The sequence below is a fragment of the Amblyomma americanum genome, chromosome 1 (assembly GCF_052857255.1).
Source record: "Amblyomma americanum isolate KBUSLIRL-KWMA chromosome 1, ASM5285725v1, whole genome shotgun sequence".
Taxonomy (NCBI): domain Eukaryota; kingdom Metazoa; phylum Arthropoda; class Arachnida; order Ixodida; family Ixodidae; genus Amblyomma; species Amblyomma americanum.
In genome coordinates, this window is record NC_135497.1 from 96278324 (window position 1) to 96420135 (window position 141812).

General features: G+C 44.0%; 5 protein-coding genes, 2 long non-coding RNA genes, 1 other non-coding gene and 2 pseudogenes across 11 annotated transcripts; 7 read left to right on the top strand and 3 right to left on the bottom strand.

Moving 5' to 3' along the window:
- The first annotated feature begins 931 nt into the window (after positions 1-931).
- LOC144134027 (tubulin beta-4 chain-like) lies at positions 932-6894 on the top strand (annotated as a pseudogene). The gene is made up of 7 exons (XR_013315116.1): positions 932-1194; positions 1901-2009; positions 3033-3143; positions 4053-4277; positions 4427-4626; positions 6136-6572; positions 6722-6894. The product of XR_013315116.1 is annotated as a tubulin beta-4 chain-like (transcript).
- Positions 6895-14086: 7192 nt separating this feature from the next.
- On the top strand, positions 14087-25014 carry LOC144113289 (peptidase M20 domain-containing protein 2-like). The gene is made up of 6 exons (XM_077646278.1): positions 14087-14526; positions 14679-14827; positions 15382-15531; positions 18767-18908; positions 22814-23056; positions 24513-25014. The coding sequence occupies exons 1-6, from the start codon at positions 14310-14312 to the stop codon at positions 24809-24811; spliced, it is 1200 nt and encodes a 399-aa protein (XP_077502404.1). The 5' UTR covers positions 14087-14309; the 3' UTR covers positions 24812-25014.
- A 2601-nt stretch (positions 25015-27615) lies between these two features.
- LOC144113292 (neuralized-like protein 2) lies at positions 27616-59184 on the top strand. 2 transcript variants are annotated; one of them, XM_077646283.1, is made up of 7 exons: positions 27616-27931; positions 30710-31109; positions 33307-33475; positions 40405-40607; positions 49492-49696; positions 55958-56006; positions 56451-59184. In XM_077646283.1, the coding sequence occupies exons 1-5, from the start codon at positions 27863-27865 to the stop codon at positions 49620-49622; spliced, it is 972 nt and encodes a 323-aa protein (XP_077502409.1). In that variant the 5' UTR covers positions 27616-27862; the 3' UTR covers positions 49623-49696; positions 55958-56006; positions 56451-59184. The 2 variants fall into 2 exon arrangements, with proteins under 2 accessions (XP_077502409.1, XP_077502408.1); XM_077646282.1 differs by having other exon boundaries at positions 27617-27931; positions 49492-56006.
- Positions 57997-80329, top strand: LOC144113291 (zinc finger TRAF-type-containing protein 1 homolog). Of its 2 annotated transcripts, XM_077646280.1 has the most exons (5): positions 57997-58346; positions 60672-60910; positions 70785-70996; positions 76349-76535; positions 79965-80329. In XM_077646280.1, exons 1-5 carry the CDS (start codon positions 58137-58139, stop codon positions 80167-80169), a joined length of 1053 nt encoding a protein of 350 aa, XP_077502406.1. In that variant the 5' UTR covers positions 57997-58136; the 3' UTR covers positions 80170-80329. The 2 variants fall into 2 exon arrangements, with proteins under 2 accessions (XP_077502406.1, XP_077502407.1); XM_077646281.1 differs by lacking the exon at positions 76349-76535.
- On the top strand, positions 63932-64005 carry TRNAS-UGA (transfer RNA serine (anticodon UGA)). Its single transcript has one exon. It is a non-coding gene; the product is annotated as a tRNA-Ser (tRNA).
- LOC144113294 (uncharacterized) lies at positions 64632-70778 on the bottom strand. Its single transcript, XR_013310721.1, has 2 exons — positions 68230-70778; positions 64632-68028 (listed from the first exon to the last, which is right to left on the bottom strand). It is a non-coding gene; the product is annotated as an uncharacterized LOC144113294 (long non-coding RNA).
- A 2126-nt stretch (positions 80330-82455) lies between the features above and the next one.
- fab1 (1-phosphatidylinositol 3-phosphate 5-kinase fab1) lies at positions 82456-89444 on the bottom strand. Its single transcript, XM_077646279.1, has one exon. It carries the CDS (start codon positions 89015-89017, stop codon positions 82997-82999), a length of 6021 nt encoding a protein of 2006 aa, XP_077502405.1. The 5' UTR covers positions 89018-89444; the 3' UTR covers positions 82456-82996.
- Positions 89445-94485: 5041 nt separating this feature from the next.
- LOC144116621 (U2 spliceosomal RNA) lies at positions 94486-94665 on the top strand (annotated as a pseudogene).
- A 12168-nt stretch (positions 94666-106833) lies between these two features.
- LOC144113295 (BEN domain-containing protein 6-like) lies at positions 106834-129375 on the top strand. Its single transcript, XM_077646284.1, has 6 exons — positions 106834-107100; positions 107203-107288; positions 110558-110641; positions 112141-112226; positions 115006-115222; positions 119320-129375. Exons 3-6 carry the CDS (start codon positions 110635-110637, stop codon positions 119397-119399), a joined length of 390 nt encoding a protein of 129 aa, XP_077502410.1. The 5' UTR covers positions 106834-107100; positions 107203-107288; positions 110558-110634; the 3' UTR covers positions 119400-129375.
- An 8352-nt stretch (positions 129376-137727) lies between these two features.
- Positions 137728-140678, bottom strand: LOC144134037 (uncharacterized). The gene is made up of 5 exons (XR_013315118.1): positions 140546-140678; positions 140409-140474; positions 139213-139377; positions 138124-138219; positions 137728-137870 (listed from the first exon to the last, which is right to left on the bottom strand). It is a non-coding gene; the product is annotated as an uncharacterized LOC144134037 (long non-coding RNA).
- Positions 140679-141812: the final 1134 nt, after the last annotated feature.

Genomic DNA, 141812 nt, shown 5'->3' on the forward strand with positions numbered 1-141812 from the left:
TCCACTACGGCGCCTCTCTCTTCCTTTATTCTTTCACTCCCTCCTTTATCCCTTCCCTTGCGGCGCGGTTCAGGTGTCCAACGATATATGAGACAGATACTGCGCCATTTCCTTTCCCCCCAAACAAATTATTATTATTTAAACGACTGCCATCATGATCTGTAGTTTTACACCTTTTATCCATTTATTTCGGTCTTCTCATTTTATTAGATTCCTATTGCTGTTTTTCTTTTCTTACCACCCTCAACCATCTCTGAGAGAAACTGAGTTGCTCAAATTTGGAATATCGTCTCATTTCTGCCAAATGCAATCTACAAAAGTGGTAGTCACCGCCTGGTCATGGCCAATGCCTCTTGTGAGTATGCGCGATTTTTATCAGGCCAACAACAACAACTGATATCTTTGCCTTCCTATTTTTAGCCGATCCTCTAGTGCGGGTACGGGCCATCTTTTGTAAGGGCAACAACAACAGCTACCCTGTATATCCTGGAGGCCAGCAGGAACTCATCCAACAAGTTCGCCCGGCGGCCAAGGCCAGTCGAATCCTGAAATGAGCAAACTACCCACCGAGCTTAAGGGAAGTCCCGCCATACGATCCTAATAAAGTTTCTTCTCTCCCTTGTATTTTTCCATCTGCCTCCTCCCATCATCATCATGTCCCGTCGTGACCCTCTTTTTTCTCCTCTTCCCGTTCCCCAGTGCAGAGTAGCAGGCCAGATATTTATTTTTCAGGCCAGCCTCTTTCTCTTCTTTTCTACCTCTCGAGCACTGAGAAAAGAAAGTAAAAGCTGGCCATGACGCGTGCCAGCGCGTTCGCCCCTGCAGCCAGGTGTGAGCACCCCGTCTGGCCGGATGATATCCGCAACGAGATAAAGTTCGTATTGTACTGCGCATATGCTCTACACGGCATCTATTACGTGAACTGAAAGTCTTACATACGGGCTCAAAGGCACATTTACCTTGGGAGAAACAGCCTGTAGCGCTTTCTTAGGTGCTATCAAGTTGCCACGTGTAAACATAGGAAAACAGTTGAAGAAGAAGTTAGCGACGTTGCGGCGCAAGGCTACAGATACGTGGACCCCTGACCCAAGCTGGCAGTCGGCACCTTGGCAGCCGAGTCGCGGAGTGGCATACAACATGCGCGAGATAGTCTACATCCAGACAGGCCAATGCGGAAACCAGATTGGAGCGAAGGTAAGCCGCCTCTTTCGCCTCGGGATATTTCGTGGCTGGAGCTGTCGCGACTTTCTTACGACCTCAGTGCCTGTTCCGAAGCGTTTACCGCTAGCGATTGCGTTGCGACCTTAACACCGTACTCTAGGATGTAGTTTCAGGCTAAGGGTTTAAGTACTTAACTTGTAAAAAAGTCATGGCTGGTAGTAGCCGCACTGCTTTTGTACTTAGTCGTGCCTTCTGTGCGTAGCACGTTGCGCCCCGGCGCAAGTGGAATCTCTGGTTCTTGACCTTTGTTTTCGAGTTGACATTTTACTTGCCGCTCGCTATTTGAGTTTCTTGTTGGTTTATGTCACCTACCTGAGCCTTTACCGTCGTTCTTGGCGGAGAGGAGACATGTAGCAGTCTTAGGCCCACTGACTGCCTCAAAAGGGATCAGGCGGAGGCCGGGGATTCTTTAATGGGATTTTTTCCCGTATCGTCTAGGTTTCGCGCCTGACGCTATTCAATGGACTGAAGTGCTTTAGGCTCTGCCAGTTTTTCGCCATCAGGAAGGCTGATGATTATGAGCCCCAGAATGCCACCTGAACCGGTTTCAGCTATGATGTTTAAGGTGTTTGGAGTTATTTCGTGTTAGAAGCGAATTCATGCCTCTAAATGTGCTTTGATAGTGGTCGCTGCTCACTGTGACACCATGATGAGTACCGATGTCTTTACACGTTTGCAGTTTTGGGAGGTCATTTCCGATGAGCACGGCATCGATCCAAGCGGAGCGTACTATGGGGATTCGGACCTCCAGTTGGAGCGCATCAATGTCTACTACAACGAGGCCTCCGGTACACGTCTTCCTGTATTTCGGTTGATAATTTCACTTTGGAACTTTCTCGTACCGTAGAGAGCGCTTTGCTCTTAAACGCTGTTAAACTGACCCCTGGCCTCTCAGCGGAGCATCTTGAGCGGCACGCCCTGGCGAGTTTTACACCGTAAAACCGATCGCGGATGATTTTGATTAGTCGCACTGAACGCGTCATGGCCTCTTCTGCTTGCGGCATGTTATGCCAGCGCAGTTGTTCAGGCCACATTGTTTTCAGCACACCTAGGTTCACTTCGAACGTTCTTCATCAAAAACGATTTTTTTTTCTTACAAATCAGGATTGTTCACAATGCCGCTGACGGAGTCATGAATCATAACCTGGTCAGGTTTGACGATGACATACCGTTAGTCTCACCTCGACAAAGTTTCCCCGTGTTGTCGTGGGTGGGATAAAAGTTTTAACGCCATGTTTGGCAACAGTAACGTTGTTGTGCTTCAGTGACTATGGCGTTCGGCTTTAGCGTCATCGTGGGATCGAATCTTGCGGCAGCGGCCGCATTTCGATGTAGGCTAAATGTTAAGACATGTGCTCGGTGATGTTATCGCACGTGAAACAGCCCCAAGTGGACCAAAGTAGTCCGTACGCCTGCATTACTGCCCCTCTGATAACCCAGTAGCGCCTTCCCAATTATAATACCATGTACCGCATTAAACGTTTAGTAATAGAGAACAGAATGGCTTAAAGCAACGTTAATTGCAGTAACTATATTTTAATGCATTTAAATTTTCCTAATCACAATGTAAGTGGTTTTGCTACTCCAACCAAATTTAATAAATATTGTTGAAGCTGCTGTTTAAGGATTGGAGGGTGGGGAGGGGGTCTAGGGCTATTAAAGTGCTGCTTTTATCAGCTGTCACAACTTTATTGTTAGCAGGATCTCTTTTCTTTGCTTCTTTTGCTTATTTCTTTGTGATGCACGTATTTCTTGTAACCACACAAACGTACTTTTGTTGCACCTAAGTGATATTTATTTTTTTGTTTGAGGAGGTAAATACGTGCCTCGGGCCATCTTGGTTGACCTGGAGCCGGGAACCATGGAGGCCGTCCGCTCGGGGCCCTTCGGACCACTCTTCCGGCCGGACAACTTCGTGTTCGGTAAGGGGTTGCTCGTCATTTCCTGAAGCAACATATTTAATTTTGCACCATTTCATCTTAAAGCACACTAAATCAGCACACTCACAAAAGCGCACGATATAGACTAAACTATAATGCGCAGAACTGGCTAAACTTTGTGCCCATATCTCTGTACGCACTGCGTACCCTTGTTGAGTTCAATCCAGTCCAAGTGCCAGTCAGTTTCATGCAGCCACGAAATCAAGTGCCTTTGAGTTGAATATGAAGTCATTTTTATAAGTTCCGTTAGAAGGGTCCCCAATACTCACGCGTAAGCTTGAAGGTTCAACACGACTTTAATGTGCAGCGAAACGGGCGTAAGTACGAGAGTGGCAATATATGTGCTTTTTCCAAAATAAGATTCTATCCGCAGTTGGTACACCGCAGAACACAACGCCCCACATCACTCCAGCAAAGCGGGTATGTGACATATTAATTAATGACTGGATGTAGTCCTCAGCGGGAGAAATCTGGCAGAGTGCAAAAAAAAATTAGGACAGCGATAAAAGATGGGTCCTGCAGGGAGCCTCCTCGTCTTGTCTGCCACATAGCTCTTTTACCAGAGTGACTTAGTGCCGAGATTGAGTTCTGAAGGCCGAGTGAAACATAGCCATCACTTTTTATAGTATTTACATGCCTGAAAACTAATTAAATTAATTCACACGTAACAGCATCCTAATATTATCCAAACTTAACTTTACCTATGAAATGCGGTGTTTATCCCCCTATTGGCTACGGCCATCAGGCCACTTAAGTCAATTTTTGTTGCCTTTCTGGCTGCTGTGTGAAGTGTGTTTGGATAGTGGCTTTCCTTTATTGCATATTCCAGTACTGATTTTCTTCAGGATACAGTTTGTGCAAGTATACGCCTTTCACGACCTGCCCCTTCAGGTCAGAGTGGTGCTGGCAACAACTGGGCCAAGGGCCACTACACCGAGGGTGCTGAACTGGTGGACTCGGTGCTCGACGTTGTGCGCAAGGAAGCGGAATCCTGCGACTGCATGCAGGGATTCCAGCTGACCCACTCCCTGGGCGGTGGTACTGGATCTGGCATGGGCACACTGCTCATCTCGAGATCGCATCATGAACACCTACAGTGTAGTGCCCTCTCCAAAGGTGTGTGCCATTATCTGCAGGACCCAATTTCAGCATCTTTGAAACAAATCAAACATGACATTTCGGCCTTGCTTTATAAGGCGTCTTCCTTGAATTTTGATCAGTCGTTATGCACAAAGTTCTCATTCTCTTCCTGCGGCTACCTCTAGGTTTCGGACACTGTCGTCGAGCCCTACAATGCTACTTTGTCGTTGCATCAGCTTGTGGAGAACACCGACGAGACCTTCTGCATCGACAACGAAGCACTCTACGACATCTGCTTCCGGACGCTGAAGCTCACTACTCCCACCTACGGAGACCTTAACCACTTGGTTTCTGCAACGATGTCGGGTGTGACCACATGCCTGAGGTAAGTATTTCGCAGCTTCGTTCAAGGGGTCACTTAAGCGCCTCATGCATGCTCATGAAGAGCCCAAAGAGGTCGACACCATCCGCCGAATTGCTAGTTCCGACGGCAGTGATCGGCTCATTATGGAACAAGCACTGCAAAGACTGCGGTCGCCAAGGTCTTTTACAAAATATTTAGAGTAATACACTACAGCTATTCTCCATGTATAAAGTGCATGTGGTGGCAATATTTTCAGAAAATACAATGACGAGCAAGAAAGCAAATAAAAGCACCCTCACCGTCCGCATAAAAACTAACAAACACCGCACCTGCTATAGCCAGCAAAGCAGCTGCTCAGGGAAGCTTTGAAAATCACTTCAAGGAAAGTGAATTCGGCAGCGGCAGCGGCAGCAATAACGAGAAGGCGGCTGTCGTCGGGAATAATGGAGCGGCGCCTAATCTACGGCATGCAATTGCACACAATAGGAATAAAATGGCCTTGTTTAACCACTGTACCTCAGAAAACTCATGAGGCGAAAAGGTAAATAAAGGCCTCGCGCTGTAAATGATGAAAAACTACTCTGTTCAAAAAGCAAACATCTCAAATCTCTTCAAAATAATTTAGGTGTGTGTCACTGGAGAATGCTTTTTGAACTGTTTCTCCTTTATAAAGCGCACATTTATCTCGTTCAGCTCCTTAATCCTAGCGTACAGGACCTCCATATAAAGCCTCACGTACAGTGAAATCAGTTATCCCCGTTTTCTCTTCGGGAAAAGGGAATACAAATTCCCACGTTTTGGTATGGAAGTTTTTCTTCGATAAATAGTGGCACTTCCTGAGGAAGTTGGGAGCAGAGTACCACATTAGCCTGCTGAGCAGTCAGTATGGAATAAATACTGGTTGCCATTTTTGGGGGATGGTGTTTTAGGGCCTGGAGAACGATCACATAATTTTAAAGTGCCACGACAACCTGCAGACCGGTGAAGTTAATAGCCATCGATGTTCTCCTAATGTAGTAATTTGTATTACCTTTGAAGCTGGATACGAAGCAGTGACCACGTGAAGAATCCATTTTTATTTTTTGTGATTTTGCCAATGAATCGAAACCAGCAACAGAAGAAATCATGTTATCTTACTGAAGCTGCTTTGTTTCTCCGCCGTTGTAATTTGAGGCAAATAACAGGCATGCAGTTTTAATGTTCTCTAGAACAGACTGGCAAAGTGTAAACTATGTCACGTCTGAAATTTCCATGAGTTCGTTCTTTCATTGGGCTTCGTTGGCTTAACTGGCGTGAAGAGAACTGAATTTCAAATTTGATGACCCGATATTCAAAAGCTTTGAATGAACAGCGGCAACAATCGCGACATTCTACAAGATGCCTCCACTGACCGTTGTAGCTGCTCCATAATCTTACCACAATCTTGTTCTGACTGCTCCCAAACAAGAGCGCCCAACATAGCTCTGTAAATTCTCTCTCCCCTTGTGAATTAAGCGGGCTTCTAATCAAGCACCGTCCCATTCCTCACAGATTTCCTGGGCAGCTGAATGCTGATCTTCGCAAGCTGGCCGTTAACATGGTGCCCTTCCCTCGCCTCCACTTCTTCATGACTGGCTTTGCTCCACTCACGTCCCGCGGCTGCCAGGAGTACCGGGCTCTTACTGTGCCGGAGCTGACGCAACAGATGTTCGATGCCAAAAACATGATGGCTGCTTGCGACCCCCGCCACGGTCGTTACCTGACAGTTGCTGCAGTCTTCAGAGGCCGAATGAGCATGCGAGAAGTCGATGACCAGATGCTCAACATCCAGAACAAGGACTCGAGTTACTTCGTTGAATGGATCCCGAACAACGTAAAGACAGCTGTCTGTGACATACCGCCTCGAGGTCTGAAGATGTCTGCTACTTTCATTGCGAACAGCACAGCCATTCAAGAGCTTTTCAAGCGGATCTCCGAGCAGTTTACAGGTGACCATCGTGTTTGATTTGAAAGTGCTTCTTAAAAGCACATGCTTTCATTGTAGGTACCCATTGCTGTAGATTTTCTGGAACAGCGCATTTTCGGGGACAGTTCTAGGAGTGTGACCCCGCCTGCTTGATATATTTTTTTTTTGCAGCTATGTTCCGCCGCAAGGCCTTTCTGCACTGGTACACCGGAGAGGGCATGGACGAGTTGGAGTTCACCGAGGCAGAGTACAACTTGAACGAACTGGTGTCAGAATACCAACAGTACCAGGAGGCCACAGATGAGGATGAGGGGGAATTCGAGGAGACCCAGGCAGAGGCCTAGTTTTAGTGTGCAGTGATTTTTTTCTTTCGCTTTACAATAAAGTGTTTGTCATGGATCCTTCTTTTTGAGCCAGGCGCTTGGGCACTTCAGTATGTCGTAGGCCCGGACTGCGTCACAAGGATGGTCACGCAAAGCAGCTAAACCTTACTGTATTGCAATGTGCGCACATCTGTAAATAGCCGTGTGACCGGCGTTTTCGGCATTTTGACGAAACTCTAAAATCTGTTAAAATCTTCTCATCGAACCACTTTTAGAGCGAACGCAAGGTGATCTTAAGGAAAACAAGTTTTGATGAGCTATTATTGGTCTCGGATACTTCCTGTCTGATGATGTGGCAAATTCTCTGTGCTGTCGAAACTGATATGAGACGAGCCGGTTTTTAGAACATCGCTACGGAGAATACATTTTGCTTATTATTCTCGGTGTTACTTGACTGAGTTTTTTGGCGTATTATCTAGCCATCATCTTTTGTCTCATATTTTTACGATTTTTAACAAATTTCAGTGACGGGATCTTCGTCAATACTAGGACGATCGAATCACTTTCCTTGAGAGGCTCTTTTACTTGAGGGAAGGAAAACACGTTGAGAAGACGCCGACAGGACATCAAGTAGCATTTGAGGCTGCAGCTTCACCAATACATTGTTCAGCGATAGTCGAGCTCCTCGGGGCTGCTGAACCTGTAGTGATCGAACCATCTCGTCCTTCTGTGAGCGGCATAGCCCTAACCCGGGACGCAGCGCAGAAAGGTTCGTCGCCAAAGGCTTTGGCGAGTCGCCACTGCGAGGAGCCCTCAACCCTTAATACTCAACGAACATTGCCCGTGTAGAATTCTGCGCTATTGATTCAGAATCCCTTAGCGTGGTGTCAACAGAAACGGAGGGTAGGTGCTTTGGAAGCCACGCGAGCTTTCGTGATCTGAAAGCCCTATGGTTGGAGGCGGGAGCGATATTTCCGGCGAGGGCCTGGGGTAAACAGCTCTTTGTCTCTATAGCAGTTTAGCGTCAGCATCACCAGCTCTTAACGCGATAGCGGTAAAGGCCCCGTTCACCCGAAAATCCAGTGCCGATGTTCGTGTTTTCGGTGTTGAGTGAAAAATTGCAAGCTCTTGGTTGCCCAGGTATTTAATGCCCAGGTATTTTTGGATGTAGAGTAGAGAACGACCGTTTGCATATATGGTAATTAACCGATTGCGCTACCGCGTTATACCCTTAGGGCGGAGCTTAAGTGATCCTTCCAAGTTTTGCATGGCAGGTAGGAAAGCGCTTCCTGATGTCCCTGGGGGGCTCAAGTATGTCTCCGTAGTACGTTTGCATTACAGGATAGGTTCCCACTTCGTCGACTACCGCTTGGTTTTATGACCGCGAGCTGTGGCGTTCGTGATTTGATTCCCGGTGTGTAGAGCCCATGTCATGGTAAGTGGTTCTCAGCTGGTACCCCCATGGCAGAATATTTGGGAAGCCTTCTCGATGGGGCTACCGCTGGTGTAATTACGACTGATTGTCTGCGAGTCGAGGTTACTGTCAAGGATCTGTGCCATCTGTTGCCGTCGGCGACTGCGAGGATTTTCGTGGTCAAATAGCATCCAGGTCGCGGCAGTGTAACGCGAAATTCGGCGACAACTCGTGCGCTACTGGATTGGAACTCGTTGCATTTTTATCGCCTTACCGTAATATCCGGTACACAGTCCGCACGCAGTGTATAGTCCGCAACGCACAATTTTGGCTGCATATGGATCGTAAAACTTTTATTTCCAACAGTTTGAGAAGCTTTAGGCCCCTCGCCTAAACGACAGCCAGAATGTCCTGGCTTGTGGCGGCGTGTTCGGCCAGTTGTACGACCTTTGTCTGAATCATCAGATCGGTGCTGAATAGGAGAGCCTCCCATTGGTCAAGCGACAGAATTTTTTTTCCCTCCAGGGGGGCAAAAGGGTATTTCCAATATATATGGTTGAGATCCGCGATGTGGTGACATAGCTTGCACACATTTGAATATTGTGACGGATAATCAAGACTACACATAACTGGATTCTGGAATGTATGAGTCTGGAGACGGCTGCCAAGAAAAAAAAATTCTAGACTTTCCGCACTCGTTACATACACTATCAGAACCAGGCGTGCGAACAGCACATAAAATTATATTTGTCGCAGTTCAAGTATCACAAAACGTGGCAATAGAGTAAGCTTCGCGAACTTTGTGCCACATTCAGCGATGCTGAAAAAGAAAAAATGCTGTGCAGTGCATATATACAGATGGTCCGCAAAGCGCAAAATATAAATTTTTTAGCATGTATAACTCGCAGACTGTATACCAGAAACAATAGTATATGTTACAGAATTTCTGCCCCTCCCCCTAAAAGAGCCGCTTGCTATATATATATATATATATATATATATATATATATATATATATATATATATATAAAATTCTTTCTCAGTATACAGGAAATGCTAGGCATCTCATGGCAAGGAAATATGCTACAGATTAGAAATTACGACCTACACTGCACTCATCATCCTCGTCCGTAGCGTTTTCCTCGTTCCATTCACTGACAAGCACAAAGCACTCCGAGCGTATGCAAATTCTAAAGCTTCATTTGGGTAAGCACAACGAATGAATGAGTCAAATAACATTTATTTACTTACATTCAACCGCATTAACGAACAGTTCGATCAGTGTTTATATTTTTTAACGGAAAGCTCATGATTCACCCAAAGATGAGGAAGACGAGGTTTGCGACGTTCCGCGATGTGTTCATCTCTAAAAACTCAAATTTCCTTTAAATAATATAAGGTACACTTTTTACGCACTTCTTGGCCTTCGCCGGATTCTGAGCTGATCCCTCTTTATGGGAGTGAGTCATTAACCTTGCGAGACCAACGACAACCAAAGACGGTTGACCACAAATCACCTACTCCTTCCGTGCAGATTCCCGACGCGGTGGCTCAGTGGTTAGGGCGCTCGACTACTGATCCGGAGTTCCCGGGTTCGAAACCGACCGCGGCGGCTGCGTTTTTATGGAGGAAAAACGCTAAGGCGCCCGTGTGCTGTGCGATGTCAGTGCACGTTAAAGATCCCCAGGTGGTCGAAATTATTCCGGAGCCCTCCACTACGGCACCTATTCATTTCTTCTTCCACTCCCTCCTTTGTTCCTTCCCTTACGGCGCGGTTCAGGTGTCCAATGATATATGAGACAGATACTGCGCCATTTCCTTTCCCAAAAAAAACCAATTATGATTATTCAGCGCAGATCGGGTTTGGGGTAGGTGTCGCATTTGTAAATATACCAGCGCAAAACGTAAGCCCATGTTACGGCAGAAGGGAAGACATTACGACAAATCCATTGCTCTCCTCACGGTAGTCGCGTCTCTTTTTGTGTACTCACTTCGTTTTTACAATGCGTGAGTATCGTTACAACTGATCCTCGTTGGACGAGCGTAATGGAAACGCCTGCTCGATGCTGCGGGCATCTTGGAAGCCTTAACGCGGGAAGCAATGCGCAAGCTGTGCAACATACTCTGAAAAGCTGTTAAAATTGTATGTACTGAATTTCGCGAGATACGGGTCAGAGTCATGTTCTCAAAAAAAAAATCCTCAGCATATTTAATCCAGTTAATGAACAATTTCGAGCGTGAGGAGGCCCGTACCAAATCGCACTCAGCTTGCCACCGTTACAAATGCTGGTAAGGAATTGTCTGTTTGGCTGCTGGGGCCTGATGTTTAATTCACAGGAAGTTATTTTAAACACCTGTTTTGATGCACAGCACGGAGAAGGCGCAAATGCAACCATTTTTCGCTTAATTTTGCACACTAGGTATGCGGATATCCATGGCTATTGAGGAAGGCTCCAGTTTTGTTCCTCTTACGTTATGTTAAGGTCTGTTTACACGATGAACCCCATATCGGAGACGCCGCAGTGCCTTTGGTGGTCGTCTGCTGATACCAAGGTCGCCAGTTGGATTCCTGCGGCGGCCTGCGGCCATATTTCGATGGAGGCGTAATACAAAAATACCCGTGTGCTGCAGCGACAAGTGGCGCATGTTAAAGATCCCCATTTGGGCTAAATTATTCTGCAGCCCTCCACTACGGTGTTCCTCATACCCCATGTGTCGGTTCGAGACGTTAAACTCGACAATTACAAAAAAATAAAACTTTTCTTTTTTGTAATTGTCCCTTCAGCTTTATTAAAGCAGAAAAAATACTAAGATATTGTTTCGGCGCAGGCTATCTTTAGTATTTTTTTTTTACCGGCGGTGTATAGCACCCCTTCAAAAATATTTCTGGCTACGCCACTCTCGTGCTCATCAGCTGAAGCTGAAGGCAGGGGTCAGAGTCAGCCGGGATTCTCACTGCTCCTGTTATAGTGCCTAGAATATACTTGCTAGTGTGCCGAGGGAGCGCGCTCGCGTGGCCGCTGCGGTGATGCCTTCCTGCGGCCACCGCGTGGCGGCGCTGCCATTCGCTAAGGTGCCACCACGCCGCGTTCGCTGCCGAGGCTGCGTAGGTGCGCTGCGCTTTTCGCTACGGTAGCCTGTCTCTGAACACTTTGAGAGCACTTTTTGCATAAAAACACTACTGGCTGTGGACAATATAACCGGCCTGGCATTACCAGGAGAAAATCCTGGACTGAAACAGCGCTCGCCGAAGCGTTTGACACGTACCACCAGGTCCAGTCTGCTCGATTTTTATTCGTTTATTCTTTGTGGTGAACCGCGGAAGGACTGGAAATAAGCAACGAAAGTTGATGCGTTGGCCGCATTGCGTTGTGATTGAACGATCGAGTATGGTCCGGACTCATTGTTGCTACATGGAAACATCCGATCGAGATCTTATTCGACTAGGGGCCAGTCGATTGCGATCCACGCATCGCGATCGCGGGTGAAGGATATCGTATGCACCTTCATGCTGAGTGAGCGCTCGGCTAGCTCTGTCCAGGTGGAAAGACCGAGTCGTGGCCCCCATTCTCAACGGCGAGCAGATCATCTAACCGGGAATGGCATCGCATATAGGTAAAAGAAAAGCGGGACTCTGTCGCTCTTTCCCACCACGGGTTCCGTCTTCAAAGATCGCATGCGACGATCAACACAAGCAGTTGGAATAGGTGTGTTTGATTTGCTAATCACAGCTTGCTTCATACAACTTATGCAGGTGTGTATGAGCTTGCGCTTCCCTTTGTAACTAGAACAAAAGAAAATGGTGATTGTACCATATTGATTCTTATTTACAAATCTGGAATACAGTAAAAACAGATAAAAAACAGAGCTTGTTGTAAGCACGCGCTTGCTTTGTTCTTTTCCGAGAAAATACACTGTAGCGACTACAAGGCTGCGTTCTGGCATCAAGCTTCCAAATGTTAGCATTCTTTCTATATAAAAAGTGGCAAAGTTGTTTTTCTCCGCTCCATAACGCGCGTAGGCTACAGAGCCAGCAGGTGCTACAGATATTTTGGTCCGGGTTGCAGGGATACAAATTGAGTCCAACGGATGCTGATCTTCAACAGCAATACAGCCCATCTGCTGCTGCGGGCATGAGCTCTCAGTCGGCTCCTCTGTTGCTGCCGGCTCGTCGGAAACATCGTCGAGCGTGCTTGACGGTCCATGGCTGACGCCTGCACCGGCACTGCGCGTGTGCCCTTTAGCGGCAGGTTGGTCACACAGGCTCCTCACTTTTCTTTTCGATGTCTTCTTAGGCAGGAGGTATTTCGGATAGTTGTCGAATACTGCTGGCATGACATCGGGCATGAGATGGGGTCTATCTCTGGCGAGCTCGTTGACGACACCGTTCACCGTCTCTCGATGTGGCAGTCTTCAAAATGTTTGTCGCAGACAACACACGCTGGAGTCAACTTGCGGTCCTGTGTTTTGATCAGCCGCTCCCACTCCGCAAGCCGTGTTGGGTCCGAGGACACACGGAACATGGAAACCTTGCCCGGACTCGACGGGTAGCCACTCCGACAGAGCGGCACGAAATATGTTTTTTTTCCCGGCCTTGATGCTTCGAATTTACCAGTATTAGTCGCTGTGGTTTTCTCTCACCTGGAACAGCACGGACAGAACAACAGAAAAAAAGCGTAGATGCGACCAAACTGCTATTATCCACACCGCGCACGACCAATGCAACTGCAGCGACTGCGGCATGTCCGGCAGCGACGGCACCTTTACGACGAGCAGCTCCCCTCGCGGCCAAAGTTGGAAGGAATCGCGCGCGCTACCACCCTCTCCCATTGGGAGAGCGCTCCGCTCGACACACTAGTAAGATATTCTAGGCACTATACTCCTGTGAAGACTTGCATATCTGACCTCGCATTCGCATGTGCAGTGGGTTAGCGTAGGATGCTGGCTGTTGCACCATGAGCACGAGTCCTTGTACCTGGTCGGCGACCTGCGTTTGCAGAGGATGAGATTGGAATATACTCCTGCTTGCATTTTTCTCCAATCTGTGGATTGGGACCCGTTTATAGGCTTTCGTGCGGTGCCGCGTAAGCCCTACATTCGCTGCGGAATTGTTCTAAAATATCGGAGAAGGTCTCGAATCCTAGGTTCGAGGGAAGCGTGGGTGTCGCTCGGTGGGTGTACGCTCGAGCGAGCCGGTCCGCAGCCTCGTTCCCGGAGAGTGCTTCGTGCGTCGGCATCCACTGTATGGTAACCGAGATATAATTTAGGTTTGCCTGTCTTCATAATGCCATAATTTTGAACGCATATCTCTGTCGACCCGCTCTGACACAAAGTATCGACATGCCTTCATGGAGTATATTACAATCTTGAGGCTTGTTTGAGTCGCTACCCGTGAGTTATGGCCAGAGCTATTGCCGTTGATTCAGACGCATTAGGGTTGACACAGCTGAAAAAGCCGCTACATATTTCCTACGCAGATTTATTTACCACCATGGCTATCGAAAGTCGGCTACACCGCAACTTATGAGTTGACTTAACTTGAAAGCCAAAAAGTATTGCCAAAACTGGCTTAAAAGTTATGGTGTCAATTATTTGCCGACTTGTCCGTGCACCGTTCAGTCTTCGGTGTTTTTGGCCGTGTCTTTTGCCTAGAAAAAGAAAACATTCAAAACCCGCGCCACAAAAACGTAATTATGATGTCACAGCTGTTTATTTGTTGCTCGAAAACAGCACCTCTCCCAGGTGGCGCCACGAAACTCGTGCCTCGCTCAGTGACTCACTCATCACGCCAGTTGATCTACCTTGGACATGGCGCCGTGGTAGCCGTGGCGCGCAGACATGGAGCGCGCAGACGACGGCGCTAACGGCGCGGTACGAAGGTCACTGAATAAGAGGCGTTGACCTGAGCAGCAGTTGTGTAGTGCCGGGTGCAAAATTATCTCTCTCCGGCATGTGCTGTATTTCTAGGAGCAGCCGGAGCAGCTTATAGGATTTGCAGTGTTGTAGCGTTTGTACCGCTGCCATGTCCGACATGTCTGAGTTCATTGTTAGCACCATTGATAAGTACCGCGAGAAACTAAACTTAGTGAGCCAAACAATTTGGAAAAATCCAGAGTTGTACTACAGAGAAGTGAAAGCCCATGACTATCTGTCGCAAGCACTTGAAGACGAAGGCTTTCAGGTGCAGCGGAAGTACCACCTGGATACCGCTTTCAGGGCTGAATATTCCAACGTGCTAGGTCTGTAACGCTATGCGGTTGTTATTCCATTTAGTGACATTAGCCAGCAATGCTTTAATAGTGCGTCGCTGTCACGAAGGCGAAGCACTGCTGCTGAATGCATTCCGTCATAACCCTGTTTTGCCCTCTGTGTGTGTGTGCGTGCAATACAGGTGGGCCCGTGATATGCATCATATGCGAATACGATGCGCTGCCTGTAATTGGACACGCCTGTGGGCACAACTTAATAGCTGAAGCGGGGTTTGCCGCTGGAGTGGCCGTGAAGGAAGCGTTGCGGTCCGATCCGAAGCTGAAGGGCAAGGTACCACCCACGCTCACTGCGCGCCTTTCGTGGGGCGCCCTTGCGTTTCTTCTGCTTTTCTGTCTGCGCGGCGTTTCGAACGTGATTGTTTTGGCTTTTTTAGCTGTTTGCCGCTAGATATGTGAGCTGATCTACCTTTTGGCGTTATAGAGAAATTTTCGCAAAGGCAACGTGTTTAATGTAAAGAATGCATTTCTCCGAGTGTGCAGTTGTCTCAGTTCTTTCTGTGCCGAGTTCTCGTTGATGCCTGTCGGAAGAAAACCACCGCGATACCGTGTTATTTTTTGCATAAACAATGTTGGTATAATACTCGTGCTGTTGCTTCCAGCGACATATAGTTGTTTTCAAGGAACAAAAAAAAAAGCCTCATATTAGGTGTATTGTACCTTGCAACTGCAGTAGTGTAAAACAGATATATGCTGCTTCAGGCTTTGTGTGTGGGTTATTGATGCTGCTACCTTTATTTTATTGTGCTGCTGACTGCAGTGTTGGTTGCAGGGCTGCTTGAGATGCTACAAACAAACCTAGAAATAATTTTACTTCGAATGTTCCAGGTTGTTGTCCTTGGAACACCAGCCGAAGAAAGCGGAGGTGGAAAAATTGACTTGATTAATGCAGGTGCATTTGCAGATATAGATGTCGCCATGATGGTTCATCCCAGCAGAAGCAATGAACTGGCTCCACTGTTTATTGGTGTTGGCCATGTAAGTAATCACAGTGGAAACATGATTTGGTAAGGTGCTGAGTCCCAGAATACAGAACTGTTATCTAGATCGAAAGCTGATATGCATAAAACTACATTTGTGCCAGTGCTCTCACAAATGCTTACAATTAAAACGTATTGTCCATGACCCAAGGAAAGGTATTCCTAATTGTGAGTGTAAATGTCACTTCAGTTGTTGTACTGTTACGTTTTGTGTGCTATATTAGCATATGCATGTGGTCAGGGTCAAATACTAACACCGTGTGCACATTGTTACTGCAGCGTTTCGTTTTTTCAAATTCGAGAACTTCAGAAAAAAAAAAAAAAACACCCGCCGCGCCCTACTGATCCGGAGTTCCCGGGTTCGAACCCGACCGCGGCGGCTGCGTTTTTATGGAAGAAAAATGCTAAGGCGCCCGTGTGCTGTGCGATGTCAGTACATGTTAAAGATCCCCAGGTGATCGAAATTATTCCGGAGCCCTCCACTACGGCACCTCTTGATTCCTTTCTTCTTTCGCTCCCTCCTTTATCCCTTCCCTTAGGACGCGGTTGGTTCTTTGTGTCCAATGATATATGAGACAGATACTGCACCATTTCCTTTCCCCAAAAAACCAATTATTATTAACTTCAGAAAATATGCAAGCTTAAATAAAAATGGCATGGCTTTTGCTGATTTTTTATTTGGTGCGTGACCAGTGCATCTCAATCATAATGAGACTTGTGAAAATTTTATGAGTTAAGCAAGCAACATCTGATCAAACTTGATGTCATCCTTAAGTTTTGTGTTACTTTGACTGAGGCACTTTTCTAACATGCTGGTTGTATATTTGTAAAATCAGTGTTGTACAGCCTTGGCCACAGACCCCCTGGCTGCAGGGTTTGCTACAGAGCTGTGTAGTTAGGCACTTCCAGCATCTGTGAAACTCCAAAGGTTTGCCGGCATGAGGATGAGAGCTCTTAACCTGTAGCCTTCACGTGACCTATAACCACATTTTTACGTCACATTCCTCGTTCGGCTGTTGAAACTGAAATTGCACGAGAAAAATTCGATTATAAATTATTTAGCGATCTTAGGAGAATACCACGCGGTAATCCATGTTTAATAATGCCTAACGCAATATTACAAACAAGGAAAAACACACCCAGAAGTTAGGTGTCTAATCTCCTTTAGAAAATGAATTTGTCTGGCAGTATGAAATGCTACCTTAAGACAACGATCGGTGCAGGCTGATGGTGAATGATGGCTCGAAAAGAAAATCCCATTCTCATTCTTACATAAAGAAAGACTGGGAAGGTTCAGAGTACTTTTCATTGCAGTTACGCTGGCATGGCAGTAACAGTATAGAATATGCGCTGCAATTCTGTACCAATTGTAATTGATTTGTTAGTCTTAAGGCCACAGTCCTACACACAGCAAGTTAACGAATGCAACTGAACAAAAAAGAAAACAGATGCTTGGCAGACCTATGACAAGACCAGAATAAAATGACTGGAATCAATGTTATTGTCTTGTAGTGAGATAGGCTGAAAAATGTGCCTCAAAACCATCTTGAATGCCTTCCTCAAAACTGTTCCGTTAAGTGAATTTTGTGCAGCAGTGCTTGCAACATGCTTACTCTTTATTTGAATGAGGAAACATGATCATGATGGAAACATTGATGCCAGTCAAGTATGGTTATTTAAATTGATCCGGCCCATTGTGAAAGAGCTTAGTGCTTACATGGGCAGTTCTGGTGAGCAGTCATTCCTTGCCCTCATTTCTCTCAGTTTGATGAGGCAGTGTGGATCTTGTGGGCCAATTTTCGTTTGCCCTGCGGGGCCAATGGGACGTACCGTGTCATGCTTTTTACCTGCTTGCGAGTTTTAACCGCTTCGTGATTCCTGCTTTACTGGCTTTTTGACCTTCAGTGATCACAAGCGACTGAGGCTTTGCAAAACTTTGCACAGCCCTGATATTTTCTGCTGGAGGTGCTCACTTCTTAACTAATTTATGTTTCTCAGGAAAAGTAAAATCTTGAAGTTGCTGCTTTGAAGCTGCAGTATATGGTCCGATGCAGACTTGTAGGAAAATGAGTGGGCAGATATTACTCTGGGTGCTTCTTTTACTTCAGTAACACTTTCAGCGTGTCATTTTTTTTTAATCATATCCATTTTAAGAATATTGCAGTGTGCGGCTAATTGAAACTGCAGTTTTTAGTTTTGTTTCTTAAGCTTCATTTCACCCTGGTGCTCTGTCCCAGTGACTGGTTGACGGTGGAAAGTGAGGAATTTTTAGAAGGAAATATCTTTGGAAAGGTGTATGCGCATTATCTCCATTTCTTTGTTACTTTGGCAGTATTGAGCTATAATAGTGTGTGCACATAACATCTTTTTGCTCAGTTTGTTAAATGACTGCTGGCAGGCCAGTGCACAATGTGTATTTTGGGGCAGGTGTGTGAACCAGTGTATATGTCTTGTATATCTTGATAAAAAGTGATAAATTAGTCCAGATGAGATGCAAAACCGATGAGGACTTCAACCAGTTGAGTGATTCTGCTTGCAAACAATGACTATGTTACTAAAAAATCGTGCCTTTTATATTTTGTTCACAAGAAAAGTGTAAATAAAGGGATCTGAAACTCCTATGCTGCTTCTGACTTTAGCTAAAATATGTTACCTGGAAGATGATACAGAAATGGGCAATTGGCAATGTTTTGTGGTTGGATTTCTGAACGGTGCTGTTGAGTGAGGCTTGTGACCACGTAGCTGGAACTGTACTTGGTCCATAACCTTGCTTTATCATTTTCTAATTATGCTGATGATTGTTAATAAGGCTTATAAACACACAGACTGTGCTTGTCTGCATGTTCCTTGTTCCCTTTCTGCCCTTTGTCTATTTGCGCTGTTCCACCCAAAATGCACCTTTACCAACTAGCCTAATTTTCCATCCTACTGCTTGTAGAAGTAAAGATCTCTGCATTGCCAAAATTGACTTCATTGTAGGAAGGCCATTTCGATTCCGCTGTACCCTCTGACCTATGAGCTTTATGCTGCCAAAATAATAGTTTTGCCAGCCATAATTTTGGTTTTCATAACTAGCAATATTTGTTGGTGCTGTTGCAAAATGTCAATCGTGCCACTCTGGAGAATTCAACTGCGTACAAAATGCAGTAGCAGAATACCTAGCCTGATTGCATGGCTCATCTTTCAGTAGTTTTACTTTTTTACTCATATCAAGAACAATGTTTTTTTTCTAGATCAGCGTAGAGTACCATGGGAAGGCTGCACACTCATCAGGTGCCCCTTGGGACGGGGTTAATGCTGTGGATGCAGCAGTAATGTGTTACAATGGGCTCTCATATCTTCGGCAGCACATCAAGCCACATTGCCGTGTAGGAGGCAAGTAGTTCCATTTTATTACTCCACAGTTTCCTGCTCAAGGTGAATGACTTCTGATCCTTATGATGAAAACTGCTTGTTGCATGCAAAGTACAATTTCCTCTAAACCTGATAGAATTTTGAAAAATAGAGAGCTTCACCTAATGGGACTGTTTGTTCTTATCAGTGATGTGTCCTAGTGCTGTTTTCATTACTTCATATCAATCAAATAACACTTACCTGCCAAGTTTTTGGTAAATAATTATGGTCAAGGTATCAGAAATTTGCAGGGAGCATCGAGAAAAATAAGCAAAACCTCGCCAATGAGGTTTGAATTATTTTTGGCCCAGTTTATCATTTTCTATTGGTGGATTTTGTGCTAGTTTATCAGATTGCGAATGGTTATGCACTGTCTTGGCATGGCACTTCTTTTGAAGAAAAAAAAAACAGACTATTTAGCTTACTTTGCCAAATGCAAATTATGAGTGCTAGCACGTTGCATTTTATTTCGCTTTCAGTTCGAGGCTAGTGTTTCAAGATCAGGCTTCAGGCAAAGATTGGTCAATGGGGACCTTATTGGTAGGGCAATATAAAATTTTGGGACCGTTAAACACACCATAAGAGAGCACTGCGATAACGGTATCGTTCTGTATTCATTGCGCACGGATAGCAGTTGATGACAATGACGACATGCATTGCACAGTGCGAGTGTGTGGCAATTAAACACAAGGGGTGATAGGCTTTGGCGATAGCGTAGTGCTCTCATGCGCCGACAGTTCGAAATCCAGGTGCGGTGCAGTCGCAGCCATATTTATTTTATTTCTGCAGGCCTAGCTGGCTTCAGACAAAGAGAACGGGTTTTTTTCGAGATTCGAAGCCTTGGTGCTAGCGCACTAAAAATGCACAAACCAGCTAGTGTCTTGCTATGGCATTCTGGTACTCATGGGTTTGCTCCTGATCTTGGCAGCCATGTTTTGGTGGAAGCAAAATGCAGAAACACTGGAATACTGAGGTCCTGATGGATATCAAGGAACCCCAAGGGTCAGAATTAATTTGGAGCCCTCTGCTTGTAGCCCATTTTGTAGTTGTGACTGTTTAAAACTCATTAATTTAGTCTTTTACAGACATTAACTTTTGCTATCTTCAGAGTAATTTTGAGGTTTGCAAATTTAAAACATTGAATGGAAACCCGCTACTGTGCATGAACGCTTAGCCAAAAGATTATTTGTACCACATCGTTGCAACTTTCAGTCCTCACTGATAATTTGACTTGTGTGCAAGGGCTGAAGGCATTATGTGCTGAGGTCAGTGTTTTTGCAACATATCTTGCATTGAAACGTATACCACGCATTTAACGGAAGCCCATCACAAACTTCAAATAGGGTTTTTGAGGTAAAAAGGGGCTCTTTTGTGGCGTATAATACCAATGTTCCGGATGTCAAAAATCAGACAGCATGCTAACTAGTAAACTGATCAACTAAATTCTAATAGTTACCTTCTTAACTCTTGCCAGTAGGCATCTCACTGTAATTAGAGATTTTTGTAGCCGGCCATTAATAGCCATATCAGTTTTCAGAACTTCGAAAACTCGATAACGCTCACTGCTGTGGCTCAGCAAATTTGGGCTATTTCTCGTGCTTTTTTTTAATGGTGCGCCAGAGGAGAGTGCAAAACGATGTCCATCAAATCGTGACACTCCATGGTGACGTACCACGTGACAATCACTGCCCTGCTCGCACTGCGGTGCCCTTCACTCCTTGCTACTTCGCTGCTCCAGTGTAGGCAGGGCAGCGATTGTCGTGTGGTAAGTTGCCATGGATGTCACGATTTGATGGACGTCGCTTTTCACTCCACTCTGGCGCGTGAGAAATGGCCCAAATTTGTTGAGCCACAGTGGCGAGGGTAATCACGTTTTCGAGATTCTAAAAACTGATACGGCTATTCTTAACGGCCAAAGTCAAATCTCTAACTTCAGTCAGGTTAAAAACTATTAGAATTCCTATACTATACTATTACTATGCTGCAGAAAGCTTCTGTAACTCAAAAACACTGTTTTTTAAAAATTACCGGTGGTCTTCCCTGAAATACCTGGTATACTTCCTGAAACATTTATCTTAACTGGTGTCGTATGGCCATCTGATGGAGCAACAGGATTGTCTTCCTTTAAAATTAATTTCGACTGTCGTTGAACTTGTGCAAGTTGATTTCACAGAATGGAAGCATTGAAAACATTGGCACAGGTGGCTACTGTGCCAGAGTTTACCAACTGACTTTATTTTTTCTTCTGGGATAAAAAAAGCATAAAATTAATGTTGGTAAAGTCTTCAATAGATGGTACCATGAATTAAGCAAGGAAAGCAAAATAGATTAGGAGTTTAGAGGCTGAATTAGTAGAAAAGAGCCTGGCGTGGGCACTCCACTACATTTGACGGTAACTACCATTCTAAGTGCTGGGCAGTGGCCCAGCTAATGACCATAGGGTGTCAAAAGAAGTGCAAAGCCTTGTCACACAAAGCACGCCAGAGGTCAGGTTGACCTCATTCTTTCATTGTCCATTTGAAACTGCTGCTATTGAAGCATGCAGATAATCGCATAGTAAATCTTTGACGTTACATGCTGTGATGGCTCAGTGGCTAGGGTGTTTTCTATCTGAGCACAAGTACATTGGTCCAATCCCAGTGTTGTAGCCAGTTCTGTAAAAGTGCCGTTGCACCAAGATTTCGGTGAAGATGAAATTGGTTGAAATTAGTCCAGGGCTTTTTACTCTGGTATGTAGCCTAGGTTTATCTGTGCAAGCAAAATATGTTTTAAGAAAGAGCCACACAAAGTCTAGCCTTTCTAAAATACTGCGTTCAGGTTTCATAATGCTTTAGCTGTGTGGTTAGTTGTTCAAAAGTTGACAGATTACTTTTAACTTGATACAGTAAGTTTTCACCCCCTGTGATGCTTTACTACCATCACCGGAAGGTGGTGAATTGGGCGAGTTTGTATTAAATCCAAACTGCATAGTACTTACCTATGAACGGAAACACAAGAAGGAAATGAAAGGCATTGATGTTGACTGACAGCCAAATATTTAATGAAAAGAGACAATAAATAACGACATCGACACATATGCCTGGTGAAAGCATAAAAAATACAACAAAAAATACTGCCAGTGTGAGGAGATGGAAGAAATTTAAAACGTTGCTGATATATATGCAGCTTCAAAGTCAAGCAGAGTGATAGACGGCACGCTCACACATGTTTCTGCATTTCCCTTTATTTGCAGTGCTTCTACTGTCTCACTTGTAGGCTTTCCCCTATTTTTTTTTGCAAAATATAAGTTTTTGCAAACTGTTATGCAGCCGCAACCTTGGCAGTGACAGGACATGCGTGATGACAAGGCGGCTTTAAGTCGGCTATGTTCTCATTGGTGAATGTGTTCATATCTTCCAATTCGGCCTATGTAACTTCTGCCTATCACGTGAACAAAATACAATAAGCAGCATAATCGAGAAAAAGCATGAACTATTCATGAACTATTTGGAATGTGTCACTTATATATTATTGTTCGTCTTCCTTGTTGGCCCTTTCAATGGTGGCCCACAGGCTGCTAGTCATATTAGCAATTGAACAAGTATTGAACTTACTGAATTGCCATTCTTTTTTTTCTGATTTTCATTTCTTTGAAGTCAGTGGTAAACCACAAATGGTCAGCTTCATCCCTTTTAGCACCTTCTGTAACACTGAGGCCAGTATGTCATCAGGAAAACCTGCTTTTATCACTCGGACAACCTGTGCCTGGAAGGAGCTTTCAGTTTGATGACAGCAAGGTTTGGCCAAAGCCGAGCCACAGCACTGTGCTATGTTTCTAACTTATTCACATTCTGGCGCTGATTGTGTAAAAAGAAAAACTCGTTATTGGTATTTGTTTTTGCTTGCAGCGATATTTACTAACGGGGGCGCAGCAGCCAACATCATCCCAGAGCGTTCAGCCATGGACATCTTATACCGCGCTCCCACCGTGGCAATGATGGAAGAACTGCGCAAGAAGGTTATGTCCTGCATTTCTGCTGGCGCTGAAGCTACAGGTTGCTCCATGGAAATAACTCGGTCCTTCAGCTTCAAGCCTATTGTTACTAACTCCGTTATTGCACAGCTGTACAAGAAGCATGCTGAGGCACTTGGTAAGTTTTGCAGCATGTGGTTTATTCGATTACCCCTTGTCACACAGACTACCTCATTATCTGCCTAATGCAAAAGAAAAGTAGAAAAGCTTCCGCATTTTGAGTTACCGCAGTCACAAATTGCAGTAAGTCAAGCTGCAGTAAGAGGTATTGTTCCAGAATGCTTGGAGTTGGCACGCACAAAATTTTGTGACATGGTATGTAATGAGCTTTACATCAGATATCCACATTTTTGGCTTTCAAGTGATAGGAGTTGCTGAAGCTTCCCTCCATAAACATGAGGTATTCAGTAGGAAATTCCAGAATATTGGCCTGCGTCAGTGCCTTGCTGCTTCAAATTCCTCGTATGGGTGAATATGCAAAATTTGCCTATTTCCCGACTCCGAACAAACTTGTGGGGAAGTTTAGAAATCATTATTACGGCCACTGCACCATGTATTCGAGGTAACAAAATGCATATAAAGTGCTCAAAAGAGCCTGCAATTTGCTTTTCACGAGATGACCCCTCTTGTCTAACATGAGGTCGAGCATGTCAGTTGCAAAGACTAGTCACAATGCTACCAAGCAAGGCATTATACGTACCCACTTCAGGTAATTCTGATAAGAGGGACGGCTTGTAGTTTGACTTTTGTTAGGAGCATGCCAGGATTGCACAGAAAAAATTTCAACCTCCCTCATAAGTAATTATGCAATTTCTCATGGGTCCTCGTATATATACACAGTGATTCAACACTATTCTCAAGATATCAATTACACTTTAGACTCATTCCTGTTGCAATAAGGCGTTATGAACACAAATCAATCAACACATTTTAGGCATTTTAAAGCCTTCATGCTTGCAATTCAAGCAAACAAAAATTGACACCAAAGCTATACCAAAGCTACCATAAAACACTGAGCTATCCATTAAAAAACACACATTCCTCCATTCGTTTTGCATGCATGGCTCAATATATTTTGTGTGCAGATTTGTGTAAATTGCCCCTTTTATAAGCGAGATTTGAATGTCCAGGTCATAGCTACATATGCGGACACAGCCGCCGGGGTGGCTCAGTGTGGTTATGGTGCTCGGCTGCTGACCCGAAAGACGTGGGTTCGATCCCGGCTGCAGCGGTCGCATTTCGATGGAGGCGAAATGCTAGAGGCCCATGTACTGTGTGCTGTCAATGCATGTTAAGGAACCCCAGGTGGTCAAAATTTTCGGAGCCCTTCACTATGGCGTTCCTCATAGCCTGAGTCGCTTTGGGACGTTAAACCCCCATAAACCAAACCAAATATATGTGGACACAGCCAGTGCAGTCAAGTGAAATGTAAGCTGTACTAATGGAAAGAAACCTTGTGACTGACTATGCAAGCTATTTATTTAGGATGCCATTCTGCAGCTCTGACTGGGTGCTGTCATTTCTAGTTATGTGTGTTTGCCCTAACAGCGTTACATTTTTTGTTCTTTTGGCAGGTGTTGAATTTGATGATGCCAACCCCAAGGCAACTCTTTTTGTGGCTTCATCTGACATGGGGGATGTATGTCACACAGTGCCTAGCATTCACCCCATTTACCGCATTGACACGGCCGGACCAAACCATACAAAGGAGTTTACGGATGCTGCAGGCCATCCATGTGCTCAGGAACCGACACTAGTTGCTGCAAAAGCTATGGCCCTGGCTTGTCTTGACATTTTGCTCAACCCAGATGTGCTCATACCTAAAGCAAAGGCTGCATTTGCTGCGGACATGGAACAGTCATGTGGCAGATGATTGCCCTTGTGGATATTGCACTGATGACAGAAGCTGCACTATGCAAAATAAGTGTGACTAAACCTGGTGTTCCTGCCTGATGCCTTTGATCACAAATGCACCTGTACAAAGTGCTGACTTGCAAAAGCGAGCTTTTTAAAGAACAATGACTTTGTATTGCTAATTTCATGTAGAAGAGTGGTTGATTAAACCAAATGGGGTATTACTGGCCTCTTGTGTTTCTTCCCAATGGACCACAAATATCTGCTGGACATCCCATTTAGATCCAAATGTCCACGGCCCAGATTGTATGGTGATGGGACATCTGATGGATGTTTTTTCTGGGCGATAATGAAGGTTTACTTTTAGTGAATCACCTGAATCGAAATTATTCTTGACGCTGTTTCAGCTTCATTAACCGAACGATGGCTGTGACGTGTAGTTCAACTTTAGGTCATGTGTGGCACAAAAAACTGCAGTATTGCTGCTGATACATTGTTTGTTGTAATTCTAGCTTTTGAAAAAGGGTGATTTAAGTGCTGTAATGAGCTAAACTAGGTTTCAGTGTTTATATTGCAGTTTTCCGTGCCTCACGTGACCTAAAGCTTAAATGCATGTCACAGCCATCACTAGGTTAACGAAACAGCATGAGATGAAATTCAATTATAAATTATTTAGTGGTCGCAGGCAAATGCTGAGTGGTGATTCATGTAGTCTAATGTAGCTCATCATTGTAAATAAGAAAACATGCAATAAAGCAGTGTCCTTTAATGCCTCGATTGTTTTGGAACGCGCAGCTAAATGCTAAAACAGTCTGTGGACATTGCGAGGCTGGGATAATGTAGGTGGTGGCTTCGGGTTTGAGATGTTTGGGGGAGGTGATACTGGACAGAGTTAGCTGCCTGATGCGTGGGATCACTCTTGGCGTGCCCAGATGTAGGAGTAAGAGAATGTGGAAAGTTCGTGGTCGAGGCCGAAGTGGGTACGAAGCAAGCTGCCCATGCGGCAGTTTGACAGCTAGGGCTGGCGTTGGTCCACGGCTTATAGAGGGTAATGGCTTCCACGTGACAATACTGACATCCAAGGGATGTCCCTGCGAAATCTTTAAAGGATGTGCGGATATCCCCTGGAAGTGCAGAGAAACTCCTACGGACATCCCTCGCGTATCCTTTTGGCCACACTTTCTGTATCCAAGGGAAGTCCCTGAGGATTTTCATAGGCCTTGACAAGGACGTATGGTTATTGGTCAAATAATGGTAAATTTCCTTGAGTATTTTTATAGGCGCAAGAGAAAACCTTGCTCGGTGCACGTGAAAATTATTTGCACAGCCTAATTTACATTTTCTGCGATTTAGACATGAAGAAATGATTGCAGCTGATAGCAAGGGTGAAATCTGCAAAGCATCTCAGGCTGTCATATGTAACAAGCATATGTAAAACGCAGATCAGGCTACGGAATTAGTCTTGCGGCACCACATACGTCCACAGAACGAAGTATTTCAACAAACATATACACACTTAATGTAAAACCCTCCTTTTGGAGCAAGTGGCACTTGCACGTGAAGTTTCATTCTGAATGAGTTTGTGATGGCACAAGAAATGAAAATGAGCGGACCACGTCAATTTTCTATATTATAAAAAATAAAAAAACGTTAACTCACTCTGCCATCTTTGTTGCAAACATTATGCAAACTTAATGAGACGTGATTCAAACAAATGTCTAATATCACCGGAGCGGCATATCCACCGAATAACGTGCGAGGACATCTAAAACACGGATTTGTCGCGGACATCCCTCGCAAGTACTGAAAGGTGTTGGGATATTTGGCTGTGATTCAGATATCCCAGATACCTGGTGTTGTCACTGGGTATTGAACCAGAATACTATATCACTGGGTTAAGTTTTGGGAACAGCTGGTCTAACGTCTCCAAGGGGGCTATGCTCACGTTTGAACGCAGGTTGCGCGCTGGCCTCGGTGAACCACGTTAGCTCAGAGAATTCAAGTAGGCTGGCGCTTTCCTCCCATGCAGGAAGAGGAAGGAAGGAAGGCCTCAGACGTTGCTGGCACATACCCACTACGGGGGAGCTGGCCAAGAGACAGGCGGTTAATTGCTGGATACAGGAAAGTTTTGACGGGAAAAGGAGAGGAAATAGTATGTAGTCTGATTGATTGGAAGACGGAGGACAGGGGTCCTGTTAACTTGGAGATCGAGGACGGGACAACGACTTAATGTGCATAACAGTATACAATGCGTGTAATGTTTCAATTTCGTACTGACTGAGAGCGGGAAGAAGAAATTAGAATGGGAGTCGCTGCGTTTCTTAAAGAAAATTTTGCACAGCAGAGCGCATACTCCTGTCGCTTCGTCCAAGCAAAGAAGCGCCAATGGAAAGAACAACCGCGGAGGACACAGGCAAGCCCAGTTGATGAAATGGAATTTGCAAAAGACGCTTCCTCAAATGAGAGAAGCGGCGGCAGGACAGCAGGAAGTGATCTATTGTCTCGGGTTCGGCACAAAAAGGGCACAATGGGGAAGCCGCCAGGCCAGATCTGTGAACGTAGAAATTTAGAAGGGGGACCCGGCAACGCAAACGCGTGAAAGAGACCTCTAGTCTGTGCGAGCGCCAGTCTTTGCTACTCCAAGGATGCAGAAGATGCTGATAATCGAGAGATGATGTAAGAGCCGAGGCAGCAAATTCCTGAACCTGAAGGAATCTGAAGGAAGAAAATAGACCGCCAAATTGGTCAAATGGCTAAATGCCACCGAACGCCGAAGCTTGAAATAGAACCCCCCCTTCTCTTCCTAGCGCGCTTGCGGCTCTGGCTCTGGCTTGAGCTCAGCCTTCAAGGCGCTGCGGCTGCCTGCGTTGGCCGCGTTCGGATGGTGTTCAAAGGTTCGCGTTGTTGGCGTTGTGGTGTTGTCCTTTTATCTTCGCTGCTGTTCACTACCTGTGCGTTAACGTGATGGGCAGCTCGTACAAGCGGGCGATGTTAATGCAAAGCCGTTTTATATGTGGCTGAACTGGACTTCTGACAGGCGTGACGCGCGTTCCAGCCGTACAGTTCCGAAATGCATGTCTGTCTCAGCAGCAACGACGGGTCGTTCGGCGGGACCATGAACGTGACTACAAGAAACGAAGTAGGTGTCTTCTTTATTGAGTGAAATATTACACATAAGATATTTATCTCATGCTTTAGGGAGCCCCTTTTGCGTGAAACTATTGTTACCAAGCGCATCTCGTGCCATTTGAACAATCTCTTGATCTAGGTTCTTGGAACAGCAGTTTGCAGTTCTTTTGTGCGATTTGTATATTTCCAATGGCTCTTACGAGTAAATCTTCGTTTTTAGGCTCTGAAAAGCTACACAAGTTAATTGTGCACGCATTAGGGCTTCGTCTATTGAATGCTTTTTTGTTTGGCATGTGACAGCTGTCGCAGCGTGCCGTAGAGACGCTGATATGGATAACCGGCCAATATTTGCATTTTGCTTCATGTGTTATGTTTTCATTCCTCTGACAAGGCCGCAGGATAATTAAGTGATTGTTTCGAACAAAAGCGCCCCGTGTGGTTTGCGATGTCGGCGCATATTAAAGAACCTCGGGTGTTCTAAATTAATCCGGAGCTTTTCGCTACGGCGTCCCTCACAACCCATGTGTCGCTTCTGGAGTTTGAACGCTTAATTTACAATTTAATTTTTTCTGGCATCATGTGGTTCAGACAGGATTAATCAGCTGCATAGCAGATGTGAACTTTACGAAGTGTTTACTTGTTTTACCATACCTTGTCTGTTCTGGCGTTTCACAGTCATTAGAGTTTGAAAAGTTAAAACGTAAAAAATTGTGCGCCTTTTTGATGTGCTTGAAGTAGAATAAACACTCCTTGCACATAAGAGTGGTTACCCTTTAATAAGTGTCTGATTAGCTATCCTGCTACTTAACCCTTTAAGGTTCTTTATATACAATTGTGTATATTGCGAACTCGCAGCTTTTTCTTCTAGTGTGGTGTACCTAGCATTGATTTCTTTTTTTTTCAGATGATTTTAGCACCCTTCATATTACAAATAGGGTGCGTTTTTATGCCAGCTTGCGAACGTAGCAAATAATTTTAATAACGTTGAGCGTGGTAGCAAGTCTTTTGCAATTTTCTTTCAGACAGGCTTTGCGACCAGTACAAGGTCAATTTGTATTTTGAAATCTCTAACATTGTGTACATCTTTCAAAAGGAAAATGATTATACGATCCCTATGGTATTTATTTCATAAATCCGAGTGTTTTCTAATTACACTTTCCAATCTATTTTGACAATTTGTGAGAAATTCTGTACATGCACGTAAAAAAATTAACCATTGGTGTGTTCTGTTGGAAAACTAAAAAATCGGATTAATTGAGGCTGGGATGTATTATTTAGCAGAAAAATATTTGTTTTGAATCAAAATCATAAATGGTGCATGAAAGGTTAACAATAAATAGTTGACATTTCTTATAACAGCATTGTTAAGGAGTGATTTTAATAACTATAAGCAGGGCAGTTGAGGAGGAGCTCCGCTATTCAGAAGCATTGGAACCACGTACTTGATGAATGTTGTATTGATGCCAGCTGCTCAAGTAGCAGCAAGTAGCTCACTAACTGCTGCTATAGCTTTGTGGCTAAGGTGTTCAGCTGCTGAGCCCAAGGTCGTGGTGCAGAATCCAGGCCTTGGCAGCTGCATTTTGATACAGGCGAAATGCAAAAACATCTGTGTACTGTGCAGTGTCAGTGCAGTTTAAAGCCCTCCTCTACGGTGTCCCTCATAGCCCACGTGCCACTTCAGGGTGTTAAAGGGGCCCTGAGACATAAATCCGGCATGAGGTCTTCATTCTTCATATGCAAAGTAAACAACATTGTGATGCCTGAATGCCCAAGGAGATTGCCAAAAATCATAATATTGAATAATTTAATCTTCTCCAGAATGCTTGTTTCGAGCCAATGGTGTTAGAGTGCAGTAACCATATTCAACAGTAATGAGGTTGCATCTAGAGTGTGTGCTGCCTTTCTGTTTGGTTGGGTGTCCAGTTGGAACCTAGTTCCTTTATACTTGCGAAATGGATTACCTTGAATGCCATGAGCTTTTCGCATGCCACAAAAAGAAAAAAACAAAATGTTAGGGGCTAAACTTCCCATTTTGTTTCATATTTTCATGGAGGTGAGCTTTGTTGTTCAAGCCACACCAAGAATGTAGGAAAAAAAAAAACGAAAATCTGGTTGGTCGACACACCTTGCCTAAAAATGTGAAGAGAGAAGCCAGACAGGAGGCAAGGTTGGAGGGGGACCAGTGTTTATCATCCAGTCCTACCAACAAAGAAACATCAAGGGGCTTCCTTTGTTAAGTTAGTCGTCCCGCCCTGTTGCAGCACTGGGCAAGTGAAACGCGTTTTAGTCTGATATTTTTGTTTTGAACTTTTTAAATGAATTAACTTTCGTTTGCATGCTCTGATTTCAATATTTCATTTTGCACTGCCTTCTGGAATGCATGAGGAATCCATTTAATCACATTAATTGCCACTGATGAACACATTGTGATGTCCCTTTAAGTTAAGACCCACATATCATCACAACGGCGTAATGGCTTAGCTAGTACTTCATGGCAGTAAAAACCAGCACGAAACATGGAACTCAAGAAAAGAAGGGTGGCAGACAACTGTTTGATCAGCAGTTGTCAGTCCTTATGTTGCGTGTTTCATGTTGTGTTCCCACGTATCATTTACACATCCTCAATCATTCTTGTAGGCTGCTGTGGCCGGAAGTGCAGCTATCAGTAATCTAGGCTTATATCTTTTTTGTAATTTCTGATTGCTGTGTCTTATGAGTCTTCATTGTTGGAATGTACAGTTATGCTGAAGTGCTGTTTTGGTGCTGTATGCCTTTCCTGCACATCCAGGTGGTGCACAAATGGAAAGATGCATCAGGCAGCACATCTGTTCCTTCTAGCCGGTTTCACAGCTATCATGGGCGGAACCTTATTCTGTGTGACAACAACATGGTGGCCTACCGAAAGAAAAGCTTTGCCCATGCCCTGGCCTTCTCTGAGCAACCGTTGCTTCCAGGCGAAATTTTCCTCCTCGAGATCGCTCAGAATGAACGAGGATGGAGTGGCCACATGCGACTGGGACTTACACAGCACGACCCTGGTTGCCACTTCCCGCTACCCCAATATGCTTTGCCAGATCTGGCCAACATGGGCCGGTCCTGGGTCTTTGCCATTCATAACTCGGAAACAGACTCTGAGCATCCTGGCAGCTCCCCCTACCAGCGGCTTGACACATCCACATCAGTGTTAGGCATGTTCTTTTCATTTGATGGGCCAGCTCAGTCTTTCCATCACTTTGTGTTGGGTCTTTTCTTCATTTGATTTCTTATTTCAGGACTGACTTGCTTGCCATCTTAACTTTTTCCTTGCCATGCCGATGATGCATGGGTCACTGGTAGTCCCTAAAAGTGTAGCTCTGTTTCAGAGCTTCCTGTGCATTTTATGGCTTGTTATGCCATCAGTTACATAGTTGAGGAAGTAAACTGTCACTTTTGAAGTGGTGAGTTTTGGTGCGGGTCCAAAGGGCACAGTGTGCAACTTTTGTTTTGTGAGCATGGCAGACCCTAATACCTGGGCCCTCCTGCAAGCATTTTTGATATTGAAATAAATGTTTAAAAGTAAAAATAAAAACCTAAGGAAGGTTAAATAAGAAAATATAGAAGTAGCCAGGATTCTGAGGGTGATTCCATATAACCATAGTTCATTGTAATTAATAGGTGCCAAAACCACACATATGCACACACGAGAGAAGAGAATGGGACAGAGTGCCACTCACAACTGGTTTGATTTGCAGAAGCCACATACATACATATACAGTCAGCCAATGCATACGCAAGGAACATATTCACACATCAAGTCATACATGATAAGCATCACTCGAAAACTTTTTTTTTTGTCAGTTACGAACTAGCCCAACAAGAAGTTCTTTTAAACCATAATTCAGTTTGGATGATGAGTACTGCAAAAAAGCCAGCATAGAACATTGACTGCTATCCACCGTGAAGCTTGGCTTTCAGCCTGCAGTCGCTTTAGTGATTTGTGTTGGTTAAGACGTCATAGGGGTGCTGGCAGTCTTATGGCCCTTACCTACAGTGCATACATGTGGCCAGGGTTTGCTGGAGCCTGCCCTGGAAAGAGCGCTGTTTTGCCTGAGAAGGGTTCCTGCATGTTGTGATGGCACTGGCCAGTGAAGCTGCTGCCATGAAGTAAAGCAAACTGGCTCGCAAGAGCAATCAATTTCTTCCGGTTCCTTTCTACATTAGAGGCAGTGTGATTTGAGCCAGCATGAATAAATGTGTACATCGGATGGACATCCTGAGCGAGCAAGCTGCCGAAGTCAATTAATTGTAAAAAAAAAAAGTTTGCCTGTGCAGAAACATCTCACTCATTCGCTTGTTCATTTATATGGGCAATACGGTTGTTAGCAAGTACCTGCATTATGGTGTCGTTTAATGGTAGCTAATAACTATACCATGTAGGAAGGGGAGAAAGTGCACTTAGCATGAAAATGGCAGCCTGTATAAAAGGAGGAATATTTTGTGGTTATCAGTTATGGTAGACAACATATTATTTCAAGCCCTCTGTGTGTTCATGAGAAAGTAGGGAGAGCAAAAATCAGCCTACATTGGTGATACTTGCTCATAGCCAACTCATATTCAATGAATTCTTCAACTTCTTGAGCACCCACAACTGTTTTAGAGCTATACACTGCTTATGTCAAACAGGACATTAGATGATTCAAACTCTGAATGCATACTACCACCTTCCATTCATTTTGAATTTGAATGGTTGGAATTGTATGGTGCTTTTAAAAGAAACATTTTGTGCGTGTTACCTGAAGTTTGTTGCTGGTAAAGGAATTTCGCAGATCCCATCTTCCAGGAAGCCTCCCTGTCATTTCCAGTAGTACATGGGGCACAGATTATGTGCAGTGTGCAACTCTAAGGTCAATTGAAAAGGGTAGAAAACTGATCTTTGAGAGATGAAATGTTCCTTTTTGTGTAGATTGGTATTCCACAGAACTTTCAATATTCAGATTCCAACCTTAACCATTTTAGATCAATTTCTACAGAACTAAGTGTAAAAAGTTAAAGTTTCTTCTGATTTAAGTTAGCTTTAATGTCACTTCTTGAGTGGCGCATTCTATTCAGTTTTTATGCAGTAATAGTTCTGTGAACAATTATGGCTATCCGGTTGGTACTGTGCGAGGAATCCATAATGTTTCTTATTCTTCATCAGTAATTGCTGCTTTCAGGATTTCTGTGGGCTACCAAACACTGTGCACTGATTTGTAAACGAAAAGAAAATCCCCCAAGCTATTTCCGTATTTTTCTTTGCACAAATGGCACAAATTAAAAAGGTAATATAGTAGCTGTGTACAAATCTCCCTCTCCTGATGACATTTTTCTTTTACAGCTTGCCCTTCTACTTGAATACTGTTCATGCAGGCACTGGCGAGCACATTTATACAAGCCGTGGTGTTGTCCCTCGAAGCATGTTGCTTCCAAAAAAGCGACCCAGGACGGCCATCATGGGGACACCAGTTGGTGGCGAAGACAGTGTCGCAGGTTTTTCTGGCGATGGTTCCTTCAACTCTGGCACTGGCAGTTGTGGAAAGTAAGTTGGCCGCTGTTGAAGGGGCCTTAAAAATTGATATAATGCATTTAACCAATAGAGGAGACTATTGTGATTGTTCAATCCTTCAAGCATTCAAGTTTAAGAGCTCTGCATGAGCTTAATTTACAAATTTTTAAGAATTGCAGTGCTCAGCCAATCGTGGTGGCACTGCTGTGCACATTTTTAGTCATCTCTACCCATGGGACATCAAGTGGATGACTGAAGTCACTTCAGTGAGCTCTGTCATTGGGGCTTATTCAAGTGACACCACCTATAATCTCTGCAATCTTTCAGACATAGCCTAGCACTAAAGTCCTTTATATAATACTGCCTTACTGCATTTTAAAACAATTTTATTGTTATTATTTTTTTCAAAATTGTGTGCTGCAAATTCAAGGTTCGGAAAATATGTGAATGGCAGCCGGGGTGCGTTGCAACACAGGTTACAAATGTAGAAAAGAAAGTGAGATAACGACACCCATTGAAGCTACGGCAGAATGTCCTTTGTTTTGACTGCTGCCTTCGAGCCATCACAAACTAAGGTCATTGTTACCACCATTAATGTGCAAAGGTTGACGTGCCTTTTCTCTTTCAAGAGAGCCGCACATAAGATCATCAGATAAGGCCGATATGAAGATAAACAGAGTCCCACCACGCCATAACCGTGCAGACCATGTGGTTTTGAGGCCTCATTATGAGAACAAAACTTCTCCCAGTCGCTCAGCCATGTGGTGAACCACACTTCGTGAATGTGGGTGAACATTCTCAGAGCATAACAGTCTGCAGAGACACTTAAGACTGCTTACGTGTGAGAAGGCGTTTAGCCCGCCCGCTCACTTTGTGAACGCAGTTGCCGCACACTGCGGTGTGATGTAACCCGATGCCACATAGCTGGCAATTCTACCTCTGCATAGCTCTACATAGCCGCTGCTACGACGCTGCCGCACTCCATCTGATCTGCGCGCTAACTTTGTGAAGGCAGTCGCTGCCATACCGCGAGAATGCCCATATATGTAGAATTGGTCTTTCTGTACTTAACATTCATAGACCCTTGGGAGTCCTCATATGCCTCCTGATGCAGCGGTTACGTGGTGCGCCACTGCCCTAGGATGGCAGGTGCTGCCACCGGTGGGACTTGTGCAATCCAGGTTGTCCAGAGCAACCTCGTGCAACCAATCATGATTTATCTGCCACCTGCCAGGTTACATGAGGGCGCCATTTTTTATGGGTAGCATCGAGTGTCAACTTGCACGCACACACCACAGAGAGAGAGAGAGAGAGAGATGCGTATTCACTCAGTGGAGCTAGTAAGGACACCTTAAAAAACTGAGCAGCAGCATGCAAGTTTGATGTAGCAGAAAAGTGTGTTTGACACGTTTTTCACCTTTTAGAGCACCTTTTCACATGCTATAACACCAAGCTCTGTGTGCAGCTTTGGAGGACTACTGCCTCAGTATACATAGGTTCACAAATGCAGTGTGCCGTCTCAGGTGGTGGTGTTCTCATGGCACTGTGTTGGTGGCTTGGAGTTTCTGTTGGTTGACCTAGATGACATTAAAGCTTTTAATATGATAACATTTAAACTGTCGTCTCACAAACAATTTTTGGCTTCTCCGTAATGAAATTCCCCGATGACATCAGATCAGCGTGACCCCAGCTCACCAATTGGAGTGCACCACAAAATTTGAAATTGTCCATGAAATTCTCTGATTGGTTGAGAAAGGTCTCATGATCTTGTGACATCATCACAACCTGCCCAGTGTGGAAGGTGGCAACCTGCCCACCAGGGCGCTGCGCATGAGCCTGACGGGAGGTCAGGAAGAGCAACCTTTGTCTCAAGCCCCACCGGTGGCTATGCTTGAAAAAGCCACCTGCTGCGGCAGTGGCAGATCACTTACAGTATTGCTCCAGTATGGGTATGAGGACTCCCTGCGATCTATGAATATGATTGAGAGGGTTGTGACATCATCAACACCTCGTGACCACTAGTGGACCAGTCATAGGCCGCTGCCCAATTTTAAAATGTGAGGACCCCCAAAATTTGATGTTAGCCCATCACAGAAAATGGATTAAGGTGGATTAGTGGGTCAAATTAGTATAATCTTATATGATAATCCATTGACTGGTGCATACCATATAAGGGCAGTAGAGCCAGTTCCAACCGGAGCTTTGGCTGGAAAATTACAAGAACGACATAAGACTAATATCAGACAGAAAATTATACTAAATGCTATCGCATTTTCTACAAGAATGTGGTTAAGGCGGTCCCCAAGATCTTTTTATTTTATTTCTGATGCTACGGGATTGAGCTATGCGATGTATCAACCAATGTGCAAGGAAATACAGTATGTATTTAAAATTTTTCTTTCATCTAAAAAATGTACATATTAAGGTAAGAAGGAACTCTGTGTCTTCAAGCCAATACGGCTCTTCAGGCAGAGAATGAAATCTCGTCTCTCTGCAAAGCCACTTAGTCAGCTTCTGCAATTGGTGTGCGTCATTGGCAGTTTTCTGGTGCACAGTGGACCACCCATGCTGTATTATTGAATGCAAAGCCAGGTGAAGCGTGGAGCGGAGGCTTCTGATAAGGCGTTGACTACTGTACGTATAAAAGCCCATCTGTGCAACGCAGTGTAAGTGCACTTCATATTCAGTGCTCACATTGAGATTCAAATGACAGCCCCATCAGGTACAAGAGGGTGCGAAAGGAGATGGGGGGGTGTTTGGCAGGCTTGGACGTAGTGGTGGTTGATGGGGCTGCTTTGTCGATCACAGGACTGGGTACTCATCCTTTCTTGGCCAGAGGTTGACAGTGGTCATATTGCAATATGGTACAGTGTTTTTAACGTGACAGCGTTAAGGCTCCCATTCTGCAGAAGATCTGGCGGTGTCATCGTCACCGTTGTGAGCAAAAAATTCTTAGAGGACCAACTTAGATGGTCCACCTAGGTCACGTGACCTTGTGGCGTCGTCACAATCTACCCACCATCCGAGATTGTGAGCAAACTCACCATTGTGGCAGTTAAATTAATGATTGGTCGCGATGGGTTGCACAAGCACCCCTGATAGCAGCACCTGCCATTGCCGCTACACTACTGCGCTAGGAGTGGTATGATGTCTCCCAGGAATCTATGAATTTAAACTCGAGAATGACCAATTCCACATATATGGGCATTAACCCATTAACGCTGTCGCATCATGCCCTTTAAATATTATATTTAATGGTAGTTATCTTCAAATAATTAACCTATTAATCTCCTATTAATGAACATCACAGATAAAAGAAGAAAAACATCCCTTTCGCTCAATATTTTCGGGAACTGTTGGCTTCCGTCATGTACTGTCATAATGAACCCCTCTTTTTCCTTCCCTTGTCTGCTCATTAGCTAACTAGGGCCTCGATTATGGCAGTTTTGATGCCTTAGGTAGCATTAAGGGGGTTCTCGCAGAGCTTCCACCCTTAACGTTTGATCGTTAAGGGTAGCACTTGCGGTAATACAGGGCACACTACATCTGCCGCTATGGAAGCGGGTGGCAGTGGTGGACACTCTCAAGGTTAGCTTACACTACACATGAATACCCCCGAAAGCAGAAGATTGTACGGCCATCGTTGTAGCTCTGTTGGTAGAGCACCGGACGCGGAATTCGGAGGTCGTGGTTTTGGATCCCGCCAGTGGCATGTGGTTGTTTTTCGTCTGCTTTCTAGTCAGTTATCTTTAAATAATTACCTTATTAATCTCCCGTTGATGGAGACCAAAAATTAAAGGAAAAAAAAAAAGTCTATGCTCTTTGGTTCCGGGGACTGTTGGCTTTCGTCATGTGTGTCATATCGAGCCCATATTTTCCCTTCTCTTGTCTGCTCTTTATTTGATGTGTCGTGTAAGAGTTATGTAGTATCAAGGTAAAACGTCACAAGAGTCTAAATTAAAAAAAAAAGCTAACAATGTTTGTTGTTGGCTTTATGAAAAACAAGCTGCTGAACTTAAGGGTTCAATCATCAGTATGTAGCCGTCAGACGGTATTCTAGAGGCCCGTGTACTATGCGATGTCAGTGCACGTTAAAGAACCCCAGGTGGTTGAAATTTCCGGAGCTGTTCACTATGGTGTCCCTCACAGCCTGAGTTGCTTTGGGACGTTAAGCCCTAATAAACCAAGCCAACCAATCTACAAATGAAATGGGGTTTGTACCGTAATAATTTAATAGTGCCTGCAACATTTCTCAGGAACAGCCATGCTTTTTAGATACTTTTAACTCTGTGCTGTAAGAAATGGAATAGAAGGCGACAAATATGGTTAATGTTCAGAATGAAATAAGGCAAATTGATTTAATTTATTTACAGGTGCAGTCAGAAGTTTATTTACAAAACCAAGAGAAATTTGATATCTCCACATATCAGTCCAGACTGACTAGGTCTGCAGCATTTTTCCTGCACCGAGGAAGAGAGAGGGAGAGTTGAGAGGTGTCCAGCTTTCTGTTTTCTAAAATGGGGTCCAAGTTAAGCATCATCAGGAAAGTGAAATTTCACTCTGCCTTTCAGCCCAGTTTGAGTTTATACTGCATTAAGGTAGGTTGGTGGACGAGTTGGTGAGTGATCATTATGAAGGAACATGGTGAAAAAAAAAAATACTGGACAGGAGAACAGACACACACTCTTGTGTCTGTTCTCATGTGTGTCTGTTCTTTTGCGCCGTGTTCCTTCATAATTTGTACTACACGCTGTGCTGGTCTTTTTGGAAGTTTGGCGTTAAATTGCTCCTTGTGAGCATAGTGGCTGCCTGCCAGCTGCTGACGCAACTGAACATAAATAGAACACAAGCGTAAATCACAGCCACCTGACAGTATCAAACAGTCTGAAGCCGCAAATGGGCATGTCAAGCTCAGCAATTGGCATGCCTTATTGGTGGTGGCAAAGGCCTTTATTTAAGAACTATAAACTCCAATGTAACATGCACCTAGGCTGATGTTAAAATGCAGGCTTTATGAAAGGCGGCTTTGTTAAGTGCAAAATTGGTTTAAAACTCTGGCAGTCATGGTAACACACCATACCCTTTCCACACGAATGGTGATGATTTTGAGACATGTAACCATTATGTGTCATCATCACCATGCGACACAAGAAATTTCATTGGGTGTATCTTGTAAATAGCTTCTGAAAAATTGCAACTCTGAAGAGTGATAAAACAAGATAGAATACTAAGATACTTAGTGCTTGAATGGTGTATGACTAATGGAGTGCTCAGTACAAACGCCATCAAAACAGCTAAAAATAAAGATAGCTCGAAGTGGTTTCATTGTTCAAGACTAGTTTTCATGCATGGGACTGGGGAGACCTGGGTTGACCATTTGTCACATTACCCGCAACACTGTGTATAGCTCGTCTTGTGGGCTTTTTTGATTATATTGTGATGAAATATTGTGTCTGTGAAGGCCAGAACACGCGAGGGTAAACTCTACTGTGGCAGAGAGGCCTGCAAGGTTGCTCAATACGCGTGCCATTTCCACACAAAGAAATGCATTATTATGCACTAAATTCAAGGTGTGTGAAAAGCAAACTTAAAATGTGGAATTTGAAACATGGATTTGTTGCTGAAAAAGGGAGCTGTGACATGTTTTGTGGCTTGCAAGATTAGCTAAGTAGTCTGCAGTAGGTCCTTGAAGAAGGTGATTGACATCATGTTCTGAACAAGCCGCCGCGGTGGCTGAGTGGTTATGGCGCTCGGCTGCCGGCCCGAAAGACGCGGGTTCGATCCCGGCAGCGGCGGTCGAATTTCGATGGAGGCGAAATTCTAGAGGCCAGTGTGCTGTGCGATGTCAGTGCACGTAAAAGAACCCCAGGTGGTCGAAATTTCCGGAGCCCTCCACTACGGCATCCCTCATAGCCTGAGTCGCTTTGGGACGTTAAACCCTCATAAACCATAAACCATCATGTCCTGAACGTGTTTCATGGTATGATGTCTGTGCCACATGTTGTTCTTCATTGTTGAGCCATAGTGACATGGAGAGTAGTGCTTCAAAGCCAATCATTCTGGGAGTTCAAGTAACAACAATCAGTTTATCGTGCTCTCATCAAAGTGCTGGAACTGCTATCTAGGAAAATTGGTAAGGATTCATGGCAGAGGACCAGCACGCAGCGATGATGCACAAGGAAAGGCGCACACAACAAAGTGCAGCAAAGTGTTTAAATGATGATGAGTAGGTGCCATAATCTTCAGCGTCAAGTTGCATGAAGGCCAGTGGGGGAGGCTGAGCATCAGTATTTAAATAGTTATCAGTGTTGAGAGTTGTCAGGCAGTGAAAAACTGCAGTGGGAGGATGCTTGTTAGTGCTTGGAAGTGAAATGTGAGACATTATGGCTGTAGTGTAATGCGTTACTGACTGCTGTTAAGCTGAAAATGCGGCTTGGCGATAGAGTGGGATGGCCAGAAGTGAGGTATGTCTAACATTCTCGGACAACAATTTTGAAAATTGGAATATTGTAAGATACTTTTATGGAAATATTGAAGGTAATGGTCGATGTAGCAAAATCTTTCTTTTAAAATGTTTCCACTTATCACAGAACAGTTAAGACTGCCATCGCAAACCAATGGGGAACGCTTTTAATGATAGCAGAAACGTTAATTGAAAAAAAGTGCAAGACTGCTGTCGGGTAATCTGCGGATATATAGATTGTTATTTTGAAATCTTGAATTATATGAAAAGATAGTGCTCATAAACAGTTTCCCGCTCAAAAATGCTTTTGTCCAGGATTGTTGCATATGGTACAGAAATTGGAACACGTACACACTGAGCACTTGTAGAAGCTAAACTAAGGCATATTCAGAAATGCTATTGCTAAATCAGTTGCTATTGCAAAAGATTTACATCAGTAATAGTCAAGGGTGTCTTATAGTTGTTTACTGTGTTTGCACTCTTTTTACTGCTGCTGCAGGTCAAGCATTCTCCCGACTGATGTGGGAAGCCGCATTGGTGTCATGTATGTAACAAGGGGTCAGTCGGCTGACATGCATTTCATCATAAATGGGGAGGACCAGCTGTATGCAACAGACATTCCTCATCAGGATAAACCTCTTTATGCTGTTGTAGATGTCTACGGCACGACCAAGCATGTTCGCATTGTGCAGCTTTATGGTGGTAAGTACATGTTCTGTGTATCTTGTGCCACGCGTCATCAGTGACAAAGAGGCACTTCTGGTTGAAGTGTTTCGGTGTTGGAAAATACACTAAACATGAATTTTTATGCCAGCGTTCATTGCCTGTGAAGTGCAGGAGAGCGAGCCAATTCACAGTGTCATAGATGTACGGTGTTTCAGCTAAGCTGTGCCAAGCTTGAAAAAAGCACCGATGCATTGTACGAAGGTTTGACGTGTGCAGGGTTATAGGTTGTAGGCAGTCATCTTGGCAAGGTTAGCATATTTTTTAAAATGCATCTGATTTGCTAATTGGCAAAAATTGGCTAACTTTTTATCGCAAACTTTAGTGCAAAGTTTTCAATGTTCGTACAAGTTGTAAAGCATGTTGTAAAATGTCCATCTCAGTTGTTTTGTTTAAAGTAATTTTAGCATGGTTCCTTTTTTGTGGGGGGCTGAAAAATAAAGCCCACAAGGTTTAAAAATTGTCACATGATACTGCACTCCCACAACATGATGTTAGCACCCTCAAACAAACCCAGATTGAAACAAAGTTGCTGTGAACAAAGAGGCCATGGTTCTGCGACAAGCAGGGGTGCTTCATTTTGCTCGAATCATTGTGCTGCAGCATAGGCACAGCGTCCTTTTGTTGCAAGAAATTATTTGTACTTGCCTGCTGAAGCATCCTAATTCTAAAAAAAGTGAAGTGCCTATGCTTATTGCACAACCATCGCTGTGACCAGTGTGCTGTTTGTACGTAGCAGTTCTGTGTAACCAAGTCCTTTCAGTTGGGACGTGCTTGGGGGTGCTAACATCGTGATGTGGGAGAGTGTAGTCACATTACAATTTTTAAACTTCACGGGCTTTATTTTTAAGCCCTCCAAAAGAGGGACCACGCTAAAGTTGCCTTAAATAAAACGGCTGAAATGGCCATTTCTCTGCATGTTCTTCAATTTGTATGGTGAAAATTTTGCACTAATCTTTTTGATAAAAATGTTGGCTAGTTAATCTTTAATTAGCAAACCAGATACGGTTAAAATATGGTGACCTGCTCAAGATGACTGCCTAGAGCTGTGTATTAGTAGATTTTCTTTATTGTGCATTGTTGGTCTTTAAAGCCTGGCACAAATTGGCTGAAACACCCTGTATACTGATTCAAGTGCTATAAACTAAAATGGTGTATAGTTAGCGTAGACTTCACAACCCTCACAAACTTAACAGTAAAAAAATTGTAGACAATCAATGCATTTTGTGTAGCAGTGTATGCGTTAGCATGTGTGTTCGTGCCGGACAGAGCAGCCAATGCCTCTGACAGGTTCAGACTGTGCGATCAGGTGGCGTAAATGGGTGAAAAACTTCATTGGCTCTCGAGAGTATTCGACGTCGAATACTGCTGCAGTGCATGCCCGGTCGATCAACCGGACTTAGTTGTCTAGGTCTTAGTTGGCGTGATGCAGTCCGTCAGTCACTGTGTGACACACCATACCCCCTCTCGACTCTCCCCCACCAGTCATTTTCACCCTGTTTTCATCTTTCCCTCCCTTCTAAATGTGGAGGGGGAGAGTTCTGCTTCCACTTTGTCACCTACCAACCGAGGCTTCAGATGGATGGACAGACAGATTTTGCCGACATGGGGGTTCTAAGGCTATCGCATTACAAATAAAAATACGGTGGGCTAGCAAAGAGTCAAATTCAGTAGTTCATATTTGCAGTCAATTGAAACTATTTTAGTGCTTTAGTGGGACCTTTAAAGTACTTAACGGCAAACTGCAACAAAATTTAACTTTGGCTGGAATGCCTCTTAATATGTCAGGTACGTCATTACACCAACCGTGACAAAGTTCTGGGCTTCTTAGATGGCCAGTTCTGTTGTTATAAGCGTTTAGAAACTCAAGAGCAGACGATGCGTGCATCTGGCGGCATATCGTGTAGTTAGGTAACTTACCAGACATGACGTATTGACCACAAAGAACCTTCCTCAAGCTGGACCCATTGGGAATGAATGGAATACGGACGGCATGGATTGAAAGCACTGTTGGTGGTAACGCGTTACATTTTTCGGTAGCTTAGTAACGTACTCATTACCATTTCGGAACTATGACGGGTAATGTACTTACGTTAACATTTTTCGGTAATGTGAGGTGTTACGTTGCTAGTTATTTTTATTCCAATTGTCCTCGCCCCCTTTTTGAGAAAAAAAAAAGAAATTACAGAGCACCTAAAGTGATGTTGCAAATACACAAAATGTACAGGTGCTCTCGACAACCCTTGTTGCGGCTCGCACGCATGCCAGAAAACACCTGCCTTTGACGACGCACCCAACTAAAAGAATAAGACAGAATACCCATAAAGCACGAAACATGTGAACGAAAACATTCACACTCTTGCCTTCACCTACCTCCCCTTCCCAAACTACTCGCACACAAAACTTTCTAAAGAGTGGAAGCATGCCGAGCATTTTGGAGCATCACATTTTTCAGAATGACTGTAAATTTGTTTAGACTTCAGGAATGCTTTCTGTGTGTAGTTGGAATTGATGAGAAGTGTCATTTTGTGTTTAATGTCACATTCAGAAAATGGCTTCACCATGTGCCACAGAGTTAGAAGCCGTCACATGTAACTCTACAGGCAACTTTAGGCCACTGCTAAGCTCCTGCACATTTGTGCAAAGTATTCACATTAAATCAGTATTTTGTGTAAAATCGTTGGTTGGGCTAGAACTTTTGTGAAATATGAGCTTTATAAAATTGTTAGAGCGAGTTCTTGCATTGCAGATGCACTGATTAAAATTTATGGCTATGGAATAACGGCCAAGTAACATGCAGCACTTTTTTTCGATAACGATGACGGTAATGCGTTACTCTTTTTTGTAGCTAACGTGGGGTCATAATGCATTCCTTTTGTTTTAGCGTAACGGGAAACGTATTTAGTTCCTTTTTTCCGTAAAGCCTACAACACCGATTGAAAGGTTGGTGGCTGAAATGCGGGTTGGTAGTCCTATTGTGGTAGTGTGGAAAAAAATGTTACGAAATTTCAGACAAGATTACTATGTTGAAGCTCTGTGTAGCCATCAGGGGCATGTACGCGCATGCTGCGCATGAAGGCTCACGCCGCATGCGTTCCTGTAGTATGGCAAACTGTGCACGTTGGGCGGCATATGGCTGTTTTCTTCCACATGGCAATCTGTTGAGGTCCTGGCCTGAATTGGTTAAAATTAATCAAAATTCCACATCATCTGCTGCAATTTCAGTCATTAAAGAAGGCTGTTACAAAACTTGTACTAGCAGCGCTACTTCCCTTTGGTGACAGCACAGTGATAGCAGGCAACCAAAACAGATGGTGGTGTCCAGTTGTATGTGTTCATTCGCAGCGCTATATATTCTTACGATCAGCATTTTCATCCCTTACAATGCACGTTTGGAACGCATGCCAGCTTGCTGTAGTTTCTGCGGGAAGCAGTAAGCCTCCGAAACCCCACCACCACGGGGTTGAGCAGCACCTTCTTGAACTGAGTGGTCCATTTCTGCATCATTTCCAGCATTGATAATGGTGGCCGTTTTTTGAGTTTTGATTTTAAAAACGGATTTTTGTGAGCAATCCTGATGTGTTCACTTACAGCTCTCTGTTGACATAGAACTAGAAAAACGTCTTTACGGGGTCAAAAATTCTCATTGCGGTTGGTCTTTAAACTATGCTGCCGCATGGCACAGTAGTTAAATTAAAAACGGTCAATGCAGTTGATGTTGCAGAGTATGCGTTAGTGTTACTGTTCTCTCTGGATAGAGCAGCTGCTGCCGCTAACAGGTTCAGACCACCTGCACGGGTGGCGTGTTGACATGCCTTATCCCCGCTCCATTCTCCCAATCCAATCAAGTAGTCGCATTTCCACTCTTCTCCACCTGTTGCCTCCCATCTTTTTGTCTTCCCTCCCCTTTGAAAGTGGAGAAGGGGTTATCCCTCTGTCCACTTTGCCTCCTGCCAACCAGGGCTTCAACTGATGGACAAATTTTTCCAACATGAGGGTTTTAATGCCAATGCATTAAAAAGCACTGGATAGATGGAGTGCAGGAAGTGCAGACTTTCACACATACAACCTTTGTCCGTAAAGTTCAGAGACTGAATCCATAAAAAAAAATGCGTTTAACATCGAAATCATTTCTGCAGCACCCCTTCGAAATTGTCTCCCTTGCCGTCTATGCACAGCTTCCAACGCTTCTTGAGGTCTTGGAAGCAGTTGGAAAATGCTTCTTTTGGCAGGGCTGTCAGCTCCTTTGTCGTGGCGTCTTGAATGGCCTCCACGCTCCCCATCCAGCGACCTTTCAGGGCTCTCTTCACATGAGGAAACAGGAAAAAATCGCATGGGGAGAGGTCAAGCGATATGGCAGATGGGGAAGTACAGCTGACAACCGAAAATTCAGACGCCTGATTTTTCGGACATGCTTGATTATTCGGACTTTTTCGCGGCACCGCGACATGGCCCATAGAGCCAATGTATAAGAGCGCCTGAAATTTCAGATGCACCGCAACTGACTGCTCGATTTTTCGGTCGCACTCGCTGCCAATACCCAAGCCGCCATATAATGTGTACAGTGGAACCTCATTACTTCAAACTGCAGGAGAGATCAAGAACTTGATCAAATAAAACGAAATTCAAGCTTAAAGGGGCCCTCTTGCGATATTGAAATTCTGCACGATTCGGCACATTGCGCCTGCTTGGTTTCGAATTCGTACGGTTCTTGAACGTCGTCCGCAGCATCGTCTTTGTTTTAGTCTTCTGTCGCCGCACCTTCCTTGACGCCGGAGAGTTTGTGGACCGCCATTCGGCGCTCTGCCTCTTTGTTTGAGGATCCTATTGAAAACACCATGTTTCGTCTTCAGCAGTGATGCTGTCGACGAATGCAGCATCCTTCTCAGCCTTGGAGAGCAAATCAGCGCTCACTGATGCCTGCGTGTCCTTCTGGTCCTGTGTGATGGAGTGTGGCACAAGTCTGGCATTCAGCTTTCGTTTTCCTAAGTTCTGACGCAAAATTTGGTGGCATGTTGTCTTACTAATGTCGAGAGCACCTGATAGCATGTGGGCTGCAATGGTGCAGTCTTGCTGTACGATCTCTGATCCGAGCCACATTGTTTTCATTCCGTGAGGCTGAAGGGCGCCCCTGCCTTGTGTCGTCTTCCACCGACGTTCTCCCCCAAAACGAACCTCGTGTGCCACACGAAAACTTTCGCCCGCGATAATGTCTCGTTGCCGTAAGTGTCACGAAGGAGCTATGTGGCTGTCTTGCCAAGCTTCACACAGAATTTTTTGTTTACACGCTGTTCAAGGGTTGACGTCCATCTCTCCACATTCACTCACTGTAGAATGCGCAGACTAGTGACAACGTATTTTTCTACATGTAGTGCCATCTAGCGGCTGCCACAGCAATGAACATAAATAGCTCAGGTTAGCCCGAAAAGATGGCGCTACACATACGTACCAACATTTGTTTTGGGGAATCATTTCTAGAGAAGAAAATAAATCAGTCTCAAAGCTTTACGGACAGAGGTTGTATTAAGTGCATATGTACATTTTGGTTTTAAGTAAGTGGTGAGCTGCAGAATAGGAACTGAATGGACTTTTGTCTCAAGTTATTTAATGCTTCAGGTGCGTACTAAGTTGTACGCGCATGTGAAGGAAACTTTCGAAAATATGCTGTGCATATGTTTGTAGTATGAATTTTCATGATTCAGATACAAATCCTTGGCTCAAAAGGGAACATTTTCAGCTGTCATTTTTAGTAATATAAAATATCAAAAGGTAATAATTGTGCTTGTTAGGAGAAGTGCCACTTGCAGGAGTGCAGAGTGCTGTTACCAACAACTGGGAAAAAAAAGAGTTATTGCATGACTTTCCTATATACTTTTGGACAGGTTTTCAAAGGGATAATCTATGGGTTCGATATATCCAACAGTTTAAAATATTTGGTTTCGATTTATCCGGGCTTGACTTTATCTGAATGCTTTAATACCCCTGTCACACGGGCACTAGTAAGGCCTTAGAAATTAAGGTCCTTTGCCCCAAAGGCGTGTGACGCGCATCTACACGGCAAAGCGTCGAGACCTTTGTGATAAAGTTCCGTAGCAATAAAGGAGGCCGTCAGCGGCCTTAAAGTTGCTTAAAGGAGCAACCCAGACGGCAGCACCAGCTAGCGAGCTCAAAGAATAAAAAATTTACACAATTTTTTGTTTTGAAACCGTATGAAATATCTAATTTATCTTATTCAATGGTTAATTTTGCGTTACAGTGCACTTAACTGTAGAGGAGGCTATGACTAAAGACATCCACACTGCTAAGAAAGGACTTGAACGCTTTTCAGCAGCCGCATCGACACACACGTGCTTGCGCATCTCGCTTTGCTGTTTTTTCTTCGTTTGCTCTTTGTTGTATGCGTGTTTTGAGTTTGCTTGTGTGCACAAAGACACAAGCAACAAAGCACGCTTCTCGAACACAACGAGGAGCTGAACGGAAAAGTGTGCCTACCGTGGTCGGACCGAAAACGATGAAAAAAAAAGAAACCTTGTTTCAAAATATCCGTTTCTCACCGTCAGAACGCTCGTTTATTATCGTGATACCTACTTTTTCCAACATAAACGAATGCACTCTTAGCTGAAGTGCTACCGTCTGCTTTAATTTCATAATGTTACTAGCGCCGCTTCACACACAGCGGTGACTTTTGGCATTCACGGAGGCCGCGTTCTAGCTCCTTTGGATTTTCCGTGTAGCAGCATCGCTGCTCCTTTTCGGTTTACCTCCTTTAGTGCAATAAGACAACTTTACGGCAAAGGCCGAGAAGAAGTCCCGTGTGACAGGGGTATTACTGGCCGAATTTTTTTTTTTTTTTTCTGCATTGTTTCCACGGGGAACTGAACGGCCATTGTGCATTGTTGGTCTTTAAAGTTTGTACTAAACAGAGCCCACTGTATCATATTCATTTTGTAAATAAGTTGTCTGCATTTCCACTGGTAAGAATGAACCAAAATCAAGCTTTGAGAAAAAAATAAAAACAAATGGCAGATCTTTTTTGAAATCAGGTTGTGAGTTTAGTGTGTGAGAAGTTGGAAAATAAAGTGCGAACCTTATTACAGAAACACCCCGTTAATTTGACGCCTGCTAATTCGGAAATTTGGATAATTCAAACTGCCACGGGGTTCCCTCCCAAAGCCCAGATAAGTCTATGGTGTTGGATGATTGTTGATTTGGACACTGCAGGGCTCACACTGTCAATTCGGACAGGCTTCCAGAAGCGGCACTCTGTAGAGATATGACTTGTTTGCCTAGTGATCGTCAAAATATCCATCCTCAGGACTGAATTGCATTTTACACTGTTCCCCGTGCAACTGTGACATGTGTGCAGCGGTATGTGTGCAGCGGCCGTCATAATGACAATAGGAAAGCCCCTGTTGCTAGACTGAGAAATAGGCTGGCCAAATAGTTTCTTTTTTGGAGTTTTGCCGCCATGTCCGTGGCAGCAGTAGCTACAGGCTGCATATCAGCCAGGTAGCCGAGCCAAGCTGCTGATTAACTTTTGGCTTATCCTGTCATTTTTTCTCAAAAAAGGAGATGACCATTGCCTGGTTTTTCACCAGATAAATTTGCCATGATGCAAGTGGTTTTCGGTAGTTTTTTGGTAGCCGTTTGATAACTCGATATTTAGATAATTTTGACATCTTTTACACTCACTTGATGCCAAAATTTACTAGCTTAGTGTTTTAGCAAACTTGCCAAAAAAAGAAAAAGGTAACTGATATATGGAAGAGCATTGGCATGACAGTGACCAAAATATTATCTCTGTCTAGCATAGCATCTTGTTTCTCTCAAAATTTCAGTGACTAACAAAGGATATTATTTGTTTTCTCAGGGGTGCTTTCAAGCAGGTTTCATTCACAGGCATTGAGTGGAACATAGTTTCCTCCCTGATTTGCGCAGTGCGAGTCGAGTTAAATAATTATTTATGGCATGTGAACCCTGAAGCTTTAGGTGGATCAGAGGAAATTAACGAAAATAAAACCACTCGGCTCGCTCTGTGGTTGGACAGCCCTTTGTAGTGATATTTATGCACAGGTGGTTCTACCTTACTGTATGCCTTAGGGTAACTCTATGCCAGTGCATCACATCATCCGAGTATACTGCCATGCATGCTGTGAAGCCACCCTCTGATGGTATGGCAGCCTCTCCATTTGGAAGGAGCACAAATGATCGCGAAACTTTTTGCACGGTGTGCACTTGTAAAGTTGCTATGCACAATGGCTTTATGCAGATTGATTGGGTGGCATGTAAACAAAGCAACGCTTCATAATCTTGTACCACAGCGGCACTCGCTGTGCTGCTTTCCTCCAAATGAAGTAGTGTTGTGTGTAAAACGAATTATATAATTGTGGGCAGTGAGGAATTCACTTGAGAGGCGTAGGTACCAGAATGTGCAAGGGGGGTCGCTGCATTTCTTCCTTTTTGCGCAATTTTTTTACTTATCCAAACTGTCCGTAACAAAAATGGCATATTTTTCAGTCTTTGGACACTAATCTTTCAGTGTAGCTGCACTTAGTATTCCTTTTTAGTGTCCTTTAGAACAGCTTTAATTTTATGAAGGCAATGCGATTTGCTGCTGGCTCGCTTGTAAATATTTGCTAGAGTTTTTCCCAATTGCTTTCATTAACACTTAGTCGCCTGTTCCCATTTTCGTTCAGGTTGCGTTTTGGTTTTGTTAGGATGAATAGTACATCATGTTAGACTTGGTGGTGCACATTCCTGACATTTTTTAATTCCCTTTAATGGCTCCTATATTGACTCATGCAGTGCTGTTTTAAACTATTTATAAGTATGATGGGTTGTGCTAATCACTTGCTGGCCACAGTGGTGGCTTCTTTGCAGAGTGCCTGCCGTGATGCTATCCTCCAACATATTTCAAGCTGTGCTGTGCGGACTTTACCGCTTCCACGGAAGCTCAAGGAGTACCTGTGTTATCACTCGCCACGCCCACAATGAACAGTGGGTGGCTGTGCTGTGGCTACAGCTGGAGACCATTACTTCTGCCTCAAATCGTCAAAAGAAACCTCTTGGTAATCTGTGGAGCTTCTGAAAGGAGTTGATGTTATCTTTGATAAGATCGTGCCTATACAGTTCTTGTCCCGAGGGCTTTCTTCATGAGTGCCATGCAGTTGAATTTTTCAAAATTTTTCTTTGATACTGAACCTGTTAGTATCATAAATTATTTGTTGCTTATCTTTGAAATAATAAATGTGGTGGCCGCTGCAGAGCTATATTTACTTATCATAGTTGCAGTGACAGTTTGAGGCATTTTCATCACTGTTGTTGAGATGACGGTCACTAAGGTAACAAAAAAATGCAGGCCCCACACGTTTGTCTTGGTCCAGGGACCTGAGATGTGATGTTTGTAAACTGTGGGTGGGTGGCCCAGATTTGAAATGCCCACGTAATGATTAGCAATTGTTACGCAGAGTATCATGCTGTATATTTAGTAAGTCTTCTGTATTTTCATATGCATTGTTACCTGATAGCTTAGCACCACTTGCTGAGCAGCTATGTTATAGGATCTCTCTACTGTAAACCCTTGTAGGGGCAATATGGCTATGTGTAGGCATTCTTAGGCACATAAATGTTAAAAGTTGCTCAGCAGTAGACTACTAATGTTTGACATTTTCTAGGCAGCCATTTATGGCAGTGAGCTATAGGTAGGAGCCTTATGATGGCATGCAATTTCAGCTCATTTCAAAACAAAACGTGCTTGTTTAATGCTGAGTGCATCATACTCAGGTGTGTGACATAATTTCTGGCATTAGTAATATGATCACTGACTGGTAGTTTTATGAACCAGTCACTGCTTTTTCTTTGTTGCATGCTGCTGTTCAGGAAATTGGCTTTCTTTGTTTCATCTTGTCTCTCTTCTCTCCTTTTTCTTTTTTTTTCATGTGCTTACTTTCTTTGAGCTTCGTAATGTCTGGCATTGACTGCTGGTGCCATATTGCACTAACCTTGACACCTATGTCATGTATAGTCATACCATCATCAAATGCAGATGTCGGAGGATGTGGCTTTCAGCACAGTCAGTAATACCTAGTCTGCAGTCATGGAGGCAATGATTTGTGTCCAACCCTTATTCTTCTGGATCATTATTCTATGAATTGACTCACCAGCTTGGTGCTGTGCCACTACCTCAGAGTGTGTATGCAACAAATAAATGAATGAGCTGAGATAGTGTTACCTTGATGACTGAGCAGTACTGATTTACATAGCAACAGTCAGAAAACATCAGTGTTATACTTAAACCCACATGCCCATGATTGCATCCTAAGTTGCAGTGGTTGTGCCAGAAGCCACTCACTGTATGTTACACATCCAACCCCAGTGTGGTTGTACCAGTTGTTGCGTACACTGCCTACAAATGTGTGCCAACATAGGGTAACATTTTAAAGATGCATCACTATGCATGGTCATAGTGCGCTGTTGTGATAGTGTACCAATACTAACCCTCTTTATGCTTTTTGTGTTTATGTATATGCAATTGATGCATGAAGGCTGAGATAATGAAAAAGCTGCACAGGGCTATAGGACCTATTCATACAAGGCCATATGCCTGAACTGTGGTATTGCACAAGGCATAGTACTCAGTGGTGGGAATGCTGTGCGAACTGCACCAACCTGCGCCAACCTGCGCCATTGGATTAAACTTGCTACATGCTGCTACAGATGGGCAATTTTTGATGAAATTACAATGCTGCTTCAGAATACGTACTGTTCCATCAACCAAGAGCTGTGAGGTGAATTATGAGGTGGTGGAGGTTGCAGCCTAATGTGCATGGGCATGATTCAGGTTTCTCCTCTTGATGCGTGCCATCCCGATAGAACACAGCCCCACCACGTTTCTCCTTCTAGCCCTTTACCACCTAAATTATCGCATGATGCACAGGCATTTTGCCTCGTCGAGGCAAACGAAGCACGTTTGACGTTCTGCCAACACTGTCCGAAACGAACCTGCCGAGTGCACATGCAAAGGGAACAGTACAAGGGGCTTAAACAATGCTAAATATCGGTTCCGTGAGGTTTATCGAGCTTTTCCGCAGCACTGTCACATGTTCAATTGGCTCAGTGCATTATCACAAGGAATGCTTTTTACATGTTACAGCTGATGGCTCAATGGTTTCAGGGACATTGCGCTCATTATAAAAGGGCCTTCAGTATTTGATCTTCTGGCTTGTTTGTGCAGTAGAACCTCGCTAATTCTAACATTCTGAGTGTAAAGTTGGTTCGATTAAATCAAGGTACGAAAAACATTGAACCACTTCTAATGATGGGTAACATTCTCCACGGCTTGGCCACGTTGCGTGCGCATGATATCGAGCTAGTGTCATTGCCAGACTTTTTTCGCCACGCGAGCTTCAATTGGAGTGCAAGTAAACCATTTGAACCGAGTCTGTTTTTCGCAAAAACTTGAAGATGAAGCAGCGCAGCACACAGCAATGCCGAGACCATGATCGGAGGAAAATTGCACTGCTCCTTAAGGGGAGACGCGGGTGTTAAAATATAGTAAAAAAAAATGAGTTTTTATTTTTCAAAAATGAAATATACTCTTAAAGTACCTACCTACAAAGTTTCAAGGTCTAATTCGACCTCGAACTACCAAAAAACGGTGCATTTGATGTCTTTGAAGCTCCAAAATGGCCAATTCAAAGCAGAATGGAACAGAACTTCGTGCCCATCGCTTCCCATGCCTTGTTCCCGGGGGCCACCATCTTGGTCTTGTTAAAAAGCTGGTGGTGTTCTCTACATACCGGTATTATTCACTACTGTGAAATCCTCTTGGAACATCCGCATGTTGCTATTTTCTGAGGCCTCTACAATGACCTCTGAATGGCTGGCGCGTGTACTTCAAATGCACTTTTCTAAACTTGGTGTTTTTGCCAGTGTGACTAGCCTTACGGAAGTTTTAGTCATTGTTTTTACGGTGGAATGTTTCACTGTTTTTCACTTGAGGTGAATAACCTTTGCGAGTCGTCCAAGGCGTGCGTTTATTCACTTTTTTTTGCTCTTATCTGGCATAGAGGCATTTAAACAATATTGACACATCTGGATGAACCGTGCCCACAACTAGCTGACATTATTACTTTCGTCGAAATCAGATGTTCGCAATATTAAATTATTTCTCAATATTGAGCTCTTGCTACAGAACATGAGGAAGCTGCTCCAAAATGAATTTTCGCCTCCTATAAAGCTTGCTTCTAATTGCTCTTGGCTATTCCCACCACTGAATACTTCATCAGTTTCATGGCACCATGTTAGATTAGTGATGTGTTGGGTGCTGAGAGTGTACTTCATGGCATCATTAATATATGCACTTTGTTTAAGTTAATGGCAGTGCATGAATTCAGGTGATTAGAATTCATGTTGTTGCCTCGTATCTTACGGATATTTTGAGGTGTTCAGTTGAGCTGTATTTGTACTTTGGAGTTGACTTATTTTTTTAAAGTTTCACTGCAGCCGAAGTGATTTGAATATGTCCTGTCAAAGCATTGCATATTAACATTGTCCATGTATCTCCTATTTCGCATTGCAAAACCACAGTTATAAGGTGAAGTAGTGTTATGGAAGGGCATTCAGGTAACATATCGACTGACACATAAGTCATTTTGCCATCTGGAAAAGATGTATCACGTGTCAGTTCATTTTTTGTAGTGTTTAATGTTCTAGCCCTGGACTTTTCTTTTGTCTTTATTATAGACAGAAAGTTTGTGATGGCCTCTGCTGTCAGCAATGGTGCTAAACTTAAGCGTGAAGTGAATCCTAGTTGTAATGTGTCATGTGTGTGATATCTGCCTAATGTAGTCTGAATGGTGTGGCATTGTAATGAGAATGACTATGGTTGGAGGGCAATTTTTTTCAGGAAATTTGTTCACTTGTGAGCTCAATGATATTTCTTTATGCTTATTATTTAAGAACTTCAGTTTATTTATTTATTTATTTTGCCAAGCAGCAATACTCTTAAATAGATGTGTGAATCATGGCTGCATCTGGACTGGCATGACTTGGCTCTGTTTGAGTGGTATTGCAAAGAATGAGTGAAATTACCTCATTTATGAAAAAAACTCAACTTGCTTTTACACTGTCACCAGGTTATGCACCACATCCTGTCATTCCTTGATACCTTTTGGGAACTCATTAACAGCATGTGTTCTGATAGACAAGGGTGATTTATGCTATTTTGTGTGAAAATACCTGAAAGTTTCGTAGTCATGAATCATAAGATAATTTTGACATGTGCCTGAGGTATGGCAGTTCTTTTGTATTTTTGTGTTGCATTATGGACCAGCGAGCTCTAGTTTTCTAAATGCAGGCTGCATTTAAGGGCTGCTCTCCAAAGTTTTTTTTTCACCAGTTTTTAAACAGAAGTTTGAATAGGTGTCTGCAGTTTGAGTCTTCGTAAAAGACATTCACCTGGGTAGTCATAATTGGTATCTCTGTGAAGTTAGTCATATCACTATCTGCTGTGGTAATTTGTAAGTTGCATTACATTGATGAGCCAATTAAGACAAGATGACAGCAGTGAAGACCCGTGTTTCAAGCTCCTTTCTTTGTGACTGGTCAGGAACGCTGCTCCTGGCAGCGCACAGAATGAACCACACCTGCTGAATTGTGGTGCGCTTTAAGGAAGAAGTTTAAGGGAGCAAGGATCAGGATGTTTGAACCTGCCCCCTCTTTCCGCACCTGGCAATAGGAAGCACTGCTACAGCATTGGGGAAAGTTCTTGCTACTCTAGTTTTTTGAAGTCTTCATGGACATGCAGTTTGTTGCTTGCCTGTGACGGTTGTGACATTTTAGCATGCCATCAATAAACAGTGTTTATCCATACATTATTTTGGTTTTCAAAATAAAAGTGTTCTTTGTTTGGAAAAATGTCACTCCTTACTCTACACCAAAGTGTGCCTGTGTTTTATGCGTGTCACATCACAAAATTTTGCTTCGTGAATGAAAATTAAGGTTTGTTTTGAGCCACTTGGATTTGTGCTTCGATGGTCTCTTAATACTCTTTGTGGCAACATATAGTGTGATGCAGGTTCATAAACAAGCATTTCAGTGGCAAATGATGTGTTATTAATTGTTCAATCCACGTTGTCAATGGATTTCTCTCTTTTTTGCTATAAATGGCTGTTCTATGTGCTGGGATTAGCAATTTTAAAATAACAAAAGGGAGGAAACCAAAACTGGGTGGTGCTGCCAAATGCAGCATTTTGAGTAGTGGACCAGTGACCTCGGAGACACTACTGGTGATGATGATGCCTGTGAAGAGCTAAACTTGCGAGTGATGATGACTAAATTCATGAAATGCCTATAGTGACTAAAATCAGTGCAGAAATTTTTGTGCAGAGAGTTAGCACTGGCTGAGGAAAGTTTATAATTGCCCATGGAAATCTCTCCTCATGAGGCGACAGTATGGGCACCCTTAAAACGATTTTTGCAGAAACTAAGTGCTGCATGCAGTGCAATTTGGTGTATATGATCTTGATAGAGGTGAATTTTCAGGAAAAATTTCTCTAAGGTACATGAACCTCAAAAAGCTTCTGGAGTTGGCCTTTAAACCTTTGGTGCTTTCTTGTTGCTTCTGCATTATGAGTTTCTGATTTCGTCTCTATCACTTGTTTAACTTGAATCGGAACAGAAAAACTCAGTTCGAAAGGCTTTTGGTATCACTATAAGTGTCTGCTTCTGTTAAAGCATGCAGGAATGGTACTCAAGCTAGGAGTGTCCACATGTGTGGTAACAGATTTTATGGTGATGTCATAATTTTGTGCAGAAATCTCTGGGTCTGAGCATAAGCACAGAGGACTAAATTTTGTGAAATGTTTGCCATAACTCTGTTTTTAAAGGAGCATAGGCACCAAATTTTGGTTGCACATTTACTTCTTTGTAATGATGCATAAAATATTACCATACATGGATCACCATGTGGTACTTGCCTGCGACTGGTACATAATTTATGATTGAATTCCTTCTCTCATGCTGTTTCGGTTTTTTCAACAGCCGTATGATGGCTGTGGTGTTGAAGCTTAGTATAGGTCAGGCATGAAAAAAACTGCAATATAGTCACTGCTTCTCGCTGGTATTCAGTGAAGAAAGCGAATCTAACATGGCACGAGTTTGGTAATGTGCTATTCAAAATAACTCAGATATTTCCATTTTTCATGTTGGTTTGGTGCTCAATCCCTCCAGTTTTCCCTATCAAGCATTTTTTCACTTGATAAACTATCACGAATATGTGTCAGAGTGTGGAGTCTGATTAATTTGAATTCTCTTGAATCACACCGCAGATTTTTTTCGTGGTCCTGGGAACCCCCTAGTGGACAGCGGACGAGCCAGGTTCGTCGTAAATCGACTCATTTCTGGCTCATATCGACTCCAGCTTTTATTGTGTTTTCTGGTGTTCTGTGTCCGGTTTAGGGTGAATAGGGCTCGTCTAAAGCATTTTTTGTTGCGTACAGATTGCAGCACTGGTAGTAAATGACCGTTTTGGTACCATTTTCAAAGAAAAAAAACATATCCATTAGGGTGTTGAGAAGGCTTGCTGCTATTTAAACTCTTCATAAATCAAACTTTCAGCCCCCTGGCATTGCTTACCTAGGATGTTGATCTGTAATAACTGCATGGTGCAAAGGAAGCTCCATGTCATGACATTAGCACGCAAAGATGAACTACAGTTCCTTTTTGGCTCTTCTCATTGCATCCAGCAGAATTCTGCGCTGCATATGGGTGCAACCCTGTTTTGAAAAAGTAGTCATTTTATCATTGTCGGCTGTGTTCCAGGAGCTCACCAGGTAAGCAGGAAAGGAGTTCTCAGGGAAGGGAGACCCATACCCGTCCTGCGCAAAACCCATTGCATGATAGGAAGTTGATGGGTCTGGCAAGCTGACACTACATACTGCATTCCATAACTGCTGCTTTTTAGTAAGTTACTTTTGTCATATTTTCTTGTACACCCACCCAATTCTTTACACTATCACATGAGCCTGAACAAGCAGTCATATATTGCTGTTTAGTGCTTGTGCAAAGCAGAGTGACGAAATGGGCTGTAAACACCAAGTGCTTTGTGCAGCTGTCTGTTCCATATTCGCGTGATACTATTAAATGATTGGCCGGGAAAACTTGATGCTGTTCATATGTCCACGAAATGTTTTTTTTTTTTTTCCATAAACCTGTGCCGCTAAAAGTTTATGCTTATCTAGTCTTTTTGTTTTCCTTGTTCATAATACGATTATTGCTTGAATTAGAGAAGCACTAGCGCCAAACCATGCAAACCACAAGAGAAGAATTTTAGCGCTTGTGTCTCGTCTTCGTTCTTCTCTTGTGGTTCTCTTTTTCTTCTCCAATTCAAGTACGCACCAACTAGCCCAAAAAGAGCAGGGGCCCAAGGACCTGTGCGTCCTAAACTCCCCTGTATGTAATAAAGTTTACACCACCACCACCATTGCTGCACAATGGATCAAATTAAAAAACCCTGAGCTATTGCGCTTCGTGACACATTGGATGTAGTTGTGTGCTCAGCGGTGGAATGACAACCTTTGCATTCTTAGCTGTACGTGTTGCTGGGCTTGTTGGCTCGTTTTTCAAGAAACAAGAGCGGCCAGGAGAACCGGAAGCAAGGAGGGAGAGGAGGTTAGGAAGAAAGGAAATACGTGACGACAGTCTCTCTCTAGGTAGACACCTGATCCGTACCGCAAGGGAAGGGATGAAACGATCGGGAGAGAAAACGAAGTACAGGTACGGCGTGCGTGGGTAGGTCCAGCCAAAGGACACAGACAGCGCACTTATGGTTTGTGCTGCCGTTCTTGCTTCTTACATAAAGCGCATTCTTAAGAGCATTAGCGCAATGCGCTGAAACAATGCATAATAGGTAGTCCTTTTTTTTTTTGGCTTGCTCTTATCAGCTGATAGTGGCGTTAATTTTCGAGCGTGCCTCTGATATTGAATTTTGCAAGCGTGTATGCGCGCTAGTATATTTAAAGAATGACCCAATTACTGCATCTGCAACCGCGAGAGCCACCGCTTGGCAAACTACCTTAAAACTGCATGACTCTTCTGGAAAACGCATTTTTAATTCGAGCAGTCCGAGTTCGTCGCAGAGGAAATGAGAATTAAAAATTACATGGAACTCTCTGTATCGTTGCCACAATTATTCAGATCAGTCACTCTCATCCGCGAACTGACAATCGCGTTGCCTGTAACACAGCGCGCGCGCACGGCAACTCGTCTGGACCCGCCCTGAAGTGCAGGAACATCAGCGACATCAGTAAAAGGGCGGCGGGGAGGGAAGACCTTGTGCAATTCTTCCAGCCTGTCCATCACTGGCTGAGCGAAGCCACGTGATACACTCTCGGCGGTTCTATTGGACGGCACAATTGTGACGTAATAGAACAGCTGGTTCCGTCGTTTCGGCCGTCTCGATCAGGGTCTCGATCAAAACAAACGGCATCCCCGCAGGAGACAGGCAAGATGGCTGACGAAACTGGTAGCTCCGTTTCAGGCTCCGAGCTGGCAGAATCGACCAGCGACGAGTGCCTGGGCGAAGCTGAAGGACCCGCCAAGAAGCGCTTCAAGGCAGGCGAAAGGCTGCTTGGCAAGTCTGACAAATTGGAGCACAGGCTGGGCGGCATTCTTTGCTGCGCCGTCTGCTTGGACCTGCCCCGCTCCGCCATTTATCAGGTACGTGGGAGATCAGCTGATCGCAGATCCAATCCCGGGCTTGGTAACAGCTTCCGCCCGCCCTTGTGAACGTCGCGGCCGAATAAGCGCCGCGCTCCACGTTCGCTCATTCGACGAAGTGTATTATGTGTTCTCCAGAATGGGGCGGCATATTAGCGTTGCATTGTAGAGGTGATCAGATGTCTCGCTGTGTATTTATGTATATACGTGTGTAGATATATATGTATTGGGTCTTTTTTTTTTTCCCCTCATGCCTCCCTGTATTTTGTCTTGACGTACGCACGTTTGAGTGTTGACGACTTGCATTACGCTTCTTTGCTGTTCATTCACATCGTACGAAATACAGCCACGCTTAGTATTTTTGCGTACTATAAATGAGTTTTGACATCGCTGATGTGAGTTGGGGAACACTTTTTTGTAATATGGTGTTAATGTTTGACAGCATTTAATGTCAACGCATTGTCTTTCGTGGCAGCGTACAATGTTCGACACGCTGTTGTCATAACTATAGCCGCAGAATCTCTCTGCCGTTGTGCGAACCAGGCTGCACGTGGCTAAGTTTGTAGAATTGCTGGCACTCCAATTTTAGCAGTGACTTGATTCTGCGCTCGGTGTTGAGTTCTGTGTGCTGAAAATCTGCGTGGACTGGAGGACCTTGTCTAGCGGGTATGCATCGGACTTCTGCCATCACAAGCACTCCCATCTATTCAGAAGACGAAGATGCACTGGCCTACATGAAGATTTATGCTTCCCATGGTTGCAGCTATTACACACACGGATTGTATGTACAAAACTGTAAAGTTATTAGTGGTGCTGCAATAAACACAACCAAAGCATACACTCGGTGTTGATTCTGTTGCATAGGCTGCCTATGCGATGCTGCCTTAGCAAAAGAAGGCAGCATTCGCGACACCATACCATACAACAAGACTGTAGTCATTTCCATAAAGCCCCATCAAATATGGCACACATGAATTTATTGGCATACACTGTTTGCATTGTGATCTGATGACTGTGGTTCATTTGTGAGTAGTATACTTGGGGACATTTCATTCATGTGCTTCCATTGGAAAGCTTAAAATATTTGAATTCATTGAGGTTGATGCCTCACCTGAAATGGTAAGTATTGTCTGCGCTGGGGAAATTAAGAACATTTAATGCGAGGAGAAAAGTTGTCTAAGGTGAACACACTGGAACATGACCAGCATGGAATTTTGCCCAGGAAGGATACCTGTGTGCCTCTGAGAATTCTGCTCTGGCTGCTGCTGTAAGCAAGATAAAGATTTGTGGTGTGTGTGCCTATTTGCTCAGCGTCATAACAGTAGAATGACAGCCAGCAATCTGTTTCGGGTTCAGCTATTGAACATATGCAGTTGAATAATAACGTGAAGCCACCTAGGGTAGTGTTCAACTGCTGTGGTTTCTAATGTTTACTGTACAAGCATTGGAAAAACAGCCAGCGGCATCCACATCAAAGCAGTGTTGAAGCCCCTTGAAGATGGTAACGGCTGTCAATGTGCCATGAATAAAATGACCACATGTCTAACAGGCATGTAAAGAATGGAAGCCACAAGACCTCTGCCAAGTCCTGGACATTTCTTGCAAGATGATTTCTTGGCATTGAGGTAGCATGAACATTGAGATATTTGTTTGGAATATGCAGAATCAAAGGCTTATTTTGAGGACTGATATGAAGAGCAAGATCAGGCTGAATACTGGAATGTTGCAAGTGGCACAATTTCTTTGTGTCAAGGAGCATTGTAAGGGGCTGAATAGCATGGCCAGGCTTTGGGACCCCCTTTTTTTTACATTTTGTGTGTTCAGGTAACATGGCATAGGTAAGTCATGAAGCTGCAATGACAGTTTTCATGTGCACTCCTAGTAATTCAGCTTTCTCTTATTTTTCTGCCTCTTTCAGGTTTGTAGGCAAGAAGATCCAGTCGAGCGCACTTACCCCAGCTGGGGAGCTTGCATGTGTCTGCGCGCCTGTGACACTAACCCAATTGACTGTTGGCAGCCAGTATGCTATAAGTGTTGCCGCAGCCTTTCTCCCAGGACTTGATTATGTTCATCAATAATTTTGACATGTTGTGTGTGTGTGTTATCTTTTTAGTCTGTGGTGCATTTGTGTTCCGAGTGTTATGGTGCTGCATTTGGGTGCGGTAAGTGCCCCAGGCTGGTTGGTGGGCTTCATTGTGCAATTGTCCTGCCTCTTGCTGCAGTTTTTTTCCCCCTTGCAAGGTATTCTAACAGGTTCCCAGAAGGAGAGAGTTCTGCTGCTTGAGCACCAATGGTGATTCTCGTCTCCCTGCTGTGGTTTTGCAGTGCACCAACGGCCACTTGATGTGTGCCGGTTGTTTTACTCACCTCCTGGCAGATGCGCGTCTCCGTGACGAGACCGCCACCTGCCCCAACTGCAGGACAGTCATCAGCCGTGAGCTCTGCTCACGCAACCTCGCTGTTGAGAAGGCAGTCTGTGAACTGCCCACGGAATGTGTGTTCTGCGGCAGTGAACTTCCAAGGGCACAGATTGAGCGCCACGAAGCTGAACTCTGCGAAGAACGGTGCGTCTAAAGAAAGCGTATTCATTTCTCTTTTTCCCCCATTTTGTTCTAAGGCTGGTGTTGGGACCTGATTTGCAGCATATGACTGCCAAGAAAAATAAGTGGTGGGGGAGGGGGCCATTAATGGTTGTAGTTATGGTATTGTGACAAGGTTTCACTGCGTGTAACAGCTAAAAATCCTTTAGTCACACTAGTATTGTGTTCATATTATGACTCCTTTGGAGATATAGCTGTACAAGGGTCTTTTTCTCGGGTATTTGCATCAGCATTGCTGTTGGTGCAGGAAACTTCCCCTTTCTTCTGCTGGCTAAGTTGGGCATCATCGAAGCAGGCCTGTTTCATAAGGGACATGTGGACTGGGAAGTTGGTGTTCTTGGAAATGCGCTATCTGTGGTACTTTTACTGAGCGGGTGTGGGGGAGCGCCCGAGGCAGGGGAAAAGTTCAAGAGTTTTCTCTTTTATATGCTGCATGTTCAGGCTGTTTCATACTTTGAGAAAAACTGGGAGCACATTGCTGCCGTGCTTTGAGAACCGCTGCTGCTGAGATCCGGCGAGAATGGGTGACAGAAGGCCATGCTTATTGTGCATGCGCCTTTCTTGCCAATTTTGCCAGCCATCGGTGGCAGCGCTACGCAAAGTACGGTAGCCTTGCGCTCCAACTTTCCCTCCAAGTGTGAAACAGCCTGTACATGCTGTTTCTTTGCAGGAAAATATGCATTGAACAGTAAGTGTGTATAATACCCCATTCTCATATAGAGGCTCAAGTGAGGCCTGTGGACTTCAAATTTTTTAAAGATTGTCCGTGCATGTCACTACCACATGATGGATTCCAGTAGTCCTTTGGCAGTGTGCATGTGATACTGCGCATTTAATTTGACATCTTGCAAAGCAGTCATTTCTGAAGAATTTGAATGAGTGCACATTTACTACAGCTATAATGTAAGTAAATTTTTGCCCTCTGAGTTTTTATATTTTATTTTTCTTTATATGTAGTGAGTCCAGTGCTGCTTTCAGTGGCCTGTGAAATCTCTAAGGTCTTTCACAAACCCTCATTGTGGTGACAGTTATCAAACTTTGTAGCCATTGAAAAAAAAATATCAGTGGTCGATTCACAATGAGCTGGATTGCCATTGGCTCAATGACGATTGAGACTGCCCAGGTAATGCCTGATAATTATATCACCTCTTCCATGCAAGGTGCCACGCAGTGAATAGATCCAGTATTTCTATGATAATGGTTGTCATATTCGAGTGCCAATCATCGTGCACACACTGATTGGCTGGAAAAAGCACACCCATCTATACACTGTTTTTTTTTAGGTCTACAGGTGGTCGTGCAACGTTTTAACATTGCCATATTCATGCTGCTTTCAACCGACTGCTCATCAGAAGGGTGCTCACAAGATGACGTCACTGAGTTTTTGATTACTGACACTAGCAGTTATGTCGTGAGCTCAGAAAACCTCTCTCATACAGTTAATGGTACAAAACCACTGCCTGCATTTACAGGTTCATTACAACTACGTAATGGAATTGTTTTTAGTTGGAACACGAGATCATAAAGGGACACTGAAGACTGTTTTATACATTGTTAATTTTCTTTCTGAGGCTGGTGATTCGGTAATAGTGTCTCAACTGTATTCACTGCTTTTTATACCCATTTAGGCACATTTCCTTCATCAGTAAAGCACCTCTGCTGTGCCCATTTGTGTTCATGGTGCTTTAAACTTTCATGAGAAAGTTCGGGGTGGTATCCGTTGTGATAGTCTAAAAACCAATGTCAGGCTAGTTGGCTTTAGTTTGTGGTTATAAGTGCAATGTGTGATGGAAGGGGGATGGAAAAAAAAGGACACACAAACTGTGCTTATGTGTCTTTTTTTTTTACGGTCCTGGGTTTGAGAGGAACATTCTGTGGTGTACATGCATTGTTGGCATTGAAGTTTTTTCAGTGAGGCCCTTGCATTTTTGTGCTGCATAGTGGGAGCGTGCCATTTGTGGCAGTGTGATACAGATCAGTGCTACATGTACATGGCCATGTCAGCCAAGCAATGGGTGCTCCTGCGTACTGATTAGTTTCTTGGTACTTCTTTAATGAAACTACTAGGTATAATAAATACATTGTTCTGTATTGTCCAGCTTAGACTATTCATTAAAACACTGCCATTGATTAGTGATGGAACATTAAAATATTTGTTCATGAAATCTGGAACAAACAGAAGAAACAACATTCCAAAGAGGGATCATTTCTCTCTTACCTGAGCTGTGCTGTGGCAAAACAAAATCTACAATATATATATATATATATATATTAGCTGACAAGGTAAAGGAAATGAGGGGCTCGTTTGACAAACATATTAAGGAAGCCAACAATCACCGAAACCAAGGTGCATAGGGCAATGTTTGTAATTTTTTTTTGTAGTGCCAATCAATCGGTTTTAAAGAAAATTACTTAAAAAGCAGCTGAAAAAAACAATCATGCCGCCGGTGGGATCTGAACCCACGACCTCCGAATATCGCGTCCGGTGCTCTTACCAACTGAGCTACGGCGACGGCTGTCCAATCTGCTGCTTTCGCGGGTATTTATGTTTACTGGGTGTAAGCGAACCTTGAGAGTGTTCACCAGCGCCACCCTCGTCCATAGCGGTGGACGTAGCACGTCCTGTAATACCGCGAGTGTGACGTAGAAAGTCATCTAACGGCGAGGGCGGAAACTGTGCGAGAGCCCTCTTATGCTACCTATGGCAACAAGACTGCCAGAACCGAGACCCCTGTTAAGCTATTAGCAGACAAGGTAAAGGAAATGAGGGGCTCGTTTGACAAACATATTAAGGAAGCCAACACTTACCGAAACCAAGGTGCATAGGGGAATGTTTGTATTTTTTTTTTGTATTGCCAATCAATCGGGTTTTAAAGAAAATTACTTATAAAGCAGCAGAAAAAACAACCATGCTGGAGAACACTCTCAAGGTTCGCTTACACCCAGTAAACATAAATACCCACGAAAGCAGCAGAATGGACAGCCGTCGCCGTAGCTGAGTTGGTAAGAGCACCGGACGTGATATTCGGAGGTCGTGGGTTCGGATCCCACCGGCGGCATGGTTGTTTGTTCTGCTGCTTTATAAGTAATTTTCTTTAAAACCGATTGATTGGCACTACAAAAAAAATATTACAAACATTCCCCATGCACCTTGGTTTCGGTGACTGTTGGCTTCCTTAATATGTTTGTCAAACGAGCCCCTCATTTCCTTTACCTTATCTGCTAATAGCTTAACAGGGGTCTCGGTTCTGGCAGTCTTGTTGCCATAGGTAGCATAAGAGGGCTCTCGCAGTTTCCGCCCTCGCCGTTAGATGACGTTCTACGTCACACTCGCGGTATTACAGGACGTGCTACGTCCACCGCTATGGACGAGGGTGGCACTGGTGAACACTCTCAAGGTTCGCTTACACCCAGTAAACATAAATACCCACGAAAGCAGCAGATTGGACAGCCGTCGCCGTAGCTCAGTTGGTAAGAGCACCGGACGCGATATTCGGAGGTTGTGGGTTCAGATCCCACGGAGGCATGGTTGTTTTTTTCTGCTGCTTTTTAAGTAATTTTCTTTAAAACCGATTGATTGGCACTACAAAAAAAATTACAAACATTCCCCTATGCACCTTGGTTTCGGTGACGGTTGGCTTCCTTAATATATATATATATATATATATATATATATATATATATATATATATATATATATATATATATATATATATATATATTCTAGCTGCTGTGGCACACCAAAATTGGGCTACATCGTGCTAAAATACATGCGCTTTCGAAAAGTATGCAGGCAAAGCAACCAGTGGTCGTAACTAGTCGAAATAGCCAAATTTTGTCGTTCCACAGCGGGGAGAGTAATGCGTTTTCGAAATTCTAAAAACTGATGTGGCTATTATTAACGGCCGGCTACAAATCTCTAATTGCGGTCAGGTGCTATTGGTAATAGTTAACAAGTTAACTGTTAGAATTGAGTTAATCCTTAGCTAGTTAAGATGATTCACCTGTTTTCTGACGTCCGCCAACACTTATATTACTATGCCGCAAATTGCTTCTCGTTACCTCAAAAACCTTACTTTCAAAAATTAGTGATCACCTTCCACGAAAAACCTGGTATATGATTATGTGCGTTTACCGGACCACATGGAAAATATATTCCATTCTTTGTGCGTCGGCCATGAAGTCAGCATTAGTGATACTTGTGTCATAGGGCAAGGCATTTACACGGAATGGTGAAGCAGAGGTTTGCCCTGTGCACAATAATGCTTGCTGTGTACTTCATTTATATTTTCTTGTAATATAGGTAAAATTTTCTTGGATCTACATTTTTTTTCTTCTGGGTGTGGTACAATTAGTTGGACAAAGGCGGTACACGGCCACTCTCGAAAGTTGAAGATATGCTCGATCAGCTGCTGTTTTGCTGTAAAGCAACTTAGCTAAGCATTTGCAGCTGTCTATTGTGAACTTGAGAAGCTCATTCTGGTATGTCCCATAGAAAATACTTTGCTGTCGCAACTTATAGTAAACATAGTATTCCAAAAACATTTAACAAGTCTTACTGCAGATGAGAGTGAACTCCAATCTCTTCTTTGAGCTCTAACTTCATACAATGTATGTATTTAGCTAATTGAGCAGGTCACCTGTTGTTGAGACCATAAGGAGAAAAAGCAAATCACTTTTAAGACAAATAAAATTGTCATGTTTGGCATGCAGGAACTGGGCGATGTAGATGAAACATCAAGGAATGTTTATTCCTGCTACTTGGCAGGCCACAAAACAGGTTAACTTACTGAGTGCAGTGGCCCCGTATAAGCAGTCTTTTAAAGCTAGCACAGGCTGTCAGACGAGCGATAGCAGAACAGTGCGCATGCAGATACAGTGCACGATAACGGTTGTGCGTAGTGTCGTGCACATACAACAAAAATGTATAGCGTAACATTAACTCTCTCTCTACTGTGGGGAAAATAGCCATGTTTTATAGGTTCCAGCTGTATTTTTTTCTGTAAAAACTATTTCATTTAAAATTTTATGCAGTATATGCAAACAAAGCTAAATAAGTGCTTTTTGGGCATAAAAGTTTAAATAAAAAAATTGTTGCAATAGAAAATTTTATTTGCCAAAACCGAGAGTTCAGGAAAAATTTAACAAAACTTAGAAAGACACCCTTGTATCTAAAAAGAAAAAAAATGTTAAGAATTTTCTGAAACATGAAGGTTTAGCATTCTATTGGCCATTGCTTATGAAAAAATTAAAGCTCCATCTTGAATTCTTTTCTTACTACAGAACAATAACTGGAAAACCTATATTTGGGCACAGGAGCGTGACGTTTTGGAGCATACGTTGCGCATGTGAAGACTTCCAAGTGACACTACTGTGTCTTCAGAGCACATTGAAAGAGTTCCACTTTGTAGGAAAAAAAAAAACTGCATCGCTAATGAAACCTCAGTTCTCTAACTACAAGCCAGACGCACAGCATGCCTGTAAGCAACGCAGAAGGTTCCAAATTCGGTGCGCAAAGTCATCATTAATGTGCAAACAATGCGAAATGGCTGCGGTAGGGAAAGTAGGTGAGTTGGACGTTTTATGTTATTCATCTCTAAAGGGAAACCGAAACCAGATGCAAACAACCACAAAAAAAGGGAAGAAAGGCGGCCTCACAAGCGACACAAGTCTTCCTTTCCTTTTTGTGGTCGTCTGGTTTGCGCTTTTTTTTTTAGATGAAGGTAGGGAAAGAGTTAAAGGGACCATGAAATGGTATTTACTGAGCTAAGGAAAGGCGCAAGAGCAATCAGTATTCCATCACCGTGCTGCAAAAATATCTGCAACCGCTGCACCGAAGATATTTGCAGCAGCTTCATGAGCACCACGGATATGAGCGATTGAAAAGATGTTTCTCCTCTCCCCCCTCAAATCATACTTGCCAACCTGGCAATAAAAAAACGGGTTGGGACTGCACACAGCTGCACCCCATCTTGCCCATATCACTTGGAGAAAGCTCGCCCAAATTCCCCACTCTAATTGAGGGGGTGGGGTATAGGTGGCTAAGAACGGGCAACGAGGTGTTGCCCTACTCGGTTGTGAGCAACAATTTTTAAAAATTATAAGTTATAGGCTGCACTCGGAGCTTTTAAATTTGACTTGAATACTCGCAAATACTACCACTATAGATTTTTTGCATTAGGATATGGCCGCCAAAATCATTTCGGGATTTCTTTAATAGCTGAAATGCTAAAACAGTGCTCATTGCTGAGCATCTGTCAGGGGTTCTGGAAATGCCATTTAGACTAAGATCAAATTATCGAGCACCATCTAATAAGTCCTGGCTTATCTGATGTGAAGAAACTACTTTTGAGTAACTGTAATACAAGATTAGCACTCGTTACTTTGCAGTATTTGCACTCTGTGTAGGAGTTGGACTTTTTAAGTTTTTTTTTGAAAATTCAGCATATTTTTTCGGTGTTGATATTGGAGTACACTTTTTTTTTTTGTGAATATTATTTTCTACAGATGATTCAATCACCTTTCTTTTTTTGGTGATATAATGTGGTATTCCTGTGCAGTCAAAAGTCAAAGCGTATCTTGGCCTATTTGTTAGCATAAGCAGTCGATCTACCAGTAGTTAATGCACAAATGGTCGTGCTTACAGCTGCATGTGCTTCCTGAAGGAGATGGTATCGCCATTTAAAAAGCAGCGCAGCTAAATGATGGAACCATCAGACAAACACAAATTGAAGTTTTCTTCTGAAACTTGGTTGTTGTTATTGTTGGGTTGTTGAGCGAGGGGGCGGGGCATCACGTAGTCTGCATGCTGACTGCAGTGATGGAACTGCCGCTGAATGGTTGCAGTAGACAAGACTACACTTTCTGGTGGTGCTTATGCATGATGTACCTATGCAGTGGAGAAACCCGCTTAGCTAAGTAACTAAGCATGACAATAAAGAGCACTATGTTTTTTTTTGGTGAAGAGTGGAGCCTCCCAGTCTGTAGAGGCATGCAAGACAGCAAAACAGTGTCTGAAAGCATATAACTGTGCTACTTAATCCAGTAGTATCACAGTTTCACCATGCCCGTGGCTTCTGTGCCTTATTTTATTTTTTTGACTGAGTGTAACTTCTACTCAGTAGCTAGCAAGGTGTGTTGTGCATGTCTCGAATACTAACCTTTTTTTTTGTTAAAACTGAATTTTGGGAATTGAACTCGTCGTACTATAGGTATTTTTTCGGTTAAAAACGTAAATTCCAGCACCTAACTGTGTTATCTTCAAAGGCGCTGCTTCCTGGTACCATGCCGTGTGGTGGAGAACAGTGAACAAGACTGAAAGTGAAGCAGCAGTTTTTGAGCTGTGCAATGCATGATGCTACTTGTCCAGAAATGGATATCCCACAGTTGACAAATGCAGAAAGTTGGAAAGGCTTGCAAGCAACGCAGCCTTAAGCGTACCAGAAACACTGACGAATGCCAACATTATTCTAGTCCACAAGAAACTGAATGTGAACGACTTGAAAATTATGGACTGATTAGCTTAATGTCTGTTGTTTAAAAGGTATTCATAACCTCAGACTTTGGACAGGCTGGTTCCTGGAAAAGGTACTTGACAATGAACCACATTCCTGCCATCTATCAGGTAACAGCTAAATGTGCAGAATACAACAAACTTCTGCACATGGCCTTCATAGATCACGAGAAAGTATTTGATTCAATAGAAACACCAGCAGTCATGCAGGCATTGCATAACAAGGGTGTGTAAGGGGCACATGTAAAGATACTAGAAAATAGGAAAAGTGATAAAATACCAGTCAGGAAGGGTGTTGGGCAAGGAGAAAATCTCGGAAGTGCTATTCACCACATGGTCACGAGAGGTATTCAAAGGGTTGAATCGGGAAAAACTATTAGAGAATACCTGGTAATCTCTGATTTGCTGATAACACAGCCTTGCTCTGTAGCTCTGAGGTTGAATTGCAGACCATGATAGAGGACTTAACCTCTCAAAGCTTTAATAGTGGGACTAAATATTAATATGGAGGAAACTAAACTAATGTTCAACTGTCTGGGAAAAAACCAGCACCCACCTGGACGCCAGCATTGACATTCAAGTTATGATGGCATTGAAATTTCTCACGTGTGATCCGTCGTATAGTGCTGCCATATTATTTTCAGCTTGTCTTGTTTTTATTTGAGAGGCAAAGTGATGTGCAACTTTTATTTATTTATTTATTGATACCTGAAAGGCACCATTACGGGATATTACATTAACAGTTGATTATTTAATTCAGCTGTTACCTATGCCCGGTTTCTCATCTAAATTTTGTGTGTGCCACTTTGACTCTAATGTATAAAAGCGGCCGGAGCACCCTATAAGCTGTGCAGTGGGACCTTTTACCTCGGCCTTTCTTTTATTGTTGCAGATAGGCTAAAAAAGGAAATAAAAAAAAAGAGACATTCCTTGTAATCAGTGTACAATGCGGCACTGAGATTTCCCACTCTCCTTTGTGATGGTACATCATTAAAACTTTGAAAAATGTGTGTTTAACCTTCTTCCATTTACAGCTGTATTGGCTTAGTGTTAATGGTAAATCTGAAAGTGAAAGGTCAGCATTTGCAAACTGTCTAAAAATTTTGTGTAAATCATACACGACGCTTACAGCATGCAACTTCTAGAGAGGTTTTTCAAATTTTTCGATTGTGTTGGGAGGTCTGTAATGGTGCTCAAGGGAACTTTGAAGAAATTTGTAGAAACTAGTACCGAAAGCAGATTTGAACGTTGCTACAATGAAAACTAATGTAGCAAAATAGCCAGACATCACTAAGTAGGAGTAAAGTTTGGTTGGCCATGCTTCATATCAGTGGGTGTCCTAGAATGAATCCAGTATTGTGTGGTCTGATGCTTTTTTGGTTACAGTGGAGGTGGTTTGCTTTTGTTCAGTTCTTGTAAATATGAGCACAAGCTCCCGAACATCAGTTATCTCACTTGTGCAGTCTGTCTGTGAACAGGTGCTCCAAATTTTATAATTGCTTCTGTGGTGAAAGTTAAGAGTTAGACAGGGTTACTCTGGGGTGCAAGTTTTGCATGCACATAATTGGAGACCACAGTGCTGTTTAGCATTTGAGTGTCTTTTGCAGGTTTGTGTGTGCTACTTTCTATGTCGAGTACCAAATATAATGAATGCATTTTGCTTCAGGTTCTGCTCTTCTGCTCTGTTGTGAGGTTTGGCTATTTTATTGTGCAAATGGCCTGTCTTAGACCTTTTCGATTGTGCCTAACATAGCAGGCTGACTTGAAGGAAACCTGCCTGCTAGGAGCTGACTTGCTTAATTGCACCGATATAAATGAAGTTTTACACAAAGGCTGACCAAAACGACAGCACAGCTTGTATTCATCATGTTTGCTTATACTGTCTCTATACCAGGGGGTGCTGGTCTAGAGCCAATTTCGCAGCTTACCTGCAATGCAAAGTATCCCTATACTGAAATGGTGATATCTTTTGTGGGGTACTTATTGGTATGTTGCCTTTTTCATATTTCGCTTGTAATATGCTACCTCTGCAATAATGCCCCAGTGGGTATGTAGGTATGTAAACAAATGATGAAATGCTGTTCTTGTACAAAATTGGTTTTTTGGGGAGAAAGTTATGCTTGCTTCCCGACGTTTCTTTATTGTGGTGTGCTGAGAGACAAAATGTGGCCTGGTGTACAGTCGGCACTTTTTTTATTAATGGCTGGTTTTCTGGAAATGGTCTTAGCATTATGGAAGTTCTGAATTATTTGTGATGTGCAAGTGCTAAGCTTGCACCTTGGCTGACCTGTGCTTATTTTGTAAGAGAGGCATATGTAAACGCAGGTTGACACGCTGCCAGTACAGTCGAATTGGTTGCCAGTGGCGAGGACCATATCATGAGCTGGAGGTGCACTCCCAAGTGTGCTCTCATCCTCACAAATCGGGCGGAGAAGTGATGGAAGCCTTGGAGCTCATCGATCAGCAGATGCTCAAGGAGCAAATGCTGTACAACACCATATTTGAACTGCTGTCCGTTGAGAAGATCACTTTCAATGGTGTGTTTTGTTTGTTCAAAAAATCTGCTATGCATTACTTTCATCTTGAGCTAATGCTCTCACTTTTCTCTGGTATTTTTTTTTTTCTAATTTACCTGCAGGTGGGTTAGAGTGTACAAATAACTGGGTTGCTTTTTCTCTTAAATGCTAGTTTGTTCACACTGAAATTTCTGTACAGTCAGATTTTGTCGCCTAGCTTGTGTAGCAATGCATTTGTCGCTGGAGGCTAGCCTATTGAAAAACAAGCGTAGCCAGGTTCGTGGACTGGTGGCACCATGTGCTGAGAAGATGGAGTGAACAACCCCGCTACCAGCCTTTGAGGCTCCATTCATCTTTGTAAATGGCAGTACTGGCCCACTTAGCTGGCTAAACCAGCTGAGCTTGTCCCCCTGAGAGTGGTTTACCGATGATGCCACATTTTCACTTCTACTGCATGAACTAAGGGAATACCATTGCCAAGTATATTACTGTTTCAAATGGTCCTTTTTCACTATTTGGAACAGTCCCAGCAGAATTGTTAATTGCCGAGATAAATATCCTAGGCACTGTAGAGCACTGACAGGACGAGTTTTGCTCTGGCAAGCAATTACTTTTTATTTCCTAATGTACACTATTATGCATGGGCAAGTCATAGACATCAGATAGTTCCCTTACAATGCCTACAGCAGTTTGTGCTGGCAAGCTGTATTTTTAGAAAAGCAAGTTTTGGGATAAAAATTGTCTAATTCATGTTGTTCGAAACTTGCAGATGTGTGTTTAACAATTGGTTGGGATGCATGATTATGGAAAAATGGGTTTTACTCTAAAGTGCAGGCCCCTGAACATACCCCACATATAGAAAAGGGACAAGTTTTGTTTTTTCCTTATTCTTTGTTCCTTCTTTATTCAATTCTGGATGCATAGATGCCTTTTGAACTTCAAGGGGGAATGTGGCTTTCAACACCATCTTATTTTTTTTAAAGTGGATTTTGATTAAATTTTTTTTCATGTTGGCTGTGCTTTCAAACTTAAGTGCACAAAATTTAGCATTATATCTGACAAACTTTTCTTTCTACAAATTTTTTCTCTTCTGCACCTTGTGGAAAGTCTGAAGACTCAACAAAATGTAGTAGAAGACTGATTTGCATATCTGAATGCACAGTACATGTGATGACAATCTTAGATTTTTATTTTTCACCATGCAATATTTGTTTTCATTTTTACAAAGCATCTGGCATAGACATCATGGAAAAAATAAAGCGCACTCAGGACAACAGACAAGGAAGACCAAATAACACAAGCGCTTACTTGCAATTGGGTGTTTATTAAAAAAAATGCAGAAAGAGAGAAAGAAACCACAAACAAAACAAAAGCATCAGGATAAGTGTTCATGCAGGTGCATCAAGATAAGAGAACCCCTTTTCATGTAGAACCACACCATGGGGTCAGCAGCACGTGTGCTCATTCTTGCAGATGTGATAGGCCTCTGAAACCTCTCTCGTTAGCTGATTAGGGTGTCGAAACAAGATTTTGGTTTGATCAAGGAAAGGCTTGCAACCACTGCATTTTGAACAGTGCTTAGCAAGATTGGATGAAGGTGACTTTTTCAAGGACAAAAAATGCTCTTGCAGGTGCAGATTAAGGCAGCGGCCAGTTGTTTGGTCTTCCTTGTCCGTTGTCCCGAGTGCGCTTTATTTTTTCCATGATGCTATACCAACTAGCTCAAGTGTCGATTCTACTTCAGTGGCGTAGACATGTCTGAACTGTAAAAAAAGATGTTGCGCCAAAAAATCTACAATCAAAATGAAAACCAAGATTGTCATCGCATATAGCGGAGTTCTGTGAGTGTAACAAAACAAACTGGGCCAAATAGACAAAACAGTCAAAGAATTCTGTTGCACAATGTGAACAGCTAGTCCAAAATACGGAACAAAGAAAGACTCCAATCTTTCAAGTGTTTCCCCAGCAGCACCATTGTGGTACACAATACAAATTTTTTTTAATACTTCTCAGTGGATGTCGGCAGTGAAAGTTCGGGACTGCGTAGAAAAAGAGACGCACTTCATAAATGAATACGGTCTATCGTACTGCCGCAGTTACGAATGCTGTTATTAAATGGGGGCGGTGCTGCTTTCAAAGTATATATTAGGGCAATGGCATTGTGTCTCGGATAAAACGAACACCTATGGCAACCACTGCTTATGGCAGGAGCAAAGAGCATCGCCTAGCATCCGTGTGTCCGCCCCCCCCCCCCCCCCCCCCCCCCCCCCCCCCCCCCCCACTTCCTATGGCAGTAATGTGGCGATCCATAAATAGCAAAAACAGTAATAAGAAATAAGAAGTAGAGGACGTATGGTACTCTGGCAAAACTTCTTACCAGATGCGGCCATCCAAAATGCACACCTCAAAAGGTAACTCCTAGTGCTGGTGGAAAGTGCAGTAATGTTTGCGTTAGGGGCTTTCTGTGCACAAGCATGACGGCAGCAATTGGCATGCACAGTCGACGTTTGTCATCAGGAAGACTCGCAGGGCACAGTGGTTTGGAAGCTACTGCGAAATCCTGCATCCGTAAAGCAGTGTTTGCAGACCCCAGGAGCGATGGAGGACGCTGTTGAGCAACACCTTTGCGGACGCATGAGGATTTATGGCAACGCGTCGTCGATGCGGAGCTGGCCTGACCTGATGTCGCCAGGGAGGGACGACTTTATTGGTGCGGATGATGACACCGACAGTGCAAAGCCATACAGTGACGAAAATAATAGTACATGAAGTACAAGAACTCTTGCACTGCCAGGAATCTGATGAGGACAATGACAAGGAGGTCTATCTACCACCTGCTATCATGCATGAGTGCTTCCACCGCGATTAGTTATATCGTGTCCCTTAACCAGCTTGTTGGCAAAAGGATATCGGCGAAGAGCACGTGACCGTGCTGGAGAGCTTTGAAAGCGCCATAATAGGGTCTGGTTTGAATAAGCAGGCGTGCATGCTGGACTCGCACTCTCGGACTTTGTATTTTTGGCTGTAACATGAGTAGTCCACTTAAAAACCTCGGATACAACAAACTCAATCCGTGCTACCGCCAGGATCATTATAAATAAGCTCGAATGTACAATGATTGAAAAAATATATATTTTTCTTGGGGACTTTTTTCAAGACCTGAAAGCCACGTTCTCCCTTAAATTGAAATAAATGTCAATACTGAACAGCCTTGTACATGTCACAGAAAACAGGCAACTGATTACAATTACAATTGCTTCATCTGAAATACAAACGAGTGTTTTTAGCTTCATGTTTTGTGCACAATAGCCATGGGTGCTTATGTGCCATAAAACACAACGCAACACTTCGTCTGAAATGTAACAGCCCGTGAAAAGTAACTGAACAGTTACAGAGAAGTAGTCTATTACGAACATTATTTTTCATCCATCTTTTATTAGCATAGCACAGATATACATCTTTGAGAATAATCTGGTGCCTGCTTGATCTGTAGTCTGTTGCAGTACATACGTTGGTGAATTCACAGGCAGTCTTTTTTTTTTTTCCGAAGTTTTCTTGGCCATTTTTTTCCTCGTTTCTTTGTGAGCACCTTAATAGCAACACTGAAGTGTATTGAAGAGTATCCCAATGTACACGCATGAAGAGACATACACTGCTTTAACATACGAAGACCTTGCACGCCACCTCGAAGTTAAGCAGAGCGCTGCGCTTCGCTGCTGTTTGTGCCCCGAGGGACAAAGCCGAAGCTTACTAAACACATTACGTTGTGTCGTGGTGAAATGTATGCTGCTTGGGCTTGTATGTGCGGACATCCTTGCACCTGCAGCTTCTACGCAGTACGACCGTTGTCGCTCTAATGCGAGGCAATTCTACGCCACACCAGTGTGTGCTACAGAGTTTACTTCAGGTTCTCGAAGTTGTACCATTGGTTACAACTTGTTTTTGGGGAAAAAAAAAAGATTTGTAGTAATAGATTTCTGAAACAAAAAAAATTGGATAACCGAAAATGTTACACATTACAAAAAGTAATCAGTGCATTAAAAAAATAATTTATTAGAGTAATCACTTACTTGCAATGCGTTATGTACAAGTCTTATACCAAAGAATGTACTTGTGCACTGTTTGATGACTATTGTTGTCTCACTTTTAAATTGTGATGAAATTTCTAAGCAGCTCATGTCACTTGAATGGCAAAATGAAAGTGCTTGATAATTTTAACGCTGCAGGGTCAGTCTACTGAATTTTATGGATATTTTTTTTCTGTGGCAATCAAAACCTCCTTGCCCAAATATACGTGTGCCCAGCTGTGGTGCTGGGAAACCGGCTCAACATTTGGAAACTATTTTCTACATGGGAATGTGCTTTCCATTTGGTAGGCAAAGCTTACAAATGCCGGTGCTAGAGGCACAACAGCGACTGCCCGCTGCCAAGGTGACGAGTAGCACAGCATCACTGTGATATATAGCTAGTCTTGAAACTATAGCTTAAAATTGGTTTAAAAATATGTCACTAAATTAACGCTAGTGATATCTATCATCAATACCTGCAACCATGTTTTGCTGGAAGTGGCAGTGCTGCTGCTGCCATAGTGGCAGTCTGCCTTTTCGAAACATTTTTAAAAATGATTTTAAAAAAGTGTGGTTAAACTGTGCAGACAGAGTGACTATTTTAAAGGCAAGAAAAAAAATGGGAATCCCAAAGTGTATTCCAACAAAAGTAACTGTATTGCAGTCAGTCCTATTCATAAAATGTAATGCATTCACTTGGGACAATGTAGCCTACCTACTAGCAAAATGACTGCGTTGCCAAAAACCGTGTTGCTACCATCAGGTATGGCCACACTTTCTCTGCTAATTTAAACTGTAAATTACTGAAAAAACCACTAGTATTGCACTAAATTCTACCAGAATAGAGCAGGACCTACGAGAAAATAGCCAATATTTTTTCACTTATCTCTGCCAGTAGACTATTCCTTCAGGTGAACACAGTCTACACGATCCCATAGGCATGGAGTTCTGTAATATTTTAATATGTCAGTACACCAAAGAGACTGACATTTGTCTTTAATGAGCCATAGCAGCCATTAGAGGCCAAAGCTGTACTTGTCAAAAGAATGTGGAAAAATGCCTTCTTTGATACACTGGCAATTTCCTCCTTGGGGGCCATGATCTACAAACGTGCCTGGTCACAGTTGTAATCCATCAGCCTGAACTCTCTCACAGCTGCATGGTAATTGTGCTTACTTTCCTTGAAAACTTCGCATATAAAAAAAAAGCAATTGACCAATAGTTTAAGCAGAAGAACCGGAAGCAATCTTTTTCGTGTTCCACAATGTTCTAGTGTATAATTTTAGTGAAACTGCTGTTCTTGCAGACTTGCAGTTCAAGCCTTACCGTACGGATGAGTTCATTCACAAGCTGTACTATGAGACTTCTCGCTTCACTGCCTTCAGCTCGCAATGGGTGGTAAAAGCACGTGTGAATGACAATCAGCGTGATCCAACTCAGTCCTGTGAACGCACTCTCAGCTACCACCTTGTGCTCAAGAGCAGAGCTTTAACGTGAGTAACACTTATGAATTTTGTGTCAAGAAGGGGTTGTAGGCTAATTGCACTGAGGCAGTGAATGGGCCAGGCAGTACAGTGGGCTTCCTTAGAGATTGTGCTGAGCTGAATCCTCTAAGTAGTAGTAATAATAATAATAATTGGTTTTTGGGGAAAGAAAATGGCGCAGTATCTGTCTCGCATATCGGCTGACACCTGAACCACGCCGCCGTAAGGGAAGGGAGAAAGGAGGGAGTGAAAGAAGAAAGGAAGGAAAAGGTGCCATAGTGGAGGGTTCTGGACCACCTGGGGATCTTTAACATGCAGACATCACACAGCATGCGTTTCTCCTCCCTTCGGAGTTTGTTCTTTAGCTTACCTTGGACATGGTACAGAAGGAAAATGGTCAACATGAAAAACCTAACTTGTAAATATTGGCAAATGTAACCTGCAGTGCCGCACTGACTAGCCTTTCAAAGCACCAAGTGGCAAGTTGGTTTCTGTCACTGTGCTGCATTGCGGGAAAAGAGAATACAACAAAGAGCAATGGCATACAAAAAACATCTTTAGAGAATAAAGCAACGGGTGTGTACTGCAGGCCTTCCCGCCTGTTAAGAGCAATGGTGAATTTGTTGGTCCTGCATGTGATGTGTATGAGGTGGTGTTCGGCAGTATTTTTTTTTTTTCAGCAGTAACAGCAGCAGCACGTAGGTTGCAGGTGTATAGAAAACATGTGGAAGATATCCCTTTCATATGTCTTTGGAATGGCTAAAACTTGCAACAACTAAGTAGGTGGCTGCAGGCAGTGTGCAGGATTTCAAAAAATATTTTTGAAAAAGTTCATTGCTTTCTTGCGAAGTCCTGCTTATTAATGCTTGTCTCATTACTGGTTTACTACTGTTGCTCACATTAAGCACTATCTTTTGGGCAATGCAAGTGGTCACATGCAAGCAACTTGAAATAGTATTCCAATGCAGCTTGCACATAAAGAAACCAGTGTGAAATTATGTTTTATATTTGCAGTGGAATTTACTTGCTGCAGCTAAATCTCTAACAGCCACGTCTAGAGTAGACAAGCCAGGATATTTGCTTTCATATTGTATTGTTTCTAATACTGAAAATTTCAGTGCCAGTCGTGTTTTTCAGAGTTTACTTATATGTCCCAATTTTTATTCAGCCTTTTTTCACCGAGTGGTTTCACTTTCAGTTGCTGGTTAGGTACTCACTGTGACACCATATTAGGCTGAACAGCGCATGCGCAAAGGTGATGGAGCCCATCACACATTAATTACGTGATTGCAGAAAATGACATTTTACTGTATATTGCAGACTGCTGTCCAGGCTGTGGTGCGCGCATTTTTCACTCAAAGTGTGAAATGCAGCATGCATTGTGGTAACATAGCCATCAAGCTCCAACAAGTGCACAAGCTTTAAAGGGGCACTAAAGAGGAATCTGAACTCGTCTTTTTATCGCGGGAACTCTTACATGTTGCAGGCATTCTTAGAAACTTCAAATTATTCTCCTGTGCAGCCAATTGCCCTAATTAAATCAAATTAAACGTCCCGGCTCCTGCCTTTCTTTTTTAACTCAACGCGGTAGGTAGGAGGTACCAACCAGCGCGTCAGCCAGTCCCGTGGTGGCTTGCGTAAATCAGAGTCCACTTGCATTTTTATTTCCGTGGGCCTAATTCGCGGCTATATTGTCTGTGACTCAAACTGCTTATTCACAGAAACCTAAAAAAACAAAATAAAAGTGAAAGCGAAGCCGCCACACTGGACTGGCTGAAAGGCATTCCATGGTAGGTAGGCACTCCGCCTACCTACCGCGTTCAGTAGTAAAAAAAAAAAAGGCCGCGAGCCGGGCTGTTTAATCCGATTTAATAGTGCAATCGGCCACACAGGATAATAATTCGAAGTTTCTAAGAATGCCCGGAACGTGTAATAGATTTCCCGCGGTAAGAAGACGAGTTCAAATTCCTCTTTAGTGCACCTTTAAGCCAGCAGAAACAAGGACTACGCAAACCCCTTTGCTTTTGATCTAGCAGCAAGCACAGCACGTCAGTTTACAGAGTAGCCTTATGTGACAGCTTAGGATTATATGTCATAGTTTGAAAGTTTTGTGGCATTTGTACCCCCACCATGGATGTAGCACTGCTCTCACTTGTACTGGCTTTGAGAACTTAATTGAAGAATGCATAACTGGAAAGCTTGTTATAAGTTATTGCACATTGGCAGGCTCTATAGTGCTTTAGAGTTAATGACCCCATACTGTGTTCCAAGGACTATAGTTAAAAAAGTTTGATGCGTATACCAGGTCAAGCTTCACTGTCCGTGCATGAGTTATACCCCTCTCACGCGGCCAGTTTCAATGGCCATTGAGTCGAGAGCCTTCGAAATTCTTAATCGCCATCTAACTGGAAGGAGTTGTGTCGCTGCTACACGGCAAATCTCGATGGCCATTGAAATAGTTCTCATGGCTTACGCCAAGCTTGTGCGACGCCACAATCGCTACTTTCGATTTTGCGCAAGTAACAAAAATATTTTATAAACCTATATTAGATCATGAAATACGCTTATTTGGAGCCACAGGAGGTATTTAGCTGTTATTAAAGGCCAGTTGCATTGTCTTGAAAGCCACTGCCTTTTGTAGGATTTGCTGTCATAGTATGTAGCGTTCTGGCAATGCTGATACTGTTAACGTTTCCACCTTCTGTGGTGAAGAGCATAAAATTAATGCGCTTTAAACCAGGCTGACACAATTTTAAAATTATTGTACAGACTGCATGAATAATGCTTGTTCATGCTTTTGTACCGTGACGCTTGGCGCCGCTCGAAGCAACGCTAGCAACCTTGGGCAGCGTTCGAAGGCCCTCGAAATCTCGATGGGAGTTCCGTGCTGCTCCGTTGACTAGATAGACTATTGAATCGATAGCCATGGAAACTGCCCGTGTAGCAGCGCTCGATCGCTTTTTGAGTCAATGACTATCGGTTCGAGGACCTTCGAAATGCCCGTGTGACAGGGGTATTACATTTTTACTGGAAACCCAATCTAGCTTCATACTTGGTACTAATGCACAGATATAAAGGAAAGGAGCAGTGCTATGCTTCATCCTTTTGCGCATCAGTATCAATTATGAGCACTTCCAAGCTCCATTAAGCTTCATTGTGATAGAGCGTGCGAGTTTGCTGTGATTGGGAAAGGTTTCTGCTGCCAGCTCTCAATATAGATTCTACCTGCAAATGACTAATGCTGATGAAGTAAATCTCATGAGGTGCCTTCGAAAACTGCATTATTGATGAACCCTTTTGATGTACAGCAGGTGTGTAGCATGTTGTCAGGATTGTTGGCATGAAGGTAGAAAAAAAAAGTAATTTCATTGCACGGCTATTGATAGAGAAATGCTGTTGTCAAAGCCATCTTCATAAAAGTTATTTTTTGCAACCTAGACCTATGGGAATCCACTACATGGTGCTCAAGGGCCCCTTCGGAGACCTCAAGGTCAATCCACGCCTGTACCAGCATGAATTCACAGAAGCTGCCATGGAGAGCCCGTATCAACCGCTGCCATTGCCCGATTCTGCTGAATGCAACAAGCTGCTTGCTGCCAAAGCCTTCAACTTCCGCCTCATCATGTTTCACGTGGACAAGTGAAACAATGTGCAGATGTCTTGAATCTGATATGCTGTAAATTTTCCTCCTACCCTTCCTGAAGATCTGTATGAACTCCGAAGACAACCATCGTTGAATGCTGAAGCTGAAACCATTCCTCAGTCCCTCATGTTATACAAATATATAAACTGTCCTGCCTGCAGTGCTAGTTTTCTTTCTTTGACCATTTTAGCACACATCAATTCTGAGTGTCACTTTTTGGAGACCACAGTGCACATACATGTCAGGGGTGACTTGAATGTGTCCAGCCAAAGACAAGCCTAAATACAGTTGAACTCAGATATATTGAACTCTAAGGGGATCGCGAAATAGTTTGGTATATCGAAAATGCAGTCGAACCCAAATATGTTGACCACTATGGGGATGATATCGATAGTTTATTTTAAAAAATGGCGCTAGATAATCATGTCTAACTTGGAAGAAGAAAGAATACATTGCCCCCACGCTAGTGACTCGCTGCTTGCAACGTGCCATCCACCGCATGCTGGCAGCATACCACTCCAGCCATGTTGAGGCCTAACCTCGCATCGAAGCTGCAGCGGACTGTGCTTTGAAGCTAGCCACTGCCTACATAATGTGTTCAGTCCTGTTGCCAGTATACTTTATAATTGAAGTAGGTTTCAGCAGCGTTTTGGTAGCCATGCTCAACAGGCGAAGGATGCTGCAAGGCTTTAGTTGGGTTAGCTTTTCCGCATGACTGCAACGTGGCATGGAAAGTGAGTACAAGAGACTGAAGGCCATGTGCAAGCATACTCCATATTTAACTTGTGCAGTTTCGGAGCGCTAGTGCTGCCAGCAAGTGCCTAAGGCCACGCAGCCCCACGGATCAAAAGTGTCCGTGAAGAGTGCAATTAGAAGCACCACTTGCAGTGGCGTAGCACGCTGTTCTACATATCGAATATGCCACTCAACAGTAATGCTATACTTTTGCATAAAATTTTCAAGGGCACGTTCGACTGCTCGGTGTAAACGTGTCGATATATCCATGGGCTTGACTTCACTTCGGTTTCTGCATATTTCCATTCACCCCATTTTTAAAACATTTTAACACAGTCCCTCATAGCCTGAGTCGCTTTGGGACTTTAAACCCCTATAAACCAAACCAAATCATTTTAGCACACATATTGCATTGTATTCCGCAGTCGACAGAAGCACTGCGCAGAAAACGAATTAGCAATGATCGAGTGTGGCCCCCAACTTTCTGCGGTGGAAATTTTTTAATTGAATTAAGAACAAAGAGCCTGCAATATTCTGTGGGACACACCAAAGAATGCTCCAAAGGGCACCTTGCATTATGTTCAGAACCAAGGTATAATTGTAGTGTGGAGGTCTAGGTAGCTAAAACTACCTCCATCGCCAAGTTTACAAGCTGCTAGAAGCCAGCTTTTCAATTACCTTGGGACAAAGTGTGCGGCGGCAAGGAGAAGGGTGGCTATGGATGTGGACAGAAAGATGTGCGGGTCGTTAAGAGAGAGAGCGCACTGAAGAAGTGAGTGGAATAGGAAAAGGAATGAAGGGCAAAAAGTCGACGAACCCATTGCTTTGTGTTTGGACACGTGGGTAGATTGCGTGAAGCCGTTTTGGGCTTGAGTACATGTTCGTACTTCTCAATATTGTTTCTTGTTCCTTGTCTAGATCATCCGGTGGCGCATATATCCTTATGTCTAGCTTATAGTGTTGTATGATTGCCGAGTATGCGGTCAGCAGGTTAGGTTAGAAGCAGACCAATACTACATGGCTTGTCAAGACAACAGCGAAATAGAAAAGATGAAATAACTGGCAAATGAGCCGTGGTCGGAAAACCCAGATGTCCACCAAGAGCTGACCGAAAGGGCAAGAGCGGCTCAAAGATCCTATGGACTCCCGGAATAGGGACAACGACCACCAATTTTAGGTCTCAATTAAAATTTTTTCATTATCATCTGTATTTTGACATGCTGTATAGTGCCATCCGAGTTTCCTTCTCGGTGCCTTTGGCTATGGTTGGCCTGAACAATTCAAGTTTGCGTTATAACTAATATTTCTTTTATAATTCTCCAGAGGCCTCAAACTCTCTTCGGGTTATATTCGTGCAAATAACATAAATCTAATTTTTCCATGATTCTCTCATTCTTACTGATGTCAGTAATAGCATCTAAATAGAGAATGCAGCTGCCAACACAGAGTTCCATGAAAAAAGCTAAGTACAAGATTTTTTTGCGGAGTTGCGGGAAACTAGGGGCCTTGGCAATGAATTATACATGCAAAAAAACCACAACGAAACTTGGACACAATTGTAGTGACAATTTAATGTAAAACTATTCATGGTGCTTCAAATGTCGCAGCATGTTGCAACAGCATTTGTGAAGAAAAAAATAAACCCATGCAAAATTAGTTGCACACTGCTCATAATTTTCTGTACTAATGTGCCTGATGCACTATAATATACTCCACTGAATGCACTGGTATGCAACACGAGAAAGACCATGGAAAAAAGTATATGCTCACTATAAATTGTAGACTAGAAAGCTTACATTAATGAACTTTTTCATCTGCAGTCCTTAACTAAAATATGTTATATTTCTCAGTAGGCTTTTACTGCTACAATGCTACACTTCCAATAAAAGCTCGCAAATGCTGCTTGCAAAAGGTGAAGGGTGCATAATATTCGTTTCGGGCTGCAAGCAATCTAGGATGGAAAGCCCTTATGCCCTGTTGAAGATTCTATCGCAATAGCAATTCATCACAGCACTTCCAGTCTGCGTAACACCATCACTTGGTCACAAATGAGTGCAAAAATTGTTTTGCCAATGTCCAAGTTCACCACACATCAGCACTCAACACCACGACCTAGGCCACTCCAGTGATCAGGTACGCACAAAAAGTACTTGTCCATCGCCTCACAGAACCGAACTCTGTAAAGGTTTGGCCACACAATTGTGGGCAGTTTCCCATGACCACGAAGAGTCACAGTTGATTTCACCACCATTTCAAGCTTCTTGTCCCAAGTAAAGGTGCGTATGTAGTCTATGATGCCAACTACCAGTTCTTTCCTGTCATTGTCAAACCCTACCAACAGCGAGTAGTCCATGACAGAATTGTCAGACAAGAAATTTGCATCATTCCTGATAGCCAGAGACAAGACTGTTTTGGAATGTGGCCGAACATACAAAGGTGAATCGCATGTTGTCTTCAGCAAATTTTCATCCAGGAGAACCACGTCTCCTTCAGTCTGCGAGCGTGTGTTCACCATTCGGTTTCGAACGGAACCTTTGAGGTCAAACTTCTGAGCGATGTTGCGCTTGTAGAAAAGATTTTCCATGACCAGAAGGTCCAGCTTGGAGGCAGCATTTGTCGCCGAGTTTTTGTACCCAATGCGGAACACTCCAACAATCTTGGCCAAGACAGTTGGTTGCCTGTCTGTACAAGCACTGCTCACATACTGAAAATACAGAGGTGCAAATTCAAGGAATGACTGCACTTCATAACGAGACATCTGCTTCAGAATAAAACGGTCATCATGTGTTTTGCAGAAGGAAGAACCAGACTTTCCACCCTGTGCACTCCAAGATACACACCGTGACAGTGAGTGAATGAAGCGATCTTCTCCATGAGGGAAAATGAGACATCGCAACTTCCTAAACTGCTCGGCAAAAAATATACGACAGTAAAACTGCGATGTCGCATCACTGAACTGGGTTTCAATGTGCATGTTGGGATTTTTGTGCCCAGTTCGCTTGTCTGTTTCCTGGCTGCCACAGAGAGCCAAGTCATTGAAATCCACCATGCTGTTGTCTGTAGGTGCTTTAGCAGTAGGACTTGGCTGTTCTCGCAGCTGGTTGAGAGCTGTTGTTAAGGTGGACTGCAGTTCCACGAGTTTCTGTTCATAGTCTGCAGAAGCTAGAGCATGGGCAATTATAGAACTGGGTTCCTGGTCATAAATGACAATGGGAATCCTCGCACCATGTGATACATTAAAGTGGTCAGATAGAGGAAAAGGGCTCTGAATAGGATTGCTTCCAGAGCTAGACAAGAGCTGGCTGATGATGGTCTTCACTGTTCCACGTTTCTCTTGCTTTCCCCCAGGTGTGTCATCTTCAACTTTTGAAGCTGTTGTAAGCTTTGTTCGATTCTCAAGCAGGCGCTCTGCACCATCAGAACGAGATCGCTCATGGCTCCTCAATGTTGTAGACTTTTTTGACTCTGTGCTATCATCCAATCCTGGTGCCTGGCCACAGCTGCTGTCTTGCTTTGGAGTGCCGCTGTCCTGGCCCAGATGACCAACCTGCATGCCTGGTGAAATGCCATACATGCAGCTTGAGACTGACGAGCTACTACTTGACACGTGAAGCATTGTAGGGCCAGTTGGAGGGCTGAAGCTGTCATCAGGAAGGAATGGAACATTGTCATCCCTTTGAATATCCTGCACTTCTTTGTCACAGTGATGCAAATCAAGGCTAAAGTGGCCATCTGCAATATCAGCATCTCCAGCAGAATCGCTATCTCCCAGACTGCTGGCAGTGTCTATGCTTTCATTGAGTTCTTGTTTGGGCACACCTGCTTGATCATCCGAGACTGCATAAGCATCGGCTCCAAGTGCAGACGCAGGTTTCTTCATCTGGCTTGTTTTTGCCAACAATTTCTCTTCCCTTTTTCTCATTGACTCAAAATCTTGCAACCTCTTGTTCCAACAGTTAACAGCATCTGCAATGTAGTGTTTCAGCAAGACAAGGCTGTCATTTATTTTCCAGGCAAGTGAGCACACCTCATTGAGGACACTCGTGTCAAGAGTGGCTGGATCTTGCGACTGACACATTTTTAGATTTGGAGAAGTCAGCTGAAGCTGAATGTCTTCTATTTTCTCTTTAAATGCATTCTTCTCGGACTGCTGCATTTCCATGAGGTCTGCAGCAAATGCTTCATACTTGGTGGCCTGCACCTGTGCCCGCAGGGAGCACAATGTCTCTACGACAGTGTTATAAACCCAGTAGCCTTTCAGTGCCAGGTCTCGAATCTCGTCAACCACAGCACTCACTTGAGGAATTTCATCAACAATAGAGATTACAGGTGGGGGCAATGCTACCTCCCTCATGGCAATAGGAGAATACTTGAAGGACGCCACAATTTGTTGAGAAGCAAAGTACTGGTAGTAATCGTGGTGCAGTGTGTGTTGGCACTGCTCATGCAAGGCCCTGCAAGTGTATGCGTGACCGTGAAAGCGCAGCTCAAGGTACTTTGCAAAAGAGAGTGACCAAGTCTCGTCACTCATGGTCGTAAGTGGGGTCACAAAACGACACTTCCGGCACCAGCTCCACATAAGAATAGAGCTCTGGGCTGTGGCTGCTGGGTTGTCTAAATGATGCAACAGGATTTGGATACAACCATTTTCATGAACAAACTTGCGGACATGTTCAAGCATAGGGGTGTCGCAAGATGCATTCGGACATGTATAGGCTGGTCGAAAGCAGTAGCGTTCCAAGAAGCCACCAAGTGGAATGTCATTGCGGCCATAAAAATCCATGTTGACCACCCATGGATTGACACAGAAGTATGGTGCATTGCTTGAAGTTGGTGAATAGCTGCAGAAAAGAACAGCAAGTCTTTGATGGTTGTAGGGACTAAGAGCGTCAGTCCTACCATCCCACATATGCTGTTCTGTGGTACCCCCAGCACCATTAGCAGGCGAGTTACCTGATGCATGTACAGTTTTGCTGAAGTTGTGCTGGCACAGGTTCTGAATCCTTCCACCACGTGCTCGAAAGTCAGATAGCAGAGCCTCTGCTTCAGCCGACTCCCAGAGAGATGAAGAAAGCTTTTGAAATGTGAAAGGGTGATGAGGAAGAATGACCACCTTTTCTTGCGTGTTTTTTGCACTCAGTGAGCTCAATGATGACTCATCAGGTTCTGCTTTTGTCCAAACCTCCTCGGTATCGCATGTTTTAGGCGACCAGTAAATTTCATCAGAGAAAAATTTGCGGAGCTCACAACGACGGCCAGCCTCAGTCTTCAGGTATGGCAGAGTAAGCCTGATAAAGGGCGAGCAACACAGAATTGTCGAGTCCAGTGCTAACTTGAATGAGTTACTAAGTGGCAAAACTTGCGACTTCAAGGAAAGTCTGTGCTCGGTGAGGGCTGCCTCATCTTCATCTGCATTCAGCAAAGTGTGAAGTGGATCACTGAAGTCTTCTACACTACTCATCTCTACTTTTCTTGTACTGTCCTCTGGCCCCATTGCCACCTTTGGCTCTTCTGTCTGATCTGATGTAGGAGGGTCTTCATCATATGCAATGCAGTTCTTTTCCTCAACCTCATTCTCAATGTCATCCTCGGCAACTTGAGAGTGTGATGGAGGCTGAGCGTGTTCGTCGGTTAAAAAGGCCAACTCCAGTCGCCAGTTAAAAGCCACATATAGCATAAAGCGGATTATGTTCTTGACTTTCTTCAGTTCAGTTGCCGAGCCACCCCTCAGAAGAATGGTGCAGCCCAGTGTGCTTGAGCATCCATCGAAAAACAAGAGCGTCTTAAATCTATTTGATGGGAGCGCATACGTCTTTACAAAAAAATTCTGGCAAGAGCCCAAGTTGGGCTTTCGAAGCTGAGCATCTATGGAGCTAACAATAGCTGACTGAGTGCAGCGTGAGATGCGTTCCATGACTGATGGTTTCACATTGATTGCTAGAGTAACATCCATCTGCAGAAGTTTTTCTTGTGCTAAGCGGGACACAGTTTTTTCAACAAGAAGCAAATCAGGCTGAAAGACCTGTATCTTAGCAACAACATGCTTGAGGTACTCACATTCCTGCATAAGAATAGGGTCTAGTGAGGAAAGCTTGTTTTCAACTCTCTGGTACACAATTGATGAGCCAACAAGAAGGATGCGTGGATTTGTTAACTGCTGGCGCATCTTCTTGTGCACCACATTCTTTGTGCAGACAACGCCATTTACAACAGCACATTCAGATCGGTTTCCTCCTGGAATCTTTTTTATGTGAACATACTGTCGGATGTCCATGTCATCATCTAGGTGCTTCACATTAGGAGTTACAGTGCTGGCAACTTTATGCACAATTGGCAACACTACATCAGCCCAAGGCAACGGAAGACCATCAGCAGCTAGGAGCTGGTTCAGCAAGTCTTTTTCAAGCACACTGTAGGCTGAGCTCAGACTCTCCTTTGTTTCTTTAGTCTTTGTTTCGTCAACAAGCACCTTTTGCTGACCAAGGTTATTCATGCTACTGCTTGCATACAAGGCTCCACTGACACAATCATCTGTAATTGTGTGGTTACATACTTCATTATTTATAGTGCTTCGATGGGAGTCCCATCGACTCCTTTTAGAATCCTCAGGCTCTTCCTCCTCTGGAGATATGGCCAATGAATCTCGAGGTCTCGACACAGTCACCCTTGATTCCTTCAAGTCAAGGTTAAGAAAAAAGGTTGATGTCGATGCTGTAAGTCGCTTTTTTTCCTTGTACGGCATTGGGCTGTCCACACAGTCAGGTGGTGCCTTATTTACGCCAAGTGAGTCATCCATAACAGCAAATGGAGAAAGGCTGCCTGCAGGTTGGATTTCTGAAACCCAAAGAGGATCCTGATTCTCCTCCACAACTTCATCAGGAGGGCTGCTTGAATGGCTTGGGTGAGCATCTGTTTGGGTGTCAGAGCTGGGCTTGTACAGGGAATAGGCATCAATAAAGATGGGCTCATGAGGTATCACAGGCTCTAAGAAATTACTGTCAATCAAGGCTTGTCCAATCGAAATGGCCTCTCCTCGTGAAGACACTTTGCCCTGTGCCACAAGCCAATCCACAAGTTCATTCCCAACTACACAATTGCTGTAGGAGTGAAGACGATGCCGGTATGTCTGAAAGGGAGCTCCATGAATCGGGTGCTGTATCTGAGACCATAACTCGCGAATGAACATTTTGTCGAAGACTGGTGTCCTCCCAGGGGAGGGATTTTGAAATCCAGGCTTGTCTGAAGGGCTGTAATCTTCTGTGTCACCTTTGGGGACCACTAAGGCTTCTTCTCGGAACCCTACCGAAGTCTTTCTCCTTCCTGTAGAGCCCCATGTGCCCGTGTCAGGAGAGGTCGAGTCCTCCTCTTCCATCCGCATCATACCTAGCTTGTTTTGCAAGTCCGAAAGAACCCCGCGCAGGTCGGCACTCAAGTCCAGGGACTTGACATAGGACAGCACGACTTGACAACAGTACATGCAAACGCGTAAATCCCCCCTATACCCGATTATTTTACCGGGAATCTCACGATTACAACAGCGGCTGCAGAAGATCTGGCCGCAAATACGACAGTGATGACGCCTGCGGAATGTAGTGAACTTGTCGCCGCACTCGTAGCACTCCTTGCAGTTACTGTCGGGCATCCAGTATTGCTTGAAGTCAGCGTCCTTGTACGCATTTGGGGCCACGATACCGCGATCCATGATGTGCGCAATACGGCTCAATACACCGGAAAAACTGCGCGTGTGCAGAACCTCCAGTTCTGCTCTGCTTTCCGGTAGCGACGATGACGGCACTGTCTGCGATTCAGCGGTGCTTGCACTAGCAGCAGTCGGCGAGTCACGTTCAGTTCCAGCACAGGGCAATGACTGCGGATCAGGCGCAACAGCTTCGTCTTCGGGGATGCACTGACAAGGGCTCTCATCACGCACAACTTCAGGCACGGCGGCGTCAGAGGTCGCATCACTTCGAGGAGATCGAGAAAGTTTGAAGAACCGGCTGAACGAGAACCCACTGGCTTTCGTTTTCACATCGGAGCTGAGAGGAGCGAACTCTGTGAGCGATGTGGGCGAGTCCAGTTTCTTCGCTCCGTGTCGGCAATCAGCGGAATCCATTTTGCACGCCCCGTTGACAGCGGGCCAGCTGTTTTCGATGCTAGCCTAGGACATTGCTTCAGGCTTGAACGAGACAGGCGCTTCTCGACATATCTACTACCCTGCCAACGTAAGTGAACTTGGCAAAACAGGCCCACACGTCAACCAAGCGAAACATGTCCAGGCAATAAACACGCCAAGTCCTAGGCTGTAGGTATGAATGAATTTGTTCCACTACTGCAGGCCGAACATCTCAGCAGCATAATTTGCCCTACTCGCCTGACCAGTTTCACCGCACGAGGACGCTGCCTGCGTCACGCTGAAGCGCGATCGGTGTGATCACTGATAGCAGTTGCGAATATAACGGCGGCGATCGAAGTGTCAGCCGCTAATAAGAAGGAAAGACGTATCCCACTTTAAAAACCCCATAACAACGTTACTAGAACGAACTGAGTTTCACAGCTCTCTAGCTAGAGGGGCCCGCTAAATGGATGGATGGGTGGATAAGGCTGGACCCCCTGAACCCTTTAAATCGGGCGGTGGCTCAAGCCACCTAGCCATGACTTTTGAAATTTTACTCTTGTCTTGATTTTAGCCACCAATCAGATAGCCTTCGCTTGATTACTTCTACCCGCTTAAAACCTACTACAGTTATAAGGGGAATGCGTCCCAAGTGGTGGTTGCGAGAACTAACGGCGCTGCAGTCGAGCCTTGCTTTTCCAGTGATTCTAGTAGGGTGACTCTAGTCAAGGGTGTGACATTCCCGTAGAGCCAATGGGGACGATTTTGAAATGCGACGGTGGCGGTGCCTGGGAGTTGGCGGTAAAAACATAAATTGCTCAAAACTTTTTGAAACAAGCTCAGCCAAGCCAATCCAGAAAAATCCAATATGGCGGCGTTTGTTTACCCGGCTGGTTGCGGGTGGTTGCTCGCGCGTTCGTGGTGCTGGCTGCCGCTAGCTCGATGCAAGCTTCGTAAATACTGGTGACTTGCTGCTCCCGCGCTGCATTCCCGCTTGATTTCCTAAGTACTTACGACATCTGCTTACCCGCTTTTGCATTTCGATGTGTCTGTTGAGGCAGCACGGTGCATGGTGGCGAGCGGCGCGGCCAGCGCGGCTGATTAGCAGCTGCTTAGGGCGCTCGCTCGAGTACCAAAAACGTAAATAGTTTTCTCCAAAGAACAGTTTATTAAAGGAAACATCAGTAGTGACAATCGATGTACAAAAGTGATTTTAGGCATCTTGGGCATTGCAATATCAGTGACAATCGTTCTAAAAATCAAAATTAATAAATTCCATTATGGAAACCTAGAACACATGAGCCGCCAGATACCAGGATCGCTGCAATCGTTCCGACCGTGGCGACACTTACGGCGCGGACGCGCAACTTGCAACATGCCACAGCACTGCTCTAGTCTTGCTCCCTGCCGGGCGCGTCGTCTGCTACACGCGACGCGAAAGCGTGGAGCGGCCGGCACACGCCGTTTTTGCGAGCTTACGTTGCACTCTACACGGCTGCAGTAAAATAACCATATTACGGCAGCTTTTGCTTCGAAGATACACAGTGCTTTGGAGAACGCGTTTGTGTGATGCGAAATTAACTTGTTAATATCGTGAAATAATAAAGTGTGACAACGCCGTCGACTTGCTCACCAGCACTGTTTCTTGCATTGCTCAATGGCTTGTGTTTTGTAGCACGTACTCCGGTGCATAGTTCCTATATTATAAACAGATCTGACAAAGTTTCAGTGCATTGTCACACTCTAACCTTAGAAAAAGGAACGTAGTGAATGTTGTTTGCTGCGGTTCTGCGGTGCTGCGCAGATTGCCTGCATTGCATGCAGAAAGCTAGTTGGCCTGAGCAATCTATTCACTGAGAGCTTGAAGCCCGGCTGTTCGTGTGAAACGGGATAGCGAACATAGAATACAAGCAAACCGCCTCCGTCGTCGTCTAATCAGAAGCGCTTTTATTAGTGCAGTACTTTTGTTGTCTAGCGCAGAATATAACTGTATACCTTCATCAGCACTCCCCCATATACCATTTGAACCCCCTTTTTCATTTTTTTCATTAATCAATTACAATGATTTCATTAACTCGTAATCACCTATCACACTATAAATCATCAGTTACTCGAACCACAAATTACCATGATACCATTTTTTACGCAGCCCCCGATTATTTCCGACACGCAGTGTCGACTACTACTACGCCAACCGAACGACCTGTATGCGCTGTCGAGTAGAAAAAAAAATTGATTGCACGTACCTATAATCACACAAAACTGTCATTCTATCTGCACTGTGCCCTTGAGAAATGCCACCTGACCCCGTCATTGAAAAAGAGAAAGAATCGACACTTTTCCTGCTTGTATGGGAAATTACACTGATCGCGAACTAGCGCTGGATTGCAATATGTTAAACATACGACATTGAAGGTATATTTAAGTATTGAAAAGGCATTACTTTAAAGGAGTTAAATGTACGAACGGAAAGAATTCATCGACGCAACAACGAAAAACGAGCAAAAATGCAGTATTGTCAACACTAGCTTTATATACACCAAATATATGAAATGAAGCAACTTCTAAAACTTCATCAACGTGGACAAAAAATTGCAAGAATTGACAGCAACGCATATCACAACGGTGCTTCCTCTTTGGTGACTGTTGATTACGCAGCACAATCCATGCAATAATTTATTACGTCCTTATTTAAAATTTATTATTTATAGCGTTCCAGCGTCTACATGGAATTGAAGCAATATTTGCCCCTTTTCTAAGCAAGACAATCTATACAAAGAAGGCCCACTAGGTGCCGCTCTAGATGCTCTCTTCGAGCATATATCTTTCAACTGCGATATTCCTTCTTTTTGTTCTTAGCTGCCGCAGCTAACAGCAGGGCTTTTCTAAGACATCGCGCTTGTAGGTTGTTGCAAAGATGTCTTTTTTTTCTGATTCTCTTGCTTGTCGAATTTGTCTGCGTAGCCTTAAGCAATGAGGACAAACATGTCGATACGTTAACACATAGCAGTTCTTGGGAATGTAGCCGTCGCGGTGGCTGAGTGGTTATGGCGCTCGGCTGCTGGCCCGAAAGACGCGGGTTCGATCCCGGCCGCGGCGGTCGAATTTTGATGGAGGCGAAATTCTAGAGGCCCGTGTGCTGTGCGATGTCAGTGCAAGTTAAAGAACCCCAGGTGGTCGAAATTTCTGGAGCCCTTCACTACTGCGTCCCTCATAGCCTGAGTCGCTTTGGGACGTTAAACCCCCATAAACCAAACCAGTTCTTGTGATGTCTCCTCTCTCCGAATAAGCTTTCAGTACTGACTCCCTCGTACAATTTCATTTCATGAACTTGCTCCAGAAAAGCTCACCAACACTCTTTACGTGATATGAGAACATTTTGTGCAGATTACTGTACTCGTTCATTGTTACAGATAGCCTCTCATCAACCACCACGGTTTTCTCAACAAGAAAGTTCCCTTGCATTAGACGGCGAGTGTGAAACATCCCGCATCTTTCATATGTTTCCTCATCCCGGAAATACTCAAATTTCCACTGCGTTGTCGGTAATACTGCGGATTCCAGGTGATCAAGATTAAAATGCATTTGTGCAGCGCAGCTGTTCGGTTCGGACTGCACTGATACGCTCTCGGAATCCTGCAAGTTCTCTTGCCGCACTGCTGTCGCCCACATGGGCAGCGCGATCCATTGGAGGCTTTCTCTTCAGCGTATTTCGGCTTTGAAATATATGTGTGCCAGCAACGAAGAAAACAGCCGCAGGAGAGCGTCCGGTTCCAACATCTCCATTTCCCTCTGTCCAGAAGAACTGCGTCGCGGGCTGGGCACTATGGCCGTAGCATCAGCAGCTGTTGAACTGCAGATGACGACGTTAACAGCCACGCCTGAAAGCCTTGATTTCTGACGGGCAGAAAGCACCCGGATAAGTGGCTATAACAGACTGGCTTGGCATCCGCACGTCGTTAACATCCCGGCTGTAAGGATGCACAACAACACCTGCAGGGGCAGACGTTGACGTTCAAGGGTCTGAGCTGGAGTTAAGCAAGAATCAACGCCTCGGACAAGCCCTTTCGTGCAGGCGAGATGGGAGGGAATAAAAGGTAGTCCAAGGAAACGCAGTTATCTGTTACACAAGCGAGGTTGTAATTGTTTTGATCGCCTCTTCCCTCTAAGCGCGTAGCTGCTCTTTTTTATGCATTTTATTGGCAGATACTTGAGAGTGACTACTGTGTGGCCTACTGTCAGCTTTTGACATGGCGTAGACGTTGTGTATATTTGATTAAAGCTGACTGGAGTCGGGTGCTATATCTTGGGCTTTAAGGTAAGACTGACTCTCCGCAAGCCATCTATCAGCGCCTTTTCTCTCGCAGTATAGATAAGTGCGCTCGTAATAGCGTAATCCATCAGTCCATAAAAATGAAAGCTATAAATCCTTCTGCTTTCATCGCAAAAGTATGTACTTAAAGACGAGGAAGACGAAGCTTGAGCGCATAATCGCAACATTCTTTCACAGAATTTACTTTTACTTTGTGTACTTTTTAAGATTTTCTTTTTACGCGACAGCGTGTACCGCTCGTTCGGTCGAAAAGCCGTTGGCGTAGTAGTTGTATAGTAGTAGTGGTCGTAATTGTCGGCACCGCGCGTCGGAAATAGTCCATTCCTTACGGCGCGGTTCGGGTATCCACCGAGATATGTGAGGTTATTTCCTTTCCTTAAAATCAATTTTCATTTAATTTTCCTTCCCTTACGGCACGTTACCCGCCGCGGTGGCTCAGTGGTTAGGGCGCTCGACTACTGATCCGGAGTTCCCGGGTTCGAACCCGACCGCGGCGGCTGTGTTTTTATGGAGGAAAAACGCTAAGGCGCCCGTGTGCTGTGCGATGTCAGTGCACGTTAAAGATCCCCAGATGGTCGAAATTATTTCGGAGCCCTCCACTACGGCACCTATTCCTTTCTTCTTCCCTCCTTTATTTCTTCTCTTACGGCGCGGTTCAGGTGTCCAACGATATATGAGACAGATACTGCGTCATGTCCTTTCCCCAAAAAACCAATCATTGTTATCCCTTACGGCGCTTGTGTTGTGTTAGCGCTTGTGTTTGTCCCCTGTTTTGTTGCTGCGCTATGGATCATAACGCATACCCACTAGCCCGAACCATCACCTTGTTAAGTTACGAAGTTCCCAGCTTGAAGGCGCCGCCATGCGACTTCTTCCCTATTGTTTAGATTTTTGTCCGGTGGTGGCGCCAGTCTCCTGCATAACCTATAATTTTCAACAATCTCCGTGTAATTTTGCAGACGCTCGTCCATATTCCGGCATTCGGGCGGCAGTTAGCCGGAGCTCTCTCCACCGTGAAAGCCGAGCGTGACGTCACGCGGATGAGCAGTTGTGCGCATGCGCCGATACCATAGTAACCAGAGAGACCCCATAGCTGCGCCGCGTTCGTCGCCGCCTCGCCGCACGCCGCTCTATCATCCGAACCCCGCGTCGCATGGGGGAATATCTGATATCTGATTTAATATCTGCTACGGGTCCTGTTTGGACTCAAAATATTAAACTTATTTTTGGAGTGTGGCGGTGTGCTTGAAGCTTGCTTCACCTCCGCCACGGGTTGGCCCGGTATTGCCCTGCCTCCGGGATCGACCCGGGATATAATAGCGCGCGTCTTTTCTTTCAATCTTCCCAATCTTTCAACTCTCCTACTTTAAGCACGTGGCAGCGATTGTGGCTCTGTTGAGCCAGTGGGCAGGCCCGTGCACTTTCCTTTTCATTCTTGTCAACAACAGCAAGAGTACGCAGGATTGCGCATAAAATGCGGAGATGTAGTGGGCGTCTATCACAACGTTTGACATGTATGCAGAGGAGAGTCCAGCCGCTGCTAAGCGGCGGTATAGACAATAGAAGCTTAACTCTTCCGAAACTGAGGTTGTCGCCTGGCAGTTGGTTTGAACCAAATAAGAACGCTGTAGTTTGTGTGTACGTGAAGCAAGGGATCACCGCCATCAGACATCTCCCTTCGATCGCGGTGAATAATGGTGAAGCCTGCTGTTTCGGCTTCTGGAAAGCGGCATTATCATCCAAGGAGTGTATACGTGGCACCGGGGACATCTGTAAAGCCGACGATTGATGCGGTTGCCACGTCTATACGAGCCTACGGCACGGTTTCACAGTTGTGTGCGACTTTGGGTGATTTCAGCAGGAAACAGGACTCTCTTAATAGTGTATGAAAGAAAAGTTTGACTTTAATTTAGCTTTGGACCCTCACATCCAGGCTACACAATGGGGAACTACAATAGAGCTTGTATACTAAAAAGGCTCTCACAAATCGATATACTGTATCGACAGAATTGAGACCGCTGCATGCTACTTCACAGATCATCGGGCAGTCTTCGTCTCTGTCAAGCAAAATGAATAAAAGTTGTGTATACCCAATGTCTCTCATTCCTAAACATACAGTGACCACAACAAGCTCAGCCAGGGAAACGTACCTCTCGCTACGTATAGCCTGGCATAGCCGAGCTAAGCCACTGCCAATTTTTTTTTGTATTTTGTGACATTGGGCCATGCTGACCTGTTTTTCAACGGGGTGAAATAGCGGATACTGCAATGGTGACTTGGTGGGCCGTCATTTCTTCGGGCCGCCGAAAGACCCAGTCGAGTTTAAAACATAGAATTCAGCACGCTTTTCACAGAAAACACCAAAAACTAACTTCTAAATGCCAACTTCGTGATCTGCATTTCGAAGAATGCCTGTTAAAGCACTCTCGTCATGTAGTTCAAGGTAAGGAAGTACTTTTGGACAAATGTTAGAGTGGGCAGTAAAATGAAACAAAAATAAACTTTATTTAATTATACGCCCGAACAGGACGGGCGTATAATTTGGCCGGTTCGCTCCTCCATGATGTTTGCCATGTCCCATGAACCGGCCAAATTATACGCCCGTCCTGTTCGGCATCGTGTTTGTGCTTTTTGTTTTCATCTCCCACATCATGTTTTAGGTTTTTAGCCCTGTTTTAGTCGTGTTATTGTTGGCATTTTGGTTTTATTTCAACTTTAGGTTTTTAGCCCTGTTTTAGCCGTGTTAGTGTTGGCTTTTTTTGGTTTTTTTATTTTGTTTGTTTTTTGGTTTTTTTGGTTCTTTTTTGTTTTTATTCAACTCTCGTCTCACCTGAAGGCGAAGGAGCTTTTCATGATTTCGCAGCCTCATGTCCTTCTTCATGTTAAACTTCTAGCTTTGCTTTGGCGTGATTTCTTGCGGTTTTTCATTCATATATTTTTCAGTTGTTTTGTTGTTGTTTTGTTTTTATGACGCGGCTTTTGCTTTTTCACTGTCTTTGATGTGGCCTAGATCTTATCCTGTGACTACTCTTCGGCCTGATTCTCGATCATGCTTTGGTTCCCATCACGTGCGCACAGTTTCGCAACGCGGCCTAAGATTGCGGGGGGCTCAGTGATTTCGCTTTCCCGGTAACGGCTGTTTCGTCATCTGTTCTAAGGATTGTTGTTACATTTGCTTTTGGTGCGGCCTTCTTTCGCCATGCCCTTTGCCTTCTCTCCATCCTTCTCTCCACCTTTACCACTGTATATATTTCCGCGCGTTCCGCGCCCTTTTCATTAAAGTTGTTAGTCAGCAGTGTGTTCCGTGTTCCACGTGTCTCTCTTCGTTTGTGTGCCAAAGTTCATGCTGGCCCAAATCATGGATACATTACATTCCTTTGTTTGCCTCGGGGCAAGCTAGTAAAGCACGTCGCGGCATGCTTCCGAACGCACTTTTTTTTTTTTCAAAGGGCCAACTAGAGTCACTAAATAGGGCCAACATACGTCGGAACCAGTATCCCCCCCTTTCATAGCAACAACCACTACCACCACGCACTTTTTTTTCTGTACGTTGACCGTGCATGCAGAGTCTACGCCTTGTGCAGCGCTTGCGGTTGTGTGTGCGCCGAAGTGATGTGCTAGTGCCTTCATTGGAGCGGAATTTGGATTACCCTCCTGCCAGGATACGCCTAACAAGTGTTGCGTGCCCAATTGCCGGATTAATTTCATATCGGAGCCCAAAAACCACGTTTTAAAGTTTCCCCGGGGTGAAGAACAGCACGCCTGGATTAGGGCTATACCACGAGCGAATTTCGTTGTGTCACCACACTCCAAGGTAAAATGTTTGGGACGTCTTCAAATAATAGTCATTTCTTAAAAACAGGGATAGACTGAGGGCTGCTTTATAGAAAAGCGTCTTTAAACCAGGAAGCTTGTTACAATTGCAGGCAGCGAATGCAGCATTGCAAGAGATGGCTCTCGTGCCAAGTTGCAGCTGCTATTTAAAAAAAAATTGAACTCTCCCCTCTAGGTTTGCGAACATCACTTTATTGAGGCCGACATCGTGCGAGAGGCCTCCCACATCGACGAGCTTACAGAGAGCACCACCACTGCAACGCTTTCGCACAGGCGCAATCCCATGAAAGTTTCCAGAACGCCCGGCCGTCTGATCTTTCTAAGCCATGCATCTCAAAGGATGTCCCCAACTCGAAGCTAGTGCGTCTAGAGTGTGCTGCTTTGAAGAAAGCGCTTGAAGAGTCTGCCGAAGTATTCCGTAAAGAGCCGGAAGTGGATAAAATTCTCAACCTAAGACTTCACGGAATATGTACCAGCAAGATGTCTGCATACTGGAAATGAGCGATTTATTTACTGCACATATTGAAGACCAAGCTCCAGGCTTCATATCCAGTTGCAGCATAAGCTGACTTTATCATGACAGTTTACTTTGCAAAGACGCCGATTGACTAAAATCGGCACCAATTCCACCAATCGATCTACAGCAAGAAATTGGTGGTGGAGTTACTTAATTGTGAGCATTGATCAGAATATCTGCGTCGACCTCAGTCGAAGTCCGAAGTTTGCAAACGAAGACATCTGCTTGCTATTTTGTAATTAGGTGGACGGCAGAAGTCATTTTTGTCTTGAGAGCAAAATTATGACGAATACATATGTCCCCATTAAAATTGTACATACGGAGCTGTGAAGCTAGTCGAGTGTGTTTCATTTCTCATTATAGCTGCGCTCCATAAAATTTTAGTTACAGAAATAAGGAAAATAAAGGTTTAAAACATTAGTAAACTTGTATAAAGAAACGTTTACTGAGAAATACGCGCAATGCGACTGAGTTGCTGACATCATTACCTATATACAACGTTTACAATGGTGGTTAATGACTATTGCCTCTAAATAAATGCCCCGTAATGTGCCTGCTTTTTATTATAGCGTTTAGCTAAAGAAAAGTGTGGATTGATCAATGGAGGCTTATTGCTGCTAGGTGGTCCCAGCCGCGATTCCACCAACTCTGCTCTGCCGTAAGTGGTGGCGACTGTGGGCCTCTTTTCGTGACGCCTCGGGAGGAGTGCTTCTCAAATTCTTGCCTCCCCCACCCTCCCCACTTTCCCCACCCGTTGCGGGAGCCGCGGCGGCGGCTGCAGCCGCGCAGTCGCGCTGTCAGCGCGATCGCGAAACGTTTGTCCGCGTTTATGACTCTGAGTAAAGCTGTTTGCTGCAAACATTTTCAAGGTGATTTTGCCTACATTTATTTCTTATTTTGTTTTCCGTCCCGCAGCGTCATTTGGACTCTTCTCGCGAAAACTGCATGTTGCAAAAAATCTATAGGACGTTTTTTTTTTCTGTTTCGTTATAATTAACCAGGTTTAACTGTATTCCCGCGCCTTATTGAATAACAGTGTGAAAAAGGTAAAATCAATAATTAGAAAGGAGCTACCGAGTTGTTATTTCATATTTCATCAACTCATTTAATTTATCTGGACATTTACAATTAAGCAAATGGAGGGGTCCAGGGTAAAACCAGCTAATTCGAATTAGCGGCTTAGGTGACTCTATATAATTTTCGGTTAAATAGCAATTAGCGAAGCACTCGCTGCAGATCGCAAGGTGATTAAAGATATTTTACAATTAAGAGAGATGAGCTATACCGAAGTCCAAAGGTTTGGATAAGCCCTTTCGCAGTATGTAAGGCAGAAATATAATATCGACAGCGCACCGCACGTAATATATGACAGCTCGCTGTTTTATCACGAATTCTATAGTTGACGCGCATATCGTACAGCGTTAGATAATTGAAAAAATCCATAGTTAACTAATTTAAGAGACAGTCAAATTTTTGCGGGACCGCGATCATGCAATAAAGGGTAAAAAAGGTGGAATAATTAATGGATACCTTTCACGCGGCAGTCACTTCATAATCTGATCCTCTCGAACCAGACTTCCCCATCAGAAAAATGCGAGAGTAAAGAAAACTAACTAAACCGGTCATACCTGTTTCTCAGTACCACTGGGAAATTCTTATTCATCTCTTTTGGTGTCGCTTGAAGAGTCTTCGCTGTCAGTTGCACTCTTGTCTTCATCTTCTTAGGAATTCATGTCGATGGAGGATGGAGGAGTCTTGTGCACAATACCAGAGGTTCCACCATGTACTCCAGGGTCATAATGTTCCCGTCGGTGCAAACCAGAGGTGCTGGTGAGGGATTCATCTTCTGCGGCGCTTCGCTCTTGTTCAGCTGCAGCGCTGCCTTCCTGCCCAATGGTCACTGAAACTCCCTTGGATGCCCTGTGGATGTCTGGGACGTCCATGGGACGTCCAAGAGAGTTACAGTGCCCATTGGGTGCTGAAACTGCGCGGAATGGAGTCGAAGCTCAGTACGCTCTGGCACTTTTGCATCAGCCTTGTACAGGTACTCGCAGCGGCGCTTGGACATATTTGCTTATTCAGGTGTCGTATCTCGACGAGAGGTGAATGAGTCGACGAAAGCTAAGACATGGCTGAGTTGCAGGAGAATGAACCCGCTCTTTCCAAGCGGTCACTGAGAGGAACGCCGAAGGCTGTTAATGTGGACGCACAAGAAGAATCGTGCTGCGTTATAAGCACACAACGAGCTTTTTCCTCAGACAAGCTACGTCGTACGTCTGCGCAAGCACTAAAGCAACTAAAGTTTCGGTTTTCACGGCCGTGAGCCGCGGCGGCGCAGCGTGACGTCATATAGATAACGGGCGCCCGAAAGTGAAGCCACCGGAAGTCAGCCTTTGACAGTGCACGAAATCGGACCTCAGCACGGTTTTTCAGTTTCAGTTTTCGCTTTATACTGAGCATTTCGTCTTTGTGCCGTTTTCGTCTTTCCACGACAATGTCTACTTGTTGCGCCGTCAGCTGCATGAGGAGACGAGCAAAGTCTTCGGAAAAGACCTTTCAAAAATAGGTGTCCATTGCATCGCTATGGGACGACACTAGCAGACGACAGGACGTCGCCACACACAGCACGTACGGAGCCTCGTTTGATCAGCTCTGTGTCGTCCCATCGCGCTAGCGTCGCCAACAGTCCACTCTGCTCTTTGTTGTGATGCACGTTGTCGCGCTCACAGCCGAAGTCATGCCATTAATGGGGGATAAATTTAAGAAAGAATAGGTGGAAACCTTCACCAGGCAGCCGACATTGCAGTGACCGTTTTACCGATAGAATTATATTTGAACCTAACCGGAGCCAGGCTAATATCTAGTGAGGTGCCGACGGTGTTCTGCTGGTTCACATTAGCGCCCCCAAAAGGAATGGTACTGCTTTTTCCACGAAGTGTATCATGTACCGTTTCGTACTGTTGCAAATTATGCCTGAATTGACTCTTATTCGTGATGCTTGGTGCAGTTGACTTCTAACAGCGCTTGTCACGCGCGCTGTAGAATTCGCATTTCTCGTCAGTCGTTTCTCTCGCGCCGTGCAGCTGAAAGGTGGCTGTGCTATGGAGTTGGGTTAAAAGCACGCCTGGAAGGTAAATGACACCCGCCGCGGTGGCTCGGTGGTTAGGGCGCTCGGCTACTGATCCGGAGTTCCCGGGTTCGAACACGACCGCGCTGCATGGTCGCGTTTCGATGGAGGCGAAACGCAAAGGCGCCCGTGTGCTGTGCAATGTCAGTGCACGTTTAAGATCCCCAGGTGGTCGAAATTATTCCGGAGACCTCTACCACGGCACCTTTTTGTCTTCCTTCTTTCACTCCAACCTTCCTTCCTTCCCTTACGGCGGGGTTCACGTGTCCGCCGAGATGTGAGACCACCTGGCATCGATGAGAAGAGACATCGTCCGCCACCAACTCGAAACTGAAACTGCGGCAGCTGTATAATGAGTGGCTCTTCGAGTGTCAGAATTTCCGCGCCATCGCCTTTTCTTTGCTACACGAAAATTCGGTTTTAAGATGACCTAGCCACATCGTCGTTTTACTACCTCTAATTACGCTCGGAAGACAAGAACCAGATAAGAACATAGTGTTTGATACATGTACCCCTTTGCCGCGGCAGGGTGAGACCTTCATCTCTGTTTTCTTCGGTTTCTAAGAAATTGCTTACATTTCTCGTGTTAAGCGTGCTCATTTCTTTGATATTACAGTAGACGTTACACGAAAACAACGCGAAAAACTGAGGACGGAAGGGCGAAACACTCGACTTTTAGCATTGAAATACACAGCAGACGCTACGCTTACATGCCGACTAACTTTCGGCGGCTTCACTAGCGCCCACTTCAGAAAGCGCGAATGCGGCATGCAGTTACCTATTTTAGATCAGTGCGACATCCTTTACTCAAATACTCAAATAAAACATTTTAGCGCAATAAACTCAATAAATATGTAATTGCATTATTTTATCTGCGTAATATCTTAAACTTCTTAAAGTGCTTATGACAAGCATACTTCAAGGTCTGAGAATAGAGTTTTGTACAGTCCAGCCTATCCGATCCAGTTTGGGGGCTTTGCTAGGGTGTCGAGAAGAAAAGGTGTGAAAGCCGATCAGGAAAAGCTGGCCCCTTCCGCGTGACTGCCGCGCGGCGGCGCTGTTGTCAGCGCGCGCAGAGCGTCTGCTTGCGCGAGCAAGGAGAAGGCTGTAGAGGAAACGAGCCTTATTGAATTTTCGAGGTTTTGACAGGCACCGCAGTTTTTCAGACATTATAAAGTTTAAACGACGCTGCTGTTGACACATAAACGTGGAGAAACACAACAGTACCTTTGGGAATCTATGCGAACTTTGCGCGAGTTTTCCGCTGCCGAAGGCGTTGGCCGAAGGCAGATATTTTAAAAATCTCTGCTAAAGGCAGTGAATTTTTGTGGTGCTTATCTAGGGATGAATGTATTCTGTAAAACTGTATAAGCAAATTTTTTTTTTCTCCTGGGTGAACGCAGTAGTTATCGCCAGGAACACCGGATTTTTTCGTTCGTTACCTTTTGCGGCGGTGTTATCACGTTAGAAAAGAGTTGACTGTTTCTACCTGCCAAAGCAGCACTAAACCAACGCAAGCACGCTGTTTAGAGGTTTCAGGGTCATTTAAACCACTTCTTTCTCGGAAATTCGCTGCTTCTGCTGTGGGGCGCGTCATGCTGCCTACGTAAACGAAATTAAGCGTCACCCGTACAGCTACAACGTCGGGTGCTGCGACCACGATTCGTGCGCTTTTAATATGTTACAAGAACCCAGTAAACGCATGCAATATGTTCCTGGACAAGCAAGCTTTATTGGCAGCCAGCAGATTAATTTTGCTGCTTGGATCACATCACACAAGGCTTTGTTCTTTTTACTTTTATTTTTTCGCTCATTTCTTGGTTGAGGCCCTTCAAAAGGAAATGAATCCTGGTGAGGTAGAAAAACCTTGCTACAGATTTTGTGAGCTCAGAACAGTGCTCCACACAACCAATCTGTGGCACGTTTGTGCTCACTTTGTTAAATATGGTGAAAGCAAATCTAGAATGCAGACGGGCTTTCCAGAATTCCTTGGTTAGCCGGCATTCAGTAGTATTAATCAAATCATATAGTGAGGCCGATGGGTACAGAAGCCCACCCAAGTCCCACTCTTTGCACACTTAGAGAGCTGATCTGGGTCAGAAGGCGCACGGAAAAGAGAAACTTTTTCCGAACACGATTTGTAACCCGAATCGCACTCGGGAACAGAACACGCCTCCGAGATTTTTTCTTTGACGTCGGCGACATTTCTGCCAGCACGCAGCACCGGTAAACAGCACACGCTGAAGATCGCACCGAAATACGCAATGACGACTGCCCAAACCACGCCGTGACAACCACCACCCTGCAGCCTCCTCCGGAATTCTGACAGCGCCTCAGACCGCAGCGCTTGATTTGGCCCTGGCGGCCGTAACGCGCAGGGGGCCATCCCTCTCTATGGGCCGCGCACCGCGTTCTTCACACATTTCCTTCTAGACACCCTAGCTACAGTGCTCTAGAATATGGGTAGTGGGTTCAGGAGCCGGCGCCTCCATGCGATGCGGTGAGGCGGCGAGTGTCGACAGGTCCCGGATGTAAGCGGTGGCGCTGTTGTAGCGTGGGCTGTTTTGTTGTTCATGTTGTACCTGCAAGGTTTGGAGGCCAAGCTAGAGGGGAGCGGACTAGGTTTCAACCTATCTTTTTTCAAGCAAGGGGAATTGATTAAACAGACATTACCGGGACTAATATATGCGGACGATATAGTGATAATGGCTGACAACAAGGAAGACCTGCAGAAGTTGTTAGACATATGCAGTACAGAGGGAGATAGATTAGGCTTCAAGTATAGTAAGGAAAAATCTGCAGTCATGACATTTAATGAAGAGGGCGGCGAGCATAGAATACAGGAGTTCGTGCTAAAGGTAGTGAATGAGTACAAGTATCTTGGGGTGTGGATAAATAACAGTGTTGAGTATCTGACAGAGCATGAAAAATATGTAATGAATAAAGCTAGTAGGAATGCAGCTGTCATGAAAAATAGGGCACTGTGGAATTACAATAGGTATGAGGTGGTAAGAGGGATCTGGAAAGGGGTGATGGTCCCTAGCCTGACTTTCGGGAATGCGGTCCTGTGTATGAGGCCAGATGTTCAAGCAAGGCTGGAAATTAGGCAACGGGGAGTAGGGAGGTTAGCTTTGGGAGCACATGGCAATACACCAAATCAGGGGGTACAGGGTGATATGGGATGGGCGTCTTTCGAGAGCAGAGAGGCTAGCAGTAAGATAGCATTTGAGGAACGATTGAGAAGGATGGAGGAAAAGCGGTGGGCTAGGAAAGTTTTCAGATACCTGTATATAAAGAATGTTGACACGAAATGGAGAAAGCGAACTAGAAAATTGACAAGCAAATATCTGGACAGCAGTAAGGGGGCAAATCAGCAATTATCGGTTAAGAAAAAGGTTAAAGGAACAGAGAGAGCTTTGTGGAAAACAGGGATGCTGACGAAATCGGCACTAGAAACATACCGGACCTTTAAACAGGAAATTGTCAAAGAAAATATCTATGATAATTGTAGGGGAAGTTCTTTGTTGTTTGAGGCCAGGACTGGAGTTTTGCGGACTAAGAAGTATAGAGTCAGGTACCAGGAGATAGACACTTTGTGCATTGCGTGCGGAGAGGAGGAGGAAACGGCTGAACACTTGATACTTTTCTGTAAAGGGCTTCACCCTACAGTGGAAGGCAGCGGGGCTGACTTACCCAAGGCATTGGGTTTTAGGGATAGTGAAGGGAAAGTGGATTTTAAGAGGTTAGAAGTAACCAAGCGAAGGTTATCTGATTGGTGGCTAAAAGCAAGACAGGAGTAAAATTTCACAAGACATGGCTAGATGGCTTGAGCCACCGCCCGATGTAAAGGGTTCAGCCGTATCCATCCATCCATCCTGTAGGCTCGGCGCGCCCGCGCGCGCGGCTAGCAGTCCCGCCAAGCTGCCTGCAGCTGTTTGTTGCTTTTTGTGCGGTGCATTTTTCCTCTTTGTGAGTTCGCGGCGTTAAGACTACGGTCATGCCGAATCGTCGGCGTCAACGGCATTGTTTTGCTCCCGGGTGCAAAACGGGATACCAGTGGACGAAAGGCGATCAGCCGTCGCTCTTCGCTGTGCCAAAGGATGAGAACCGACGGAAGCAGTGGGAACGCAACCTTCATCGAAAAGATAAGGTTTTGGACGAAACCTGCTGTGTGTGTGAGCTACATTTCGAGCCATCATGCATTGTGAGGGACTTTATACACATCATTGACGGCAAAGAAGTCCGCATCCCGCGTGGAAAGCCGGAACTTTTACCCGATGCGGTGCCAACTTTGCTGCCGAACGCGCCGAGCTGTCTGTCAAAGAAAACACCGCTACAGAGACCACCTAGAAAGAGGAAAAGCACAAGTACATATCCTAATGAAGCGAAAAGACCACAAAGTAATGCTTCCGACGTTAACAAGGAATCGAGGTGTCCGGGCATTGACACTGAGAGTAGCGTGTTGGCGAACGACCAAGACCCTTGTGAAGTTGACGAAGCATCTGTGCCGGACGATTTTTCTAAGCTGGATGTTCCTTCAAAGCCAGGACAGTGAGTTTACTGCAATTTGTGACAAAGGAGGGTTGCTCTACCCGTCTCGTGTGCTTTTTTTGATGGTGAGAAGGCTGGAAAACCTTTCACAACTTTTTTTAGCCAGGAAAAGCTGTGCAGTAACAGCATAGTAGATGTTATGGTGCTGGGAAAATCTCAGATTTCATGTGGTGTAGGGTGCAGCAAGCACTCAGAGGCGCTCACAGTCAGCATTCTCAAGTTTTATGTTTTGACAAGGCTGCATTTTTATGTTAAATCAATCAATGAGTCGCGAGAAGCTCGCAGGAAAAAGAAGCTTCATGCTAACATGGGCAAGTGCTCATAGTCGTGCGGCTAAATGTACTGCGCAAACAAGAAAACACGGCATTCCTTTGAGAAATTCAAGAATATGTCTCACACTGTGCATACATAGTTAGAGCGCTGCAATAAAGGAGTGCTTTGTTTTATAAAAGTTATTTTATCTTGTCTTGCATTCATCAGCGTTTATACATCGGTGGCAATTGACCCTTCGTTTTGATGAAAAAAATGCATGCATCAAAACAACAATTAAAACAGGGGCATGAAATCTAAACTTCGACGAAAACTCGTTCGGTCAGGTAGAAGATTCATGTAAAAAGGAAAGGAACGCCGACCAAAGGTTGTTAGAAAAAAAGACGTTTCGGCTTCCCTACGGAAGCCTTGATCAGAGTTATCAAGGCTTCCATAGGGAAGCCAGAACGTCTTCTTTTTTAACAACAACCTTTGGTCGGCGTTCCTTTCCTTTTTACAAAACAGAGGCATGCATACCACACTTAAAATTATCGCATTCACATATAGTACGCTGTACACACAACGGTCTCTAAGTGAAGCGTTTTTTTTTAATTCCAATTTCTTGTTGCCCCGCCCCTCTACTATAACACTTCCGATGGCTCAAGCTGGAGTACACTCGGCCACGTTTGCCGACAGCTTCGAGTTGGCCGCTGGATAACCCCGATGATCGATAGAATGTTTGCTCCTCTCCCTGTACTCAGCCTTTCCTATGGGTGGCGATAATACTACTATGCACTAACGTTGAAATATGGGAGCCGTACCTGCAAAAGAGCACGATCAGCGTTGCGAAGCATTAACGGGGCCGCTCGTCCGCACCACCGCGCTATCGGCTGTTGGCTACTACTACATTTAATTTTCTTGATTCGCCGACAATATCTGTGTACAGCTTCACCTATTTGTAGGACCTGTTTTAAAAGACAGCGCCTTGCTTATTTCTCCGACGATTCTATGCACAGCGCGCATCCACGGCGCGGCGCGCCGCATTTTTTACAGCCCATGCTCTGGTGGCGCCATCTGGTATCGTCGACACAAGTCGCCTCACCGCTGGCCGCTCCCTGAACCCACTACCCATATTCTAGAGCACTGTACCCTAGCTTTGCCGGTTTCGCGCCATTTTCAATGACTCCTGCATGGCCACCTGTCACGCTGCTCAGTGCTCACGCGACTCCGCTGCCGCTCAAACGCTTGCGCCAATTTTTTTATTTTCATTTCACCATGACGCACATACTTTTTAAATGGCTCAATGCGGATGCGTGGGAGGTGTACCCCATCAGAAATTTAGCCGACGTCGAAGCTGGCCGCAAACTAATTGAAAATCCGGCCTACGTCGACAGCATTGGCAGGGAGGGTTTTCAAAGTTTCCTGCGGTCCCAGCCAAGATGACTCGCACGACGCCTTCATTCTTGCCGTAGGTAAATACTGCGGAATATCGTATCCAAATAGGCAGTCTTGCGCAGCATTTAGTAATAGGTTCTAGTGATCATTATCCTGCTGCTTTTTTTTTTTTTTAACAGGGAACGAGAAAGCCCTGGAGAAACGGCGCAATGCTGTGCCACCCGACGTGGAAAGCCTGGGCGGCCAACGAGTTGGTTTAGGCTACGTAAGTTCAACTATGCACCTCATATGTTTGCTTATGCTTGCGCGTTTGGCTTTTGCGTTTTTGTTTCCAGGTTATCTTTGGTATTATACTTGATTTCATATAATTGCATTTGACAGTATACACAATGCATTATTCAACAACACAGAGTTATGAGCTTAGAAATGTTAATGGCTGTATGTTAATATTTATGGCTGTTAGTCATGTTGGGGCAATTATACTTCTAGCCTTTAAATTCTATTCAGTAAGTCCACCTGTGTACAGGTGCGGACTGAAGTAAATACAGCACACTTCTCTGTTTGAGGTGTATTAACGCTTATTCCATCTGAAGTTGACAGACTATGTTCAAGTTCTACTGTACTACTGCTACTTGGATACACATATCGCACCTTCATATTTCCTCTAAGCTAGACGAATCTTCATCTTTTTAGCCTTGGTAGATCCACCAGCTATCAAAGGGAACTCATGAACCCTGTGTCTCTTGCCTTCTGTTTCTTGCCTGCCTGACATGCGTGCAAGTAAAGAATATGCAGGCACACATCTCAACAGAAAGATGGCCAAATTCAGTTCATGACGGCTCGCTGCAAAGTGAAACTATTTGCTGTAAGCTATTAAAGTGTGATTAATCCTGAAATGAAGTAGCTAAAGGAATGGGTGGGGATTTAGGCATGCATGGATTTAGGTACTTAGGGGTTAAACCAGAAAGCACTCCACACGGAACTCAGTTTAACAAACCCTGCTTTAAGCAAGAAAAAGCTTTTTGCAACAATTTTGTATGTTCCATTTACTTCTATGCATACTTGTACTATGTTTTAATAAGAAATGTAAACGCTGTAAGATGAAAACTTAAATTAAATTTGTAATAAGTGCGTAATCACTCATTAGCACCCACCCGAGCACTGTCATGCATCTAAAATAGAAAGTTGCAAGCCGTTACAGGAACTTCTTACTAAAGGAAAATCCATTCTGGTTCGGTGGTTGAACCTGGGACCACAGGCTGTCAAAGGGCAGTTACTCATTCCGTTTACCAGGACACTTTTAGTGCGCTAGCACTTACAGTGGCCATTCCTCGTATTTGGGCATTGTCTATCGGTCTGCCTCTCGTTTTGTCGGATGCCGGTTTTGTAGCAGACTGCTCACCTGCCCACCACACCAGGCGGCAGCCCATTTAACCGTGAGAGGCTGCTCGGGAAGAGCAACCTGGGTTGCACCCCAACCCAGGCAACCCAAGTCCCACCAATGGCGACACCTGCCATAACAGCTGCCTTGTGCCACTGCGCCATTGCTTGCCTACCCACTGGGTGGCTTACTTAGCAAACTATAGCCAACGGTAACCAGGTGAGAACCTGGTGCGCTAATTAGGCGGCACCGCCTCCTATGTGCACCGAGCTAAATGGAATAAGCAGCAGTGGTTAGGAGAACATGGTTCGAATGATGCTTGCACAGTAGCTGAACGGGAGAAGACGGTGTGGTAATTAGTAGGTAGCCTGGCACCACCTAGTAGGTCGTAGCTCCAACCGACAATTGTCGTCATGCTAGTCACCTAAATCGACTTGACTTTTTTTGCAACTACGACCTTTCTGTGAAATCTTTGTGGCTTTTTCATGCAGCCGTATGGCTGCACTTGGGTGGATTCTAATGAGTATTGACTCCCTTATTTCATACCTGCTTCACTTTAGAGGATTCCCTGAAAGACGTTAGATTAATTTGAGTTGAGTTTCTTGACTGTGGAGACAATGAACAAAGGCCGAAGGTGGTGTTCACTGCGGATTTTCATTTATGGTTCATAAAACTGGCTCTACTGCCACTTTTTTTATTCATAATTCTAGAGCAACCCCAGTAATTTTGTAGTCACTTATGAGTAGGATATAATGGCGTATAAAAACTATGCCCCAGTGGCACTGACTTTAGAACTGAAAATACGTGGTTTCACATCCCATTGTTGCCGAGAAAAGTCCTGACGTCATGCACATTATTCTCGGTACATGGCTGTTTTTTAATTGTGCTTCTGAACATTTCATGAAAAACAACTTCCTTACAGTACACGTTTTTGAGTGGGCGACGTGTGTAGAGAAGCGGTTTTAATGGCCCTTATATTTTTTGTCTAATGTCTTCACTTCTATCCTGCAGTGAATTTTCATGCTACAAAACTGCAGTTCTTACAGTTCATTCCATGGGTAAACCATAGCATTTCAAAGGCAGTCGGAGAGTAATGACATCATGACTTAATTCATACTGGATAGGTATGCTGCTGTTATCTTTGTTATCCATCCTCATATGTGCTTCTTTGATGCATTTTGCCAGTATCATTTCCACATGCAAATCCAATGAAATAAGCTTCTCGGATTGCATCACAATGTTGATACCAGTTGCTGCATGAGCCACAATCTTTGGCACCTCTGCATGAGATGTGCAGGCTCCTTCACACTTGAAGGGAATCTGGGAGTGCGTGGCCGCCCTGCGTCAAGTAACGCTGCGGGCTAGATGCAGCGAGAATTGGTGCTGCGATGCGCATGTGCAGAAAGAGCAGCCGGCCATGGTTGTTTTGCACGTGGGTCTTTGCAGCCGATTCTCCTCGGCTGTCAGCAGCAGCAAAGCGCGGCGGCGACACGCTTCCAGTTTCCCTCTAAGTGTGAAACAGCTTGTGCATGGATGTGAAAGGACAGAATTTCACAAAAAAAGAAACAGCTGCTCATTATTGTGCTCTAGTTTGTCTTTTCAGTTATTGAATGCTGGATGCCTTTTTCGTAGCCTTCATATGTTGCACCATGTAGGTAACTCAGTAGTCCTCAACTGCTATTTATTTGAGCCTCGTGTTCCAATTCTATAAGGTGTGAAAGGTTATGCGGGTGCTTGTTGCTCTGAAGTAACGATTCTCATGCTTGACACAAAGTGAACACTAATGCAGAGTACAAGTTTTGTACTTTTTTCATAGTCATGCATGCTTTACTCTGTGCAGTGTGGTCATTAGCTTCCTTTCTTTTTTCAGTTTGGCTACCTGTTCTGGGTTTGCAATGTGAATTTGAGTGGTAACACTCAAGTTTTACCGGTCTGCTTGAATGCTTGAAATGTCTGTTTGGTCATGAAGTACTTATTGCCTTGGCTACTTAAGCATGAGCAAAATACTTGAGTAGACTTTTTTTTTTTTGTAGCTGGCAATTTCAAACCCTTCCTATGTATCATCTGCTGTATTTAGTATTTTGCTATTGCAATTTCATTTTGTTTATATCTTCTACTCTGCCCTCACATGCGTCTTTGCACACTCCTCACAGGTTTCCATAACTACTGAGCAGACGCAGTTGAAAGAGCTGGTGTCACAACTGGAGGAAAAAATGCCAAGCTAGAGCAAATGCTTGGTATGTACACGTCTGCGTGTGTCAATTCCTTGCTTGGAAAGTCTTTTTTTCAGTAATTTCAGAAAAGTGTCATAGCTATTCAGAAATTGAGCCGTAGGGTAACACACATCAATATGAGGGGAATTGGCTAGGCCATTTGGCGCATGACACAAAAGTTAGCAGTGCACTAGACAGGCCTTTGCTGCGTCTAGTACACTGATAGCTGTGGTATGCCTTAGTTAATAGATTAGTTGTTCTGCTGCTGCCTCAGTGATCCTGAGGTCACCTTAAAGCATGTGTGCAAGAATTGTTTGGAGTGCTTAATTAAGAAGGATGTAGGATATAATGGCATATTAAAACTATGCCTAAGTGGTTTATAAGTAGGGCCTTTTGTTTTCAGATATAACCCGATTTTACAGAATTCTTGCACCCCGAACATATCTCTTAAGAACTGGGTTAAAGACATTTTTTTTTTTTTTTTCGAAAATGAGCCTTCTAGACTATGTCAGTTTTCCAGCTTACAAAGCTGGACACAGCAAGAAAAATTTGTGGACGTTTAATGCTTATTCCAGAGAGGTGTCTTTGTTCAACTGGGGATCTTAAAATTTTTTTAATGCTTGTTTTCATGAGGTGGATGAATTCAAAGATAAGTCCAAAAAGGGCGATTTAGAAGCAAGAGGCAAAAACATGGCTACCGACCAGCTGTCTTAACAGAGTCGCTATATTAAGCGCTACCCATGCTAATAACACCCTGGTCTAAGGACCAGGGTGTTAGATTTAGATGGAGGCAACATGCTAGGTACCCGTGTACTGCGGAATTTCAGTGCACGTTCAACAACTCCAGGTTGTCGAAACTATCCCGAGCCCTTCACTATGGCATCCCTCATAGCCCGAGTTGCTTTGGTGGGACGAATTAGACTCCATAAAACCATAAACCATGTCCTTGTTTGCTACAGGTTGCCTATACTTTCTGAATAAATCTTAGGTGACTCTGCACACATCCAATCCTCATCTGTGTCCTGCATTTGTTAGCACAGTATCAGGCCAATGTATTATAGCACTTATTGGTTAATGTTTGTTTGAGAGAGATGGCCGGTATAAAGTACAAATGCCTGGTTGTGTATTTTTGCTAAAGTTAGAAGGAAACACGCATGTGTCACGTGGGTCAGTAGTCCAACTGTGCATCTTGTAGATGGAGGAATTACGCTTAAAAAGGGGCTGTCATAAACATGTGCAGTACCGTGTATTTGGAACCTGAAATGGGTAGGCACTTTTTTGAGGGACCTAAAATTTGTTAAAAATATGCATAGTTCGAGTTAAGGGAGTTTGTTTAACCCTTTAAGGTTTACACATTGAACTCATAGCTTTCATGACCCTTGCAGTGATTTTATTGATTAGGTGAATTAGCACCATCCTTGTCATGATAACTGAGGTGTTGCAGTACTTATGTACAACTGCATGCAGAACAGTCCTGGTCAAAGGAATCCACAAAACTGTGCTTGTACTGGCTTTCTAATTAGATGCAGCAAAGATGGTGGAAAGTCTAAAAAAAATGGTGGACACTATGGAAAAAATGCCAGCACGGACTGCGGAATCTCCCTCTGAGGTTTGTTACGTTTAATTTTGAATTTCACTTTGCATGTTTGTTTTTTCATGTGTGTCCTGATGGACAACCATCACCTTTCAGGTGTTCAATTATTCATTGTGTTCTTATTGGTACATGTAGCATTTGACTGAAAACTTTTTGTTTTGGTTTATTCTGTGAACAGGAAAACTTGAACCGGGCACCAACAAGATATCCCAGCAGGTCCACTGTGTTCATTCATTGAAGTTTTTCACTCATTAGCTGTTGGGAGAAGTTTGGCAGCATAATGGAATTTGCTTTACGATAAATTATAACTGGAAACTATAGGTGCTCTCTGGCACTTCCGGTGCCATGCGACAGTATTATTCATTTGCATGCTTAATTAGGCTGCCTTATTTTTTCTTGAAAGCAAAAACTATATCCTGTGCAAGTTTCATGAGTAATGACGAAAATGATTTCCCCTCTGCAATTTATATAAGTAGTTTTGGTCATTATTCAGGAAAATAGGTGGTATTGCTATGGCAGCAAGGAAGGGCTGTAAGCAGTTTTGCATGATTGTATACTCAAAGTAGAACTGTTGATGTGCGTTGCAAGTGACGAAAGTAGAAATAAGCTTTATGCATTGCTTAGATTAGCTGTATGATATAGTAAATGCTTGCATACCATATTTACTTGTGTATAGGTCGACCTGTGCCAAACTCGGTGTTTGATCAATATACTGTAGTCAGCGAGAACTTATTTGTCAGCAATTAATGTGAAAATGGTAGTAATAATTATGAGCTCTGCTTGTAGAAGAAATTGCTGTCATCATTTATCATTAAAAAGAGGAACTCAAGCTAAATGAGATAGCCAGCAGACAAAAATGAAAGTGGAAGTTTACTTCTAAAAACTGGGTTGAGCGCGAAGGTGTAGCATCACATGGCCTGCGCATTGATGGCAGTGATGGAACTACCACTCAATACTCGCGGTAGCCAGAACATACTTTTTCATTATGCCCACGCCTGGTTTCGTGTGAGTGTCCTACAATTAACCTAGTTAACCGACTAACTCTTTAAACATGTGATGATAGTGAACAAACAGTGCTTAGCTAGAAGGCACTGAGGAGTTGGTGGTTCTGGTCTGCAGAGGCATGTAAGCTAGCGGAGCAATAACTAAAATCACATAACTGCGATGCTTATCCTTATCCAACAGTACCATTGTTGCAGTATCGTGCTCCTGGCTTCCCTACTTAGTTTAAATATTGAGTGTAACTCGCATTTAACAGCCAGCTGGCTGCTTTTGCATGCAAAGAATACTGACTTTCGTCAGTTAAAATTGAATTTCAAAAACTGAATTTCGCGTACTTTTTTTTATTGGTTTCAGCTGAAATATCCAACCCCTAGATGTAACCTTCATTCGCTGGTGTAATGACATACCTGAAGCTTTAAAGGGACACTGAGGAGAAATTGAAGTTGGCTTGTATCCATAGAATACCAGCTCCTGATCACAAGAACGCCACTCTTCCTGAAAACAAAGCTCTTGTAAAGTAGAAAATAGCAAGAACCAAAATACAGGTATCGCCACCGCAGGCCAATCTCGCAAGTACAAGCGTGATGACTTCCTAGGGCAAGAGGCGCCACCATGGAGGAATTTTCTTTACTTCATGGATGTCATGAATCTCTGAGGCTTGCAAAGGAAGGTTGCGCACCGCACCGCTACCTGCCAGAAATCACGGAGTCTCCGTTTACGTCACGTTTCACGTCACTCCGTTCTGTGTCGTCATAAGAGTTCTCCGTGTCGTCATAAGAGTTCTCAAGTTTGAATTGGATCGGCGGGAAAAAATTTTTGAACTTCGAATCCAAATTTCTTTGAAATAAATGCATCTTTCGCTCCCGGACAAGCGTCAACAAAGCCATGAAATGCCGAACTATCAGATATTGCTAACAAAAAAATTTTGATAGGGTTCTCCTCAGTGTTCCTTTAAGACTTCCATAACTGGCTGTCATTTCACTAGATTCCTGATGGCTCTCCATGCAGGGTCAGCTTGATTTTGTTCTCGGGAACACTGATATGTTACCCTTGCTGACGTGAAGCCAGTTTATAATTAAGCTCTTTAGTAATTAGATGATGCAGACGACTTGAAATAAATTAACAATATTATTTCTACACAGTTATCAGTTTACTCCTGTAACAGCAAGATTACTGAAACATGAGGTGGAAGGTCTGTATTTTTAGATTTTGGCTGTTTGAATTTCTTGACTAGAGAAATGTCAAGGGGAGTAAAGTTAATGTAAAGCTTAAATTATTCAGTGATGAAATCGTAGCTTGTTCAGCTAAATTATAAGCGCCATGAGTAAAAACCTGTTTGCACGCCGTGCTACACTGTTATTAATATAAAGTTGCAGTTGCAACTTATATACCGCTGTATACTAAGTGGTATATAAGTGGTCGTTTTACTATGAAATGTGCTTGAAGATTATGTAGACAAAAATGTGAAGGCTAGATGCAAGCTGAAAATTTCAGGTTTTCACTCTCAGCTACACATTTTGCAGTGGTTTATCAAGCAGCACATCTGTATCTGTGAGTATAGTTGGCACTATAACTATGTTTTCTGAACTGTTTGAAAACGTGATTTTCATGGATTGACGCAGTATCAAATGTCTTCATGCCAATAAAAAAATAACGCCGTCATTGGGCTACACTAATGGCAACGGTTTGCAAATGGTGCAGAGGCCATTAAAAGACTAAATTCTTGCAGATGGCTGGTATTGACAATAAAACTGCCAGGAGTTACAAGCCTTTGCTTTCTTCTTAAATGTAGGTCAACATTGGAAATGGCGTCACCATTCCAAAAGTGCTGCTGGACAAATGGAAGGCTATGTGCCCCACCCCTCCGAGATTTGCGTGGGCTCTTCTCAGAAGCGTATTTACTTCAGAGGAGCTTCAAGGATGCTCCTTATTTGGACAGCGGAGCAACTTGTGGCCAGGAGCTCCAGTAAAACCAGCGCTGGACAAAAACAAAGTGGATGCCATAATAGGTATGTTGTCCTGCATGCAACAAATTAAACTATAGCCGCCGCGGTGGCAGAGTGGTTACGGCTCTCGGCTGCTGGCCCAAAAGACGCGGGTTCGATCCCGGCCGCGGCAGTCGAAATTCGATGGATGCGAAATCCTGGAGGCCCGTGTACTATGCGATGTCAGTGCACGTTAAAGAACCCCAGATGGTCAAAATTTCCGGAGCCCTTCACTGCGGCGTCTCTCATAGTCTGAGTCGCTTTGGGACGTTAAACCCCCATAAACCAAACCAACTTAAACTGTTGGTTTGTTGCTGTTGTAAAAAGCATATAAACCTGCCTAAGTAAAGAGGGGTGGCACATGACAAGGTACGGAGTGGTTGCATGCATCCTCACTTGATGCAGTCATCACTGAACTTACATGTCCAATATGTTGTAGTTTAAGAACAGGACTCAAATTGCGACGTCTTAATTTTGAAGGAAGCAGCTGGTCGTATAGAGATCTTATCTCAACGGTAACCTTCCTCCTAGCACCCTCATTAAGTCACCGAAACCATGCATGGGATGGAATTCTTTGTGGTCAGAAATAATCACCTTTGCATTTCTTAAAAGTAATCAGTCTGTCGTTACATTTTTAACCTCATTTGGAGGACAGTCAAGCTACTACTGACAACATTCTTTGCTGTTGGTCACCCTTCAAACATTTCCCTTTTGGCACCTGCTGAATGAGTCAGTTGTGGGAGGGACAGTTGCTTCTGAAACACCTCTGTACTCCCTTTGGGATGCGAACCTGCTTATCGAGAATGCCACTGAATCTTCAACTTCTATTTGCCGATAAGTACAGTAAACTGACCTCAGATACATTCTGCATAATTTTGCTTAGAATGTTTACTTTCGTTTTGTGGAGTCAGCATTTTGCCCAAATTATTTGCGGGACCAATTTTTTTTAGTTGAGTATGACTTGCTAAAATTGAGCAATTTATACTAATTTATGAACATGTGGAGTTTTCATGTCATGTCTGTAAAATGTAAGTGCAAAATACTTGTCACACTTTTATGAATACAGTCGAGCCTACTTACAATGACCAGAGTTATAATTACGGGTTGGACATTTTGATTTAAACAAAAAAAAAATGACAAAAGTACGCCGAATTCACTTTGAAATTTGGTTTTAAGTGAAAAAGTTGTGTTTTTGGCTTGCAAGGCATAGCTAACTGGCGGCTTAATGCAAGTTACATAGCATTTTTGGCTTGCAAGGCAAAGCTAATTGGCTTCTTATTGGGAGTTACACTCACAAATTTTAAAATGAACTAACTAGGCAAGCCAGGGGCATGATGTGTGTTTGAGGCATTGCTCTCCTAGCTTACACGCTGCTGCAGGCAGGGAAGCATAATTTCCTCGCTGTCTTCTAGCTAGGCACTGTTTCTTCACAATCATTACCTGCTTAGAACAGATAGTTCGTTAAATAGGTTAATGAAATATATGTAGGACGTTGACATGAAACTGAATAGGCGTCACAAAAAAGTATCTTTTGGCTAACACGACAACTGAGCGGCAGTTCCATCACTGCCATCAACATGCAAAACCACGTGATGCTCCGCCCGAACACTCAACGCAGCACAACAACCCAACAATAACGCGTCAGCCTAGTTCTTAAAAGTAAACTTCCACTTCCTTTTTTGTCTGCTGGCTATCTCTTATAACTTGAATTATTCTTTTAATGAAGATAGCAATTTTTTCTACTAGCACAGCTCCAGGTACTCCCATCTGCACATTACTGGTAAATGAATTGTTCAGAATAACAAATACCGAGATAGACTATTAATAACTTGACCACTTGTAATTGATATAGACTTAATAACTTAACCGCACATAATTGCTATATTAAGTCACTGAAAAAATTCAGTATTTCATTTGTCGAAAATAATATTTGGCGAAAAAAACCGAAAGTGGCGTCCTGAAATAAGCGAAAAACATCCGCCAAGTTGTCGACAAGTAAAAGTCGAAAAGTCCAACCCATAGTTATACGAACACTTGCTTATTACGAACAAAGAGGGAGCTACCGTCAAAATATGTATTATTACTTTTATTTTGGGGAGTCAGCATTTTGCCCAAAATAGTTTCCATCTTAGATAAATGAACAGCTGTGGCAGCACTGCTTGGTTATAAGGAACTAAGAGGCACTGTAAACTCCCTCGCATTGTAAAAAAAAAAATGTCTGTTTCTCGTCTGTGCAGAGACTGAAGAGTGCCTCCCAGCTTCCATGATTGCCCCTAAAAATGTGCCCACCCCCAAAGAACAACAAGAACGGTGACATTGAAATTGCAGTTAACCGCCAGCCAAACGCACCCCTACAAGCTAAAAGGTCGATTGGTTTATGTGCATGTGCTGGTTGGATAAAGCATCTAAACTTTAAGCGGAAGCCTCGAAAACGTGACACGGGGCAGCATGGAAATTGAAACTACTGCACACAGCCAGCGGTCAACCAAAGGCAGCGATTTGAAACGTTTGAGCACCAGTCGAGAAAAGCACTCCTGGCCCAACCGGTCACGTGGTGTACGTTGCCTGTGCAATTCAAGCTCTGCCTTCAGTGCTGTGCCGATGCATGCAGGTAGCGCACAGACAGCAGACCCACATGCGTAACGGTAGCTTCGTTTCTGTATCCTTACACCTTTATTGAGGAATGAAGATGAGGATGCCGACCTTCTGTAATCAATTACCATGAACACTTAAGTCGCTCTCGTATGCTGCAAAGGTCTCGGCCAGCAGCACATGATAGTGTTTGAGAGCTTAATAAAGCGTCTTGATATAGTCTGTTTTGAAGAAACAAATTTAGCTCAATGGTATGTTTAAAGAAATAAATGGCACTTTTGTTGGAGCGTTTTCTGGCTGTACTAGGCCAAGTCCACTTAATACGAACTTTGGATACAACAAACGCAATCTGCGTGACTTTCAGATTCGTTATAAGGGTGTCTGACTGTATTAAGGTGTGCTTTCACATGCGCTTGTGGAGGCAAGATAGTTATGTATCATTTGACATGCCCAAATATCTTGCCTCTGTCCAATTTTCAAGTGTTTGTAAGTTTTAGAACAAATCAAACTTCAGAAACCGAAGGCATGGATCAGTGTGGATGGTGTTTTGTGGCTCACTGCGAGTGTACTGAATTAAACTAGGATGATTATGTACGATCTTCTGCAAATAGTAGAATGCCTGCTATAAGGTGCATGTTAACATTCTCAATGAATTCTTAGGGCCAAATATTAGAATGCTCCTGAGCTTATGAAGTTGCAATTTCAAAGCTCTAGATGGCTTGAAAGGAAGAGATGGTTTGTCTGTCTATCAGATTCTTTATATGCAGGGCAGCATTTAATGTTCATACATATCACTCTGAGACAAGTATGCTTATGCGTGCACATCACGGCCGCCACGCTGGCTGAGTAGTTAGTTATATTATGGCACTCGGCTGCTGACCCAAAAGACGCAGATTCATTCCCGGCCAAGGTGGTCGAATTTCGATGGAGGCAAAATTCTAGAGTCCCATGTACTGTGTGATGTCAGTGCACGCTAAAGAACCCCAAGTGGTTGAAATTTCCAGAGCCCTTCACTGTGGCGTCCCTCATAGCCTGAGTTGCTTTGGGACATTAAACCCCTCTAAACCATATACCGTGCACATCACTATATGCAAACTCAGCTGCACAAAAATAAACCTGTTGAAGTTGTCGAATTTGCAGGCTGTAGGTACAATCTTTAGCGTGGACAGAGCCACTATTTTGAACGCAGAGTTACCCTACTGCGCAATTGCAGAGCGAGTGTTTGTACAGTGAAGCCATCAGTCAGGTCAAGAAGTGAGGTCAGGAAGCATGAAGGTAGCAATGTGCCTAAGGTAAGAACACTCTAAGGGAGTCCTCACTAAGAGGTCCTGAATGAAGGTAAACCACTCTTAAACTGAGACAAGGAGTGTTCTAAATTGTGGTCCTTAGTTGTGCAATGCCTTATATTACATCATCCCCTTTGTGGAAAGAAGCTGAACATTCCTTTTAGAGCGTTTTTTTGTAATTTATGTTGCTGGTGTATATATATATTTCTGCACAATTCATTTAATTCTTTTTTTTTTTTGCAGGTTACACATGCAGCCTATTCAATACCACTGACACCAAAGTCAAGGCAAGCTTGGCCACAATGCTCGCTAAAGGGAAATAATCTGTATGTCGCTGTTACTTTTCTAGTCATCTGCTAGTCATTTTTGTTTCATGTATACTGTATTTACTCGCATAATCCTCGCACTTTTTTTTCCTGAAAATCAATGCAAAGTTTGGGGGTGCAATAATTATGCGGGGAAAATTTTCGCGCAAATGCTTCAGAGTGTTAAATTCAAAGTTCAATGGGTGTGAGTACAGGGTCAACATAACCTCAAGGTACTAAAGCGCTTTCTTTGCCGCACGCAACCTCACTATCACTACTCGCGTTGTGTCGTATAGCGTCCTGCAGGCAATTGCACTCATGATCAGAGTCGTGACCAGAGCTCATGTTGACACTGGAATTGGTGGTCGCTGCGGCATCGATTTCTTCAGCTTTCGATTCTTAGTCGTCGTCCCACACAAGGTGGTCATCAGTCGCATCCAGGGCGTTCGAAATTCCCGTTTTTTTTTTTTTAAAGCTTCTGACCACCATGTCTGCGGCAATCGTGTTCCATGCCTCTGATACTCAGCTGCACAGCAGCTCCACGGACGGTCTTCTGATCTTGCTGCTCGGCGTCGGAGGATGTTGACCTTCAGCCATCCATGCTGCGTACATCCTCCGGACGTTATCTTTAAATGGCTTGTTGAAAGATGCGTCAAGAGGCTGTAGCATTGATGTGAGGCCGCTGGGTATAACAGCCAGGTCCGCGCACAGTTCCCTCAACTTCGCCCCAACCGACTTTTGAAGATGGCCTCGAAAGCTATCAACCACGAGGAGCGACGGAAAAAGATGCGCTCCGGGTCACCGCCCCCACGCAGTCTTAATCCAGTCTATCATAAGGTGCGCAGTCATCCACCCTTTTTTTTGGACGCGCACGTGTACACCAGGGGGGAGCTTTCTTTACGGCAGGGTCTTCCGCTTGAAAATGACGTACGGTGGGAGCTTCCGCCCGTCTGCCGTCACGCCTAGCATGACCGTGCACCTGTTTTTCGGCACCTGTAGTCCTGATGTGCACATTCCACGCGCCTGTCTGTCCTACTGTCCTGCTGCTGGGCATGTCGAAATTCAACGGAGCTTGGTCCGCGTTCTTTATCTGGGAGAGCAAGAAGTTTTTCTCATGCCGAATCCTGATGAATCAATGAAGTCGACGAATTTTTCTTCATAGGCTGCGGGCAGGTGCTGGCAAAGCGTCGTTCGCCTCCTGAGCGAGAGTCCATTGCGCCGCATAAATCGTGTGGCTCACCCGAAAGTCTTGCACCGGGATGCCCTCCTTTCTTGTGATTACGAGCGCGTGGTTCCGTATCAATTAAATTTACACAGTGCACCCATCCACTCGTCGAGCCTTGATATATTCCAACAAAGATGTTTTACGGCAGGAAATTTCCCACTCTTCGGTCCACGGGAGGCCCGGCGCGTCTTACTGGTCGTCTTGAGTTGATCGTGCTGCCGTCTCCTATACCGGACGCAAAACTCGTTGACGCAAAACTCGTTACATCTAGGGGTTGGATATTTCAGCTGAAACCAATAAAAAAAAGTACGCAAAATTCAGTTTTTGAAATTCAATTTTAACTGATGAAAGTCAGTATTTAACTGATGAAAGTCAGCGTACATACAAATCATGAAAACTATACACTTAACGTTGCGGGCCTCTTAAATTGTTGTAAACACACCAGTCATAAGCTGATGCAGACATCCAATGCTCAATCATGCTTAGACACCCCACGAGTATATGCGGTCCAATTTAAATCAAAACAATTTATTTATTCAAAAAAGTTCCAACATGCTAGAAGGAACAAGAAGCAACTTTTATTTATGTTGTTAATGGACAGCCATGAAGAACAAAAAGAATGCTGCCAAAAACACAATACATTACAAAGGAAATGACAAATAGCGTGCATCTGTGATGCTTCTCACACGAGCACTCAGTGCCATGCCCCGAGCACTGGAGGCAAAGCAATGCATGGGATCTCAAAGGTGATCCCATGGGAAGCAATATGCGGCACCAGTGCAAAGCACCACATCACTTCTTGACATCCTCGATCATCAAGTAGCTCCTCACTTTCCTCCAACAATATTCATGGAGGCTGTCGAGCTGCTTGGACCCATCCTTGCTGGGGTGGCACACAACTCGCTCCCTCGCAACGCCTGCAATTTGCATAAACCCGTGCAGGTCCTCAATGCGTCGCAGTCCTTTTTTAGCCATTTCAGCTGCCTGTGCCTAACTGACAGCCAGCTTGTCGGCGAGTTCCTCAAGCAACACAGGATGCCCGGTGACCCGTTCCAGACCTTGGGCATAGTACCTGCACGAGTTTTAATGATGCCCTAAAATTACTGCCACACAAAAACTTCAGGCTAGGGAGGGCTCTAGAAGAATCATGTGCAAATATACTTTGAATAATTTACTGCTATAGAATTCTGAAATATACGTACAGAATGAAACAAGACAAAGGAAGAAATAGAAATGACTACTGATATCATGCATAGAACAAATATGCATGAGTTTGTTAGCTGACACCAGTAAAGAAGAGAGAACATGCAGCAACTCCCCTTTTTAATTTTAAATCCTCAGCTAGCCTCTGCCTAAGGATCACTAGTATAAAAATTTGTGCAAAATACGATGTACTGTCACACTCAAGATAACCTGCAACAAATGAGATGCAATTAGAGCCCCGTTCACAAAGCAGTGCAACCCCGCAGTGCTAAAAAATGAATTTCGCCGCTGGTGAAAAGGGCAATGAACTGAATGTCTGTACATGTACTCTATATGAAAGTGCAATGATTTGCTATAAAGTGGAAACCTCAATTAGTACAGGCCGGACATGCTGCAAGTCGTACTGAGCAAAGTAGTACGTAATGAGAGAGAGAGAAGTGAAATGAAAGAAAGGAAAAAAGGTAGAGAGGCGGAATGGGGTGAGGAATGCAAACCCCATATTGCCGGTGGCTGGCACATGCCATGGTAACAAACGTCACAAGACCAGAATTTTGTTGGTATTGTAATTAAGCAGCCCTATAATTCTGATAACAAATTTCTATTATGCACTTTTGATTTCAGACCTCTAGAGTATGAAGTGAAGCTATATGTGGAGTGGGATGCTACGGGGTAACACAACTACAGTAAAATTCCAAACAAGCGCCGCCAACCAAGCGAGGGCCCTCCTAACATCAATGTTTCACATTTCCACACCGTTGCCATCCCACAAGCTCATGCTTAGCTACAGAATCTATGAAAAAAAAGCAGGAATTTTGGAAACGTTATGGGGAGTACTTTGCCAATTGCAAAATGCATAGTATTGCACACTGCCACACATTGTGTCAGATTTTACAAACTACACTAAAGTGAAGATGGGAGCTTCGATTCATGTTGATTGATACACTGTACAGCTTTGTTCAGACCGTATTTGGTGCATCACAGCCCTGATGGCTGCTGCTGGATAGGATTCCATTACTATTAATACTAACTGCATTTAGACATCTCACATAAGCTTTGAGAAAAACAGCTGAGGGAGTGATATAGTTCTTCAGGACGTATAATGGATAAATGAAGCAACAATACATTATAGTGCAATTAGTAGTATGCCACCTGCATAATACAAGGTGATAAAAAATGCAATCAGTGACAAGGCTATTACCTTGTCAATTCGTACTCTCTAAAGCTCTGCTGTATTGTATGCAGAGTAAGACAATGGTTTGAACAAAGAATACATTGTTTATGATAATGCTGACACGTTTTGCTTCAAGACAACCACCTATACATTAATATCATTTTATACGGTCAATACCGTCAGGATTGACAAGAGAAAAGGGAAAGAAAAAGGTGCAACACTGTGCATACAATTGTGATAACTCATGACTTGGAAGTAAAAATTAAAAAAAAAGCTTTTATTCAGGATACCCTCAAAGACCCTCAGTTTGAGGGTATTACATGATGGGTAAAACGCAACTACATAATAGGGAATACAAATAGGCAAACAGAAATGGGATAAACTCCACAAAACAAAATAAGGTACCAACATATTAAAAAAGGAGATAAAAATAGATATTTCCGAGGAGAGAAAAAAAACAAAATGATACACGAAAAAGACAACAATGAAACAACAAATCAGGACAGAGCAAAACGTCGGGAAGAAATTGTATACATCAATAGTGCAACAGTGCTCACAAAAACGGCACCAACTACAATCAGCATTGCTGGAAAAGCTGCAAGTGTAGGTATTACTAGTTTTAATACCACAATGACACAAGCACACAGTTTAGTCAGCCTTCTAGCACAAATGAAAGTATGGTCACCACATGCAGCTAAAGCAAATATGTGGTCGAGAGTAATGGAAAGTTAATGCTTGGGTATTTAGGTTGCAAGAATAAAGAAAAAACTGCAGGTTTTGCTTAGTCTGGTAAATGGGAAGGTGCTCACTGAGGACAGAGCAGCAAGCTATGGAAAAGAAAATTATAGGCTTAACGCTTAGAAAAAGAAAGCAGAGTAGGCCAGGGAACAAATGCAAATTAATGATACCCTTAGTCTAAACCAAGAAATGTGCATGGACAGGGCATCATGTAATGGGAAGACAACCAATGGTCGTTAAGGGTAATATGGACTGGACTCCAAAAGAAGGCAGAAGTAGAAGGAGGGCAACAAAGAGACAGGCGGGTGGATGAGATTAAGAAGTTTGCAGGGATAAGAGGGCTGCAGCTGGCACAGGACAGGATTAAGTGGAGAGATATAGGAGAGGCCTTTGCCCCGCAGTGGGCATAGTCAGGCTAGTGTTGCTGATGACCTTGTCATTCTTGCAAATGTACCTTAGCTGTTTTTCAATTTGAGTGAACTGTCTTGATTAGTTGCTTCTATGGCCTTGGTTATTCCTACACATACAATTTCAGTAGTTATCAGTAAGTTAGAGGGGGCATTTCCCCACTCGCACCTTTTGGTTGTCCTTGGTCATTCCTGAGCAATCAGTACAAGCGTCCTCTCATGCTGGGGCAGTGTTTGTATCAGTTGATTATCACTTTGTCTACTCATGCCTGTGGCTATCACTTCAGATTTTCAGTGAATTATCAAATACTCCTTTGCGGGCTGTCATTGTAACTCTTACTAAACATTCCAACTCATGTGGCTGTTAAAAACTTTACAGCACAGCTCTTAAGCGCTAGTTCCTGAGCAGCACCACCACCTCCCCTCGGTGTAACCGAGTGAACAAGGAGCACAGTTGAGAATGAATCGGAGCAAACGCAGAGTGCAGTGAAAGATGAAAGACAATGATAGCAAAGAAAGTGCGAAAAAGAAAGCAGAGGAAGGTACGGCGGTAGCGTGAAGAGAGCTTCACGGTGGCGGCCCACGGCGCCACAGTAGTGCGCTGCCATCCGCGAGGCTCGGCAATGGCAAATTGCCATGCGCGCTGTTCAAACTGAAACCCAGAGATGCCTCCATTTGGCACTGTAAGCTTCGTATGCAGTCGCCTACAGTTAAAGTAGCATAGCAGCTGCACTCAAATTTTTCTTTATTGAGAAGCAAACTCGTAGGCCATCCTTTAAATGCTCACTAAATACATGTAAATCTTAACGCTTATTTATTGTCGGCTTTGCTAATTTTCCCATTGACAACTGCCATATCTATGTCACAAACGTTGCAGTGTTTCTCTCTCCATTAGTGATGCTTTGTTCACAAAGCCAAATTTCAAATTGTTTCCTTTTCTGATATGAACATGCAAATATATGGACTAAGAAAATTTTTCACAAGGTTGTTACTGATTTATCTGCTGTATGGTATTTCATTTATTTCACTCTTAAGAGATAGAGTACACTACAGAGGGGAGGGGCAAAGAGAATAAAAAGCAAACATCAGTAAAAACACAAAAATAAACAGTACAACAAAAGCGAATCAAAATTACGAGCTGATATCTGATTATAAGCACAGAGTGGCACAAAGACACAAAGTTCAATGTACAGGATTTCAAATTAATATGAAGAAGAATGCATATCTTCAAAATTTCTAGTTAGCATTTTGATGATGCTCACGAAAACTTCACCTCACAAGTCATTTGCAACACTCTAAAAGGTAGAGCTCTCTCATCTATTCAGGGCCAAGGAAGACAACAAATAGTCCCTCAAATGTCGGAACAGTGTTGTGACTATCCTTTAAAGAATTGGTTTGGTTTATAGGGGTTTAACGTCCAAAAGCGACTCAGGCTATGGGACGCTGTAGTGAAAGGCTCCGAAAATTTCGAACACCTAGGGTCTTTAATGTGCACTGACATCGCACAGTACACGTGCCTCTACAATTTCGCCTCCATCCAAATTCGACCACCGGGGCTGGAATCAAACCCGTGTCTTTCAGGTCAGCAGCCGAGCGCCATAACCATAGCATGACAAATTATAGTGGTGAGTGAAAAGGTAGTTCAGGGTGGTTTTTTGAAAGTGTAGACCTCCTGCATGTTTGCAAACAAACGTGGAGGTGCTGCAGTCTCTAGTGGGCTTGCGGTAGGCCAGAAGCCAGGAAGAGGGTGTCACGGTGGAGGTGTTGAGTGCGAGCTTTTAAAGCTTCCAGGATTTAGCGCGAGCTTTTAAAGCTTCCAAGAGAGTTTTCAGTTTCTTCGGCTTACAAGAGTGATTCATGCATAACATGGTCATTAATCTTGAACTACGTGGGCTCACGTTGACCACGCATGGCGTGTTCAGGGAAGAGCTCAGCACTAAGCATTGTGTATGTGGTTGGTAGTACGCAGGAAGCGATGCTCACCGCAGCTGTGGCCTAGTCGTTCGAGCATCCGCCTCGCGTACAGGAGGTGCGGGGCGCGATCCCCAGTGCCACCGGGTGCCCGCCGGTGATACGATGGGTATAAGCTTTCCCCTGCCTGTTGCTCGGCTTCTTTACAGTGAAATGCTTAGGAAACGGGTCTTTCACCCCTCTTTGAGTATAAGAAAAATACCATGTGCCATGGTGCACTTTGGCCACAGATGCCCTTGCGCCACAAAAAAATCCATAATCGTTATCAGAAAGCATTGCTGCCATTGATTTATACTCAAGACATTGAACAAAATCATTATATTGACACGCTGACAGCATGCTCTTACTGCAGGACGGTTCTTTTCTTGCAAACACGCTTCATGATCATGCACAGCCTCATTAACCAGTTTATAACTCATCATGCATTTCAGAGAGCTAAATGTTCTTATGTGGATTTTCACACATGCTAATGTGCGCTGTTCTAAACATATCAACGTGACCATGCAAGAGCGGCACAATTTATCATACCCCTCTACGTGAATCAAATAAAATTATCTCATCCATTTTAAAATATAGTCCCACGTAAATAGTCAACGCTCCCTTAAATGTTCGTATAATTTCCACACTCATTAAAATATGCTGTGCAATCAACAAGAATGCATTCCTTCGTCGCAAGTCCTTAGTCACAAATGTTAACAAATGTTAGGATAAGATTAAGAACATTTCAGTTAGTAGATTAGGAACATTTCAAATAGCAGTGCAAATTAAAATGATAGTGGTAATTACAAGACAAAACAAGGAGCTGCATGTACTGAAAAACAAACACAACCTGATGTTTATTTTACAATACTGCCAGCCGCCTTTTAGTGGCCCAAGCAGCAGTGGACAAAGTACTCAGCACTTATGCATACAGGCGCATGTGCGATACCTATACATCGAGCTGTGATGAACAATAAACAGATACAACAACTTGTATCGGCAGCAAGGCATGGGCAAAGTTCTACATACTCTTGTGCGTTTGCCAAAGAACATAGGGGATGATGATGCACACAGCAAAAATGAACATCACACACACAGCAGTCACAAACAGTGGAATCAAGGATAAGTCAAGAGGAGCAAATGAACATGTAATAGAGAGAGCGCACAACCCGTGTCTTACAACAGAGTAGATACCAATAAAATTTTAGCAGAGTGCTTCAGTCAGATGAAGAGATGGGCTTATTATCTAGACTGCCATAGTGTGGGCCCCAGCAGGCACAGGACAAGGTTAACTGGAAGTCAATAAAAAAGGTCTTCATTGGCAGAAAATGCAATTCAGTTGGCGATTGTGATGTGGCTTCTTTCAGTGTTGCATTTGCGACGCCAGCTTTCTTCCACCACCTGCTGGACATATGGCACGCCCAGTTGCCCGCATCTGCTTATTCTTTTCTCTAGTGAAAAAATGCACGCGTGTCCTCAGAAAGAAATGAACGACTTCTGCTGTCGTACTCACAAAGTGAGATGTACACCCAACAGCAGCTGAGGCAGTACGGCTGTCTAGCAGAACCTTCTCAACAATGTTCATGTACACGTTACCGCAAGCAATTCTGTCCACTGTAAATGATTCGATGTGGTCTTCCACAATTTTGAGCAGGGAGATTAGCTGGTTTGAAGGAACTTGCAGATATCCCTTTGACCTTACAAGTATCAGTCCAGAAGGGTTCTGTTGGGCAGCTTTCAGTGTTTCTACGCAACTCGAGCAGCATCCGCATTGAGCCATTTAACAAGTATGTGCGTCATGGCGAGATGAGAATAAAAAATTGGTGCAAGCGTTTGAGCGGCAGCGGAGTAGCGTGAGCACTGAGCGGCGTGGCAGGAGGCCATGCAGGAGTCATTCAAAATGGCGCGAAACCGGCAAAGCTAGGGTGTCTAGAAGGAGAGGTGTGAAGAATGCGGTGCGCGGCCCATAGAGAGGGGTGGCCCCCTGCGCGTTACGGCCGCCAGGGCCAAATCAAGCGCTGCGGTCTGGGGCCCCAACCGACTTTTGAAGATGGCCCCGAAAGCTATCAACCACGAGGAGCGACGGAAAAAGATGCGCTCCGGGTCACCGCCCCCACGCAGTCTTAATCCAGTCTATCATAAGGTGCGCAGTCATCCACCCTTTTTTTGGACGCGCACGTGTACACCAGGGGGAGCTTTCTTTTTGGCAGGGTCTTCTGCTTGAAAATGACGTACGGTGGGAGCTTCCGCCCGTCTGCCGTCACGCCTAGCATGACCGTGCACCTGTTTTTCGGCACTTGTAGTCCTGATGTGCACATTCCACGCGCCTGTCTGTCCTACTGTCCTGCTGCTGGGCATGTCGAAATTCAGAGGAGCTTGGTCCGCGTTCCTTATCTGGGAGAGCAAGAAGTTTTTCTCATGCCGAATCCTGATGAATCAATGAAGTCGACGATTTTTTCTTCATAGGCTGCGGGCAGGTGCTGGCAAAGCGTCGTTCGCCTCCTGAGCGAGAGTCCATTGCGCCGCATAAATCGTGTGGCTCACCCGAAAGTCTTGCACCGGGATGCCCTCCTTTCTTGTGATTACGAGCGCGTGGTTCCGTATCAATTAAATTGACACAGTGCACCCATCCGCTCGTCGAGCCTTGATATATTCCAACAAAGATGTTTTACGGCAGGAAATTTCCCACTCTTCGGTCCACGGAAGGCCCGGCGCGTCTTACTGGTCGTCTTGAGTTGATCGTGCTGCCGTCTCCTATACCGGACGCAAAACTCGTTGATGCCGAAGTGTCTGCTGGTGGCGCGGTTGCCATGTTCTAACACGGGCTTAGTAGCATTTAGCTTAGAAGCAGCTGTGTAGCCTGCGTAGGGCCGCATGGTGAAGCGGCACAAAGAGCATGGTGTCACACGGAAACAAGGCCTACGAGACACCTTCACAAAATGGCATAGCGGTGGTGCGTGGTGGCAGTTTCACTTTCCCCCTCTGTTTCACTTTCCCCCTCCGCGGTACCGCCGCCTAGTAGCGCGCGTGCCCAACCATGTCAATTAGTTGTGGCCGTGGTGAATAGATGGCACTTGCTACGACAAGCAGACGACTTGCAGCAGTAATTTTGGGGGTGCATGCATTATGCGAGTAAATACGATATATAGAATAAATAGCTGAGCTTACACAAGTTCAAGGCAAGCTTGTCCACAATGCTGCAGCTAAAGAAAAATAAACTGTTTTGTTACTTTTCTAGCCATGTACAGCAAAAGTCTTGCTAGTCATTTTTGTTTAATATGTGTATAGAATAAATAGTTTAACCTATCTTGTGTGTGCATCTATATTTTTGCATGACTCAAAAAATAAACGTGCACTTTGCATGCACCTGAGGTGCGTACCATTAGTGAGCAAACAGCCAACGTTTAGAGTGTTCTCACACATGTAGACGAAGCCATTGTGCATGTGCATATGGCATATTTTTGCTAGAAACTGCAGTCTCTAAACATTCTTTTGGCTCAAATCTTCTAGCAGCTCTTCAGGCTTACACATATAACCTGACCATTAACTATGCATTGATGTAAAGTGTATTAGATGTTTTGCATGCATTTTTGCAAAACAAAAATGAAGACTCGATGTTTACTACAAAAGTGTATGCCTACACAACACAAGCGAGAATTGGCATTGAAAATTTCGTGTAGGCTGTTGACACTTAAAAATTAATATAACTCAATTGCCTGCAGGTAATATTTATGGGCTAAGTAATGCTATTGAGCTGTCAGAGAAATTAATTTCGCCCAGAAAATTACAAATTACAAAGGTAAGAATATCTTCTGTCTGTTTCTGAAGTCTGTGGCAAGTGTACTATAAGTGTATGGCCATAAATCTGTAGATTGTCTTTAGACAAGTCTTCTGGCTTCATAGATATGTCTATAGACAATCTATAGACAAAAGTCTACTGGTTTAATAGACATGTGTCTATAGACAGAAGTCTACTAAAAGTGTATGGCCATAAATCTATAGTCGGCTACAACTTAAGAAGGCAGCGGCATTTGCCCCTCAAAGGCGGATGCACACGAGCCTCCGCCAATAGGCGCGCACTTCAGGTGACGTCATGAGCCGGATGGCCGGTGACCCCGCCGACGGAGAACATGCCTAACATGGCCGCCCTCGCTTCGAACTGGGCCGAGTCGCATCAGCTGTGTGCGTCTCCCTTCGTCAGAGTGAATTCGAATTGTTTGTGGGCGTCTGTCATGTCGGAAATATTATTGCAAGCTTACGATGCACAACTTGTGCCGCGTGCATTTGTTCTGAGCCGTGAGGCGACGAAAAAAGGTTACAGCGAACATCGGTGACTGCGCTGCGCTTCGTCTGGAAACAGGATCCCGCAGCGGCACACCGCTGCAAACAAACATCGTGCGTGTTTGTTCTATGGTGTTTTGTTTTGCTCCTAAGTGAAGTTACGACGAGGGGAATTTGCCAAAGTCTGGTACCTACTGTGAGCGGCGGGTGTGTTAGTGTACTGTGCCCCTGCGTTTCACGTCGGACGTGGCGAAGTGATGGAGCAAAACCATTCTCAGGATAAATGAGAAAAGCGTGCGCAGATGAAACCAACCTACGAGTTCCTCAACCGAAAAGATTTGCGGAAGCAACCTCCAACGCAAAGATTTGTTGCTGCCAGCTCAGCGCGCAAACGATCGATCGTTGGCAGCAGTATGATAAGATAGCCGAGCGTCTAGCAGGGCGTCGTTCGAGTGTTGTGTAGCACCGTCGATTGATCACTTTCCGCCAGTGCTAACAATCAGTGACTAACACGCGCTGCTTGAGCGAATGTCATTGGATTATTAACGGCCAGGCATGTGGGAGCAGTGTTTGTTTCCTTAATGTCAGCCTTAGTACTAATATAAAATTATGACCGATACACTGGTGCCTTTACAAGGGAGCTTGGCATGAATTCGCGTCTCTGTATGGCTTAGAATTCTTCACTCACTGCACGCGCCAGCTGTAGAATGCCTGCTGTGACACAGTCGCACATCAGTTGTGCTGCCAGCGCTAGACTTGCTTTCCCACAACACAGCTTTGCGCTGCTTTTCGATTGTTATGATATGTTGCTACTAAAACAATTCCAACACAGTGAAGGCAACAGAGCCATTATGTACATCAAATAAAAGTACGACAAAGTAGGCACAGCTGCTTGTGAACTGACTCCTAATACCTCTACTCGCGTCTGCATTAAACGTGTGTGCATGTTTTCTTGCGTGTTTGTTTATATTTGTTATTTTCCCCTTTTTTGCATTTTAGATCTTAGTTTTCGCGCTCGCGTTTGTGTGCATGTGTGTGAATATGTGAGTGCTTCTGTGCGTGTATGTGTTTATTATTCCTGTTTGTGTCCTTTTATTTTTGTGTTTGTTCTTGTAAGCATGCTGCATCCACCTCTTCCTTTACAATTTCATTAACTCGTCTCATTAAAAGCACCAAGTCCTGTGAATAGCAGGGCTGGCCTCTTCGATGTCATTAAATCCTTACATTCTTGTCTACCTTGCCTCCTCAGTCTGCCATCTTGCTGTGTTTTCTCCTACTTTTCTGACCTTGCTTCTTGTGCTGTTGTCGCAATGTGATTAACCAACTTGCACTAAAGAAACTTCTATCAGCTGTGACGACAGAAACATTGACCGATACAAAATGTTAAAAGCATCACGTGGCTTGCGCAATAACTTCGTCTCTTACCCCTGTTAATGTGTTTATGCATCAGTGCATACGGCAGCTCGCCAGGAGTGCACATGAAAGGGTGCCATATTGTGCAACAGCATCTTGCGATGTTGTTGCATTCAGTCTTAATAAATAGATGGTTTCGCTGCCCGTCACATGTGGGGGTACACATAACATTGTGCAGTGGATTATCATTTCCTGTCTTGACGCTTTCATCATTACAAATGCAGTTTTCTAGTGAAGGGAGTCCAGCAAAGCAGTGTTGTGAGAGCTTTTTCAGCTTTCACCATTTATCACCTCACCAATATCACTGTCTGAATCTGGCCGTCATTTTGCCAACGGCTTGTGATGAACAAAGTGACTCACTAAAACACGTTCAACCTTGCTGAGCATTTTTCCGGTACGTAAATATGGCAAAAAAAAATGCTAGCAAAGTTATTCACGTTAATAATTGCGCTTGCATTCGCGTTAATGCCAGAGTCAGATAAATAAATTAAAAAATTGGCTATGACAAGGCTGCGCTTTTCAGTGCATACTGCTAACAGAGCCATAAAGCGTGCTCTAACTACTGTTATTTCAACATGGGGCCCGTCAAACTCAACGATGGCTGCCTGAATGAGCATTTTGGGCCTCAATAAGCTAATGATGCTTTATATTTATTCTCTTATTCTCATTACTTGTGTGAGCCAGATAACCAAAATAAACAATGCAACCACATGAATGTGCTTTGGCGTGCAAGCTGCTAACAGTGGCTGTCAGTTTCGTGTTGACTACTGGTATCGCAGCAGCACTGGCTATGACATGACTGTGATTTCCAGTGCATACTGCTAACAGAGCCATAAAGCGTGCTCTGACTACTGTTATTTCAACATGGGGCCCGTCAAACTCAACGATGGCTGCCTGAATGAGCATTTTGGGCCTCAATAAGCTAATGATGCTTTATATTTATTCTCTTATTCTTATTACTTGTGTGAGCCAGATAACCAAAATAAACAATGCAACCACCATTCCCTTGGAAAGCAAGAATGGGAGGTGCTGCGCATACGCAGGTAAAGTGTCGGCTGCGCTGCCATGCATGCATAACCCTGACTGCTCATTCTTGCTGCATCGAGATATGCAGATCAGCACAGCGCGCTCCGTTTACTGGTGTCCGCGCCTGTACGAGAATTGCCATTGCAGCGCCCAGTTCGCGAGTCTACCGCCCAAGTAGACACTCTCCTTGTCTCTTTTACCTTTTCCGGCACAGATCTCACATAATTACCTTTCTGTAATGAGGAGACGCGTACGGAGGACGGTCGTTAATTTTTTTTCGGCATTTCTTGCATTCACGACAGCACGTCATATTATGGATATTAAATACCTACATGCCACACGGGTCCAATTGTGTAAAAAAGTTATTTCCTCTTGATACTAGATTCACACATTAAAAAAAAATTATTGGACCATTGTGGTTATGCAAGGAACATTTAATTGCAGCATACACCATCGGCATTCCTGCAAGCTTTAGTGCATTGCTCGTGTTCCACAAAATTAGTTACTGCTGAAACTTGCTTTCTGAAATAACAGAGCCTTAATTATGTTTAAAATCTCACCCTTCAGCTGATTGCACAAAGAATTTTCTCATCAATTTTACCTGATGATTCTTGCATACTGGCAGCTTGTGATGAAAAAGAGAGTAATACACATTTTTAAACTTCAGTTCTTCATTATTTTCTTGGCAGGCATCAGTTCCAGACTTTTCGCTGGAAGATGGCAATTGCTCCTGTAAGGCAGGACCAGGTGGACGATGCAAGCATGTTGCTGCTTTAGTGCAGTACATAAACAAAGAAGAAAATGCATCACATACAAGTGGACCAAGAGAATGGGGGAAGCCTTCAGTACGGTCACTGGGGACGTATAAAAAGGGAGCTTGCTTGGACGGTTTTCTTGGGAAGACTATTGAAAACATTGAACCAATGGCACCAGCAGTACCGCCGCCTCAAGATGCAACTGCTGTAGCCGCATTACTTGATGAACTGTGGGACCATAACTGCTCACTCGTTACAGCCATCAAGCATGAGCTATCTGTGAACATCGATAAAGAACCAGTGGAAGAAACAATTGTGTATGGGCCACCAGTGGTGCAAGGCAACTTGCGAAAGTCTGGTCTCTACCGCTGCCTGGCAACCAATGAAAACGACGAAGATATGAGTTACTACATGGCCAACATTGTACAAACTGCTGAGCAAACAGTAGAAACTGAAAGAAAAACACGAGGGTCAGAAAGAGACTTTCTGCAATGGAAAAAAATGCGGGCATGCCGTATTTCAGCCAGCAGTCGGCCGCACAACATACTGAAATCAAGGAGCGCCATGCTATTGTTGTACAAGGCCCTACTGCATCGCTTCTTGAAGTGAAGTGTCCCTACTCGTGCAGAGACAAACCTATATTAGATTTTGAAAACACCATATCTGGTGTTCCATACCTGGTTTTCCAAGATGGCAAGTTGGAGCTTAAGCGTACACACATGTATTACACGCAAGTTCAAGTTTCAATGTATGTCCTTGGTTTAGAAGCGTGTTTCTTCTATGTGTACTCGAAACAGCAGCACATTACAGTCAAGGTACCAATTGACAATGCCTTCATTGCTCAGGCTGTTCCGCAGCTTGAGAACTTCTATTTTAAGTATTTATTACCGGCACTAATAAAAGAAGTGATGCCCACTTTCAGGTAAACTGGTGTGTATTCTTCTGTGCATCACAAAGATTTCAATTCAGTTTTGGATATTGTTATAGCGCATGGTCGCGATGAGCACGCATTATCAGTGCGCTATCAGCCGCGGAAGCGTTGCCACGGTTTGGAGTGTGTGACGTCACCTTATGCTATACATATGTGTTCTGTGCCCGTGAATAAACGGCTTTTTGTTCCCAGGATGCCAGCGCGATAACTTACTTCAGATATTAATGCAAGTGCATTAGAGGGACCATGGCGAGAAAACGTGGTGGGGCGCCACGCCAACAACAGTGATACATGGCCACGATGCATGACCATGGTGCATGGAAAGGAATAAAGCGCAAGAATGACGGAAGCAGTCAAAACGAAAAGTGTTGCTGAAAAGACAACAAGACAGTTTTCAACATCATCCAAGCAGGTTTGAAGACATTGGTGGCTTTTTTAGGGCTTCTGTCAAGACAGGACAAGAACTAAATCAGCGTGGAAAATGTAAACTAGTAAAGGATTGAGTGCCACTGATGAAATCTAGGGACATAGTGTCAAGACTATTTTCAACACTAAGGAAGTAAGCAACGAACGAGCACAATGGAAAGGCTAAATAAAAAATAATTTATTGTAAACATTGATCCCTCGGAGAAATGAGATCTTTTTACCAAATGTTGCATACTTCATCTTCAGCATGGAATCAGCATTTTCTGGTTGCTTCCCTTCATCAAAAAAATCGTACGTTAGCCACGTTTTTTTTATAAATCAACAAAACAACTAATAGATTATCAAACATATACCACAGCCACTGTATTTACAGTCTAGGGCACTGCACATGCAAGTGCGCTTTCCTACAACTGGATGACTGGCACCACAAATCACTGCCAATGAGCTCATAAGATAGAACAAAAAAGGGTGAGGTGTTTTCATTCAATGACTTGAATGTATGGGGCAGAAAAAGTGGGCTTTTCGTAAAAGCAGTTTGATAAACTCAGTCGCCCTTCAGCTCTCATTGTGCACATACTGCAGAAAAAGTATTTGTACACATAAACTCAGTGTGAAACGCAAAGCACCAAAGAAATGCTTCAAGATGTTCTGAATGCATACGACAGCCTGAAACGGTGCGTGCTTAAGCAACTCCGAGTAACAAAGCAATCGCACTTCAAGCTGAAACAAAGGAGTGCTCGATGAATTTAAATCCCTACCCTGCATAGCATCACACGAGTGATGTCTAGTTTTTGACCACCTGAGAGAAGTTTGGCAACCATGGCAGCTGCATGCACTCTCTCTGCCTGCCCATTAGTTCACAAGTATCAAAAATGTGGCACATGCATGTTCTAGCTCGAACTGGACGACCCTGTACATATCGTCCGCCTGACTGTGCAATCCACCTGCACAAAACATGCCAAAGTATCTCTTGTATTTAAAATTAAAGTCTGTAAATGTTACAAAAAAGTCGCGTTATAAGTTCAGTCGGGGAATTAAAAGACAGCAATGATTGTTAGTTGCCATGGTCACTCGGAAAGTAAATGAAAACAAGATTCTCAACAGGGTAAACCAAAACCTGGATTTTTAAAAATATACATATTGCATTTTGACAAAAAATCTGCTTATTTCCAAATTTGGTTTGTGGTTTATGGGGTTTAACGTCCCAAAGCGACTCCGGCTATGAGAGACGCTGTAGTGAAGGGCTCCGGAAATTTCGATCATCTGAGGTTCTTTAACGTGCACTGACATCACACAGCATACGGGCCTCTAGAATTTCACCTCCATCGAAATTCGACCACCGTGGCAGGGATCGAACCCGTGTCTTTTGAGCCAGCAGCCAAGCACCATAACCACCGAGCCACCGTGGAGGCTGTTACCAAAAATGTAGCTATGGCTGCACTCCAGAGATCTTGCTGAGACATACATACTCGCATTGCAAGGCTTACCTACTTTTAATGGTATTTTTTTAAATGCCTATATCAGTTATGCAACCTAAGTATAAATGGAAGTTGAGTGCTCATTGTGCTCTCACACAGTCAGGTTTCTAGATTTGTGTAGTAATAGGATCACTGAGCAGCCTAAGTTTTTCGTGTCTCAATCAGATCACTGTTCCCAACAGTCAAACAAGTCCCAAGTTTCTCGATGTTTTTCAATAGATGGTTCAAAATTTTGACAAAGAAATGTATCCTGCAATGCGTACCTTTTACTAAACACATCCTGGGTGCAACTATTTTGATAGAGATACATGAAGATCCTAAAAAAAGAACTACTGATTTCCTGCAGTAAAAAATGGTTTTGTGCATTCATGGTAATAACCAGCCCTCAAAAGAATATACTTGCACTGTAACGTCATCTCAGTCTATTTTGTGCATGGTGAACATGACAGCTTGCACATTACCACATTACTCTTTAGCTTTAATGATTGGGCTGTGCAAGTTTGTAAGCACACCGCACATATCAATTATTTTTGAGACGTGAGGAAGCAAATCAGCAGACAACTTTTCTGACAATATCCTGAAAAGTTTCATACGTTGAATACATCTTTCAACGTGTATTCTTGCACTTGCCACTTTGTATGAGGTAAAAACTTCCTCACGAGTAAAAGGCTGGTTTGGTCGTGCAAAAGTAGGCATCTGAAATAGCACACACACACACAAGTGCACTTCCACAAGTGCACTTCTGATTTGAGGAAAGCCCTTGTCAGCAAGCACAAGATCTGGGCTAAGCAAGTGCAAAATGCCAGAATCAATTGTTATGAATGAATCGGTGGCACGGCCACCATAAGGCCTTGATAAGAAGCTGATAATTCCGCTAGGTGTTATTCCTACAAGAAATTTGACAGTGTATGTGCCTTTATAATTAGAAAACATCAGCACTTTCTCATGCACAGTGTTTGGTGCTGAGCAGAAAACCTCAGTGCAATCTATAATGACTCGACATTTTGCATACTCAGGCTTTAAACATTCAGGCATCATGAGCTCAATGGTTGATCGTGAGGGCCAGTAGATAAGACAGTGCATTTTGGCATGTAAAAGATTCAAAATCGGAAAAAAGTGTCGTGAACAAGTTGTCCTATGCATACCAAAAAAGACCGCTAAAGACGAATAGGAAAGGTTGAGCTTTAACTTCATGAGAAAGAGGAGTTTGTTTGATGCATTTACAATTTCCTCTTCCCCACTGACATTAAGCGCCTCCACAACAATGCTCTGCAATTTTGAAAATACTGGCAGCAACACACCAGCAATGGATTTTAAAATGTCTGAGGACTTTTCACTGGAGCAGGCAGATACACTTGGGTAGCCTCGAAAGCTACAGGTAGATTTCAAGCTGTCGATGTTCATTGGGTCACACGCGCTGTCCTTGACGCCATAGGAAGTGCCCCATGCGGCATCCTTTGTTTCCTTCTTGCTAGGAAAGGTAGCCTGGAAGAAATTACGCACACAATCATTTGAAGCCGTGCTTATTAGAGGGTAACAAAGCTATTTTATGTACACATTTGCATTAAATATTGCTTAAAGATTAATGCAGTGAACAATGACAAAACTGAAAATTTACACTTCAAAAAATTGGGGCACTGCAGAAAGGTATCAACAAGAAAATATATGTAATTTTAGGTACAAGTCTATTCAGGTGCAATGAAATTATAGCAAATATGCATACTAGTTCCCATCCTACCTGTGTCTCAGCATTGCAATCTTGCATGCAGCAAAGGAACAGACTCGGCATATCTGGCTCCAAGGTCCAAGTACAGGGGTCTGTTTGTGTTTCTACCTGCATTCATTGAAAGGCAGTCACTTCTTTTTTGTTCAAAATTTCCTCCCTACATTACACAATGCAGTCATGCAGTGAATCGTAGTGCTTTGTTAGCACCAGTATAAACTGCAATCTTTTAAAGAAAAAATATGAATGACATATATGCAAATGACCTGAAAGAGTGCTGTAACGATTAATGAAGACTTCTGGTGTGTTATGTTCACTGACACAATGTTTTAAAAATGTCTTGGCCAACTTTTCTAGATAACACAACTGAAAGCACAAAATGTCAGCATGCTATGTGCAAACTGATACAAAGAAAGAAACCAATGACTAGAACATCGTCATGTCCATAGACACAAGCATATTAAGGGCAAGGAAACTGGGAGAAAGCATAAAATCTTGCTTGCCAGAAATTCGAAAGCTTTGTTTGTTGTTCAAGTCAACACAGAAATTGGTGAAATAAGCTTAGTAACGTTGATATTGTGAAAGCTTTTCAGGATGGGTATGTGAAGAGACATACACTTATGAGTCCATTTGTGGAATTGTAGCCTTCTTCATCAGTAGCCACTTCCTGCACACAGCTTGATGTGGGTTCTTTGCTCTGTTCACGTGACTGCAACCTGGATTACGACAACTCTTTGAGGATTGTTACACTGTGAATCAATATTCATTGAGAAAAGTCATTACCTAGATAGAACAAGCAACAAAAATTGCTCCACAGTTAGTGAATCTTTGGATACTATTGCTGTATTTGGTCTAGCAGTAGTTGAATCAGTTTCATACTAGCAGCATAGTTAAAGCCATGACACAATGCATAGTTATCCTACCACCACAACTGCTAGCCACTAGGACCTACAGTATGTAAAACAATCATAACATTTCCAGTATCGCCTGCCCTGTTTGGTTCTCTCTGTCACAGTTCATTCCAAGTTCCGTTCCATTCACATTTAATAATGCCAGCCACAAAGCACACCATTTGATTAAAATTTTTTCGCTAGTTCATCTTACCTTTCATATCTGTAAGCAGAAGGTGTCTTGGTGCGTCTGTATTCACTTGGAAATAGGGTCGGCAGATATGCTGGACTCCGAGGGTCGTTGGATTTCTCACCATTTACAAAATGGTTGCTGCAGATCCTGCTGTGTTTGGTCGGCTCCCACAGGCTCCCGTCTTTTCTAATAAAATTATGACAGAAGCACACATAAACACAGCCATTACAGCAAAAGGGAATAAATTGTTTGGGTTATGGCTACATGGGCAATGAGGGTCCCCGTAGCAGAAGACTTCCGATTAATTTAGCACCTGGGGTTCAAAACAGTTTGCTGTTGGACTAGCTGGTGCTTTGACCTCATATCCATCTAATTTAACAGCACAGGACAGCGTGTTCGTCTTTTCTTTTGTCCTGTCCTTTGCGCTAAATTAAGCGATTATGATGTTACCTATTAACTTGCGCTGACATCGTACAGCCAACGGGCATTTTTTTTTATTTCGCCTGCATCGAAATGCCGCCTCCGGCGGCGGGGTCCAACCCATGTCCTTGGGATCAACAGCCGAATCCACAGGGCTACCGCGGCGGGAGAGACCTGATAATGCAATGTGCTGTCCTGCCTCTAGACACAATTAACTACAAAAAAAATGGACACAAAATCGCTGCAAGCATGCGGTCATCGCGTCACAAACGAAGCTCAGACCACATCCATGCAAAATGAGCAGAGGTCTTGCACGCGGTAGCAATCTGAAGTTTCAATGCGCGAACACACAGGCCCAAAACATCAACATGCGGAAAATGAAGATCAAGCTTCTAGCGATAGCGAAACTATCTCCATGACGCCGAGACACAGTCATGCAGGCGACAACATACGCAGCATGCACATATCCTAATCGAAATAAAGCACATTATCACGGAGCAGACAATACCCACAAAGAGTGCATTAAAATTATCGCCATTAAAAAAGCAAACGTTTCAACACGAAAACACAGAGGCGCGATAAATATCAACATGCGAAACTTTCGAGCGATAGCGGAACTATCTCGACAGTGACACCAAAATGCACTCATGCAGGGGGCAAATTACACACGTATACCGTCAACAATTGAGCGCATAATCACGGTGCAGACAATACCCGTAACGAGTTCTTTCAAAATACCACCACCAAAGCAACAGCGCCCTGCACATGCCCTAGCTGCGATGCTCAGTTCTGCTTACCAATGTGAACTTGAGTTGCAGCAGCATGACGATTTATGATGAGACGACGGCTATCCCAAACACTTCCTAGCATCATTAAAAAAAGAGGCGTGAATAAAGAATTTGACGTTTTAAAGTAAATGGAATCAGTTCCTCACCTCTGCCGTCGAACAGCGGCGATCCATTGCTGTCGTCGCTCCCGCTCATAGGGCCGCGCTGGGAACGAGTAGAATCGCGTCTCCGGCGTATTTTTATATGTGTTAGAGCAACCAACCACACAACAGTTGTTATTGGACATCCCTCCGGGCTGCTATCGCAATGAAGATGCTCGGACAAACCTTATTTGATCGAAGAAACGACCGAGAAAGATAAAGCCACGTCGCAACAACACAGAAGCGACCGGCAAACGGCGCGCTTCACTCCCGGAAGTTGGGAGCAAAGCCGAAACCTGTGGCAGACAAAAGTCTACTGGTTTAAAGGACATATGTCTATAGACGAGCTATAGACAATTATTTACTGGTTTAATAGACATATGTTTATAGACGGTCTATAGACGAGCTATAGACAATTATCGACTGGTTTAATAGACATGTATATAGACAAAAGTATATTGAAAGGTGATAGCCGTAAATGTATAGATTATCTATAGACAGTCTTTAGAAAAATGTCTATAGGCCATTTTTAGACAAAAGTCTATTGAGCACATGTCTATAGACTGTCTATTAATGTTTTCTATAGACAAAAGTCGACTAAAAGTGTATGGCCATAAATCTATAGATTGTCTATAGACTAGTCTATAGGATTTGTCTATAGACCTTATTGACAGAAGTCCATAGACAGCCTGTAGACTTTCTAAAGAAATTTTTGTAAGGTGTACGGGTATGTCTTATGCTCCACGGTATCGAGTATCACCCATTTTGGTATGAAGGGTCCGTCGAAAGTGATGAGAGCTGTTCGGCTTCCCAGAATTGTTGCTGCTAGGATTTCCACTCCTTTGGTCTGGACTCGGAGATTTTCTTCCAGTTCTTCCGGTGTAAGGCCTATTGGAAGGCCGTGAATCACTGCTCTTTTGACTTCCTCCGGCATTGCCACGTATGTTTGAACTTCGTAGCTTGTTCCCTCGAAGGTCAGCTGGTTGAACTTCCTAATGTTGTCTGCTGTCTCTTCTTCCGCTGCGCTGGCTATGATGATGTTAGATTCTGGTCTCAGCCTGGTCAGAAAGCTTCCTCTTCTAATCTTCCCGCCGCCTGCCTCATAAATGGCCTGTGCGACTTGATGCGGGTATTTATCTCCCACCTTGAGTCCACCACGTGGTCTCATTATGATCTTGACATGCTGCCGCGGGAGCGGCGGTAGCGCTTGCCTAGGCCGCCGCTGCTCTTTCGCCAGATGTTCTTGTTGCGCCGCAGGTGTTGCTGCGTTGCG

Coding starts and splice junctions, on each gene's coding strand:
- LOC144113289 (XM_077646278.1), top strand. CDS start 14,310: ATGTCCGACATGTCTGAGTTCATTGTTAGCACCATTGATAAGTACCGC. Junction 14,527..14,678: donor TGAATATTCCAACGTGCTAG/GTCTGTAACGCT, acceptor CGTGCAATACAG/GTGGGCCCGTGATATGCATC. Junction 15,532..18,766: donor TGTTTATTGGTGTTGGCCAT/GTAAGTAATCAC, acceptor TTTTTTTTCTAG/ATCAGCGTAGAGTACCATGG.
- fab1 (XM_077646279.1), bottom strand. CDS start 89,017: ATGGATTCCGCTGATTGCCGACACGGAGCGAAGAAACTGGACTCGCCC.
- LOC144113292 (XM_077646283.1), top strand. CDS start 27,863: ATGCATGTCTGTCTCAGCAGCAACGACGGGTCGTTCGGCGGGACCATG. Junction 27,932..30,709: donor ACGTGACTACAAGAAACGAA/GTAGGTGTCTTC, acceptor CTGCACATCCAG/GTGGTGCACAAATGGAAAGA. Junction 31,110..33,306: donor CACATCCACATCAGTGTTAG/GCATGTTCTTTT, acceptor CTGTTCATGCAG/GCACTGGCGAGCACATTTAT.
- LOC144113291 (XM_077646280.1), top strand. CDS start 58,137: ATGGCTGACGAAACTGGTAGCTCCGTTTCAGGCTCCGAGCTGGCAGAA. Junction 60,911..70,784: donor GCTGAACTCTGCGAAGAACG/GTGCGTCTAAAG, acceptor ATGTAAACGCAG/GTTGACACGCTGCCAGTACA. Junction 70,997..76,348: donor TGAGAAGATCACTTTCAATG/GTGTGTTTTGTT, acceptor CTGTTCTTGCAG/ACTTGCAGTTCAAGCCTTAC.
- LOC144113295 (XM_077646284.1), top strand. Junction 112,227..115,005: donor CTGCGGAATCTCCCTCTGAG/GTTTGTTACGTT, acceptor TCTTAAATGTAG/GTCAACATTGGAAATGGCGT. Junction 115,223..119,319: donor CAAAGTGGATGCCATAATAG/GTATGTTGTCCT, acceptor TTTTTTTTGCAG/GTTACACATGCAGCCTATTC.